Here is a 142,593-nt window from a genome sequence, read left to right as displayed (position 1 = left end):
AGTTGGTATGAGCACTCAGCTTCATGTACCATAGCAGTACAAGTGGAACCATTTAACTGAACAGCCACATTTACAAAACACAGCACTGCGTTGCTGCAGGTGAGCTTGAGGAATTTGAATTGATTTGTACTGAAGTAGGTAATAATATCCATCACTGTAAACATCTATGATTCCTTCCCAAATGTGTATTGCAAATTTTTTGCTTTTAGATATGATTGTAACATTTTATTACTTTTCAAACAATGGCACAGTGTTTGACTGCATGCAACAGGCACCTGAATAACATGCCCTCCAACTTGCTTTTGCTCGGAGCTTCTTATTTTCATAATGTGCGTTCCTCTATCCTACTGATGTGCTCATATTACTATGCAGGTCTTCACCTTCAACCCCCAAACTCCTGCTCTTGAGGAGGAATGGCCAGTTGTGGTATTTCCATATTGACCAGGCCGATGTATTTTTGACTGTACTTGAATTTTCAATAAAAAGAAAAAGCCCTAGATGTTCAACAGAAAATGATGGAGTTTCTACATGTTACAGAGTGGTTAAAAATAGCTATAGCTGAGAATTCTTTCCTTATTATAGCACTAGACTCAAAGGTAGCTGTTAACTGTTAATTCCCATAGGGTTTCAAAGTGACCTCTGCTGCACTTCCACAGAATCCATTTATTTCAGATAAAAATGAAACTGCATAGGAGTCTTAAATATTAAATGCACCTACCTATGGGACTCGCTCCAGTCTATCAATGTTGTTCTTGGTCTGGGGAGATTAAACTGAAGACAGAAGTTCAGAGTTAGCCTCAAATGCCAGGGGAAGAATCACACTGGGGAAGAGATAGCAAGGTCTGTGCTCTTGCTGACACAGCCTGGTATGCAGCTGGCTTTCACTGCTGCAAGGGCACACTTGGCTGATGTTCAACTTACTGTCAGAGAAGACCTCTTCTGTGAATTTGCTTTCCAGCCTGCTGCCCAAAGCCTGCTCTGCTACATGGGATTAGTCTATCCAAGATGCAGGACTTCACAATAGCTTTTGAGATTTCTCATGCGATTTCTCTATACGACAGCCTTGCTCTCCTACAAATCAACTGCTGCCTGTAGTTTGGTATATGTGAACATGCCGAGGCTGCCCTGCATCCTGTCGTCCAGGTCCTCAATAAAGATGTTTGAAGTACTGGTGGCAGCATTAACCCCTGAGAGATGCCACTGGGGACTGACTGCTAGTGGGACTTCACACTGCTGGCTGCAGGCCTTGGAGCCTGGCTGGTCAGCCAGTTTTCCACCTACCTGTCAAAACCGTATTTCAGCAATTTCTTTGTAAGGTTACTGTGTGAAACTGTAAAAAGCGTTGGTGTAGTCAAGGTGAGAAAACATCCACTGCTGTCCTCTAGTCAACAGAGCCAGTCACTTCTTCATAGAAGGTCATCAGCTTGGTCAGGCCCAACTTGCCTTTGGTAAATGCAAGTTGGATGTCTCCCATGACTTTCTTTTTCTCGTCCTGTCTGAACACAGGTTCCAGAAGGATTTTCTCCATTACCTTCCTGAGGACCAAGACTGGTCTATAGCTCCCTGTATCCTCACTCTTAAAGATGGACGTGGTATTTTCCTTTTTCCAGTCATAAGGAACTAAAGGCAACTTCAGCTACTATTTGGCTATTGCACTAGGAGTGAATGCATAAGAAACTATATCTTTCTTACTACTTGCTCCACCACCTCTATGCTGAGCTTGCCACAGGCAACTATGTTAGAGCAAGGGCCTTGTATTGCGATCCTGACACTGTTTATGAAGATCTGCCTGACTTTTAAACTCTTCCAATCTGGTGCGTGGCAGACCAAGTTCTGCAGGCACTACATAAACACAGAGAATAACACAGGGCTCCAAGGTACATGTAGAATTAATTATGCTTATATTAATACAGAGCATGAAAGGAGACTCCAACAACACTTTCTGTATATGAGTTACTGTTCACTTACTTGTTTCTAGGTTGTGAATAAACCATTGATAATGCATGCATGTGTTCACCTCTGCGAACAAGGGCTTAATGCTCTGGCTCTATGTTTGCAGAGATTGCAGCCTGAATCCTCCTGTCCCTTCCCACTGCCGGGTCTGTTGGAGCTTAATTTTGGTTTGCCATGAAACAGCCTCATGGGTGTAAACCTGGGCTTCAGTGGTCTCTTCTGTTGTGGAGCAGCGCTAAATTAATACAATTAGACCAAAACTGCTGTGACGCTATACAGCGTCATTAGTTCTTCTAAACACTTAGTTTTTCTGTTTGCTTGTTTGTTTCCATTCTGCAGTTGTGTTGTACTCATTCATTTTGTAAGCAGTTTTGTATCAGGAGGAAATGTCCTTGCTATCATCTAAACTGCCACCTGATACGTACAGCAGCTCTCTTCCTGCCAGACCCAATGGGCCACATTCTGTTGCTTTTCAGGTGGTTTCAAGACCCAGTTAAATCAGCCACCATCACGTTCTGACACTGAATCTTTTAAGTCTGGGATTACTTCAAAACTGATGATTAATGGGGTTATTTACAGATTATCATAGGCAGGGAGCACAAACTCATCCTCCAGCAGACCATTCTCACCCGTTGCTAATAGTTTAAGGACATAAAGCTTTGAGACTTGAAATTGTGTTCTCAGAGGGGTGAATACCAGGCTTCTCAGGATTTGACACAAGCCTCTAATGCCTTATACTCTCCTCATTGTAGTTCAGTACAGTTATAGACTTACAAGGGGATTTGGGAAGGGAAGTTGAGCTTTCCAGTCATTGTTCCGAAGGTAATGAAGATGTATTCAGCTACTGGCAGCTGAAGTGCTGGATAAGACTTTGGCATTATCCTGAATACACATTTTTTTTTTTTTTTTTTTTTACTTAGAAATAAGGTCAAGAGAGATTATTGTCTTTTAAATTGCTCTTTACTCATCCTTGAAGTAGTCTCAAGTCATCACAACAGAAAATTGACTGAGTTCGGAGAAAAGAGGGGGAGGAGGAGAAGCAGTCAGAGAAAAACTTGCTAAGATTTCACCATAGTAATTTCACAAATGCTGCTTTACAATTCTTCTGTTGTCCTCAAAATAGCTCTAATGTACTCTACAGTTCACATACTGAGCAGGGGGAAATGTATTAATCACAATGAGATGAATTGCCAGCTCATAGGTTAGAAAGAAAAAAAAGACTCTGAAAGACACCCACTGAAAAACCAACATTCTGAAATACTTAAGATGGTATTAAAGTAAAGTATTACTTTTAATCAAGAAAGAGCTAAAGTCCCCATCAAACTCAAGTCTTTCTTGTGTTAAGTACTGATAAGAGGCTTGCAAAGAGAAGGGGCAACATCCCAGTAAAACATACACAGGCAGGCGTAGTTGAGGTTTTGACACACCAAATATGATATTTTGAATTTAGTAATACACCAACAACTTAGGAACTTCTACCTGTTGTGTTCAACAATATAGTGGCCAACAAGTGTTGAAAATAATTCATTTGTGTTCTTGTACTCTCTCATATGGGATTCATGGCCAGGCTAAGCCTCAGGCCATACCAACTCTCTACAAAATACGATGCTACTACCTACATAGAAATGCAGATAGCATCTTTCTGGTTGTCACTTGGCTTTTGAGTCCTAAGGACATATATCTTCAATTTCCGCTGCAATTATGGTATGACAGACTTCTTTCAAAAAGAGAATCTAACACTTTTATTGTGTTACAATTCAAATTTTGGGGGTCGAAGAAAAAAGCCAAATACAAGACTTCTAATGAAATGGAATCTAAAGGAATTGGAACACAAACATGAAAATAGAAAGGCTTTCCTCAGTACCTCACTTTACATAACAGCAGACACAAATAACATTTGCTCAAATAGTTAGGTCTTCTCATAGCTCTGGGCTGCAGTTAAATTAACTTCAACTACCACTATCTTAAAAATATCTTAGCTCAAGCTTGAACTGGCAGCACAAATTTCTACTCTCCAATCTGAGAGAAAACAGATTTTATCATCTCCTTAGTGCTGAGTAATAAATATGTGTGTTCCTTTAGAAAGCCATCGATAGGGCATTTTAATGAGTGTTTTCATTTTATTTTCATTTAAAATTAAAACAAAACAAAACAAAAACCTGTGAATAGGTGCCTAAATTGTTAGATACAAATTGTATGTTAGCACCAAAGTAATCCTGATGAATATTTACTTCCTTAGTGATAAAATAACAGAAGTTAGCTAGAAAAAAAAGGCACAGACCATCTTGAGAGGAAACAGCTTCTATAAATCTCTGAAATACTGTGGGACTACTGCCATCTTCTGGGTCATGTAACAAAAGACATGTCAACCCTACAGAATGAAATACTTTTGCTTGCAAGAGTAAAAAATGTTTTTAGATACAGAATAACCTAAAATTTTTGAGGGCTGGCTCATTTGCCCATGTTTTTTGTACATATTGCATTCCAGTTCCTCATGTATTTGACTTCTTTTCTTCTATTTTTTTTTTTAATTTAAGTGTGTTCTATGAGCTTGTTTATCCTGTAGATCAATTCTGAACACAAAAGTTTGTCATATGAATTCAATGCTCACTATATAAGATATGACTGATTTTTTCATGGCTGACAAGAATAGTTTGCTGCCTCAAAGTAAGAGCATAATTCAGAAGGCAAGTAAAAATAAATTGCTGGGCACCAGGTTTCTCAGGGACAGATTACACTTTAGGTCTACAGAAAATAAATACAGTTAGGACTTTTAATTCTTCCTGAGTGGTGTATCTCTTTTTAAAACAAAGAGAAGCTCCCACCCAACCTTAAAGACTGGCACAGCCATCTACTAAATTAGGCTGCTTAATGCACATTAATACACAGTAACTGGTATTGAAGGAATATAGCCCTTCTGCCCGTTGTCTTAAATATTAGTTTGTGGCAAAGATAAACCTGGGATGTTTTCATTTGTTTTACCAGTTTCTCCCCATTCCCTCTCCACTTCAGTTCAGATGTCTCCCAGCCAGAAATTACGATTGCCTCATGGGCATTTTTGCAGGACAAGGCAAGCAAAGACAAAATACTACCTGTTAAAATCTCTACCCAGTGGCTGTGTGTGGCAAGAGAAAAAACTGCAGCAATCTGAGCACAGCACAGCAAGATATATGAGATCTCAGGTGGCCTTTGGGACAGGGCTACCAGATGCATGCCATGCAAGTTGTATAATAGTTGGCGTCCTGCCTTGGGTTTTTCTTTGCTGTTAATACTGGCCATCAATCTTGTTCCTCCTGAGGCTGACCATTCTTATAATAAACTGCTTTACTTCTGCGCACTCATTGCCTCACACTCGTAAAAGACTATTTTATACTTTTGGCACAGCTAGGAACATCTGCCTTTTGGGGCAGCAGAAACAGCTCTATGTCTTGAAGAAGTCCCCTATGCTCAGGTGAGATGATGGAGGAAAGATGTCACAGAGTCTGAAGGTAATCTGGGGGTGAGTTTATGATAGTTGGCCAGTGAAATACACCACTTTGTAATAACAATAATTAAAATAAAATGAAATAAAATAAATCTGGGACAAAGTTAATACAATCCCATTCTTTTAAAATACATGTTTCTTCACTTTATCATAGCAACTAAAATGAGATACAGCCTTGCAGTTCTGACTGAAATTGTTTATTATTCTGATGTAATAACTGTAATATAAAAGTGGTGTTTGTTTATTTTTATTTTTTTTGTGATAGCCCAGGGTTATGCCATTTTTGATGAGAAAACCTTAATTTTTTAGTGCTGTGACAATGCACAGAAAACAAAATCTGTGTTCTGTTCTTGTCCTTTTGGCACCCTGTTCAGTAGAATATTTGTTTAATATTTATAATAACACTTATAATTCTTGCTCCATTTTTAATTATGTTGGACTGGGTTGGTTTAACTTGATAACCTTGACAAAATAAGAAAAAAAAAAGTCCATCACTTTTTATGTTGAACACTAATTTTACTGATAGCGAACAGCACTTTTCAGAACATCGTTTGCATAGCTTTATGGATACAATCTGTCATCTGTCAGTAAGTGTTATGCAAGTTATGTTGTGTCCCTAGGAAACATGAAATACAATGTAGTGTAAATTATGTATTGACTTGTTACCTTTGAATCTTAAGCAAAACTGTTCTCTACATCTCATATTAATGTTTTGAACAGTTACTATTTTGTTGTCACCTTTGCTATTTACAGGGAGGAAAGAAGTTTATTGCTTCAGGCTGTCCCAACATCTTCCCTTTTATTTATCACAAAATAAAGTCATTTCTCACTGTTCTTCTATTTTTAAGTGGAGGCAGACAGTCTGTAAGATCATTTAGATATGATCTTTGAGCTGCTTGTAGGAGTAAACTGGTAAAATACAAATATGCATAAAAATATGCCTGTTCCTAGAAAGCACTTTGTATTTTAAAGGGGGTGTACCACAAATTTAGAGTAGTAGTGGAGAAATGTGTGTGGTCTTTCTTTTATTGCTTTTATTGTTCAGCATATAGTGTGGGACATCCCTCTGGCCAGCCTGGGCCAGCTGTCCTGGCTGTGTCCCCTCCCATCTCCTGGGGCACCCCCAGCCTCCTCGCTGCCTGGGCAGCAAGGGGAGCAGAAAAGGCCTTGGTTCTGTGTGAGCTCTGCTCTGCAACAACTGAAACATTTGTGTGTTATCAACAGTATTTTCATCCTAAATCCAAAACATAGCACCATACCAGCTGCTATGAAGAAAATTAATTCTGTCCCAGCTGAAACCAGGACAGCAGCAGTAGTCCAGGAGAAGCTAATCCTTAGGAGTCCCACTCTTTAGTTGTCTGCTACCCCACAGAAACATCTGTACTCAATAGAGATGGTCTGGCTGATGGAGTTGGAGCTGCTCTTTCAAGGACATGCTCATCCAAACTTCCAAACTTCCAAACAAGGAGTCACACAGTTGCTGGCGGTTATCATGCAGCCAGGATGCTGGTGTTGACAGAACACTGCAAGGTCTTCTCCCACTAAATATTGAAGACAGTGCTCTGTAAACAATTCCTGCTCTTAGCTTACTTGCTAGAAAACAAAAGCAAACAAACAGATAAATTAAGGAAAATGGGGGGACACAGAAATGGATATAATGTTTGTTGTTTTTTTGTTGTTGTTGTTGTTTTCTTTTCTGACTTGCATATCTGGTAAGTTTCCAAACAAGTTATTTGTTTTGAATAGAGTACAAGCAAAATATTCCACTTAGGAAATATGGAACACTGCAACTGAAGTTTCTTTCTACTTTTAACAAATTCAACATACATTTTTATTTAACTTTAATGTATTTTTTTGTTTTTTGTAAAAGTGTGGGAAATTCTGACATTTTATAGTTCTAAAAAAAAATTAATGAGACATTATATTCATAAGTCATTCTAAACATTATCAAAATACAAGTGCATTATCTTTCAGGTTACGTGATAAATGCTCCTGTGCACACCCTGGAAGGAGCAAAGAGACGACGGCAGGGGGGGGAACCCAAATAATACCCTGCCCTGGCTGCTCCCAGTCCCATCCCAAGAGCCATCAGCCCAAGGAAGGCCCACCTCCACATGCCCAGAGGAACAGGGGGGCTCAAAAGCAGGGGGGAACTCATATCAAGCACTCAGAGATAACTAAGCCTAAATGTCTACTTAAAAGAATATCATTACAGTGTCAAATTTGGACACAAGCAGCAGTGGGCTCCTGGAAAATTTGAAAAGGTGAAATACCCTTCCTGTCCAGAACTGATATCCAGATCTCCTATTCATTACTGCATATAAATACTCTGTTTCTGTTTTAATTTTCAAAACTTAAAGCTGTACCAAATTCTCTTGCCTGTCACTCAAAATCAAGATTGCAAAGTAAGCAGCAGAATATAGCAAGCCCTGCATAAATGGGACAGAACAATGTTGTAAACATGTAACAGAGGAGAAAGTGCCAGAGCAAAATTTCTGAGAGATAAATCATTTGCAAAAGCCCTTTGCCAATGATTAAGCCAGAAATCTTCTGTGCTGCCTTTGCACATGGCCAAAACCTGAGTCTGTATGAATGACCCTCTCCAGCCTTTCTGCTGCTTGAAGACTTCCAGCGTCTCTTCATTTTTGCACAGAAAAAGTCCAAGGACCATAAAAGATTATGGCATATGCTTCATTTCTGTAGTTGCAGAATTCTTACCATTACTAAACGTCCAGATTATACTTCTACTTTCTGGGAAGTTTAGTTATAATTTCTTCTCATTAGCTTTGAGAAATGTAAATTGGGTCTTGTATCAGAAAGGCTCTTGGATGACAGGGGAACTCATCCTGAATGTAAGATACACGAGCTAATAACATCCCTCAGGATACCTGCTGAGTTAAAAGAGCTCTGTGGAATATCCATCTGTAGGGTCCTGGATGATTCCAGTAACCTGTGCTTTAACTCCAGATCAGTCTAAATAGCAAAAGTCTAGATTAAAGGCTGTGGGATGCACTGAATTTCATATGAGGTGTGTTTTGCCAGTTTTGGTATTGTCATAACTCCAAATGAAGTGGCATTAATCAGTATTTTACAGTGATTATCAAGAGAAGTCTAAGCATTTCTTACTGACAGCACAATTACTCCTGTTTGGCATAAAACAATAAATGACAGCTATTGATATCATCAAAAACAGACTGAGCCACACCAAATTTATAGCAATTATAAAGACAATTAAAAATGCAAGTCATGCTATTAGCAAATTATGAAGTATTTTATACCCTGATTTAGCTAGGTATTTAAACCCAATTCTAACTAAAAGTGGTTTCCTCATTCCATTGGATACACACAGATTTACAGTTAAATATAGTTTAAATATTATTCTGAAATGAAGCCACTGAGCTGTGCCTGAAAAGTATGTAGCCTTTTTTTTTTTTTTTTGCAAATAATAACAAATTACTCTGAAAATATAGATGTTGCATGACATTTGCTAATTTTGAAATATCTTATTTAGAAAGAATTTTGCAATATTTGATGCAGAGAATCAGCAATCACCTCTAGCAATGTCCAACATTTCTCCATTTTAACTATGTATACTCATATTATTCTTTATGTAGCACATCTTTCTTCTCATTAATGAAGTTTGACAATTAGTGACAGGACAGAAAGGGAATTCATTATATTTAGTAATAGAAAACCCATTTCTCATTTTTCTAGCACCAAGCAGCTACAATGAAATTGCCTAAACCACTATATCACAATTCCCTACCCTTGTGGTTCTTAAGGTCACCCTCAAAGGTCTTCAATCTCCCTATGCTCACAGCTTGGCACCTGGTAATTTTCACAACCAGGAAATACAAGAAATTTATATACTTCAGAAGGATTTTTCTTTCTTTTTTTTTTTTTTTATTTGAGAAGAAATATATCTGTCAGGTTGAAAATATTAAAAGTCAGAAGCTTGACTGTAATATTCACAGAGATGTCAATGCCAATTCTGTTTAGCAAACTTCGAAATGAAAATGTCTGCATGTTGAAGAAACCTCCCCTTTCCCTGAAAGAAACTGTCAATGTGTAAGGGAAATGGAATTTTTATTTCAGTGATCAATGGAGTTTAAGAATAATTTATGGTAATAAGGCTGAAAGGTACATTGCTTTTTCCTAAAAGGTTACTCAGTATTTTGCTGCTGCCAATTTCAGTGGACTATATTAGCTAAAATGAAACAAGAGTAAGTTACTTGCTGTCTGTATAGAATGGTCATGTGCTTTACATGCCTAATATTAATAATTGAGGAACTTCTAAAATAGACAATAATACAGAGTTCAATTGAGTTCCTTAAAAATGTCTTCAAACACCTGTTTTGGGCTCTGCTGTGAGATGAGAGAAGGGTTTCTTTTTTATCTGTCTTCATTTCTACTGAATATATATTTCCTAATTGTTTTTTTTTTTTTTTTAATAAAGTATAAATGTTTCTGTTCTAGCTAAAATTTTGCTGTTAGTAGAAATAGAAGACAATCTGAATAGGAAGACAGTAATTGAAAGCAGTAAAAACATTAGACAAATAGCATGTTGAAAAGCAATCTATTTTGTATTTATTCATTTTACTTCCCAAACCCTCCAAAGTTTTCCTTTCCCACATTTTGTTATTGAAAACAGAATTTGTTCTGTCATCATGGTAAATGTACACAGTGCACGTTGATTCACAATGTTAATCTTTAATAGTACCATGTAGTCACAATGGGTACCAGTTTTGTGTTCTGTCCTGCACTATCTAACCGGCTCAGCCCCATCAGGACTTGTCTTCCCACAAATCCTCTTCCCAGTGCTGGGTCAGCACCTTCAGAGCCTCAAAGCTCTGACAGGTAAGGGCAGAAGGGTGGAAGATGATCTCTGCTGCTCCTACCACCCCTCTGTAACATACTGCAGCAGGGACAGCAGTGGTTTTATAGAGGAGTTTGCAATAATTAGGATTATTTCAGTGATGAGAAGACAGTGAAACAAAAAGAAATGCTTTGAGGACTGCTTTATATTATGAAGGGCTATCATCTGCTCTTATCTTCCCAGAAAAATCAGATATTCTGATGAATAATTGTATTAGGGAGGAAGGTGAGAGGAGGCCACCTGAAAGGATGACGTGTAACAAGCATAATGTTATATGGGACAGGACTCATCCCTCTCAAAGTCCAAGCAGATTTATAATTCCCCTACTGTGTTGGATATGCCAACATGATATATCATTTCAGTTTTGTTCTACTGTGAATGGCTGGGTTTCAGTCCAGAATCAGGGATGTGAATTCTTAATACGATTTAACAGATTTTTTTAATACCTCAATATGTGCCCTGTGACTGAACTTTGCTTGGCATTTGCTTGTGATGTACATACAGAGCTTCAACCCAGACAATTATCAGTTCAGTTCATGAACACGTTCATGAAAAGCTGTATATAATTAGCACGGCTTTTTTCAAAACTGAAGTTGTGCTGGAGAAATCCAGTCTATCATAAAGGGGCTGGCCAGGCTCAATGATAATCCCATTATTTCGTGCTTAGTCATGTGCTTCCTGAATGACTTTGGGCAAGACTGTAGAGGAAGATCAGGTTCAAGCCCATCAAAGGAACATGAAGGTGCACAAATCCATGGGACCTGATGAGATACATTTGCAGGTCCTGAGAGAACTGGTGGATTTAGTTGCTAAGCCACTATCCATCATACTTGAGAAGTCATGGCAGTCCAGTGAACTTCCCACTGACTGGAAGAGGGGAAACATAACCCTCATTTTTAAAAAGGGAAAAAAGGAAGACCAAAGTCCTGCATCTGGGGTGAGGCAATCCCAAGCACAAATACAGGCTGGGCAGAAAATGCATTGAGAGTAGCCTCGCAGAGAAGGACCTGGGGGTGCTGGTTGATGAAAAGCTCACCATGAGCCAGCAATGTGTGCCTGCAGCTTAAAAAGACAACAATATCCCAGGCTGCATCAAAAGTGTGGCCAGCAGGACAAGGGAGGTGATTGTCACCCTCTACTCTGCCCTCGTGAGACCCCACCTGGAGTACTGTGTTCAGCTCTGGGGCCCCCAGCACAAGAAGGATGTGGAATCAGAATAAGTCCAGAGGAGGGCTATATGAATGATCAAAGGGCTGGAGCACCTCCCCTGTGGACCCAGGCTGAGGGATACGGTATTGTTCAGCCTGGAGTAGAGAAGGCTCCGGGGAGATCCTATAGCAGCCTTCCACTACCTAAAGGGGGCCTACAGGAAAGTTGGGGAGGGACTCTGTGTCAGGGGGTACAGGGATAGGACAAGGGGTAATGGATTTAATCTAAAAGAAGGCTTGGATATAAGGAAGGAATTTTTTACACTGAGGGTGGTGAGGCACTGGCACAGGTTGCCAGAGAAGCTGTGGATGTCCCATCCCTGGAGGTGTTCAAGGCCAGGCTGGATGGGGCTTTGGGCAACTTGGTCTGGTGGGAGGTGTCCCTGCCCATGGCAGGGGGTTGGAACTTGGTGGGCTTTAAGGTCCCTTCCAACCCAAGCCATTCTGTGATTCTGTGATGCTGTGATGCTGTGATGCTGTGATTCCAAGATGCTGAGCATCTATCTGCCCTACGAAATAGAGTAAGAAGCAGTGATTCCCAAACTAAGGAGATGTTTGCTGGTAACACCATGCTGGGCTTTTCCAGGAGCTATTTTCTAAATATGGTGCTCTTCAGAGGTGGTTTTGTTGTTGTTATAGTTTTTCATGGTAATTTTTTTTCCCGTAACATTGATAACGTATACTCTAGGAATATTGTCCCATGCACATACATACAAATCCAAAAGCAGAAGATACATCTGCTGCAAGTATTTTGTTGTTGTTGTTGTTATATATTCATTGAAGGGAGAGACCTCATTGATCAACTCTTACTTCCTCCACAATGCAACTGCGTTTTCAGTGATATTTTTCTGAGACAATCCTCTCTTTCTGAGACATGCTTTTTATACTGCTTGTATAACAGATGCACCTACAGGTCTACTTGTGCAGAGAGTTTTAGCCCCTATATTAGAAAAGTGTATAAGCAAGCGTACATCATTTTAGACTTTCCTCATGGATATGAAAATATATAAGTCCTTATTTAAACACCTTTGATATATATTTTTTGTTGTCAGTGGTCAACTTGTTGACTATTTTCCTCAATTATTTTAATGTATTCATGTATTTTATGTAACTTTTATTTCTAAAAATATGAAAGTGATATTTTGGTATCACTCAAAATGGTATAAATTTGAGTTATGAATGTTTTCATGGATCTTTGTTACTGATGCTCATTTTATATTAGTGAAATCTGGCCTTTTTTTTTTCTCCAAATAATATGCAGTTCAATAGCACATGCTAACATTGACTATTGTGTATCATGGATCATTACTGTATTCGTCTGAGTTATTTACAGTTATTATTTTCCAGTGTTTCAGTGATAAAACTTTGTTCAGGGGAGTTGCAATGCAAAACAACTGCTTTAATTTTCATCTGAGATGTAACACATCATCCTTTCTGGATAATCTTATAAAATGAACTATTTAAAGAAAGTATTTAAAAAAGAACTATCACTGTATTCCAGAGTAACTGCTATGATGAGCAGCTGGTAGTTCAATGGTGTGCTTTCACCACTAAAAGTATCAGGATTTTAATGGCTCTTCTAAATGAATCGTGTAGGTGGTGATTAATCCCAGTATAATACAAGTCTGGAGTGACATAGCTGTAGACAAGAAGTACAGCAATAATCACTAAACCTTTGCAACATTTAATTTGAAGAAGCTTTATTTGAGAGCTAGGTGATTACACTGCTGCTGTTGTTTTGGATGCTGTCTTACCAAAATCCCAATACTACTTTACAGCAAAGCAAGCTGCATCCTCACTATGCCTCCAAAAGTTCTGTAACTTGCTAGCCAGCTGGCTCAGCTGCACAAGAAAATAGCTAAGCATGTAAATACAGATCACATCACTAGACGTCCTCCTCCAACTAAATTTATTCTCATTCTCAGTTTGCAAAGTGACACTATGCTCTTTAAAAAAAAAAAAAAAAAAAAGTATTTGAACCATGAACAGCACTACAAGATCACCAGTGCAAAGTCACATAATCACAAACAGCCTGTACCTGAAAAACAACCATTTTGTTAACATTCCTAACAGAACATCTTCATTGTTCATAATTCCCTTCAACAGGTATGTAGACAATATGAAGGTTTATTTTAGGGTGTGATTTATTCTGAAAAGATTAAACAACTTAGAGAAAGTAAATGAATGAACTAAGATAAAAACATTAACTGTGAATCAGAGATTTCAGGAAAAAGTGACAACCAGTGTTGAGAGAGCTACTGCAGAACTTCAAAAGCAACCAGGAAAATGTTCCACAAGAATCTTGAAAAGACAAAGCAGTAAATGGCCAGGTATGTTGGCAACAGGGATTGACCCTGGAAAGACTGGGAAAGAATGAGAAGAAATCTGTGTGAATTTGAGGGTGAGATAAAATGGATTTGAAGAATCATAAAGCTTAGAGTAAAATAAATTTGAGTTTTGGTGATGGAACATATATTTTGGGGGCATAGGCTATTAAGAGATAGTCTGCAAAGTCTGACCTTAGGAAAAATAAATGTGTATATATATATATATATATATAAATATAAAAAATCTTCTTACTTCAAATACAGTACCAGTTCCTGAATTGTTACTTACCAATTTCCTATGAAATTCATGCAATGAAATATAGGTCAGGCAGCATATATAAAAATCTCCCCTACTAAATTCAAGAACATACTGTATAGTAGAAGTGAACCATGAGAAGGTCTTACAAGTTAGTTATTCAAGAGAAAGGAGACATAAATCTGTCTAGTATCACATATTTTAATTTTGGATCACATTTTTTAGTTTTATTACATTATTATTTCAATCTATTCGATCACTCGTGTCTTAGCACATCCTTCACTTACAGATTTAGAGATTCACATACTAACGCTTTGTCAACATCAAACTTGAGTCATTGCTTTGCATCATAATTAGAGTGAGGAGTAAAATCTACAACAATTAAAAAGAAAAAAAAAAGCCATCAGTGTTGGAATTGAGCACTGAGAAGCAGAGTTTTGTTATTAGGTTATCAGGTTCAAGTATTTTAGCTTCTTCCATCTTGCTTGAATTCTTCATCCCCTTTGACTTCTCAGCCTTTATGATTAACTAATCACACAGCAGCTGTGGTATTAGTGTGGTCACTAGTATCTTTGGTTTGGCCCATAACTGTTAAGCTCTTAGATATTGCTGTAATGCTCTTAGTACTCACCAACAGGTAAAACAAGAACTAGTTTTCCATCTGCATGCTCTTTATGTTTTAGAACAAAGCTCGTTATCAGAACAAAATAGTTTCCAGCACCAAAGTCTTCCAGCTATGTTTCAGATGTTTCAAAATGAACATAAAACATGAAGGGAAAAAAAACCACAAACAATGTAGTGAGGAGAATATTATTTTTTTTTTTTGGTGAAGAATCAAGAGTTTTGTTTTTGTTTTTCACTAGCCATAGGCTCAAACTATTTTTATGGAAGAATATTTAAAATAGCTGCAGTAGTATAAAGCTTCTGTTATCTGTTGCTTCTCAGATATTAAAATGCAGATATTTTAATAGCAACAGCATGTATCTCAGAAGGCATATGAAAATTTGTTGACAATTAATTGCATTGCCCCTTCAGTGAGAGCTGTCTTGATCTCTACATGTATTAGAGAAGTTGGAAGTATCTGCTGGAACCCTCTGGGGCAAGGGCTGGTGGCTCTGGATCTGACCCTGGGCATGTCACAGTTGCGGATCGCTGTCAGAGCTGTGTTTTCCTCTTCCTAGAGCTGCAGCATCATGGGTGCAGAAAAACAGGACCATTTTGTAAAATGTCTTTTAAAAGACCTTTTTCAGTTCCACCACACACCAGCCTTATGGGTTTGGTTCTCCAAGCAGCTGCTCGCTGTCTAAATGAAATTCCATTAATGTCTGGTTTTGCGGTCAGGCGCACTTGCTGGCTTAAAATAAAGCTATTTCTATAGTTTATCTCAGTCAGAGTAACAGATTTTCTCTCTCTTTATGTTGGTTAAAGTACTGAAAACTGCTTTAGTAGTACGCATTTTCATTTTTGCTGGGTTTGTCATCTCATCCACCAGTCCTAAATTGGCCGTTTTTTTTCTTGGCTTCTGCTTATTCCCGTTTAGCAGAATCACGAAGCGCTTTTACAAAACGTCAAGGGTGCAGTGTAATAACTCTAAATAGCCAATTTACTGAAAATTGACAGCTCAGTAGCACTGAGAAACACATCACAAAAATCATTTATGTGGTTCTATGATTTATTTCACTATTTTTCATCCTGTTGAGATATGACAACATATTTATAAAGTCAAGGTACATATTCTTTGCAAGGGAACAGAGCAGTCTGACTGAAATCCTTTAAATGAAACACTACACTGAGCGTAATTTTCTGTTTCAAATACTTATTTTATTTTCTGATTGTGTTTCTTATTCAAATTCATTAATGTTATAAGAATACATTGCCTGCATATTTGTTACTTGAGTGGATGGTAAAACTTGAAGCTGGACAGAAGTGTGTGGATAACCAGTTTATTTACCAGAGGAAAAAAAAAAAAAAAAAATTTTTGAGGAAATGGATAACACTTGAAAAATTCCTAAGAAACTACTTTCAGCTGAAATGGAAAATAATGTTCAAATAGTTTGCCTCACTTCTAAATATAAATTAAAAAAAATACTTTGAATACCTTTGTTGCTACAATAGGTAAAAGGAATAAGAAAAAAAAAAAAAAAAGACTTTTCCTATTGGGTTGAAAAGGATACATTCGCTGAAGGACTTTTTTGGCTCCAACAGGAAAAATATCATTTGAGAATTTATCTAAATGTACTCCCCTCCCCCCCTTTTTTTGTTTTGTTTTGTTTTAGTCTACTACACCAGCAGTACTAATTAATGCTAGATACTGTGCTACACTGAGACCTTTTAGGATGCTCAGTGTTGTGTTTCATGTTTCCTAGACTTTGCTGGTCTGATCGTCATGCCTTTATTCAGGGATGAATTCCCTCTGAAGTCAAAAGAGATATTTCTCAGATTAAAGGATGGATAGGTACCATTACATCAAAAATGAGCTAAACCTTCCCTACATGGGAAAGTGACCAACAGAGCAGAAGAAAAAGAATGTGTGGTGGAATAAAGGTGTTTAAAATAAAGGGGTATTTACCCCTCTAGGTAAATACTCTCTTTCAGATAAGGGTGAGGAGGTTTGTTTGCTTGTTTCAGAATCTGAACTCCCCTTTACAGGGATAATAACTGTTCTTATATAAAATTCACATGTGGAAATCATGAAGAGAAACTCATTTAACAAAGGGAAGATCCAGCAGAGAGTGACATGCAAGCATAAAAGATAATAAATCAAAATTATATTGATGCAGTGAGGACCCAGAATGTACTTTACATTTCACGCTAAGGCCTGGGTGGAAAGCGAGTCATTCACATGGGTAAATAAAGCCTTGTCTTAAATAACTGCATGCTTCTGATTTCTAAGTTTCATTTCAAAGTCAGGTGTTTTTGCTGAGCTGAGTCTCTAGTGTATCCATGCAGCAGTGCTGTAATGGCTGAGAGCAGGCAGATGATGTTCACCAGCTCTTCTGGGGATACTCATGCCAGTTTTGTCATCAGTTATTTCAGTGTACTAAAACAGTGATGAATGTCATTTGACTGACTAAGGCCTAGGATTGGATTCGTCTGAATGCTAGCTATGTAGTTATGTAGTGATGATAATATTTTGATTGGGAAATGATGAGAAGATCATAAATTTCAATGTGAAAAGTCAGGTTACTACATGCATAAACCAAAATCTTACCAAAAGTATTAAGTTGGACCAGCATATCAACAATCAATGCTTGTATAGTCAAAATGGTCAAGTGTAGCAGAGCCTTATGATTTTTTAATTTATTATTATTATTATTATTTTTAATCTGGGAAATTATGCAAGGTATCATGCAGAGTGAAGGATATATTTTGACAATAACTGTCTACATACTTTGCTTTATAAGCTTGGTAGAAGAAAAGTTGTTGTATGGACAGGCCAAAGTCTGCCCTTGGTTTTTCTTTCTGTGACTTTACATACTTCAGTAGATGACCATACCTATGACAAAATTTGACTCCCTCCTTTCCTTCTTGTTTCAAAAAGTGTTTCTTTAAGGTCCCTTCTAATCCAAACCATTCTACAATTCTATGATAAGTGATATACTTTTGTAAGTAACCATATTGACACTTGTGAAAGAAAGGAGTCAGAGTAGCAAAACCAGCAGAAATGCGAAGTTTACAGCATGGAGTAATAGTTCAAGTTTAACCCATGCAAATGACCTGTAGTTTGGGAATTAGCTGTGATGCATATCCAGTGGGAACTTCTTGTGTTTAAAATTGTCATTGACATTACTCATTAGCGGCAATGGATATGACTAGTTTCATGATATTCCACTTTCCTGTAGGCATGTGGTTGGCACTACCAGATATAAATCAGGTAATAGTTTTCGCATCAATATCAAACACATGAGTTTTTTCTCTCTGTATTTCTTTTTTAAGTCTTAAATTTTGGGGTATCCTTTTTAGCAGAGTTGCATGTGACAAACACTAGGATTTATGGTGAGGAAGTACTAATGCTGTTTAGGACTTGGGAACTGTAGAACAACATTTGAGGATGAGGAAGTGGGTTTACAAAGCTAATGTGATAAACAACCCAGCCACGTAATACTGGTAATTATTTCTCAAGGAGTAGGGAGAGGAGAGAACATTATTTACAGAATAGATAGCTGTATACCAAAACTTAGTAGTTCAGAGCAAGAGACATAAGGGATAGTGCCTTTTAAGTGCGATATAGTCTACTGAGTATTGTCAGACTGGGTGTCTTATGTTTCCTCTAAAATATGTTTTCTCTGCAGTAGCAAGTCCTTGTGGAAATTATTAAAAATCAGCTTCTCCTCTATGTTTGGAACACGTAGATTTAAAGCAAAATGGATCTGAAAGAGAGTCAGCAATCAATCCTTCATAAAATCAGGGATAAATCAAAGTCAGGTTTAAAACTACTTGGAGTTTTGGAAACTTTTCTACCATGTCTATATCCAAAGTCCTGACCCATGTGGAATGGACTAAAGGAGTTAGGCTGTGAGAGATCAGCTTCTCTTGACTGGGCAATGTACAAAAATAGAATTTGCATTTTGTTTCACATCACATCTTTTGAACCAAACAAAGTTAAATGGAAGCATTGTCATTATTGGCTGCTACTTCTGCATGTTTTTTTAGCCACTTAATAGCTTTGCCAAGTAATCATAGTGACATTCATGTGCAAATCACTGCTTGGCAACATAGGCTCTTGAAGTAGGAATCCTGGGGCTGTGATGCTTCAAAATGAGTAAGGAGTTCACAAAGTATCTCATGGCTTCATCTTTTTTCTTATCCTAGCCACTAGATTTCAAAAGACATTGAAATAACTTGGAGATCGTATTAGGGGGAAAAATCCTTTTATATGGTTTTATGTGATGTGTGTTGAAACCTAAATGAGTAAGGCAGACTAAAGTAGTGTCTATAAAGCTTTTTTTTCCTAGGTGGACTTCAGACATCTTGTATGGGACAGCAGCTCAGTAACTTCTCACAAACTAAAAAGAGAAAGAATTAATAGATTATGGGGGCACTGAACTACATTTGAAGGTTATGAGTTCAGTGTTGTGGGTGCAAGTGAAGTTGTCACTAACTCAAGAGTCATCTCCCCTACAGACATGAGCAGGTTTTCAGACTCTTCTTTGATGAGCACTGTGAGGTGTGCATGACACCAAGAAGTTCCATGTAACCGCCCTACTGCCAGGAGCAACCTGAAAAGCAACTGCAAAAACTCCAACAAATTTTCAACTATTGATTAGCAAACAGTTTTTTAGTTCATCTTATCCGATGAGAATATATAAAGACCTTGCAGCTCACCAAATGTCTACCTAAACTCTTGTAGGAATCCAAACTGCAGGTGACAACATTCCTCTCAAGCTTTAATGCACTACCCTTTGTTTTCGAGTTTGTTTGTATATTGTTGTTGTTTGTTGTTTGTTTGTTTTTAAATTACAGCACAGCCTGTTGAAGAGAGAAATCTTGAGATTCTGCAGAAAGTCTGCTTTATTATACTCCCTAAGGTCAGTAGAGGTGACTCCAGACTTTGTTTTCTAGAACTGTGCTTTAAATATTTGCTACTGTGCATCAGCATCATCTCTCAAATTCTGTTTTGCTCCCTTTTCTATCTGCTAAACTGAATGATCAAAGAACCATAAGTACCCAGATAAAGAAGCTTAGATGTACCTTGCAATCAGTTTAAATCTTTGTAAGAAATCCTGAACTGCTGTCCTTACTATTTTGCTCTGCAACTCATTGAGAGACCTCTTCCTCACTTTTCAGCAGTAGAAAAATAAGTTATGATCATCACTAAATTTTCTATTCATCTGCATAGCTTTTTATCACAAAGTAATTTATGTTTAGCACTGGTATTCAGCACTTGTTGAGCTTTTTTAGCTTTCAGAAATATGCAGTAACCCTTCTGAACCCAGCTGTTAGGTAGATACTATTTGTAGTCTGAGGCAGTAAAAGAAACCATCTGGGAATAGTAATTAAAGATACTTTAGAATTATTTCACATACTATCTATGTCTCTTTTAATTTATTTTGATATCTACCCTTTTCTCTAAAACACTACTTTGCGTAATTATATGGATCCCTGTATGAATCAAAAATGAATGTAGACTACAGTGCAGAAACATTGGGTTCTTATTTTTACTTTCAAAAGCAGTATGACAGCTCTTGATTAATCATTGTTAACTTCTGTGCAAGTTCAAGTTGCACATGAAATTCTGTTGGAAGAAGTCCTATTTTTTTGCTGATGTTTTCCATCCTCACACTTGCTTCAATAAGTAAGCTTCAGAATAAACTACAGGATATGACTGTTTTGTGATTACATTAGTCATCACTATCCTCTTCATCATTATGAAGAAACATTATTACTATCTGGCAAATATCTGGGGCAATTGCTACTCTAACAGCAGAACAAGCCAGAACTCCTCTCTGCCTCTCTCTGTGCCCTTATCTGCTGTAGTTTTCCTTTTGCTGATCTTCCTTCAACGGCTCACCTCTCTCCAAAGCATTTCATGAGGCTAATACACACAGCTATTCACACTGCTCAGCGTCTCACCACAGACACAACACCTACCCACAGACACCCAGTTCACAGTGCAACTGAGGAACAAAACGGATAGTTTTCTTCATCTTGTGAGGTACCTACTTAATCATGGTTTCCTCACTAATTTGTGGGAAGGAGATTTTTATCTCCTCTCTCCATTATTTGAACTAGCTTTAATTAAACATATGCTACAATATGGAGGTGGGTAGAAGAGTAGTTGTGCTGCCAGATGAAAAGAGCAAGCTTGCTCATTTGGTCAGCTTTGCAAGCTATGAGAACTGTAATTAAAAATCTTTTGAACACCTGAACAAGGTTGGCACAGTAAGTGTTGAAAAGCGTTTGTTACAACAGTGTCAAAGAGTAGATAAGATTTTGGGGAATTGTTGTAGGGTGTTTTGTTCCATTGGACTATTTCCAATTAATGGGTCTGCCCAATTCTTCTGCCCAGAAAAGGGAGTCTATTTTACTTCTTTTTGTTTGTTTTTGTTTGTTTAGAGACTTTGTCTTGTGAGCAAAAACATGTTTCTATTTTCTATCTATAATATGTTGTTTAAAAGATTCAGCAATATAGCTTCATATCTACATTCCTGATTAATAGTGAAAACCTCTGAAAGTCTGTGAAAGCCAGAAGGCAGTGCTGTGATACCCATGGAGACCTTACTTATGCTGGCAAATGGAGAGGACTAGAACACTTGTTCACTCTGTACCTCTACTTATTTCGTTAATTATGTGAATGAGATCTGAAAAATAATTTCCTGCATCTCCATGGTATTGCTGTTCTGAATGGATCTCTCACTTTCAATGTGGCTTGTCCTGGACACTGTGAACCAAATATATGAATATTGTCAAAACAATATTGTCTATCTATCTATCTGTCTATCTGTCTTACTGAAAGAGTTTAAGAACCTTTGTTGTCTATTATGTCTTGAGCTCTATCTTTTAGCCTTCAAAACTATACTGACTATTTAAACAGATGTATGTGATCAGTGTAATTATTTCCTAGCAATACATTACAATACATATTCATAGTTACATGGATTTCATATTCTCTGAAATCATCCTTATAAAACCAGTAATAGTTGGTATGTCCTTAGAACAAGTCAACAATTAATCCTCAAAGTGATCAATGGAGAGGACATCCTTTTTCCTCTGTCCCTGTTTTATTTATATATTCCCATTAATTATGCCTAATTTTCTGTTGGAATTTTTCTATTTAATGTAATTCAATTTTTGCATATCTTCCCAGAGATTTATTAATAGGTAGGGTCATTTATATTGTGTAGTACAAATATTTTATAATGCAGTAATCTTGACAAAAGGGAAATGTCTTTCCCCGCCCCCCCCCCCAAAAAAAAAAAAAAAAAAGGTATGAGGAGTGATGGTTCCCTATTAATAACTTACTAGGTCAAATTCTAGTTGGAGGTGTCTATGGCACTTTAATTTTATCTGATTTCATCCTTTGGATGCTCCTCTCTGTTTGTCTGTCTGCAGGCAACCTCCTGTGCCACAGTTCTGACTATAGGTAGCTTATTCATCCTGCTTTTGTCACAAGGGCTGCCCTGCACAGGGCCTTACAGGCTTCCCCTTACCGTGTGAAAGCGTGTCTCCAGGATGTCCTTCTGCCAGTTTTAAGGCTGCTCCTCAGTTCTGTTGCTTTACAAGAAATCTCAGAAATTTGAGTTACATTTTAAACATGTTGGCATATGTATCTTCTTAAGTTTTGCAACTTCCTTGAGGAGTCAGCTGTTCCTATCAAGAGTAGCTGTTGCTGCAAAAGATTAACTCTTCAAGACTTGAAAGCTGGGCTCAGGTAGACAATAAGGAGTGAGCACTGCATCCACTCATCACTCACAGTCTGCTACAACATCGCAGTGCAGTGACTACTGCTTACTCAGTGCTCTTATTTCTGCAGGAACAGTAAGGTTCTGCAGGAACAAGAGTTATTTGACTTTAATATGGAGTTTTAAATGTGAATATATAGGTATCTGTCAGTTTGGCTGTAGGCATTGTTATCTAGGTATACAAAACTTTTTCTGATTATCAAGCTGAGAAATGTATAGGAAAAGCATGAAATATTGTAGAATATTGTGCAACTTCTGCCACTGGTATGGAAAAAAATCCGTTAAAAAAAAAAAAAAAGTTTTAGCTAGAATAAATGAATTTCTGATTGAATATGAAACTATTATGGAATTCATTCTCTATTAAAAAGGTTACAGTTTTGGTTTCATGCTTTGTAGCTGTGTTCACACAATTTTGTACATGCTGTTGGTATGAATGAAGTATTTTCTGATCTTCAGATTCACTCAGGTTGGTATCATCAAAACATTCAAATTTGCAGAACAATCTGCAAGAACAAAATGAATAGGTTTTTGTTGTTAATTTTTATTTTTTAATTCGAAGTAGAGGATGGAAAATTATATAATTTCAGAGTAAAATACTTGGAGGAACAGACCAGGAAACTCATGAAGTCAATTATGTCCTGACTCCTCCAATCAGACTGCCAATGCTTGCTTAAATCATTGATATTAGGATAAGTTTATGTCCAGATTTTAAAACAAGAGATAGATTGTTGATCTCTAGATAATGCTCTGATAAATATTCTTAGTTTTCTCTTCCTATTTGGAACAGATCAGATAAAAAATGATGTGGTGAAACACTCCTACTGCACTTTAGGTGGAATAGAAGCCCTTTAGTTGGTGTTTGCAGCATCAGCAGCTGCAGGCTGATGTATTGCCTCTTCTGTTAAATGGGAGTTGTGCGGTAAAAATAGAATGGTATTTAATGGAAGTTTAAACCTTCTGATGTTTTACAGATTTGGAAAGTTCACTAATCATTATCAATTAAAAAGGGTGTCACGTTGTTGCATAAATTAATCAGAATGATACACTCCACCACAAGGCCTGCTTAAAATATTTATTTTGAAAAGTGTTACCAGATTTAGTCCAAGAGTGGTACTTATAGTAACAGCCAAGGCTTTTAGACTGCTACAATTACAAACATTTTTATAAACATCTTATAAACTTGGCCAGACTATATTACCAGTGTCTTAGCAACCGGGAACCATCAAACAGGTTTTGAAAGACAAGAGCAGAAAAGCAATACTTAAAACTTACATTGCATGCCAGGACTGGATGCATACAGCATTTTCATGAGACTTTCTTGCAGCAAATATTATGACCTAGAAAGTATTTGTTCTGCATTACTACTGAGGAAAAGTAACCCAGCACTTACCTGGTCTCCTGTTGCAGCAGATGCTGGGTCATAAAGAAGATGTCCTCGGCTGAGTCCTTCTCTAGGCTTGTGCCAATGGCAAGGCCTCTGCCAAGTTATGCATTACCAGGTTTTCACTTATTGCACACCTGATATTCAGAATATTTTCATGACAGAAGCTATATACGTTAGTTCTGTACAGGTGACAGTGGTTTCATAGGGCGTGCTTCAGAGGTATCCATAACTTCCTCTCCAGATGTGTCACTCGTGACTTTGTGGCAAAATTATTTCATAACATATATAATGTCCATAACATTATTTCAAAGGTTTCCTAAAAGTTGTCAATAGGAGGGGGTCTATGCTCTCGTTGTACTGTGCTGTCTTGAAGTGGTGACATTGGACAAAGACTACCCATCTGGTTTAGTGAAAGTCAGGACTGTTTGACTTTTCTTAGAGATTTTATTTAAAACAGTCCTTTAAAGATGGGTGTTGTGGTATACCAAAGCGAAAATGGAGCTACCTTTGCTTACAGCACTGGGTTGAGATATGGAATTTGAACACTGAAGTTTCCTTCATCTTCAATGACAAGTATCCTGATCTCTCTAAAATGGCTACTTGAGGGAAAGTAGAAGTAGTACATGAATTTGGCAAAGATAATTAAAGATTGATGATGACTTTCTGTTAGAAAATATTCTACAATGTATATGTAACTACAAAAAGTCATTATGAACCATTGGATTTTATCATAGGAAGTGCATTTACCTGATTGAAGCATATATTAAACACACACACACACAAAAAAAAAAAAAAAACCTCCCATTGTGGATTAAACTAACCCTACCAAAAAAAAAAAATGTAACAAACAGAATAAGGATGAGAATATGAATAAGAAAGCAGAAGCACTTGTAAGTAATTCTGTGGTACATAGGGAGAGCAACTTTGATGAAAACTGCATGAGCTGCAACACTTATAAATATAGGTAGATAAAATAGTTTTGTAAATTATCACCAATCATTTATATGTGTAATCTGCATTGCATCATAACAATGAAGAAAAACTAAAAATATTTTTCACACCTCTTTTTCCAAAAAAGACTGAATCTACCAAAGTACAATTTCCCAGTAACCATTCACAGGCAGATAAAAATGAATGTACTATCCCACACAGAAAAATTGTATATCTCAAAATGTATTGAAATCACAGTGATCATGGACAAAAATATTGTCGATTAAGACATTGTATTTATGACAAGAGACATTATTATAGGAAGATGCCAACCTATATGGATGTTTCAAGACAAGACATGATTGATATGTGTGTGAGAGAGAGAGAAAAAAGAGAGGAAGAGCGAGACACTCTGCACTATTTTGGGGGGAAATTAAAGGCTAGGCAGGGCACATACTGTAAAATGGATGTAGTATCTCTCCTTGCAGTAGGAAGAAAGGATCGGAGCCCAGCCCAGGCCACTTGCATTGATGATATTGATGCGGCTGCTGGCTAGGCTTACCCAATACAAGAAAAACAGTCAGTGAAAGACTGAAGCTCATAGAAAATGTTTTCCCTTCACAGCTAGTAGTCCTCTTCATTCAAAGAAACCCAGAAATGCTTGTAAGAGGACACTAATACTCTCCAAGGACTTACTGAATGATATGCAATAAATCGTTCAGTCAAGCTTCAAGAAGAATAACCACAAAAGGTACCAGCACATTCTTATTAAGCAGGAAGAAAGTTTTTATAGGGCAGTTTCTTAAAATTTCTGACTGAGTAAAGTAGTCTTGAGAGAAAGTTCCCAGTTATGGATTATCTATAACAAGATTAAGGAAGATGAACACTTAAGGTTTTTCATGGCTGTAAACAACAACAACAACAAAATGTGAGTGTACTGTGCTAAGGCCTCAGATAGAAGCAGGAATTAGGAGTGCCCCTAGCTGACCAGCTTACACATGCATCATTGGTCTGGTGTAATGAACATTACCTGATTAAGACTAGAACATGGCAGTTTTCCTTTTGCATTGGCTGCTGTTTTCTATGGCCAGCTGACTATTGATCCACCTCCCTCCCATCAGGGATGCAGTTAATGGAAATTCCACAGGCAAATAAAAGCCACATTTCATCTTCATTTTCATCTGAAATATGATCTAGTCCTTTCTACTCCAGGCAGCCATTTATTACTCATTTTCCTTTATTGATGTCTATGAGCTAAAACATAAAATGACTTTCAACTGCAGTATAACCGAGGCAGCAGTTGACACTGTGACCATGATTGCTGCTGCACCATCAGCTGTGCTAAGGCCACGAGTCAAGGTTTGTTTTCATTTGTCTTTGAGGCAGCATGCAATAGAAAGTATCCTTAAAATGTAACTCTGCTATAGCTGGACAAATATGTCGATTTGTCTGTATGGGGACTGAGGGGGAAAAAGTGCCCAAAGTCCTCAGCAAACAGCAACAGAGCTGTAAAGTGTTTCTTACTACCTTACATTCAAAGACTCTTCCCCCTCTCCCCCCTTATTGTCTTAAAAGTAATTTGTAACTAGTCTCTTATGAGCTTTTTAATATTTTTCACGGAATTATTAACAGCAAAATATATAGAAGGAAGAACTGTAAGGGAAGCCAAGGCACTCAATTCATTTGTAATGGTAAGGACAATCAATACTGTGGGGAAGTATTATTACATACAGTTATTACCTCATAAGCTACAGTATATCTCATTTCAACAACAGCAGATGTCTCCATTTCCCACGAAGATCCTTGCAGGTCCTGTTATGAGAATCATAAATACTATGTGCTAATGAGGTACGAATTGATGAAGTTGGAAAAGCTGACATTTTCATCCATCATTCCATGTGATGTTTAACAATGGATTACTAGCCAGTAATTCCTCTGATATGAGATTAAATAAAATAGCAGGCTGTTTCAGCAGGCTAGTTCAAGGAGACGGCAATAAATCTGATCAATTATTATATTACCAATCCAGTTTTCACTGCTAAGGATATTACTATTTCATTTCAATTTGTTCATGCATCATAGACTATTTTATTTCAGCCAGTCAACAGAGGAAACTACAGTATTTTATAAACTTAGCTGCAAAGACCTGGGCTTTGGAGGAGTAAAGTGTAAGTAGCTCAGTGGACCTCAGGCAGATAGAAGAAAAACTACCAAGCTCCTACCAGACTAAAAGGACACTGAGAAATCCACATTATAGAAAGTACAGCTTTGTTTTCAAACTAGTTTATCTGAAAAGTCTCAACCAAAGATGCTCCCTAAAAAGCTGTTCAATGGAAACAGAATTATTGGATCCTCTGATGATTTGTACTTCCTCTTGATCCTGTTGTATATTGAGAGTTAGATAATTTGATACATCCTCTGGCCTGGCAAATTAGATTGCAAGTAACTGTAACACAAAATTTATTAGCAAAAACCTACCATATAAAGTTACTTTCTTTGCTAGCCTGACCTTTCAGATCTGATAAACTCCCCTTCCTTGCAATGAAATCTGAGACTTTGCACTTCATTCAATGTCCATGTTCTCCCCAGAACGGGTAAACAACTCTGTGATGAGCACCTAGATCTACACATCCTCTTTCCACTTTTCATAAATTTACCAATTTTCATAAAAACTTTGCACTGGAGACTCCGTGCTGCTCAGCTGGTGAAACCCCACATGCTAACAAGTATCTCCATCTGAAGCCACCTTAAAAGTACCTGTACACAGCTTTTCAATAAAATATTAGGTATTTCTGTCTCCGATTTTGCTCTGTCCTAGTTGCCTCATTCACATTTTCTGCTGAGTGACTATGTTATGTTTGCAGGCAGAACATGCAGAAACGGTTCGTGCATTTCTTTGGTTTTTACAACTGCACTCCAGAATAATTGGCCTATTTCCATTTGGAAATACACCTTTCTCTTTTCATCCATATTCCATAGAAAAGTGGTTTATCTTTGTTGGCCTTGGCAAAATTTCAAGCACACAATTTCCTCTTCAAGTGAAATAAAACACGGGAAGTTGTGAATTTCAAACTTTAATTGTGAAGGTTTTGTGCTAATTTGCACCTCCAGCCTGTCAATGTCCTCAAATCCTCTGTTCCACCTGTTAGCAATACCCATGTGTTGCCATGTTCTGCTTCGTCTCTAATGAATTGCCAACACTTGACTCAGGAAAATGGTATTTTGCAGGTGTTACAGAATGGTGTATAAAAGAAAAGTGTTCTAAAGATGTAAAAATGTCATCTCTACAGCATACAGCAGTTTTTACCTCATCTTTATACTTTCCTTCTGATTCCCACCTTACCCATACTTTTTAACAATATGACATTTCCTGAAGCTACTCATTTTTTATTTTTACTTTTTGGTACAGGGAGCCCATAACTCAAGTGCTTGCTGTGTAAAGCAAGGAATTAAATCTCTGAACTATAACACTGGATTACTTTTGTATATATATGAAGGTGCCTAAAGGAATCATCTGTTTACATTTTTAATGCTTTTTCATACTATATTGTCATGGCAATTTTGATTCCTCAGTTTCTGTGATTTGCATATGTTTAGGCCAACTTACAGAGGCTGAAGTGTGCATATTTGAAGTGAAAAGAACAATGTGAATTCCTAACAATTATTCTAATGGAGAAAGCAGGGGGGAAAGGACGAGAGCAGCAGCTGCCCCTCTGTTCCCTTTCTCTGCACAGCAGTAGCTGCTCCAGTGCCCTTGACATTCTTACACACGGATTTCCTTCTCCACTGAACAAACAGGACAGAGTTCCATGTGTCAGTGCCATGCAAATGCTAAGGTGTCAGAGGCGAGAAGCTCATCAGCAGCACCTGGTGTTCACTAAGTCTGCAAGCTCCAGAAATGCTATGAAGTGGAGGAACAGGCCGAGAAAGCAGCTTTGCTGCAGATGGCTGAGGCTGAGATGGTGTTCTCTTGCTAAGCCAGTTCTTGCCTTTCATAACTGATGAATTAGTAGGCTTAAAACTGATGAAATAATAGTTTGAGTGTGCTGCAATGCTATTTGAAGACCACCAAAGCTTCAAAACATAGCCTACCAGTTAAATGTCCATCTGGTTACTTCCAGCTGCCTTTCCACAGTAAGTCCATTCATTTCGTCTGACCAAAGCCCTGTGAAATTGTCAATTCACTGCTGGATATCCGGAGGCTTTTTGGAGCCTGCCTCTGACTTGTGCTGCCCATCACCACCACCTAATGGCCCCTCTGAGCATCCTGGTGCTGCTGGCAGGGAAGCCCTGGCCTGAGGCACCCTGCACTCTTATCCTTTCCTTAGTCAAAGCTATAGTTTTACGGTAACAGTTTGTGTTAGGAGGTCAATTTATGTCCATGGATATATAAATATAGACAAAAGTAGGGATAAAGCTTCACAATTTATGTCCATGGATATATAAATAAAGATAAAAGTAGGGATAAAGCTTCTTCTGTCTGACCTGCCCTCAATTGTGCTTGTGTTATCATCACTTGGGGTCCCTATATTCTCCAACACCCATTTAACCCTCCTCTTTTCTCTGCTGTTACCAAAATGGTAGCGTTACACTGGTGGCTTTGCATCACCTTTGAGCTGATGTTCCACACCATGCCTGGTCTCCAAGAAATAAATAGGTGTTTTTTATGCATCTTCATTAATTAATCTTAATTGTACTCTTAGTAAACACAAACCCTGGGAAATCCATCCATTTATTATTTACCTCCCTAGAAGTTTAACATTTCTTTAATTCTATGTATATTTCTTGTTTTTCACTAATTTCAAGCCCTTTTATTGTGGGTATGTTTAAGACTGGCTCTACCCTCAGAAAAAGAAATAATCTTAGTATCTACATCAAAGTACTAATAAAATAGTGCTTCCAATAGCACATGATTTCCTGATTTCCTCCACAGTGTTGTTGATTACCAATAGGAGATACTTATTGCGTTGTCTCACATTTGCATGTTCGTGCAAGTCCTTTGGATTATATGGATGCCACAGTATTATGTCACTGAAACAGGAAAAGAAACTAAATTGTAAGTCATACCCCAAGAAATCTTTTCCTTGTTTTTGCTTTGCTGTTTCTACCCTTTTAAATAATTATGTTCGGTTTTCTTACAAGTTTTAGTTGCCATATTCAGCAGATATTTTACCTTTTACATCACTGATTAAATTAAGAGGCAAATTGATGTAAGGGCTCTTACTGCTCTTGATTGTCAGTAATTTGGGTACTTACTAAGTGGTTCAAAGTGTATTTAATTAAATATGTAGTGCTTCACATTCAATAGTCAGTGAAACATGCAGCATTTACGTCATCTTAATTTTTTAAGTCTGATTATTTTTACTGTAATTCAAGAAGAGTTTTAAAGGCTGTAAGCATAATTTCCTCATTCTGAAAGAATGATTAACCACTAATTATACTGAATAAAGTCTTCTTCTTGCCCATCTTTGTAATTAGAAAAATGAATTGGCTCTTAGAGCATTTTGTCTCTGCTTGTTCCTAATAAAAATACTATGTCCCCACTCACTATTTCAGAGGCTAAGAAAGACTGCTGATCAAAAGAGGAGGCAGATACTCAACGCTAAAGATGAATGTGGAGTTTAGGCATGGTGCTTCGTCACATGCTGCTCTGAGCCCCCAGTTTTTCCTTCTTTCTTTCCCAAAGTAAAAACATATCCCAACCATCAGCCACTTTTTCCTTATCTTCCAATATTGTTGGGAAGATGCAGCCACACAAGCTAGCCATAATGCAGGATGCAATATAAAACAGTGTTATTTTGTCAAAGCATGAGTTTGTTGCACTTTTACCTTCCCCAAGAACTTTAGGAAAGTTACTATCACCTTCCCCATGAATCCTTCGGCTGTTACTACCAGGCATGGGGAAGAGATGTACATGGTGAAAACAAACTTCATGACATTTCTTTGCTTTTAGTGAGGAAGAAAGGGACATGCAACATATCTAAAGGCATGACTGGACCAGGCCTACTTTAAACAAGGAAGGTAAATCCTGGCATCTATTTTTCACTTTTTTAATAGAATTATTTATTTGGGAGTAGAACAAAGAGATCATGGGCCCAACAGTGGTTTAAAAAAAAAAAAAAAAAGTTACTTCCTCCTCGATTTCGAAACTCAGTTATTATAAAATACAAGGATACACTGAGACCGATCAAGACACGAGGATTCAGACACCCTTTCCAAAAGACAAGGGCCTCTTTCGCCTTTAGTAAGAGGAATGTGGGGTTTGACATTTACATAAATGAATGTAGAGTGAGATTTCTGCAGCTGATTTCTCTGAATTAACATCCTGAGGTTTATCTGCTTGTTTGGTAAGGTCACCTCTCGTGAATCAATGGAAAAACACATATAGCTCAGGCCTTTCCATTCTTGGGATGGAATTGGTTAAAGATCCTGACTATTTCAGGGTAGGAACCAGCAGATTCACCTTCCACTGTCCTACATTGTGAAAATTCCCCAAGACTCAAGGAAAAAAAAACAATATATGTTTAGACAAATATATATATAGTTTATAAACATTGTTTATAATTAAGAACGCTGTATGTTAGTACAGGCATTTGGTGCACTTTGTACCATTGACAGGGGTTGTCTGGGCTTCCTCTCCATGCCTGTGCACTGAACTTCATGCTTGAAATTTAGGAGTGAGACTTCTCATTTTAAATCAGCTTGGTATGATACCACTTGGTACTTTGCACATCTATAAAATGATAGGTTCCACGAGACTGGTTATAATGTTCTTTGAGAAAGAAAGCCTGTTTATCTTCTGCAAAGTCAGTTAGACCTTGAGCTGCTTTTCTAAGAGCATTCTGTTTTTAGAAGCTCACAGGAAAGATAGTATCTTTTAACCTGCAACTCATATCAAGGTTAATAAACATAAAGCAAGGTATATAACATCCCAAGTATACAAATTCCACGCACCTTATTACATACAGCCTTTTCATATCATATAGAAGGCACACTGTTCTTAAATCTGTTCAATATTTGTTTAATTCTTGCTTAAGAAACCCTTAGTTTGTGAGAATCTACCCATTCTTTCCACAGCTCCCTTACTGTCTTGCCTGAAGGTGTACAAACCTATTTACAATACAAACTTGAAAAGCTAATACAAAACACCCCACAAAAGACATTGTTGTAAAGGGTAACGGAAATAGTTACAAAACAAACAAAACAGTCATAATAACAGTATTTTCAAAAAGAAGCAGCATTTATTATGAGATTATGTTACATGACAAAATAAAAGCGCCTTGTAAATCACCTAGTGATTTAGGAATTTTATTTATCTTTTTCCTCCTGTTTTAAGACTGGACTGTGTTTTTGTTAAAAACAAATGTTTAAAAACATGATTCAAGAACAGATGAATACAGTAAGGAAAAAGGAAACCTGGCATTAAATGAAGACGTTCCAGCAAAATTCAAAAGCAGAGAATTTGCTATGGTTGAAAATTTAAATATTTCCTACTTAAATTCAGAGAGTAAAATTTTGTTAAAACACGAACAAATCCGTTAAAACCGAACAATACAATCCTTTTTCTTTCTTATAATATCACATCAAAGTTACACAAAAGACCCCAGTGATCACTAGGGAATGTGCCACAGTCTAGTTTTTCTAATCCAATCAAGTCCATACTTCGTGGAATAATATTTCCTCCTTCTGCTGCAGGCCGAATGTAAACACGATCAAAGCGCAACTTGCATTTACTCGCTATGCCCAGGTTAGTATTGGAGCTTGTGTCCCAGGTATAGCGGCAGTGTTGAGGTTTACCCAAAAACTCCCACATATCCATGACGTTGTTAGGTAAGCCACCTAGCTTAGTAACCTGAGGGGAGAAAACAGAACTGTGTTGTCAAAATATCTTTTTTTTTTCCTGCAAAACATCAGCTGTGAAAAAACAAATATATTAGAGGCATTTCTAAATTGTGGTATTTCTCAGTAGACTCTACAGCGCGACCAATTTCTGTCATACTTTGTACATCCAAAATACGTTACGAAACAGGTGCTCGTTTCTGAAATTTTGAGGTATGGGGGTCAACATCATGTTCTCCGAAACAAGGTCATTCCAGCTCGCTGCAATAGAATTTCTCTATTAGGGAAGGATGAAACCCTCACCTTTACTAATAATGTACAGTTTTCACTTTTAAGATCAGCAGCTAAAAACGGCTTCTCATCTTGAATATCTCCATGATGGAGGATGCATTTTCAAATCCCCAAATCTATTTCACCAGAGCACCCTCTTCTTTCAACAATTTTATTAGCATTAACTCCCCGAAAATCCGAGAGTCAAAGAAATAAAGATCAGGATCTCAAAATCAGAATATGCTTTGAAAATTGAAACTTCATTAACTATCCCTGTGCCTACTCAGAAAAACATACTGAGAATTAAGCATTTTGTGCTACAGCTGTAACAAAAGCCTCAGCATAGCAATGCCTCAGCTTCTTACTCTTAAAACATGACTAAGCAAAAAAGCATGACTAAGAAGAATCTGCAGATCTCTGCTGTGCAGTTCATTGCTCATAAAGACAACAGAAAAGTCTGAGAAGATATTGCCAAAACACCTCAGAATAACCAGGTTGCTTATCTCTAATTACCTCGCTGTCTCTGAGGTTTGTATCCCCTCCAAATATAACAGTGGTGGACTCAGACTCCTTCTGCATTTTGTTTAACACTATTTGCAGTTGCTTCACACGCTCCTTGGAATGATCTTTAGTGCTCTCCAGATGAGAAGTCATAAGGCAAAGTTCATTACCAGATATGCTCACCTGTGCATGAAACAAAAGAGCAATGTTACTTTCCACACCAGGATACGAAGTTCAAAGACAAAAAGTAATCACAAAGTAAATTACTGAATGACAGAGTGCTGGTTAATACTAATTTTAAATTGGAGAAAAATGACTTATAGGAGGATAGTAGGCTTCCAGTTCATTTTCAGAAGTTAAAAGACTGGAAAACGAAGCGTGAGCAGTAACTTAATGATTTAATTTTGTTAGCATTAAATGCAACTCAGGTCATATGTTTGAGTAAGGCCAGTCCAGCCTTTCCTGTGATTTTTTTGCTTTGAAGACAGACATGCAGCCGCAAGACGTAATGACTGACTCACATGCACAACCAAAAGGTTCCTCATCATGGACGTTGTTGGAAAACGTATTATCTCTTGATTTAGTAATTTCACTCTTGATTTCTTCAACAGAATGACAGTGAAATAGCCATCTATATTACCTAAAGAGGAACAGGGAAAGAAAAGGTCAGTTATCTTCTGACGTAGCATGAAGTTAAAGATCTCAAATAGATCTTTTTACTATGATCTGGGAGAATAATTTGTAAGATATACAAAATCATTAATTAAAAGTTTCTTAATGTGGGTGTGAATTTTTCGGATTTTTTAATCCAAATGTGTAGCAAACTACTTATCTATAGCACTTCCTTTCGCTAATCTTGCTATCAGTCCTTCAAAATGCAGAAAAAATACAAAGGAAACAACCAGTCAAGCGAGCTTTTCATAGGAATAATTTGCATCAAACTACATGCTGGTATCAAAACACAGGAAGTATTTTAAGTCCTTCCTTCTTCAACCTCCTCTTTTCAGCTGCTACAAATGGTGCTTACTTTGTCTAGTTTCTGTCTTCAGAAATTGAGGCTTACTTCTTACCTGGAATAACAGTGTAACTGGCTACTCTACTCTGTAGAATACAAAGATACGGTAAGATGACCTCCTGTAAAAACACGACATCTGGACTGTATCTGAAATCAGCAAGACAAATTTTTAAATTAACTACTGAAAGGTAATATTGTTACACTCTGATGTCAAACAGAACAGGGTCAGGGATTTCAGGCGCATTTTTTCCTCATCTTCCTACATATTTTGAGACCTTGTTTAAAAAAAAAAAAGATGAAAAAACCTTATCCACCGTATTTAGTAGCACAGAGACATACCACCAATGTTGAAGGCATGAAACAATAATAATTATGGGTACAGTACTGGAATGGTAATAAAATGCATGACTTATATCTTGATCTTGCAAACGTTTGCACAGGTTTCAAATACCACATATGCAAGGAATTTAATTGAAACAGCTGAAAAGCAGCTTTGGAACGTGTTCTGCAACATCTAAGATTTCCAGGAAATTCTAATCCCCACCTCATGCCCTTATAACAAATACTCCTCAGCTAACCTGCCATTCATTTCATCCAATTTCATCAATGCCAAGCTCCTTTATTCCTTAGAGCTGTTCCATCAGGAACAGTTCATGTGGGGTAGCAGTCCTGAAAGTGCCCATTTAGTTGCAACTTTACAGCTATCCCTGTAAATTTTTGCTACGCTGCTGCTCTAAGCAGGTGAAGGACAAACCTAAGGCCTTATTTACAGAAGAAAAATAAAGTCACCTCAGATTAATAAAAATCAAGTGAAATTTGATTTAGTTAAGGGTTTTCTGCTGGTTTTAGAAGAATAAATTTTGTTTAAATCAGTTTAATTAACATTGATAAATTACTGTATGAAGATACACCACTTTATGTAATTATTAAATTGCTAATAAATACATTAATGTGAAGCTTCCAACAGTGCGAGTATAACAGGTGATCACAGATTCTACTGCTTTTATCTCAATTTGCACATTGCTATTTTTTATAGACAAATAACAGTAATGGCAAGAGAGACATTTTTCAAATAACAAAACAAACAAAAAACCTTACTGACCTTTCAAACAGTTTGCTCTAGAATTAAGTTACTCCTATTACTGGAATGAAATGAACAAGTTTCTTGCAGTTTCATCCTCTTTTTGTGTATGGGTGGGAAGTATGAAGTATTCCTCTTGATGTAGGAATGCATCTTGATGTAAACAATATTGTTCATTACAAAAAGATTTTTAAAGTAGTTCTCACAGTACTTGTAACCCTTGAAACGCTGTGCAGGTTCAGACCTCTTCCAACTAGTATTATCAACTTTTATTCAGCTATTTAGGATTTGTAAGGGTACTGCATTACTTAAGACATTTTTTAGATACAAAAACTCTTCGTGCCCAAATTAAGCATCTAAAATGAGAAGCTCACTTTCTGCTTTAAAACTGAGTACATGACACTACAAAGATGAAGCTATGCTTACAATGCCAGGTAAGAACAGACGCCTCTAGCTCGCTCTTGTAGATTTCTGTCATCCAGCCCATCAATGTTCCAGGTTATCAGTGAGAAGCTGCTGTCATCATCTTGTTGCCTTGAGTCTGCACCAGCGTCACTGACATTACTAGTAGTAGCATCTGCTGTGAGGTCAATACTAAAAAGATAGTCATGTGTTTGTCAACATGCATAATACTGTTCTTCCTGCAACTACCTCTCGTATCTTTGAAAGTACAATGTTCTACATCCATTACAACTTACAGGTGGCTATCTAAAACGTTCCCAACAAATAAGTTAACATACATTGAACTCTTATTGCAATTTAGAAGAAGCGCAGTAACTAAAACATACAGACCTCAATCACGTAGAGCCTTAGTATATAGGAGAAGTAAGGGTATCTTCCTCCTCCTCCTCATATACATAAAATAATATTTACCATTCTGATTTAAGTTAATCTGATGGCAACCAATGTAATCCAATGCACTTGAGCAATTCAACTCTTTTGCCCTACAAGAGGCAGTCTGTATATATTAGTTTTGTAAACACTCTCCATTATATTAGAAACAAAGAACTGCTGCCATGACTTGCTTTTATGTGCCCATCTTCATAACCAGTTGAAATTTTTGAGCCCCCCTTGGGCATACATGTGCAAACTCACTCTGACAAACTGACAATCATTTTCTTTGGGAATATTCACCCCCAAATCCCACCTCAAAAACACGGGGCCCTATGTACCCTGTTGACTTGATAAAAGACTGAATAGCACTGTCACAGTATGAGTGCCTAATCTAGTCACTGTTTGGGGACCACGTCACTAAAGGGAACCCAACTCCTCCAAAGCGTGGCCCGATGTGAGTTCCTTCAGTAAAGGAGAATCTAAAACAAAACATGTTCAATAGTATAGCTAAGACTATTTTGGCAAAGTTGGGATACTGGAGTTTTGTTTTTAAACACAGAATTTATACACTTACATGGAAATAAGGCTTTGAAACAAAACGTATCTATTCCCTAGAAAGTAGCATTGTTTTTTTATTTCGTGCTGAACAAACAATCTAAGACTCCACTGCCACACATGTGATATAAATGGAACACAAAAAGGAAAGCATACAAATGAGAGGGAGATAAGGGCTATTTAGATAAGTTATCTTTCAAAATTTTCATGGTCACATTTCATATTCATACAGTAACCTGAATAACTACGAGATGAACTACAAAAGTCTGCATGGACACCAAGAGGTGTGGGAAAAGCAAGTGAAGCAATTCCTTATCCACTTAATACCCACTGGTGTATTAAGTATGGGGTGGGAGGAGGCATTTTCTGTTAGAAAAATGACAAACAGGAATCCTAGAGAAAATGAAATTGCCTAGTACTGACACCAATGATAGTATTCCAGTATTGAATACATAACTGTTCTTTATCAGCTGGGTTATCACTGCTTACGAGCAGCAGTGCAGAGGTCGTGCTAGAGGCAGTGCAGACAGATCAGATGCTACAGCTCCTCTCTAACAATTAAAAAATACCATTTCTTCACTCCTACATGCCTCACCTCCTGAAAGCCAACACGCCAGGCACCTGTCTGTAGGTGAGAGGCACCGCCACAAGCCCCCTTTTGCCTTATAGCGTACCACAACTCCACCTCCAGGATTCTCCCAAGACCAGACCTGAAAGTTTTGCAATCATCGCCCTAGAACACTTCTGTAAGTCAGCCTTTAAGCTGCCAATACCAATGGCAAGATGGTTGGGCAAGGGCTTGCTTAAAGCACACTGGGAAGGCCCAACACTGGGTAGCAGAACACGAGCAGGTCTGAAACAACCTTCCCTTGCCTCAGAGGCCTCCATCACCTCCCTCCCATCACATCCTGCATGCCCCAGCTGAAGGCAGAAGCTGCAGGGCAAAGCCAAAGGGAAGAAAAGAAAAAGGCACTGCCAGTTTGATACAGACATGTTCTGACTCGGTGTGGACTGCCTAGGGACCAGCATTAACGTTTGGTAGGCTTGCTTTTTTCATACACACAGTTCTACGAAGAAAAAACATGCATGCTGTTACCAAACACAGCTTACTCATAGCCACAAAGCCCACAGGGGCTCTTCTACGTAACGTGGAAGTACAAAATAAATAAACCTCCAGAAAAAAAACCTTCCCTCACGCCTCATCTCAGCAAGCCCTATGGGTATGCTGCGGGGCAGTCGGTCTATGCGAGGCACGGCGGCTTTGACCCTGACTTCTGCAGGGACACCCTGCAAAATGTGCGTGCAGGGGGCGATTTTATTTATGGAAATATAACCCAGGCACCACAAGACGAGCCGGGCACCTCGGGGTCGGGCAGCCGGGGGTCGGGCACTCACCAGCCCCCCGGGTCCATCCGTGGCGGCGGCTCCCTGCCTCCCTCGTCCTTGTCCTCCAGCGGCGGCTCGAAGTAGGCGTTCAGCGCCCTCTGAAGCACAGGGGCAGAGCTGAGGGAAGGGGCCGCGGCTCCCCCCGTCCCATCCCATCCCGTCCCGTCCCCCCGGTACCTCCAGGTGCCAGTCGTGGCCGTCCAGGGCGCCGCACGCTACCGCCGCGCTGCAGCCCGTGATGGCGGCGAACTGGGCGCACAGCGCCTTCCTCCGCTCCGTCTCCTCCGTCTCCATCGCGGTCCCCCCTTCCTCCGCCGCCGCCTCCATGGCTCGGCCGGGCACAACGGGGCGGGACGGGGAGGGCGGAAGCGAAGGGAGCCGTTCCGGGCCGGCGACGAGCGGCGGCGACGAGCGGCATGACGGGCGGCATGACGGGCGGCGTGGGCTTGGCGGCGGAGGGCTTGCGGGAAGCCATAAAGTACATGGTGGAGTCGCAGGGCTTCGACAGGGTGCTCCGCAAGGTACTGCGGGGCTCGGCGCTGTGAGGGGGCGAGAGGAGGGTGTTTCTCCCTCCGTAATAACCCACGGCCATGATAACCTTCAGGTCTGTGAGATTGCGGAGTAAAACGTGTCGCTGATCCCTGCTTGGAAGTGAAAAGGAGCCCGTATTGACAGCTTCACCTTGGAGTCAGACTGAAAGTACAAGTGCTGCGGGTTTCCAGCACGGCCTGCTGTGGAGGAATGTGTTTGAGGGGTGTAGCTCCGATGTAACACTATTTAATGATCCAAAAACCGAGCTAAAGGGACATTGCCATGCCTTCTTGGGTCTTGCAGCCTTTGGGTTGCATAGGGTTTTCCTATGAGGCACTATGAGGATCCTCACGAAATTTTGCAGTGCCAGGATCCTGCTTTTGGTGCCTTGATCTCTCTTTATTTACATACCCGTGACGTGCAGAGAGGCAGTAAATATATCTAAGAAAACCAGCCACTTCAAAATTTACGTTTTGCCTAATAGCTCTGTGATCCCACACATTTAAAGAAAGCAGCTATTTTTGTGGTAACTTTTCTTGTCTTGCTTTCCCAAGACATACCGGTCATATATAAGAGTCATGATAAGAGTTCTCTAGTTATAGAGTCTAATCAGCTCTGAGTGACCTCTTCACCATGATAACTTTGCTCACCTTTCACCTTAAAATCTCATTATGTGGAGAACGAATGCAGTATTTTGGGTCAAAAAGATAACTTTTTGAAGGAAGTGGGTCTTGGGAGGTGGGCTTCTTACCTTGCTTTGATAATTTTGACATTTTAACTTTTTCTGCAATCCGCTTCTAGAAATGCGATAGTAGGAATGCAATCCTAATAAAAATAAAAGTTTTGTTCTGATTTAAAGTATCTGCTGTTGCACTGGGAGATACGCAAAACCTTTCTTGCCGTAACTACAGTATGACTTGAGATTTTTCCTATTCTGAAGAAGACAGATTTTAGGCTGAAACTTTCCAGCTCTAGCATCAGACTGAGTTTCTGGTTTAATTCCAATGAGGTATCTACATGGGGCTTTATGCCTGTGGGTTTTAAAGCCTGTTCTCCAGAGAAGTAGTGTATCGCAGTTGTAGCTGGAAGCCAGAGCAGTGTACCGCTCACTGAGACGTGTGGGAGGACAGGCACAGGGGACTTTGAGAAGTACAAACAGCAGCTCTAACTGTGTAAGTGTTCAAATACCAAACTATTTCTGTCAAGGGGAGAAGGCAGTGAGTGCTAGATCAGAGCAACGGCAGAGACGAGATGCTTTCCTTGCCTTGCTGGTGGATTAGAGCACTCTCTAAAGGTAGTGGAAGCCTTCTGCTCCCAGTGTCAAGCATCAGCAAAAGACCATTATCACAAATTCTGTCTGAAATACAGGCCTCCAGTTACTGCTTCACAGCATGGCTGACCTAGGACTTGGGATCTTCATTGGTCAGGGTGTTGTTTTCATACTAGGGTGCTGCCTCAGCGATGTCCCATCTACTTAATTCCATTTTTTTCCATTTGAAATTGGACTGAGTACTCCATTACCATTTATCTTGGTATCATTTCTTTAAAAATTTTGCAAAAACTTTGTTCTACCAGAAAGGGATTTTAGCTGTAATTGAGCTTTTATTATCACATTATACATAACCAGTAGTGAAATAGGAGACATTCCAGTCTTAATATATTTTAAGATTATAGAGAATAAGTCAGTCTGGTTGATACGGTATGGAAACATTTAAGTTTTAAAAAAAAATCTACACAGAATTTGGTGAAAAAAAAATAGAAAAAAATTGTAGGAATTATAATAAATATGCCCACATTTCACTTGTGGCAGTCTAGAGGTACTTCAAAGTATTAGCTGCAAGAGTAAAGATATAAATATATATATATTGTACTTATCCCAGTTCTGCATATGCCTTCAGATTTTGAGTATAGTACTAGTAGCTGAAGCAACTTGAATTAAATAATTGAAAATACTGAAATGTAGTAACTTCTTGGTCTCAAAAGTCCAGTTTTTGCTGATTAAATGGGGAAGCACGGTACCACAGATGTACTGTAATTTTCTATGTAACACCTCTGGGCTAGAATAAAAGTGTATATACAAGTCACGGTGCTGTAATATGGTGTGACACAGCATTGTATAATTCTGTCCAGGAATACAAATTTCAGTTCAGGGAGGCCAATCTGATTATGTTTTCGAGCGCTCCTTCCAAAGTACAGGTTTTTACTGAGGTTGCTCTGGTATAAAGATTAATGAACTACTGTCAGTCTTGTTTCCATTTTGACAGCTAACAAATACGGCTTCACAACTATGGTACAAAGCAGTTTAGTGTTCCCTCTAATCTGGCTTTTCAGTCACAGATTAAAGCAAAAGAAAATTAAAGCAGAATGCTGTCTACTAGGCAATTCCCGAGAGCGTAGCAAGTATTGAAGTTTTGTTAAATTGTCGGTTTAAATATTTATCTGTACTAGAAATGCAAATTTTTCTAAGGGAGCAATCTTCTGGTCAAAATTTATGGAAACATCTAATGCGACAGTTAAATTAGTACATTTTTCATCTTTCAATTTGTCTCACAAGTCCAAAATTGAAACAGGATTTACTTTCAACTTGATTCAGGGCAGCATCTGGAGTTGGTACTGTTGTCAGTAAACTCTTTATTCCTCTTTTGTTTATACAGATAAAACTTCTTTCTGCAACCCCGGGAAAAGTTGTATGTGAATTGAAAGTAGAGGAAGAACATACCAACAGAGGTGGCACATTACACGGAGGCTTGACAGCCACGCTCGTGGATGTGGTATCAACAGCAGCGTTGCTGCACACGGAAAGAGCAGCGCCAGGGGTCAGCGTGGACATGAACATCACGTAGGTATCATCCACCATGTTTGCCAGAACATGCTAACTTCTCTTCCCCTGACAAGGTTTTCACTCTGTTATACTTCCCTTCTGTGTTATAGTACGGGCTTTAAAAAGGTGTTGTCTTTGGTTTCAGAAGTCTTGCTTTGAGAAATTACGTAGGGGATGAAGGGGAGCTTATTTGACAATATCGCCAGGCTGCAAAATTTGAGTTGGAGTTTCCTAAGCTTTTATTTCCTATGTGTGTTTAAGAGATGTTATCCACTCATTCACTGAGTGTTAAAGAGATGTTAGCCAGTAAATTTTAGTTTTATAAAACAGGCTCAACTTATTTCTTTGCTGGTGAAGATATAAAGTGTTCTCAAACAACAAATGTAGGCCAAGCAGCTTTCTATAAACCCTTTTATAGTATTAGTCCATAAAAGATTAAAACAAGAAACATTTTAGCTCTGTTCATATGGAGGGTAAATTACAGATTGAGTAAATTTCTCACTAGAGGAACATTCCTTTACTCTAGACCCTTTAAAGACTGAGAATAGTTCTTCCTGTAATGTAGTTTTTAAAAAGCGCTTTTAAGAAAAAATCCTGAAACCTTCTTTGATCACGCTGTTACAGCTTGTCAGCTTTGCTTCATTACTTTCAGTGAAGAGACTGTGACTGCTTGGAACTGAAGTAATCCTACTTGGAATAACTAACACTGAGCATTAAAAATCTTGGAGAAGTAGCTCCTCATCAAAACTGCCTAAAAAATTGTTAAAAGGGTGTGGGGAGTGATCTGTGTATCTTTACCTGATGTCTTCCTTTCCCCCCAGCACTTTTTGATTTCTCCACTGGTAGGCTGGGACTGGAGCATCTACTTGAGCTTTCCATTGTCTCTGTGATGACCTGAAAATGGCTGGAGATGGAAACTTGAAATGCTCACGTGTTTTTTGCCCTGCAGCAGCATGAGAGGCCCGGATTTTAATTATTTACCCTATCAAAAATGCGTACCTAATTATATAAGAGCTAAAATCTCAAGTAAATACCCTCTCTGGAGGTGATCCAAAATAATCGAGTAGCATAACAGTTAGGAAACGTTATCTGGGTTAAACAAAGCTGTAGCTATTGCTTCAGACCGCTGCTTTCAATGAGCAGTTGATGTTGGATATCAGGTATTGTTATACTAGAGGCTTTTTTCCTTTTGGGGAAGGCTCTTTTTAAAAAAAAATTGTCATGAGGAAGCTATTTCAGTAATGGAAAGAACAGGGAGAAACAGGGTATTTACTTATTTATTTAAATCACGAGGGGATTAGCAGCCTCTGAGAAACGAGACTGAAACCCTGCCCCCTGCCAACTAACGGGGCTTGTGCTACATCAGCCGTGGGCATGACTGACATACTTCTGACGTGGTGTCATGCATAAAAATGATCCGGTTGATGAAGGTACATGTCCAGCACTTACACATTCTCCTGTGTAATTCTGACGTTTGAGTATTGTTCCCTTACCTCAGACCATGGTTGGATCACATCCCTCCTGATCCTTTTCAGGCTTTTTGTGGTGGAATAATTTTTTACTCCCCGGAGAGAGTTGTCAGAGCACACCCACCCACTCGCGTAAAGAAAACAAAAAGTTGTGTAATGAATGGAAACAGAGTTAAACCAGGAAGGTTTGAAAGCCTCCCAAATTTCCATGACTTTTCTCTGGCCAGGGTCTGAGAAGCAGTTAACCTACAATTAGGTTCCATACGGAAATGACCTTCTGGAGCATTTGTTCCAGAGACATCCTGCCGCGAAACCAGCCAGACTGGTTTGGAAAGGCCATAGGAAGCCAGCGGTGGCTGGAACAGGACTTGGAGGTGAACTTGTAACTGAGATCTTTGGTAACCTGTTGTTTCTGTTCCAAAAAGGACTTTTTGTCAGAACCAAGAGACGGGCTTCTTTCTATCCTCTGTTTTCAGGGAACCGTTGTACTGCAGTACTTAGGAGGGACTTGAGGACTAGCAGCAGCAGGGATTTTCAAGCAGGCAGTTACAGGGAGATGTGCCTATTACTTATTTTTGCTAATTCCCTTCACAATAATCTAAAATGCAGGAATATTCTTGGATTTGTGCTTTGTACAGACTCTTACCTGTTCATTTTGTTCTTCATTGAAGATATACTTCAGCTGCTAAGATTGGAGAAGAGGTACTGATTACAGCTCAGATTTTGAAGCAAGGAAGAAATATTGCATTTGCCACCGTGGATTTAACAAATAAGGCAACAGGGAAGTTAATTGCACAAGGCAGACATACCAAATATCTAGGAAATTAATACAAGTAACTTCAAAAATAAGAATGTTGGGTTAAGAATCCCATATAGAATGATTTTCACATTTATACAATAAGACATTATCTACATAATTTTGATCACCTATATAATGTGACTTGTCTCAGTCTCACAATAAACGAACAAATTCATTACCATCAAAGCTGCTAAAAGCCTAAAATCAGTGAGTATTTGGGGATGAAAAATAGAACACGACAGCATGCAAATGCATCTGTTTGGGTGCATTTCATGGGGGCAAGGTAACAAAGAAAAAGCCTTTGGAAGAACAGTGTGGTTTGCCAGCATGACAGTGTCAAAAGATCTGTTTTCCTTTGACTGTGGTACAGTTGTGTGGCTAAGCAGCTCTGTCTTCAGGCTGGTCACAAGCACGTTTGAACAACACTAATGTATGCTTACAAAGTGTTTGTTCTGTAGGATGGTGATGCAGAGTTCCTATAAGCGTAACATGAGACTAGGTGGAATGTGTAAAGCAAGGTAATACTGAATGTAATTCACTGATGCTGTAACAAATTCAAAAGTATTCAATAAAGCTTTCTAAAACAACCTTTTTAAAGATTTTGTTATCTCTTTGTATTGAGTTAAAGCTTGTCAGGACAGAGTGGTTGAAGGAGGGTATAGTGCAACCCTCATACGTCAATTCACCTGAAGAGTTTCTTCATCCTCTGTGTGATTTCTGTATGTGAAAATACAGCTACATCATAAGGGTTTCTCAACTCTACCTACCTAAAGTTGTCTACATTTGTGTGAAAATCAGGTGAGACTTAGAGGTGTGTGAAAATAAATTCTGAGAGCTTTGTATCGGGCTCAGGTTGTAGATTGTCTGACTTGCACTGAATTTGGTAGAGTTAAGTTGCTGTTTCAGCGGCTAAGACTTGTCTCTTCATGCAGTGTTGTGAACAGGCTTAACTGCTTTTAAACATGACATGATCCTTGGCAAGGCTATCACACTACAAAAAATAACAATGCTACAGGCACAGTGTAAGTTTATATAAGCCATGACCTTAGTTTCGCTCTAGTGAAGATTTGTGCATGTACAAATACACTGGTAAAGTGCGTGCAAATATCTTTTTGTCATGCAAGTTGACTCATTGTCTTTAGTGATTTCAATTTTGTGACTGAAAATGTATTTAGGACTTTCTTGTGCATTCCCAAAACAAAAGAATTTCCAGTGAATTGTGCTAAGTAACCTGTTCATGCAGACTGATTTGCAAAGTTAAACAATTTTACTAATATATCAGTCTTTCTGAAATGATTTTCAAACAAGTGATACAGCTAATACAAATAACCCCTTAATGGAAGTTTAAAGGCCAAAAAAAAAAAAAACACCCTCCAACGCGCTCAGGCTCTGCACGTGTATCTTTGCTGTAAGTCTGAAACAGTTGTTCATGGTGTACTCAGTAAAAGCTCTTTGAGGCTCAGAAGTATATACAGCTTACATGCCTGCAGCTTTGTACTTTTAGCAGTTGTATCCTCTCTTCAAGCAACACATTATGATTTTTCCCTTAAGTACTTGACCCACGTTCAGAATCATCCCTGAATTTCATTTATAGAAGCAACGCTTTGCTCAAGCAGATCTGAAAGACAATTACTACAGGTGCAAACTACTTCTTTTCATCTTTGCTGACCAGAACTATATGCTTCACTGGCTCAAGTTGTTTCCCACTTTATATTTTCCTCTGCCTGGATATCAATTATTTATCCAGCATCACCAGTTCCTCTGGAATTACTAGCAGGAAGAGACAGGATCAAATAGAGTGGACACATCTACTGAGTTTAGTAATTGCTGTTATGGTTGTTTTAATAAAATATTCTGTCACCTCTAGTTGTCCTTCACTGTCTTCTCCATGCTTTTTCTCATGTTTCCCTAGTTTCTTCCATAGGCTTCCCATATAGTAGAATGCAAGAGGTGAAAGAAATAGCAAGGATTCAAACTGCTCCCCCAACTATTACAAGTCATTGGAACGCAAGAGTGATTTTGACTATTTCCGGAAGTAAAAGGCAGGGGGTGAGAATGAAGGAGGTTCTGAAACCACGTGCTAAAGGATTCAGAATGCTCTCAGTTAGCTCTGTGCACCAGGGCAACTCTGGTTGTGTAAGAACTGTCCCAGTGCAACTTAACATGAGGTCCCTCAGTCCAAGCTGGCTGCCTCAGGAAGGTACCGTAGTTAAGTGCTCTCATTCTATCATATACTATTTATCATATCTACATAATTACAATTGAAAAATGTCCAGGCAAATTAGGAATGGCAAACTTCAACATGTAAACAAAAGTATCCTTGTGTTTCTATTCACGCCTGGCAAGGACTGTTGTGGACTGAGAGGAAAACCTTCCTGAAATAGCCAAATAAATCTTTTCTCCCTTCAGACTATTCAACACAGTATTTTAGTACTGCCCATTTAGTAGTAGGGATATCACTAACATGCAGGCCAATTGTTTTAGAAGCAGTTCATTAAAGTGATTATTTTAAGCCATGCTTGTCTGTTACCCCTCCACCAGCAGCAGCACGGACCGCGTAATTTATTTCACAGCTTAGGGTTGGAGATCATCTTAGAAGGAATTGTCACCATTGAGCTTGCTTCGCTTTGGGAGTAAGCTGTCAAACGTCACCGAGCATTTCAAAGTGTTCTTTGCTGCTTCCACTCTAACCTGCACGTTCAAAAAGCTATATCTTCTTTTAGCTGAGCCTGAAAGGAAATAATGGGAAAAAATTACTGTCGTAAGGACAAATGGCACTTGGTTGCACCTGGCATCACAACGAGCAGATCTGTGGGGTTGACCTGGTTCCATCACAGCAGATTTAATTCCCCTTACAAGCAAATGAAATGACTCGATAAGATCATCTTGGGATTCTGATTAGTACACCAAATTACATACCCAATAACTGACATTTGTAAGCTCTGTACCTTACAGCTGCAAACGATGAGACTGTCCATCCCAAATTGTTTTTTTTTCCCTTAACATACCAAATGCCTACACCACACTACTTGATGTCTAGAGGTCACACAGGGCCAAGCTTTTTTACATCGTGGTACACAACACATCAGGGAACAGGTTCATCTTTATCAGTTAAAGCAACTGCAGCTTCCCACTGCATGCAATATATCCGTCAGCAAAATGTTTCACGCTGGTTTCACATCACTGCTGTCTGTCGCGTGAATGCATTCAGGCTGACACCTGCATAGTTGTGCCATGGTGGAACCGTGCATTACAGATCCCTTGAAAGAGATGAGGAATCAATAAAAGGGTCTCACAAGGGTCTCACAGCTGAGCTGCCTCACCTAGGTTACTCTGCCCATTTAGCTACGAGCTAGTTGGTTCACAAATCTCAAATTGGCACAAGCCACTTGTAGGGAACAGGGGAAGGAATTAGAATTAGGTTGTTAAGTAACTGTTCTGAACAGCAGTGAGGTCCTGTTCTGCTGCACTGACTGGCTCTGAGCCACTGCCAGGGATACGTAGGAACTTCTGATTGCATTTTATCTCTAACCATTTCAGATCTTTTCTCTATCTGCAGAGACCGTCTGGTCAGGAGAAACAGAAGCCCCCAAAGCTCCCCCTTACCTCACTCTTCGTGGGTATGAAGGAAAAAGGGCTTTAATTCTCATTTTGCTCCATAAGAGCTCAGGGAGAACATAATGATAGTTACTACTTTGTGATTGTGTGATGGGCTCACTGAACAACTCCTAACCCTGGTCCTGAGAAGCTATGGCTGTGGGGCACTGCAGCGTAAGTAGTTCTCACATAACAAGGGCAAATTACCTGAAAGCTCTGGTAAAACCCAACACACTGACTATCCTCCAAAAAAAAAAAAAATCCCTACTTTAGCTCACTAAGACACTACCACCCAGGCTGTACCACTGCAGTAAGAATGTGGATCTTTGACATTTTTTGCTTAAAAGGAGCAGTAGCTGCTTTTAGCTCTATTGAGTTTTTCGGGAGTCCAGAAAAACAGCTTGTAGAGCAGATGCTCTAGGCTCAGCAGGGGTTTGGCATCCAGTAACTGTGCTCAAATTAAGGGACCTTTCCATATGTAAATTCTTTTTTCAAGCAGAAAAACTAGGTCATAGATATCTGCAGCCCTAAAAAGCATTTCAGTCGAGCAGAAGAAAAATTACACTTGCGTATCACTTGCTGTGCAGGTTAATGGAAGCAAGCTGCTTTACCCCTCCATAGCGTCGGTGTTGTACAGTCAGCCTCCTGAATTCCCAGATGCGCTGCAGAAAACAACAAAGCAGCACCCGCTGCTGTAGATGGAACTGTAGTTTTCCTAATACTCCAGACAGCAAACAGTTCAATCTGTATTCCAAGAGCACCATGAGAAGGCAGACTTGAACACTAAATACAAAACACAAAGCACCCAGCCCCTGTGCACTACAGTGGGGAATAGCTGAGGGAATGGCATCAAATAGTGCAGGTGCAAAGGAAGGCCAATCCTCTACACAGAAGCGTGCTTCTCGTACACCAGTGGTATTAAGGGACAAGTAATAATCTTGTCCTTACCATTTGGGAAAGTGGTTTGTATGTACAGATTACTAAAATATAAGGGTAATTTGTTCCACAAAAGGAACTTTAAAATAAACACCGCTAAGGCTAGTAACCACGCCTCAAAACTTTGCATGCTCTACTTTTTTTCCCCCAAAACAGTCATAGCCATTTCATTACTTCATTCCAGAATCTGTGGGCTTATGCAGCTGCTGAATTTGCTACTTCCTTAAATGCAAAGCTGAAAATGGAGAAGCTAATAAAAGAAAATAGCAATCAAGTAAATTCATATAACACGTCTACCTGCTACATGAGTATGTAAATGTACTCTATAAATTCCTGACTTTAACAGCTTTCATGCTACTGGCAGGAACCTTGATGTAATATTAAATTAAACCTGTAACACTGTATTCGAAAAAAAAACAACCCTAGAGATTATTCTTACCATCCAACCCCCAGAGATCCAGATTTAACATGAAATGGAGCTCATTAACCACACAAGTTACTGACTCAGCACATAACAAGCACAAGGAAATAGTGTTCTCCTGGCAGCAAAACACAAGTGGGGCAAGGAAGGAAGCCTGCAGAGCTCACAAAAGAAGAGCTTGCGCAACATGCAGTTCATAGCACTCGTATCACATTTTAAAGTGTTTTTAAACTACTACACTAGGCCGTACTAAAACATGCTACCAAGAACATGATATTCTTTGAAGTACACACCATTCTGAACACTGACCATGTCTCAGCAAGGCACTGTACACTTGAACACCACTAAGAGAAGCCGCTTACTGCAGATGTAATATATTGCAATGCAACTTAGCTTAGTTTCCAGTGCAGGGCACCACAGGTTCAACAGATGGGTCCGAGGACCAGTAAGGTTTAGTCTTCATAGAGCAGTAAGAGGTGAGCAAAACAAGCTGGGAAACACTTCAAGTTCCACTGTTTATACCTATGCATTTCCTGTAATGCGGTCATTCACAAGGTCACTCAGCACCTACCTGTGGTGAAGACTAATCCTCTGCTTCAAGTACAGACAAGCAGGTCTTTTAGAGATGGAATTGGAAAAAAAAAGTCTAGAAAATTGATACTAACAGAATTACCACCTTTCCATCAGATTTGTTTCTAATAGGTTTCTAACAGGTTTAGCACTGTAATGCAAAACATCAATGTGTAGCAAGAGATTAGTAGCCTGATCTAAAGTTTTTGTTTGTTTGTTTGTTTTTTACAAAGCACTGAATAATCCCAGCGTTACTAGTACCTAACATCACTAAATACAGCAAACTTCGTGTAATAAACCAGCTTTCCAGAACCACTTTATTGCTTTGAGAAATGGCAAAGTGCACCAACTACACGATAGCTACAGACCTATTACAACTCCTTATCTTTGGAGGAGGCTTGTACAACCAGCTATGTCCATCTATTTTTGATAACACTCATGCAGCTGAAGAAGCTTTAAAAGCCAAGATAAGCGTTATAGCCACACACAGGCTAGATGCTGACACTTCAGATGTTTCTTATCTAGGAAGTACCTAACACAAGCTTCCTTGCACCAAACATTTCATCTAGATGCAAGAAATTTAATGGGCCTCTACCTACTTCGTTTTGCTGCCTCCACGTTTATTCCTGCCCCATTCACACTTGCCAGGTTTGCATGACAAAGCATAGAATGATCCTCAAGAAATCCTGAAGCGATGACCTGGTAAAACGTATCCAGGTGATACTGAGCATATTTCAGTTCCTAGTATTAGGATACCAGGAGCCACACAAGCAACTGACAGCATGTGGCAACAAAGATAATTGTCTTATAGAAGAGGCCTTTTTGTATTTACACAGAGCTCTACTGAACAAAGTAATTACCCTTTACAGAAACTGTGCTTTGTAAGCATCAGCTTTGTGAGATTAAAGCTAAACTTTGAAGTTAAGAACTCTACCAGAAAGCCACTAAGCTGAGACAGGGCCTGACACCATAAATATTGCTTCCATTGACTTCCAAAGGGCATTTTGCTAAAGTAACCAGTACAATAGTCTGAGTTTAATCTAGATGCTCCATTAAGAAATACTGAGACAGTTTCATCTTTTCTCTCTGAAGTCATCCTGTTTAAGTGGAGAAAGCGATGCCTTTCAAAGATGCCAAATGATTTAAAAATAAACTCATACAGTCTGAGACTGTCATGCTCTCAAGCCTGTTGTTCCCCTTAATCTTTTTTTTTCAACGTACACAATCTATTCAATCTGATAGCAGAGCAAAACATGGCATTTGCTAGCTGTGTTGAACAGACCATTTACCTATCAGTATTATACATATTTCTTCTCCAAAAAAGCGTAGTAGCATTTAACTCCAGGATCACTCTCACGAAGAATAGACAAATAATCAGTGTGTCTTCTGTAGCCCATACAAAACACCAAAAGCAATTAAACTGCACATATTGTTCTCTATATTAGAGAACTATAAATTAAGGATCACGCCAATGCTGACGCTTGAAAAGCATTGCAGAAATCATCTAAGCCAACACTGAGGCGTTTGTTGTTGTTTTGAAGAAACCAAAAGGAAGAACAACAGTCACTTTAGTGACTTCTTGCATTAGGAACAAAGATATTTGCTCTGCTAATAAAGGTAATGACGGTCATATTCTCTTACTATGAAACAATATCCAAAATGACAGATTATGAAGGGGGTTGCACTTCGGAACCATAATCCAAACTCATGAAACTTAAACATTCAAAGCCCTACAAAACCTAAGGCTTCACAAGGACATTAATACTGGGTCTTACAGGCCATTAAGATGGGACACCTAGTTGGAAAACTTTAAACACCATCAGCAGGTATGGCGGTGACTAAATATTCCAAAGTCGATATATAAAGCATTTTGTACAGCAGCATTTTCAACTTGATTTCTATATAAGGTAAGGCACGTATTAACACAATGTTGCAGCTTTCAGGTTGTGTTTTCCAATGGAGCTCCAGTTTAACTTTCAGGATTTTATGATAAAACTACTAGAAATACCCATGTACCAATACAACAGTATGCCCTTAACACAGTTATTTCTGACATCTACTTTTCAAAGCAAACATCTTCCCTGCACACATAAGCACACCTTTGCCGCTCATCTTTATGTTAGTCATAATACCATTTTACAGTTTGTGTATTTTCAGTGTTTGCGACACGTAACGCTTCTGAGGTAAGACACTGGTAAAATTCCATTCATAGAATTCCCATGAATAAACCCAGTCATCTTTCACCTAATTTATTTAAGTTCCAATTTTTTCCAATTCCAAACAAAAGCTAAATACAAGTTTTAAACAGGTAAGCACTAGTTTTATCCAAAGGGAGCAGGCTTATACAGTTTTACTCCAGTAAAGTACTCAACCCTTAAGCAGAACCTTCTTTGTCAACAAAACTATACAGTAGTCTTCCTTTTATCATTGCACAATCTTAAAATGTTCTGTCAGAACCAACTTTTAACACTCCAAACACTATTTTACATTGTTTTATAATGTCTATTCCAAAAGAAAAAAAACCTCAACAGGTTTTCCATAAGAAATGTTTTAGAAACCAGTATTTCCTGCACAGTTCACCAGCAAGTCTACAAGTCTCAACTCTCAAGAAAAAATAATCCTCTACCAACATTGTTTCTGCAGCTACTATTTTACTTTATTTTGAGCTGCTTTAGCGACTTCAGACTCCAGGTCTGCCTCATCTGTATAAATGCATCCAACTCAAAAGAACACTTTCATACAGTTATACAGCAACTTGGGGAAAGAGATCCAAAACCAAAGTGCCAGTAAACTCAGACATGGCCCAGCAAAATAAAAAAGGCAAAAAATGCCTACACATTAAATGAGATGCTTTTTTGCTTTTTAAAAAAAAAAAAAAAGAAAAGACTTCTTTCCCACATTTACTTCCTATTGTAATAGCCACTTCTCTGTTCATTAAAATGAATCTGATAGTGCTCTTTGATACAATCATTAACAGCAAAGCTATAAGGCTTTTAAACCCATTACATTCATTTCTCACCCTCCAAATACTGATGGTTAACATAGATGTTAGGGGGTATGACCAGCACAAATGGGAACACCACCACAAATGATCACCTTGTGCTTTCAGATACATTTGTTTCAGTGTACAGTCCCTTCATTTCACATTTTAGTAAGATGCCGATGCAGTGCAGAAGTGTGCAGAGCATCCTCTCTTTCACAAGGTCCATGCAGAAAACAACTAAAAAAATTTTTTTTTAAAGTTCTGAGATACAAATGAGAAAAAAAATCCAGGATGATCAAGTTTCACAATGTATAGTGTTCTGAACATGAGTCCATTTTCTTCTAATATTCTGAAAGAATAAAGTGGTGAGGAAAGTGGAAATTCACTGCTGCATTCTGTGATCTTCCCCATTTTGCTGGCCAGTACCTTACTCTGGCATGTAAGGACGGAGGTGATCCTCTATGGTACCAACCGTCCAGTGAGTGAGCTGCTCCTGTGGTAGGTACAGGCAGATGCTGCATAACTTGAAGATTGTAGCTTTGTTTTTTGGAGTCTAGAGGCAAAGAAAACCAAAGAAAAGCTATTAAATATAAAAGTTCACACAAGAATAAAAGACAGACCCCAGCAGACCCAGCCCAGGTTACAGCTTGCTGCTGGTTGTGGGTAAACAACACAGGCATGTAAAAGCCACCATTTCACACACACAACAGCCAAATCAAAATCCTTTAACAAGTGAATTCTTTTTATTGTTATTTTTTCCCACTTAAATAATTTACGTAATATCACACAAACTAAGACAATATTTTATTTTTTCCAAAACAATGTTAAGTCTTTTTTTCTAACTTAATTTTAATACTAGAACATAAAATCTTATGAATACATCTGTGGCCTATAATTAGCTTTTGTACGCGTGAATCCTATTTATAGCATGTTTCCTCTGAAACTGCTGAAATGCAAGCATGAACACACGATCAATTTTTCCACTAAAAACCACTAACATTCCTGAGAAAAAACATTCAGGACAATTCTTAAAAAGCTTACACTCTAGGTAGAAAGGAAAAAGAGAGGGACAGGGTAAGTTTACCTGCAAGTGCTGTCTGTCGATGAAGAGAAACACTGACTGGTTAGGGTTGTTGACAACAATTCCAGTCTTGTCCTTTCGGCTCAGAACATGCAGAAACTGTTTTTCATAGTCACCATGATGAAACTCAAACTTGGCCTGCGGTGCGTGAGGGATAGAACGATAAAATATTTACCAAGTGAAAATTCAAACACAAGCAATTAATTTCATTCAGTCAGGGGCTTTACAACCACTTCTGTTTCTCTGTTTCTTTTCTTTTCTCATCTATGAAAAATGAAATTGGAAACCATAGCAACTACACCCTTGAGCCTTGGCACAAAACTTAAAAGATTTCCCTAGTTTAATTCTGCCAACACTGACATTAGTCATAACAATGACATTAACAATTCAAACAAAGGTGCAACTTTAACCGCCTCCATAAAAAAAGATTCAGCTGACAGAACATCTGTGTTATCAACAATACAACACATTTCTGCTAATAACTTACTATTGCAGAGTGCATACAGAAAACAATACACATATTGGTGCTCAAAAATTTGAATGTAAATAGCTAAAGGTACCTACTGAAGAGTTAATTTAAAATGTTTGAGATGTTTGAAATGTTTCTCTCAATGCAAAATTGTAATGCAAAAATACCATCTCAGATCCTCTTCCATTTAATCAATTTGTGCCAAGGTCACAATTTGTAATAAGAGGAAGCAGAATTTAAATTTCAAATGATTGTGTGATTTACACAAAAGAGCCCACATACTTAAACATTCACAGAAGTCACAGACCTTATCATCAATGGACTGATTAAGCAAAGATTCCGCCCCCCCCCATTCCCCCCCAAAATGTTACTTAAGTTAAAAAAAAAATACCTGAACAGGCCTAAAGGCTTCATCAGATCCCTTCCACCGAGAGAACAGGAGACAGACTATCTTCTCAATGTCATTACGAGGCCAAAGAATGAAGTCCATCTCCTGGGTACAGCCGATCACATCCTGTAATTAATAAAGATCTGTATTAACAGCCCAGCCACATACAGATAAGCACCTCATCTATACAGGCGCTGTGTTAAAAGGTGGTACTTATTACTTTTGTGTGATTTTCTGTCTATATTACTCCCAAAACAACTCAAGTCTTCTTTGCCTCCCATTGAATTTTAAAGTAAGTATCCAGGTAATGTAAATTCCAACTTTATGAAAACTACCATTCCTGGGAAAGACTACTTTCTAATATTCATCTAACAAAACCACTTAGTTGTAAACCAGGAGTTGTTGCAAGAATTTATCCATGCCTATTAATAAAAAGGCTGGCAGAAGAGAGAATTCCCAAGACATATTTCAATGAGACAGATTAAAGGTAAAGCATGAACACTACAGATTAAAACAGAATTTCAGAATGCGCACGCTAAGTTACCCTTCAAACCAGACCCCACAAAAAAATGCTCTCAGAATTTTCATGCAGAAGAGTTGAGAAAATAAGGCAGCAGGATTAGCCTTAAGTTTCACAAGAAAAAATACAAATGTTTAAAACCCAAATTAAAACTCAGCAAGTATGGAGAACAACTTTACCCTGCGCATAGACTGGTAGCGGGGTGCATGAAGCTGTACTACATCCTTCTGCAGAAGCTCTAAGGAACTTTCCAAAGAATAGCTGGAATCCCGCACACCTCTCAGGATATTTTCTTCATAATTATTGGTCATGACTGGTATCACTTCAGACACTTCAAAAAGCGCTGACTTTTTCTTCTGAAAAAGAAAGCACACACTGCATTAAAACTACAATCCTTTCTAAGTGGTTCTTGCTAACTTCAGAATTTATAATTTTTTGAAATAATATTAAATATATAATTTTATAGCTCATGAGCAGCATTAACCTAACTAAAGAATTATATAACAGACAAAACTTATTTTTACCAACTCCCATCTCCCTCCCATCCAGAACACATGTAACAGGCAAGTACTTGCTGACCAAGCCAGGCTGAGCTAACCTACTTTAAGCAAACTAGTAGATAGACATCCTCAGTTCACTTCGGCATAAGCAAGTTTTATAGGACTTAAAACAGACATTTGATTTTAGTTGTAACATTCAGACTACTTTGTAGAAATTAATTGCAATCAGGTGCTGATATAAGCATACTAAGACCCATATCTGCTAAGAAAATCTAATTGATATCACTGATTAAACCCTAATATTTCTTGGGAAACTGTTAGGACAAACAGCACAGAAGGAAAAAATAAACAAACTGTACTCTCAATACAAGTTAGCTCAACAGTCTCTCTATTACTATGAGACAGCGCCTAGAAACGTGTCGCTATATACAGCAGTGTTTGCATTAGAATTGATGAACAAATGCAAACTGGACTTAAGAATTTTAGGGAAACTTCCCGATTAAGTTCAGAGAACAGTCTCCATTAGAACCAAGTAACTTCCATGGAACGAGAAGAACATTTGAGCAAATCAAGCAATATTAGAGTTCGTGTACGTGCACTTCCTCCTTTTACTGTGTATTTGTCTGCCATTTGTTTCTATCTTCACTCACTCAATTTGTTCAGTACACTTATTCCAAGCATCTACTTTTCTTCACGTCCTGTGGACAGAAACTCTCTTGCAACTCCGGCTCAACGTTAACTTTAGAGATATCCTCCACATTTACAGCATCCAGTAGTCTTCCACAATACTGTCAAGTAAATGAAGACTTCCTCTCTTCCCTCCCTTTCAAGATGTCAGCAACAGTTTCACGTGTCTACCTGCTCAGGTCATTTCAACACTGCATTTTGCAACCACTCCCTTCAACTACTGGGTTTTCCCTTCTGCTTTAACCAGATAAATGCAGTAGGGTTAGCAATCATTCCAGACAGGTCTTTCTCAACTTAACTGTTTCACTGCAAACCATTATGCCATTCAGACCCCAATTGGGCTGAATAAAGTACAGCATCAAGTCAGATAAATATTTACTCAATACAGAAGTTACCAACTGATCATTTAATATGGCATTGGCACCTTCTGCATTACAAAACTACAAACATCTGAAAAGGAAAGCCAAACTGTCAATACACGAGAACTGGTCAAATACAATACCAATTAGCAATAAGGATATGTAAAAAATTCAACAAAACATCAGGATATATCCTTAAGATGCATCAGGCAGTAAGATTTGGCCCAGCATAGTCAACTCAAAGTTTGCATTGCAACACAAGAGCAGAGAAACAAAAACCAAGTTACCTTGTCCTTGAACACAAAGGCAATGTACATCTTGAAGTCAAACTGGTCAGCTAAAGATTCTTTTTTCTTTCTAAGCTGAGCACGAAGTCTGTTCAGAGCTTGTTTCTTCCGGGAGTTTGGGTCCCCCATTTTGTTATACAGGTGGTACTAAAGCCTTTGGAAACTGTCGCTAAACTATGGGCACTTTTTCATAAGACTCAAGTACAACAGAAACAAGTCATTTTATTCCTGCTAATACGACTGAATAGATAAAACGCGAGTGCAACCCAAAACTGCACCTCAGGCAGTATTTTATGAGAAAGTCGTATCGGAGGGGTCAAGAAACAAAAGCAGTTGTCCAGCCATGGCTGGACAACAAACAGGTTTGACAATAAACCAAGAAAAAAAAACTAAGAAATTTAAAGAAAACAAATTTGAACAGTTTAGCCGCAGGAATAAGTGGGTGAGAATGGAGAAAAAAACAAATCTTATCACAATTTATGTGTACAATAAAAAGCAACTGGCACAAGCCCAATCCATGGGGGGGGGGGGTAATTTTTGTTCTGCTTACAAAAAAAACGAAGCTGATATTATAAATTGCGTTTTACCCCAGCCGGATTCATGACTCTACTGATTATTATTCTCAGATTTCCACTACTGCTATGTTGCCTTTTTTTTTTTTCTTCTTTAAAACGATTACACTTGGTGGAGAGCAGAGAAAAGGGTGCAAAGGAGGAGTGCACATCCTGGGAAGTATGACATTTCTCTGCCAACAACAAAATTAACTACAGACAACACAGCGCTGGTTTGCAGGAAAGCAAAGAGAAAAAACAGCGGAGTCACTTCAAACACCATTCTGCTCATCATCGGGCACATCGCTGCCCTGAGGCTACTGCTGCCAAAGGGAAGAGGGATCATGATGGCCACAGACGAGAAGCTGGCAGGGGTTAAGGGACAGTATTATCTCACCTAGAGACTAAACCCCAAACCGGCGCCCCAAACCCAGACTCCTTACCAGCACGAGAGCCCTACATTCCCTAACACCTTGCAGGCTCCCTGGGCTGCTGATCCCCCGGGGATCCTTCTCTCTCTGCTGCTGCTGAGCCCCACAGCGAGCACAGTTAGCCGAGGCTGTGCATGGCCAACGCTTCCTGCTTCTCCTCAGGCCTCTCTCTACAGAGGCTGCGGCGGGACACCCACAGTAGCACGGCGTTTCCCCTCTCACTTCATGGTCACGACTTGGAAAACATGGAGAGAGTTTCGCTTCCGCTTTTTCTCGCCAAACAGATTTTGGTGCCGAAAAAAAACAAAAATTTGCAATTTTTTTTTTTTTTTTTAAATTGCAAGCCGAGGCTGCAATTTTAAACCTCGGAAAGACCCTCCCCACCCCCTTAAAGCAACCCCCACGATTATCAGGTAATTTTCTTTCTCTCTCCAGGCATTTTCCCCCCACACGAGGTGTTTGATTGGTAGGGGTTTAAGGTTTTTCGGTTAGCGAATTCGTCGGACCGGGTTAAGAAAGAGGAGAAAGGAATATTAACCCCTCCTTAAGGGAAAAAGAAGAAAACAGAAGGAAAACAAAAGGAAAAAAAAAAAAAAAGAAACCCCCTCCCAAAACTTCCCCCCAACTTAACCGAGAGGCTGAGAGACTCCGACAGGAGGCCGAGCCCGTGTCTCGCTCGCTACCCGCAGCCGGCGGGCGCAGGAGGAGCAGCGGAGGCGGCGGCGGTGCTGGCGGCACGGCGGGGAGCCATGTCAAGATAAAGCCACGAAGCCGCCGAGCCCCCCCATCCCTGCTGCGGTGGACGCGCTGACCGGGCCGCCCGCTCTGCCGCCGCTCAGCCCCAGCCTGGTCCCCATAGCCTAGCTCAGCGCCCCGCTGACGGGGGAAATGGTGGCGGAGGGAGGAGGAGGAGGAGGATGAAGAGGAGGAGGAGGAGGCGGCGGGCCCTGCGCTAGTGGCTCCTACGGAGGGCGGCGGGCATAGAGACGCCGGCGGAGGGTTCCCTTCGCCCGGGCGGGGCCGGGTGGTCCTCGGAGGGCTGCGGCCGGAGGGCAGCGGGAGCGCCGCGGGCTGCGCCTGGGGCTCGGCGGCACCGGGAGCGCGGAGGGACGGGAGCTGCGCGCCGCCACCCAGCCCGCAAGATGGCAGCGCCTGAGTCACACAGGCGCCGCCCTGCCCGCAGCGCGCAGCAGCCGCCCGGCGGCGCGTACCAAGCGCCAGGCACCGCGGGGGGGCACAAATACAGAATCGCGTTATACGCGCTGGGAAGCTCCGCGGTGGCCTCGTTAGCCGCGGGATCTCATTTTTTAGAGGATGAAAAAGAGAGAACAGCAGGGTTAGGGCGGCTCTGACCCATCGCCACGCCAAAAAAAGGGGTCTCTCTTGGCCGCTCCTCTCTCCCCCCGCCGCCGTGACCCGCAGGGCCGCGGGACAAGGCCCCGGATGGGGTTGCTCAACGCAGTTGGGGGGGGGCACCCCCTCGCTTCCCCCCCATCTTGTGTGGTACCTGCCCCTGGGCCTGTGGCGGCTCCTTCTCGTTCAATTCCGCCCAAAGGAGTTTGTCAACTGTGTGGGCAAAGCAAACTGTGAATTAAAAATAAAAAAAACCGTCGCTGACCATAATGTGTAAGGTGGTGACCCCCCACAAGCAGAGCCCTGGCAGCAGCAGCCCCTGCCTGCCCCTGTACATGCGCCTCTGTGGCGGCTGAGGTGGGTCCTGAGGAGGTCTGCTCGTTTTTGTTTTTTTTTGTTTTGTTTTGTTTTTGTCCGAAATAAATAGTTGCTATTTCAGCCTGATCCTTGAAGAAAAGTAGGTGTTTGTATTCCTGTCCTAAAGGAAAGGCTTACGCTTCCCACCTCGCACCTCCTCCGGCATGAAAGAGAAGCAAGGGCATGGTTCACGTTTTCAAGCATTTCTTTAAATTGCAAGGGACCAGTAGGCAGCAAATACATTTTCACCTCAGTGTCTGGGCATTTTGACTATCCACCCCTCCTCACCCCCCCTAGGCATGGCAGGGAAAGCCTCGCCACCCAAAATGGAGGGTGCCTCTGAAATGCTGCGGAGCTCAGGTTTGCCTTGTGCTGGCTGTGACTTGCTGTTTTGCAATGGTCTGTCGCCACTGCAGTAAAAAATAGGTTGCTGGGGTGAAGGTACCTCTCCCACCTTCCCCCTGGTGGTGTCCGTGACTCACAAGAGCCGAAAGGGTGTTACACAAGATGACAAGCAGAAGGCAAGTGCAGGCACTGTCTGGCTTGTTTGGTTGTGTTTCAGAGCCCGCAGAGCATGGCGACGGGCACTCTCTGATAAACTCCTGTAAATTTCAGTCCTTTTTTTTCTTTTCTTTATCTGCACTCTGCTCTTATTTGTCTCTGCTGGTTTCCTTTGTCGCTTCACGACTCTTCCTGTTGGCTATCTCCCTTTAGCTCACTCTCCCTTGCACACTCCCTCAGACACCTTCCCAGTGCCTGTCTCACAGTGAGCTGTTGTGCCTTGGCCCTTAGATCTCCTCATCTTCCCCCACCATTAGGCAAGCCCTCTGAGTCAGACACTCCATCTTGCCTTCCCTGTTGCAGGGACACTCCCCTGTTGTTTTGAACTGGCCATAAAGAGACCATTTCTTATCCACTTGGGGGCTGCTGTAAGAGTGCTCACTGCTAGTGTCAATGCCTATTGAAAACAACCCCGTGAGCAGAAGTAAAAAAGCAACGTGTCTAAAAAGTAGCATTACATTACCTCTAGATTGCCAGGACTGTTTCAAAACACCAACATTGTTTAATGAAAACATCAGCCCGGCCGTAACGAGAGCTGAGTTTAGATCCCCCTTTTGCAGTCAGAGCAGTTTTGTTTGTTGTGCTGCAGCCTGAAACCCCGATCTGTGTCCCCTGCTATTTTAAGCTCTCACTCATGCTCAGCCCATGACCCGCGCTGGGCTGCAGTGACCGATACAAAGCAGGCCCAGCACAGCGGGGCGGCTGCAAGGGGATTTGCCCTGGGACAGAAAGCCCTCTGGGGGAACTGGCACCTCGCCCGCCTGCCAAGGAGAAAGGAAGGAGCTTTCTTCCAGCCCAGCGACTCCAGCTGCCCTCTCCAGGGAGCCGTAAGGCCAGGGATACGGCCACAGCTCCTGTCCTTTGCACAAGGGATTGGGCAGCTGCCCAGCCCCGGGCAAAGGATTGAGTCCAAAAATTTGTGTTGAACGTCGTGCTGGCACAAGAACAGTGTTTCTTCTTGAGGGCTTTCGAGAGGCCGCTCAAATCCGCTCACAGAAATTCAGAAGGGGATAGGGCCTAAAGTTGCTTGTGCGTAGATTGCTGCTCCTCCTCGTATGCCTCCCTTACCAAACTCTGTGAAGGATTTTCTCTTCTCGTCCATTGGCTAGTAAAGATATCCTGGCAATGTTTACACAAATAAGAAGTCCAAACAACTAAAATATGTTTATCATACATATGAGGATATGCACAGAAATACCTGCACTAAGAAAGCCATAAGTAATAGCTGTCTTGTCCTACATTGTGCTTCTTTCTCTCCATAGTGCACAATGACGAAGCTCTTAGAGTAGGAAAAAGTACATTACATAGTATAAAAAAGCACAGCTCATATAGTAGAAAAAAAAGTAGAAAAATAATACATCAACATCTTAGTTAAAATAACATACATTATTACTTAAGTAGCATTGCTGCTACTGAATGACGGGAGTTAAGACCTAGCAAAATAAATGTTTAAATGATATTGATCTATAATTCTCTTGACAATTGTATAAGTGTATAATTCTCTTGACAATTGTACAGTTCTCTTTACAATTGTATAATTTTCTTGACAATTGTATATTGTTATTCTTCCTTGTGGTTATGCAACTTTGTATCATTTATAAAAGAGGCTTGTGTGCTTGTGTGCCAGTGTGTTTTTTACAGCTGTGTCATTTGGTCTAATGAGAGACTGCCTCTCTCTTCAAATCTTGTTTCAATCAGTATAAACTTCATCATGAAGGAAAGGAGGCAGAAATGTGGGTGGTATACAAAACAAACCTGACAAGTAGGTTGTGGCAGTATATGCAAAATATGTAATAGTTCTTTTTTAGGCTTCAATCCCATTAGCACAGCAAAAAACTGTGTTTCTCATGCATGTAAAATCCAGGCTGAGCTAAACGGTCAGTGGCCTTGGTCAGCTTGGTTAAAGCTGCACATACAAATGAGCTGGTGTCCTTTCGTCTTTCTTCCATTCAATGTGAGAAGGACTTTGCTACTGTGTCACTGTAGCCCTGTAGCCCTTTGGGAATCGAATGTCTGCAGATCCCCAGGGGCTTCTGTCTAGCAGCAGAGGGGTGACAGTGCTCAGCTGTCACCCCGGAGAAATACAGAATCAAGCAGCATGGCGAACAGCTGCCCATGAAGGAAAGACCTTGTCACAAAAATATATTATTGCTATAGTTTTCCTTGGGAGATAGAGAGGTGTTTGAGAAATGTAGTTTTGAGAAGCACTGCAAGTCTGAAATAGTTGGTTGCTTATATATACATATTTTATTTTCTGCTGTGATAAACTTGTATTTCTATTCTCCATTTAACTGTTTTCTTGCTGTTTTCAGTGAAGTTAAGCACTGTACTTTTTCACATTTAGGTTACATGGTACGTTGTGGGCTTTTCTGCAAATTAAAGAGGATTGATAACTTTATAGAAACACCTTGGTTATTTATTTTTTCAAAATTGATACAATTTCAGATTCTGTCTCCTGTTTTCAGAATTAAAAGTTTACTTATAAGCATGTGGGCAAGATTGTACTCTGATGCCAATGCTCTAAATTCCCAACTTATTATAATTAGTTTTATTTTTTAAAGGATTATAACAAATTGATATATAAATTACAGACGTAGATAGGAGGAGATGAGATGGAGCCTGTTATCTTTCTGTTTATACTTCCCTTTTGTATTGTACTGGCCGCATATGTTAGAAGTACTATCAGCCCTGAAGCTACTCACTTCAAACACAGAACTATGATTAATTCAGTGCCAAATGCTTATGCATGAGGCAAAAATAAATTAGTATTCCTTTGTAAATTCAAACAAGACAAATTAGTGGCAATTAAAACTCTTTCATGTACTTCAGAGAATACTGTAATTCACTCTGTTCTATCTTTAGAGCAAAAATTAGTTTCTAAGGCATAACAGGAATGCTTTTGTGTAGAGAAATGGCAATGTTTGATGTGGAAAACATTCCTTACAGCATGCTGTGGACAACTGTGCATCCACCGCACAGCTATTGCTACAGCATTAAGCTTCATTCATCATTTCCCTGCGTCCCGCCTTCTAGCTGTAGGACTCTGGTCATAAAATGGACCATACATTCTTGGGCATGTGAGGTATTGATCCTTAACTTTGCTGAACTACACCTACTTTTTGATGGGTTTGTTCTATCTTAATAATTATATTTGTATATATATATATAAATAAAGACGATTATGTGTTTTTCATTTTTCACTTGTCCACTTTGTGCTTTTCTGACCTGTTTAGGAGTGCTGAGTATGTGCAGTTATGATGTCAAAAATAGCTAAAGGTTCTCAGCACCTTAGCTGAGAAGACAGCATCCCCAAACATGGGCACACAGACAATTGCCTCTTCGAGTGTGGTGGTCGTGATCTCTTAAACAGCATGGGTCTGGTTTTGTTTAAGAAATACATGTCTCATCCCTAAAACTGTAGCATTTATTCTGAGAATATCTGAACTGCATATTAAAAGCAAGGGTCTCTGCCTGCAATTTGTACACAAACCTGTGATTCAAATTCCATCGGACAAAGTGTTTTGGTGTCTGAAAGACAACTGACTCTTTGTTACTCTGCTGTGTCATTTTTAACTTATGTTCTCAGCTAGTGCTGTCCAAATGCATTTGTCTTCATTAGACAGGTGTACTAGCATGACAAAGGTAGTTATGTTCCAACATAGTTTTTGTGTTTGCTCAGCAGGTGCTTGCGAGTACAAGAGTAAAATTTGAAACAACTTGCTTTAATTATTGAGTTTGAAAACAGTATTCTAAGTACTGTCAGTCAACAGAATTGGAATTAGCTTTAGATTAATCAATTCCTAGCCTTTGTAGGGAATGGTTCATTTTTAAATCTTAAAGCAGCAGGCAAACGGTGTTTTTTTCCAGGTAAATACATCACTGAGATTAGGACCTAACTGTCCTTTATGGGATTTCTTAGCAACTCACACAGTACTAAGGAAAAAATCAGAAGGTGAGGTGTAGATTTTTTCTTTTAATCTTTCCCCTCGGATTACTACTGATCACTATTAACAGGACAATCTTGTCTTCCACACAGAAAGAAATTGCAAACTCTCTGGAAAGATTTAATTTACAGCAGTGGCCATTATAGAAAACCTGCTTTGCCAGGATTAAGGGAAACCTAGGGAAAAGAAGACAGGTCATGCACTCGTGAGTAACACCCAAAACACTCGTAAACACCAGGTAACGCCACAGAACCAGTACTGTGAGGGTGGGGAAGCGCTGGTCAAAGCGAGGCCACGCTGCCACCTAGTGTCACCCAGGGGATGGATGGCAGGGGAGCTTTCCACGGGCACGCTGAGGCACACCGGCAGGCTGGGAGCAGGAGCGGTACGTGCTCAGTCCACTCAGGATGCCCACGGTTTTTTTTCTTCCGAGCTTTCTGGGGAGTTCTGAGGAATCTCCAAAAGATGCCAAGCTGGGAGCCAAGTCTCTCAGAAGACGACAGCTGAGCAAGATGTTGGGTGAGAGCAGCGAATAATTCACTGCAGCCCAGGATTTCTCAGCTTTTCTTTTCACCCCCTAAAATAAACGGCACTTTTATTGGACAGAAGAGACAGGAGAAGAGAAGCAAGGCAACCCGAGAGCCACAGTTCCTGTTTGCTGATTCAAAGATCCAAAACCCAGCCTCAGGGCTTCACTCCTACTCTCTGGCTTGCACCCAGAGCAGGACTGAGATAAGATGTTCACATGCTTCAGAGGTGCAGCGCTGTGCTGGGTCTCCTGAACCCTCTCCGCAGTAGTTCTCTGCATCTAGAACAGTCACAGTAGTTGTTTACATTAAATACTGATACATAGGAAAGCATTTACGATATTTATGTAATAAGGTAATTTACATGATACAAAATAACAATTTAATTTACCTGCGTTAAATGTAACGGGTAGAAATAGAAAGAGTATTTAAGTACCCCAGAGCTTGCTAATTCTGTGGATTAAAAGAAAGGCCTTGACAAAAGGCACAATACGACTGTCAAATAAAATACCATTTTGCCAGTACTTGATTCAGACAGCTAAGTCCAAACCTTCCAGTGAGCTCTGCTGTACAATGCTTAGGAAGTTTCCACACACATTATGTGCTGTAAGAACCGATAACATTTATCAACAGCAATACAGTATAAAAGCCCTAAAAAGTACACATTCTCCGCTGCCGTGAACAATCTAACAAATTGGCTGAGCTCTATGGGAAACCTCAGCGTGTTTGCTCAGGCTCACTTGAAGTGCAAATAGTCATGAGTATTCATCACACCGAGTTATATTTTTTATGAAACAAACAAGTTGAAATGGCAGAATATTGCACGCAATCTGAAGAAATGTATATTCTGCTAGTCTTGGACTTGACAGATTTTTTCAGGTAAAAACCCCTAATTAAATGTAACCTTCAGTCACAAAAATGGGAATTATTACCAAAAAAAAAAAAAAAGCAACCTGAAACCTTTTTGTGAGATTTGTTTTTATATATAATTATGCTGGTTCCCACAGTTAGACTATGAATAAGCTTCTAATAATAAGCTCTCAGTGTTCTTTCTGACATGGTGAAGGGATTCTGTACAAACCTTTCAAACTGAAGAAACTGAACAGAAGGAAAACTCTTGAGACACAGCGGTTCATTACAGGACATGTTCTTCAGCTGGATAAATTGAAGGAGTGGCACCTTTGTAATAAAACTCCAGATCATATGCCTCCAGCAAGGAACAGATTAAAAGGACAAACAAACGGAACTGTCACATCAGAACCATCGCCCACTACCTTGGCCCTTTCCAATTATCGACATTTCCAAAAGCAGTTATTCCACTTCTGAGCTGTAAGTTTACCTGAAAAGTTTTTTATAAATTAAAATTGAATTTTGAAAAGGCAATCTTTAAGTAGGTTTCACTTGAGAACGTTAGCATTACATATATTGTATCACGGCCATAAAATCGCTTTGTAAAATTGTGTTGCCTTTCATGCATATAAATCTATGCATGCATATAATTTTTAAAATGTATATAATGCAGCCCATGCTCTGTATTTTATTAAAAATACTGAATATTTATATTGTTAGATAACAATATTTTATGTTGTATTTGTATTTCATATATTAAAATCATTTCTATTTTTTTTATGTGTACTTTACCCATATCCACATCTTTCTGAAAGGAGATGTAATGCTGGAAAGAATTATGTCAATCTTTAATCAGAGTTTAGTATATCTGCTAGTGTTTTGGAATATGGAAATTTAAAATTTTATTCTAGAATCAAAAAGATTTAAATTAAAGCATGAACACTTTTTTTACAACTATAACAAAGCAATAGTAATTTAGATAGACATTTCTTCATGTGTTATTTCTGTTTTCTTCATAAAGCTTACTTTATTTAAAGACAAAGCTTACTGAGGTGACAGTTTGCTGATGGCACTACATTATTCGAGATAATAGGAATAGGACTGAGTGAAAAAATGCAGAAGGGTGTTACGGAATTTTGTGACAGGATACAACAGCCAGTGAAGTTCAAGGTAAATAAATGTAAATGAAGATACATAGGGGGAATAAATCTTAATTTTACTTGTTGAATAACATGCTTTGAAGTGAACATAATTACAGAATAAGATCTCAGAGTTATGACAGACATTTCCACAAAAATACCAGACCAATGTTCTGCAGTGGTTAAAAAGGCAAAGGTTAAAAAATGGCATGTTGCTCCCAGAAGAGCAGAAAGATGGAACAGGAATGACGGAGCAGACCTCGGAGAAAGAACTGGAAGGGGATCTTTGAAAGGAGAAGGTAGATGAGGACTGGTTGTTTGTTATCATTTCCAGTTCAAGGCCTGGGGACATCAAGTGAAGCTATGGGAATCGGGCTCAAAAGAAAAAAAAAAAGGCGGGGGCTCTTCAGACAATGGCTGTTTGAGCTCTGGAACCACTTTGCCAGAGGATGTTGTGGACAATTAGAGTTTAAATGGGTCACCCGGAGACTGAGCAAGTTTATGCAAGAGAGATCAGCTTTATTTCCTTGTACTTGTTTACAGATTTCTTAATTCATTTTTTATATTTTTTGTCAGACCACGACTCTCAAGACATCCTCGTGTCATTACAGTTTATTTCCAAACCGAAGACTGACGGTGGCATGCTAAATTAATACTTCAGCCTGTAATTATAATAATTTCTAAGAGCTTCATAATACTGCCTGGAAAAAACATTGACAGCTCTTCAAGGCTAGCGGTGAGACCTTGATTGCGAGGAGTGTGACCTTCACTCTGCGGATGCTTACTGGCAAGTCAGCAGAAGATAACATTAGGATAAATAAAACGCCTCAGGCGGCCGGCAGCGGTTACCTCACGACATCCCCCCCACGGCCACCACGCGGACCCCGGCGCTGCCGGCGGGAGGGGCGTGGCTCCGCCGGCGAGGCGGGGAAAGGGGAGGCCAGCGCGGCCTGCGATTGGCTCGGGGTCACGTGACGGGAGGGGAGGCGGGAACCCGCCACGCCGCAGCCGCGCCGCTTTATAGGGTGCGGCCCGCTGCGGGGAGCGCGTGAGTGCTGCTGCTGGCGGGGAGCGGGCGCCGGGCGGGTGAGGGGGCGCGCGCGGGGCTGCAGCCGTTGGGCACGCGCCGCGCTTGCACTGGGGCCGTTGGGGACGGGCCGCGGGCGGGCGGGCGGTAGCGTTGCGGCTTTCGGGGCTTGGCGGGCTGCGGGCTCGGCTCCCCATTGGCTGCGCGGCGGCGGGGGGCGGGGCCATGGAGGGGGTGGGGGGGGGGGGGAGCTGCGCTCCCGCCATTTTGGGTGTGCCGCTCCCTGTAGGGCAGGGTGGGTGGGTCAGCGTCATGGGGGGTGGTCAGCGGGGGGTCCCGCTCCTAAGTGCTCTCCTCAGCCGGCTGTGGGCCGCCGGGGCTCGTTAACCGTGTGAGCTGTGTGGGGTTTCAGTGTTGTGGTAAGAGGCTGTGAGGTGATGTTGTGGTATTACGCTGTTTCTGAGGTGGTGTTGCGGTACTCCGGTGTTTCTGAAGCACAGTTGCAGCCAAACGTGCTCATCTCTGTATCTATTTATTTATTTTTTCCTCTGTAGCGATCCGATGAATTCCAAAATGAAACAAAAGTTGAATGCGGACAAGTCATCAGGATCTTTGCAGGTATAAGCTCTGATGCGTTGCAACTGAGGTACAGATGCAGATAAAGAATAGAAAATACATGCTGAAATTTATCAAGGCTGCCTGCATAAAGATGAAATTTATCAAGGTTGCCCAGAACATACTACTTGCCCTGTTCAGGCACTGTACAGGCCAGTGTCTGGGAAGCGGCCTGTCAATCTGACATGAGCTTTGTATCTGAATACAGAGGGATGTGTTGCAGTGCATTCTCACCTGATTTACCTCCTTTTGGCTTGAGTAATGTCCTGGTGTGAAGTGTGGCTTGGGAACGCTGTGTCCTGCTTGGGCATACGTGTTCGTGGCTACTTTTTTAAATGCTCAACAAGTCGTTTTAATTTGACATTGAGGTAGCTTGCTATCTGTCCAGGTGACTTTTAGATGCCAGCTACCTGTTGTATTTCAAGTACCCAATCAGTCTAGCTGCTAGGACTCTGCAAAGTAAGCTTTATAACCTTTACCCTTTATTGGGAGGAACTTAGAATTAAATCCATCTTGACCTGAGCATGCTTTAACTGAAGTATGTAAGTAGGTTTCTTTCCAAGCCAGCTTAAAGAACTATAGTTGTCTTGGAATTGATGTTTCCACTAACTTTCTTTTTTTAAGAGATAACTGATTAGAAGTTACCCAGGTTTATAATTCACTTACTCTTGGTACAAGACTGTTTTGTGGCTAAATGTAGACCCTAATTGGAATTGTACAAATGCAATATAAAATAGTCTGATAGCCCTCTATCATGAGGGTAGAGAGACTGTAATGAGAATTTATGGTATTAATGAAAGCAGCCATTTGATAGGTCAGGCTTCTTGTACTTTCACATAAATACTTATGTGCCATGGGTTAACTCAGGTATTGGTCAACAGTTCTTTGACAGAGTATACTTAACTCTAATCCTCAATAGCAGCAAGCAGTGTCTGACACACGGTGTGATTCCTGTTCCCACAGTAGTTAGTGTTTGTCCTGTAGTTCAACAGCAGGGTAATTGGTGGCAGAAACTACCGTGGGAAAGGCGACCTCTTGTCATATGAAGTACGGTGTGAATCAGTAACTTTCTCACGCTGGTGTGGCATTGTATTCTGGCTGTTTTTGCTTGGTTGTCTGCCATTGTTTGCTATCCCATGGTGGCCATGTAACCAACCCAATCAGAAATCTTTAATGCAGGAAATAGGTATTTATGCATGACAAGAAAGGTGATAAACATACTGTTTATACAAAACAATGGCCTGTCTGGATCCAAGCAAGGAAGCCCTTAACTCCAGTTTGGTGGATAATTGAAGCAACATATCTATTTAAATGAGCGCCACTTGAGGGTGTGTTCATAGGTAATAAAAACAGGTACACGGCTTAAAGTAATGTGAATGCCTTTGCTAAGTAAATTTGCAATAGCAGTCACTTCTGTCTCTGTCCCCCCAGAGACTGATGCTGCTGTTGTCAAGTACAGCTGTGGGAGCTTCAGCTGTATTGTATGTGAGCCTCTGCATTTTAAATGGCCTTGAAATCTAGTCATAATATTTCTGCTATGACTTCTTCAGGTTCCCTTATGAAGGCTAAGGGCAGAGACTGAGCATAACTTCATATGATTAGGGTCACCTCTGCTGTAAATGATTAGATCCCTTTTTTTGCACAGGCTTTGAAATAGGCTTAAGTATCATCTTTTCTGGAAAAGATGAGCCATGGGTTATAGTAATGGACTCATGATAAACTTGTGAGTTTCTTTTTATGTAGAAAAGTGTGACAACCCTCTGAAGCAACGTTTGTCTTTTCAGAAATACTTCACAGACGTTGCATGCAGTGCTGCCCCAAGACAGACTCTTAAAATGATTCAGCCTTCAGCAAAAGGTTGCCTGGTTGGCAGAGGTAAAGAGGTATGCATTAGAAGATTGCTTGTAGTTGTGTAGTTATTTCTACTTGTAGTGAAATGCTTTTGAACTTTAATGGAAAAAGCATATAATCCACTAACTAGTGGCTTACTAGCCACCGATGCTTACTATTTTAGTAATAATATTAAAAATTAGTTACCTTGGAGTACTTCAGGAAAAATGTTTGACACTCTTCTTGTGTTAAGCATGTTTATTAAGGATGTCTGTAAGCTTGAACTAGTAAAGAAACTGGAGCTGGTAGACTTGCTTGTTGTTATGGGCAAGCTGACTTAAAGTAAGTTTGTTTTTTTTTTTGAACTGCTCAGAAGTTAAACCTGTGTGTCTTATGCAGAAGAAATCTTCAGTCAAAAGGAAACTCTGGAATAACAAGTTTACTTCCTCAACTTGTAAAGCTGAGGTGCCTGTGGACAAAGAGCAAGAAAATGAGAATATAGATGATGTCATTCAAGCTGTAGATCTCATTAAAAGTATGTGGTAATTCTTGAAATATTTTCTTCCTCTTATATCCCGATGGGAGCATAGCATTTTACCTTGAAGCATGGTTTCTTTGTCAGCTAGATAAGCATTTTGTGTTTTTATGTTATACTTAGTGGGTATTTCCTCTGTAGTATGGTGAATAAAGTATGTCTGCTGTTCAGTAGTTCCAGATACCAGTTAACGTAAACTCATTGTGTGCAGTGCTGAGAAGTCCAGTAGTTCATTATTTTAGCTTATCTACAAGTTTTCAAATGACTAAGTTAAAATGAAAGTCTGTCTTGATGTAGTATGCTGCTGCAGAAGCTCCCTAGTTTCTCAGGACCAGTATAAAATATCTTGAGTTTAATGGGAGACTGAAGTTCAGTGTGGACAGTGACTTGGGAATAAGACTTCTGTCTTCCATAAAGTACAAGTTAAGGCTGGGAGTTGTAAACGTGACCATCCATCTTAATACAGCATGCTGTCATGCCTGAAGCAGTTTCTAGAAGACTCAGCCTGTATAGCCATTAATACAGTGTGGGATTTTTGTCTTCTGTAAACTCATGTTTCTAATTGTAAACTTAAAACAAATCCTGTGGAAAAACACTACATGGAATTCTTATTCTTGCAGTATAAAGAACACTTCTATACAGGTTAGGTTTCTTAAGGTGATCTCCGGAGTTCAGTCCTAGGCATGGACTTATTGTATCTTCTTACTTCAGAAAGTCCTTCATCTCAATACTGGAAAGAAGTGGCTGAAGAAAGGAGGAAGGCTCTGTATGAAGTCCTTCAAGAAAATGAAAAGGTAGCTAGTGAAAGATAAGGAACTTTGGTACCACTGGCTATTGTCCTTCTGTTTTAACATCTTGTTTCTTGAACACAGTTGCACAAAGAAATTGAACAGAAAGATGGTGAAATCGCCCGCCTAAAGGAAGAGAACGAAGAACTAATGTCACTGGCTGAACATGTGCATTATATGACCAGCATGATTGAGGTACTTAAAGGCAGTGTTGTAGAGCAAAAGATGTGAGAAATCAACAAGGATATTTTAACAAATAATGACTAGTCTGAAAAGTTTATTTAAAGAAATTCTGTTCCCTCCAAGTGCATAACGGATAAAAAAATCTTCATGTAAGAAATTCGATACTTCACACTGAGTTTTTGTACAGAGCTTTTAATATAAATTTAAGCTTTTACTGGCCAGGAGAGCACATTTCTGCACCTTGAGCAAAGTTTTGGAAGACAACTGTGTCTCAGTGCAAAATCTAGCTAAGGCTGATTTCATTAGCTAGTAAATGGTGTAGGAAAAAATACATATTTATTTTGCACTTTAAATTGCAGACCTAAAGTAGGTTAACTTCCGAAGGTATAGATGAAACTACACAGCTGTTATACTTCAGAGTTCCCTGTGGACAGGTATCCTTGTCACTGATTCTGTGGAAACAGAAATAGATTGTCTGTAACAGCTCCTGAAACTGAAAAATACATAGCCGTGGAACCTGGAAAATGATTACTGAGGTTGTTTTTGTACAGATTGAGCTCTCAACTGGGATAAGAGGCTAAGTGCCTGGCAGATTATTTCAACCCTGATTGGACTGGGGAGGTGGTAATTAAGTTAAAGATTATTGTGAACTACTTGATTAAGAAAGAAGTAAACTTTATCAAGTTAACTTTCAGTTAGGACTGAACTAAAAAAAATTGCACTAAGACTCTACTGCTTTGTTCCGCTTGACCTTGGTTTTCAGGCAGTGCTGACTGTTAGTGAAACTTAGGCAGAAATTAAATGACTTAAGATGCTAATGTAGTGGGTCCTACCTGTGGTCCCTCAGTAGTTAACTTATTAACTGTAAGCTGTTCATTTCTAAGGCTTCAGTTCAAGAAGGCAGCAGAGCTGAGCCTTAAGATCAGAGTAGGTTAATAATTTTAGTTTGTTAATCAAGTGCTAGAAGTTACTGTGTCTTCTAGTTATTCTAGACTTAATGTAACTTATCTCTGGTTAAAAAGTGAATTGAATGTTAGTTTAATTTTAGGAAAATGATTGTAGTATATAATACTATAGATAAATAACTTGGTTGTTTAATCCTTTATGCAGTATTTCACTGGCTACTACTCAATGTGAACTTGGTACTTTCTCTGTCCTTTGCATTTTTCCAGAGGTTAACAGGGCAAGAAACCGACAATCTCGAGACATTGAAAAGTCTGGCTTTAGAGGAATCCAAACAAGAAAATGAAGAATTTAACCCAGGAGATGATGCAGACAGTACTTCTGAAGAAGGGCCATTGCAAGAATCATGTGGTTTAAGGAAGAGTATATCAGACAGTACTTCAAGTGAAGCGAATTACTGACAGCTGGAGTGGTGACCTTAAATAGGCTTGTGTATATGCCTTCTTTTAACTGCAGACTTCCCCTTGAAAGGATATACTAAAACTTTTCAGGTATAGAAGCTTGTGGGAGCATTGCAGATAGTGGTTTTTTAACTGGAATTATGTAGCAGTGAGTATTTGTATACTGCTTGTAAAGCTTGTTACAGGCTGCAGTTAATTGCTTGTTTAAAGTCCAAATACTGTGTATTTTGAACTGTTGTGTAAATATCATTTAGTCTGACATGACATGTGAAAACTGATAAATAAATCTTTGCCTTACTAAAACAGCCTCTTATTTGAGCAAAGAAAATAGCTGGTTCCAGGTTCAGAAGAAGTCAGATGTGGCTACTGCAGATGGAAGTTTCCTGACTATTTGGGGGGAGTGCCTGGGCAGAATTCTGGAGAACAGAATTGTTTTGGGGGGATGGGAGAAAGGGAAAGTCAAAAAAAAAAAAAAAAAAAAAACCAAACACTTGTGCTGTTGGTGAGACTTCAAAAAATCTGAAGAATGGGTAGTAAGACTCAAAAACGTCCTAAGGTTTAATTAGATTTACGCTTTTCAGCCTCCATAAAACACTACCTCTGTCTTTTAAAGGAGCCTTTCCTAAGATGTGTGAAAGCTTAAGTGGAAAGTATTAGTCTTCTGGAAGTACTTTGCTTTTTTATTTATAGAATAGTTCAGTTGTAAGGGACCTGCAGCTACCATTGAGGCCAACTGCCTGACTGCTTCGGACCTAACCAAAGGGAAAGCGTGTTACTGAGGGCATTATTCAAACCTCTCTTGAACACTGCCAGGCATAGGGCATCAACCACCTCCCTAGGAAGCCTGTTCCAATGTTTGACCAACCTCAGGGTAAAGAAACTTACTCTGGTGTTCAGCCTGAACCTCCCCTGGTGCAGCTTAGTGCTGTTCCCATGTGTACTGTCCTTGGTTCCCAGGGAGAAGAGACCAGCACCTCCCTTTCCACTTGTAGAAAGTTGCAGAGAGCAGTGAGGTGCCTCAGAGCTTCCTTTTTCTCCCAACTAGATGGACCAGGTGTCCTCAGCCTCTCCTCACAGGCCATGCCTTCCAGCCCTGTTACCAGCACCCTCAGGTCCCCTTCTGCTGCCCTGCTCTCAGGCTCCCAGTCTGTGCCTGGCATTGCTCTGCCCCAGGTGCAGAACCCAGCAGTTACCTTTGAACTTTATGCTGTTGCTGATTGTCCAGCTCTCCAAGGTATCAAGATCCCTCTGCAAGGCCTCTTGTCCCTTTGTGAAAAGATGAGGAGGGATGTTCATGCTGTTTTTCAGCAGCTGTGCTGAAAGCTTGATGGACACAAAGCAGCGTACGCTTCAGAGCTGTTCTGAAAGGAAACTCAATGTCTGTTTTCAAAGTATTGTTGCAGTATTTACCAAGGCACGAGGCAGTATGTTTACCAATGAAGAGTTTTGAAGTGTTTATAAGGAAAAAAGGCACACTTTTAAACTTTTGATCTGGTATCCATATGGAGAAAACTTGCTTGCAGTTGCTTGTGCTGAGGTGGAAGGGAGGATAAATTGACTGCAGGTTTTCTACTCCTGAGTGAACTTTGAGCAGTTCTGTAAATAACAGGGTCTTCCCTGGACAGGCTTTAAAAGATGGTGGCTATTGCAATATCTTGTATAGACCTTAATGTCAAATGACGTTTAGGGGGTAGAAATAATCAGGGATTGTGGTTTATGGATTTCTAGTAGGCCCTGCCAAAATGGGTGCTTCAGGGTGTGCGTAAACACCTGTGGAGTTATCAGACGGGTTTCTGTAGATTCCTTCTGTATATTGTTCAGTCCATGTGGGTATCACCTGATAGATGTTTCACAACAGATTTCAGTGGGAATGTCAGAACCATTATAGGAAGCATTCTGGCTTCCATTTAATATGGCATCTGGCAAACACAAAGTAAAGCATCATGTTTTCCTGGAAATGTAAAAAGGAGATGACACCTTCCAATTGTGCTCTGGAGGACTAAACATAATCCTTTCCAACACAGTGCAGAAACAGTGGCAAGGATGTTTCCTTTAACTTGCACTAATGCTGTGTTTAACAAAAATTAAAATAAAAAATACTAGATTACTCTTTTGTAGAATAACCCTGATTTTCTGTTCAAGAGAAATGGATAGTACATTCAAGTGACTTTATTGCTTAGATTCTAAGATAGGAGAGGATTTTCGTGCCAAAGTAGTTCTTCGGTAGTAGTAAGTGAAGAAACAGACAAAACTTAACTTGTTGGAATAGTGCTATAATGCAGTGCAATTTAGTTTAAATTATTTGTAGCTTATAGCTGTTCTTCAGAGGTGGCTTTGTTTTTCAACAGCTGGAGTATTTCACATTTTCTCGAAGCTGTAGAAAGCTGTAAAGCTCTCTTGTGTAACTTTTTGTGGCCAGTCAGACCAATCCAACCAAGGCAACGTTTGCAGCTTCTGCAGCTTTTTTCCTTTCCACCTGCAGTACAGGTGTTATTGTTAGAACAAAGAGCTGTCAGAACATAAATCCAGAATTTGCATGCATCGTCTTGATCTGGCTCTGGTTTCTTATTTCCATTAAGATGGTCAAGAAGAATGTTTATTAGTTTTAAATTGTGAGCTTTCTTGATTCTTTGTATTTAAATAAGAAAGGCAAGACAGTCCTGACTACCTTTCCTTCTGTTGAAATAGACTGTGTGCAAAGTAAATCTTGCACGTCCTTCATGTATCCTGCATATATTGCAGCATTTGGCCGAAATGTAACAGAAGATCTTATTTCAAAAGTACACGGGTCAGTTAGTAATACAGTACGCTTGCACTGGAAGCCTCTAAAGCAAAGCAGTTACGGTGTTACTAGCTTCAGTTCGTTATCAGAGAAGTTTGCTGCATAAACTCCTGAAAAAGCATGCTGCAGGAGAAGACCAGCTGTCAGATGAGGGGTGGTAGAGGAACTGAACCCACATGTGTTCTTTATCCATCACAGATGCATTGGGCCTCGATCAAGTAATATCTCCCTAGTATATCAGAAATACTAGTATATAAAAATACTGACAGGAGCTTAGTGCTGCTGCAATTCATCACTGTTTAAAATGTTCTAGAATATTTGAGTTTTAATTATTGACTTGAAAATTCCTCGGGATTTTTTAAACGTGGAGTAGAATTGTCTTATGTAGTAAGTATAAAAACTTCATATGCGTGTGTGAAAGATTTATCAAGTTTGTAGAAATTATATATGGGTTTATAATTAGTTTCACTACAAACTTCTGACCTTTTTATTTCTGGTTAAATATGTAGGGAAACTCATGTAACATTGAAACACAACTGTGTAACCGCTGAAAATCAACTTCACTAAAAAACAAAGAAATTTCATATTCAGCTAAATTACAAATAATGTTGTCTGAGTTCTGGAACCTAACTGGAGAATGTGATTTTTCCAAGAAGTTGTAAATGCTTTTGTACAGCAACCTGACCAGTGTGCTGACTCCTTTTCATGGTACAGGCTACGGCCACAATTTTGTCTTTCCCTGAAGGATCTGAGGCCTCCCACATGTGGGATGCATCTACTGGGTCCTGGCACTTCTCCATAAAAAGTGTGCTTGTCCTGAGGATAGAATTTCAGGTATGTAAGACTGAAGCGCTGGGAGTCAGGACGTTTGCAGATGTCAGATGTTTCCAGAAGAAACAGCTGTGCAGGGACTAGCAGAGGCAAGCAGTCGTGGGGCTGGGGGAGGTTTGTGTGAGGAAGAACACTTTAATTGAAGACAGGTTTAGCAAAAACAACAATTACAGTGTAAATGCCCATTATATTTAAGACAATGCACAGAGAAATGAATTAGACCATAATAACTGCTTGGCTGGGCAACTGAAATTCTTAATGTTTGGCATTGTATTGCTTACCTGAGAGCCTGCAGCGTTGTCCTGTGTTGCAGCCTTTGCACAAATAACTGAGCTGATCATTGATTTTTATTTATTTTTATTTTTATTTTTATTTTTTGCAAGGAAGTACACTGCATATTCATTTACTTTTCCTTAAGGGCCATCGAAGATTGTTTCAGAACTGGGTTTGAGATTTTGAGCAGAAGGTTTGAAAATCTGCCAGGCCCATGTGCTAGTAGTGCTCTGTTTTGCGACTGAATTGCATTGTTACCAGCTTTTTATTCAGAACATGTTTGTGTACTGTTAATGTATTTTTTTCCATTTATATAATAACAGTAGTTCAGCAAATGATAAGGAGGCTCTGGCAACTTTATTTACTGTTTCTTTGTAGATCTACCATCTCCCTGTGATTAAATGTGGTCAGTCGTGTTCAGGGTTGATCCCTTGGGTACAATGATGCGTCTGTGGTACCCTCAGGGGCATCTGAGCTATTTGAAGGGGGGATTGTGGATCCTATCAGGTAGGATTGCACATCAGGGGTCCATAAGATATATAAGATATATATATCAGGGGTCTTGTAAGATATACAGGCTGGCATTCCTATTGACTTTCAATTTTGCATGATTCAGGTCAGCAATCATCAGTATATAGCAGGTCTCAGTGTAGGGTAAAGCTATGTTAGATACCTTTTCTCCTCCTGGTTACAGGAGCAGTCTTATGGGTGGTAATGTGAAACACTGGACAGGCTGACTTATGCTACTGCTGTAGCTAGAGGCAGGAACCAGGCAGAACTCAGTGGTGACAGCAGCATGGTGGGGTCGTGAAAACCACAGTAGTTCATAGCGTGAAGGACAAAATAGCAGGAATAAGCCACCAACAAAAATGTCAGGCAAACCCATTTTCCTGAGTATACTTTTCCTGGCAAGCTTTTCAGACTCCACCACTGCTGAGTTATTTTGGTACAGCAACTCTTTCCTAACCTTCTTTTCTGGGGTGGCCAGGACCTTTAAATTTGTTAGTCAACCAGCTGCAGCCCCAAGAGAGAGGTTTTATAATTACTGCTTGCCAGCTCTTTCTTTGCTAGCTGGGAAGTGTCTGTCTTGTTAACATTCACCTCTCTGCATTTGGGCTTTTTCCACTCCAAAGAGGAGAGCTCTTGCATTAATGACTTAGGAAAAGGCAACATTGTGAGCTCTGGGAACTTAAGAAGACATAAGTTATGAGACAAATGTAATGGTTTGTTCTTTTTTATTTGCCTTCGTGTTTTGGAAGGTTTAAGGCTCCCTTTTTCAGGAGTTTGTAACACTGAGGGCAGAAACTTCTGGGATTTGTTTGGTTTTGTTTGCAGTATTTTTTTTTCCATATGTTGTCATGAATCATGTCAGGATATGATTCTGATTTATTTACTTTTTTTTACTAAAACAGTGCTAGTGCTCAAAGTGAACTTTACCATTTATACATCTATGTGCCAGGTTCGACAGTGACAACTGTCAGGTACGACAACAGGAACTAAACACTTCCACTCAATTTTTTGTGAATTTCCACATTGATTTTGAGAGCACAATTTGCTCCTGCCTGTTTTGTGTGAGCTATGTGTGTTTATATATATATGGTTTTTAATGGTTAGAAGGGTGTAGTGGATCAGCTTTACATTAATAAACTCACTTTGAAATGAAGAAAAAGTAGATCAAACATATTATAAGCTCCGTTTAACTTAGTACCTGTGTGTGCGAGCAACCCTATGCTCTCTACAGCTTTGGCTCTTTGCTTTACAGGCAGTTCTGTGTTCCTCAGATCTGTGCCATATTCCAAAATTTTCTGAAGGTGAAAAGGATCACGTTCTGTCTGATAAGTCTCATTTTGTGTAGGAGGGAAAGGGTAATCAGTGAAAGCTTGGAGTCTGTTTTTGTTAACCTTCCTTGGTAAGCATCTTGAATGACACACAGTTGTTTTGCTCTGAACTTAAACTAGACGTAGCTAGAAATGTAGGGTGCTAGTGTTTGCTTGAAAGTAAGCTCATCTAACTAAGCAATGGTTCAGAATGCAGTACCTGTGGTCTGATGACTTCATTGCTTTTCCCTTAGCAAAATTGTGTTCTGCTCTGTGATGCAAAAACTATAACCAAGCAAGCTTTTTGGTAGGTGTTATATATTGTAGGAGCTTTTGTGTGATATGGGAATATAAGAATACTCCAGATTTCTTTCTAAACAGTATGCTTCTTGCTGATGCTCTGGGATGGGAGCAGGGGTGTGCACATTTGGAAAAATTGAAGAAGGAACATTGAGAGGACGCAGTCTTCACCTTGATTCCAAAATACCATTTTAGTTTAAAACTTGCTTTTATTTAATGTGCTTTGGTTCACCTCAGAGGTACAACTAAGCAGTCACTTTCACTGTTGTTTCATCCCCCTATTTTTCCTACCTTTCTGGTTTGTCTCTCTTTCATTTTCTAAAATAGTTTGCTGCTTACCTTCCCTCGGCCAGCAGAAAAATGAAAATGCACCACTTGTGCATACTAAAACATGAGCCAGTATTGCACCATTTCTCCCACTGCTCAAGAAGATGCAGTTCTGTCTGCCCTCATACAGGTATCTTTGCTATGTGTATTGTTCACTTGCTCTAATTTTTATTGTTTTGTCAGATCTTAATGTTCTTCCAAGAACTAACATTGATATGTTATAAAACAAAGTATTTCTACACTGTAGGAAACCTAGCAGTTGACTTTGTATAATTTAGCTCAACTTTTTTTTGTATTATAAAATCTTGTGGTTATCAGGCTTGAAAAAACAAGTATTCCCTATAGGTCTTTTCCCTTACTATAAGAAAGAAACTTTGGGTTTGCCCCAAATCCAGTTCCAAACAGGTAGTTACTACTGAGCTACCTACAAGGGTGGGAAGTGATTTCCATGATAGTTTGATGGTTATATGAGCTTCACAATGAAGAGGTTGCTGGTAGAATGAGGGACTATACATATGGAATGATGTGCTTAGTACTTAAAAAATAATCTTTATTATAACTTAAATGTGATAGGAAATAAGGTGAGTACAAATGCCACAAAACTAAAGGCAAAAAAAAGAAAAAGTCAGTACAAAAGAACACCTTGGAAGAATTCAGCTGATGGGACAAGTGTGGTACAAAACCCAGAACATGGTTATTTCACCTTCTGTATAAAGAGTCTATATCCCTCAGTAAACAAGCAAGCATTTTGAACTGTACAAAATGTACTTTTTTAATTAAAGGAAGAATATATATATTTATAAATATACAGATATGTACATTGTTGTAACATTCACAGTTTAAAAAAAAACAACAACAACAACAACAAAACCCAAAACAAACTCTGCCTGCCAACGTGTTTGGCGCACAAGGCTTCCTTTTGATGTGAATTGTTTGCAATCTTTTCTATGTAGTCTATGCAAATTTGGATACTTTAATTGACATCTAAATAGCATTTCATGCATAATGAACACAGTACAGGAACACTCTTCTGTTAAATCCTATTTACCTCCTCTGTTATCTTAAGGCTTATAATTAACAGCTTGAAGCACTGTCTTTCTTTCTTGCAGTGAAGGGAGCAAATGCATTCAGTTCACACTGTTTATTACTGCCTCCAAGGTCCACTTTAGTTTGTTCCAGTTCTTTATATTGAAATCGCTCTATAGAAGCTATCCTCCACTAATTAGAGTGTATGAAATCCAATCCTGCTTGTAACTTGCAGGACAGAATGGCTGTGGGGACTTGTGCAATTAGCTGTACTCACTACTTCTTGGAATAAATAAATGCATTTTACCTTTTCATTTAGTTTTTCAAAACCTATGTGGTTGTTTGATCCCCCTCACAAATCTCTGGATTAATAATGGTTCATTGCTGGAGGGCAAGAGAAAAGAAATAAAAGACCAGTAGGGGCATTTAGAATGAGTCACTAAAGTGACACCTTCAGGAGTTTACATCACACTGTTTCTGGAGGCAAAACTTAAAAAAACTTGCTCTATATTTCAGGACTGAGACAGCAAAGTGGTGTGGGCCACTGGAGTGTTGCTGTGGACACTATGAGGCAGTATACGCTTGGCTCGGAGTTGCAGAGAAAGCTGCTTTGTAGTTCTGCGCAGGTAGCCTCCTACTAGTCCATTTCAGATATATATCATGTCTCAAGCTTTCACAACAACTTCAAGAAAGTAAATATAATACCCAATAAAATATATGAAGATGCCAGATTCTAAAAACCCACAGAAGTTTGCTGAATAACTGCAATTACGTTACTACAAATCAGTCAAGAAAGTATGGTTCCTCAGCATCCAACTGTTCCATCATAAGCTGCGAAGAGGAGCCACTAGGAACTCTTCAGCTGGATTTTAGATTTTGCTTTTCCTCAAAGATGTGAATTGCTACATTTTGGGACATTCTCACAGAATTCTTCAAAGTATTCCTTCTACTTCACATGCTTAATTACAGCTCCATCCTACTTTCACGACTGTTAAAGTTAGGCAGGTTCTTTTCCACCTAAAAACCTGTAGTAGCTTCAGTTCCACGTCGACTTCCAACTTTGACAAATTCCCGGGGGAATTTGTCCAGCTGTTCGTATGCCAGTCTCCCATCTTCACCTGAACAAAAAATGTTAAAGTATAATAGCATGCTATATCATTGCCATGCAGCATTTAAACTACTGGATTCTCTGCTGTTAGAAAAGACTGACCTGCCAGTAACTGCTTTCCCTTCTTAAAATTTCTTATATTGTTGAAGGCAACTTCAGAAATTAATTGGAAAAATTAAGCGTGGTTCTCAAGGTGTTACTTAAGGGTTACTTGGAAAAAACAATGTTCAAATTACTCCTTAATTTACTCTTCTAGTTTGCTGATTTTATTCAGAGCAAAACAGAAGCAGCTGTGGCTTGTATGATTAGATGGCAGTATCTGTAAACTTGTTTTACTAAATGACCTACAGTGCTCAGCTGCAGCTGCAATGTGCTTGAGGCGGATGTTGTTTATCTGCTTCTAATTTAGACAATATAAAGTTTATCCTCTTCTCGCTTCCTGGCACTTTAAAGAAGTGACTCTAACCACATCTCCATATGAGACGCAGGACACAGATGCTGCTCTTCTACATTAGCACGGCATTTCTTGGTTAGCAATCACTGCATCACTGCTGCTTGTGGAACTAACAGAACATCGAACACAATCACAGTAGCTATGTGATTTCTAGGATGAACGTGAAAGGAGGCCGTGGTATACCTCAGAGAGACATCAATTAGGATATAAGCAGGTATAAAAACAGGCCAGTCACTCTCTTTCCTTGTACAGTTTTCCTTAATAAATGCATTGTACGGAATATTTATGTTTGTTTTTCAAACTAACTACGAAGTATTTCTTTTGTCAACTTCTCCTTTGCTATTTTTCCTTTTCTACTTCCTCCTCCAGAGCCAGACAGCTCAATTTCTTTCCTTTTGGTTCATTTTAATGATTTCCAGAATGAACAATTTATAAGGACATACATTTAAAACTTGTTTAAGTTTCTAGGTAACACATTTTTTTCATTTCAGAATCTCACACTTGTGTCTTGCAGGCATCTTACATGCTGCTCAGTCAGAAAAAGAAAACGAAGTACTGCTCTAAAGCAGGCAACTCACCAAGTGAGAGCAGGGTTTCAGATGCAACTTTTCTGATGTCTTCATTGTCAGACTGGCAGAGCGTGACCAGCATTTTAATACTCTCAGTAGCCTGGAAATTGGAAAGAGAACCATATTAATACTGCATGTTACACTGTGTTTCAGTTTCAGAACGTTGCATAGAAGATCATCCTCTGCGTTTCCTTTCCCACTCTCTATGCAAATGCCATCTTGCATCCCTGGGCTCATCCTGAAAGGGTTCACCAGGCACTGGTACAAACCACATTTCATGACAGCATCCCTACCCCGCTGCCCTCACCCTCTTCATATAGGGTGAGGTCTCTCGCTCTACCAGCTTCAGCCAGGAAATTGTGTAAGGTAAACTGCTGGAGCACCAAGCTGTGAGTGTTCACCTTTTTGCAACACCAACATGGGAACCTCCATGCTTCAGGCCTCGTACCTAGAGGAGGGCCTTGCTGGGAACATGGGGAATGCAGTTTTCAGAGGTTCCCCTGAGTATGGGCATCTAGGAGAAGGCATATTTTCTACTATCAGTGCAGTCTCTCTAAATTTTCTACCCTATGCTCTACAACCATAAGTATCACTGACCAGCCACACCTGACACTTTTGGCTGGGTGAGAGGCTATGGGACAAGGCCATAAATGTGCCAAGGTACAAGTATGGCAGTGGGAAGAACGGGAGACTGGCAACAAGGGAATGTTTCACACTGAGCATGTCAAGCCTGGAGGTCTGAAAAGCCTGTTCTCACCAGCATAACTGCATCTATAGCAACATTTTGGCTGTCCAACCAAGTCACTTAAGTATTTCTGTAGGCTCCTCACTGACACCGGTGCTGACCAACATTTCCACATTTTTGCCTTGCCTCTGCTATTTGGGGAAGAAAGCAAGGAATGATCCTGTTCTGCTCTGCGACAAAAATGTTAGGCCTTTGGAGAGCGCAGCTGTCATGGTGTCTCTAGACATGTTATTTAATATGACAGGAATAGCACTGAGTGAAAGGGAAGGGCAGGTGGCTTGCCACGTGGAAGAAGCTCTGAGCTACAGAGTCAGTATCTGTGTAAGATCTGTTGATCCAAGGGCCATAGGTGGGCTCTGCGATGCTCCTGATTGAGACTTATCTACCACAGCCATTAGATCTCATCACCCTGTATTGAGCTTGACTAAGGGCAAGTCTGCACTGACTGCATAGTGGTGACTGCGCCTTTATACTGAAGTTAATGATGGAGCCAAGCAGCACAGAGTGTGCTGTGATCTGCAAAACCTCTTGGAGATGCGGGCTGGCACCTTGCGTGGTCATTCTGTTTGAGTTCCACGCTGAGGATGAGACTGCAACTGGGTTAGCTCATCTACATGGGTGGTAGTCACCTACCAGTTGTAGCCTTCACATGTAATATCTTCTAGGAAGGCTTTAGCTTTTTTTCTGAAGATCCCAGAAGATGGAGGTCTGTTCCCTCAGTAATATTTTTTGCAGTAATTGCCATTCTCACTGTTCAGGATGCATTGAGACACACTGCTCGAGTTATATCTCTTTGGCTCCCATTTCCACCACTGACTCTTGGTCTGCATTCTCCCGAGAGACCAAAAAGCACCACTGCACCCTGTATGCAGCAGAGGTGTAATGCCCCTTATCATCGTCTCCAAGAGACTCCTGATAGCATCTTGTTCAAGGAAAAACAGTTTTTCATATATGCTCAATATTGGATTATGTATTGGACAGTATCAGTTCTGGCGGTTGCTATTGCAATTTCTATTTTGTCGTTTGCACCTCTCAGTTGTCCTTTTGTTAAAGTAACACCAAGTGCCACAACCGAATCCCTTGTTTCTTACCTTGAGGTATCTTAGAGCCAGGCAAGCTGCCTTCTGCAGCTGGAGGTTGGGCTGGGTTAGGGCTTCACAGTAATAAATCAAGGCCTGGAAACAGATAAAGAAGAGTAGCCATGAAAATGTCTGTGGCTGCGTGGCATTGCCACCCTGATGGACAGAGAGGGCTTGCTTCCCTTCTCCTGACGGTGTGCAGGTGGGACCGAGGCACAGCCCTGGCTGCAGGCAAGGTGATGGGTAACTCCTTACAGCAGCTCCAGGCCAGGCCACTCGTTACAGCTCCTTGGGAGTGTGTTGTCTCGGGCCAGTTTTTCATGAGTAAACATTCACATTTGTGAGAAGCACAGTCTGGCACCACTGGGGGCCTTTCTACATGAGTCAGTGAAGAGCAAGTGGGACCAGAGGTCTGAACAGCACAGGAGCTGACCCTTGAGTAGGTCTTTCTAACGTAGGGGTAGTGAAGAACAGGATGGGATGGACTCCCAAGGGACTGAAAGGAATGATTACAAGGTTGGCAAGAGCTGCTAGACCACTTTACTCCTTGGCCCTAAAAATTACTAACTATTGCTGAGCAAAAAAAAAGTGTGAGCAGCTGAACTTGGTGGCTGTTGGGTGCATAATGCCTTCATATAAGGCACTTTGTGGTCTTTCCCGTAGGTAGTGAACCAGCTATCAACTACATACATCCGTTCCAGGAGAAGGTTGTTCTTCCCTGACATGCTGCCTCCATGAAGCTGGGGAGCAGGAAGGGTGGCATGAGATACCAAGAGGTTGCAAAAATGGAAAATAAAGTGGGAGGGCAAGCAAAGATTGGTCTGGAGTGACAGAGAAGAGCAGCAAAGAGTGAGCTTCTTTATTCTCCTCCCTCTGCCTTCCTTCTGCCACCTTGCCTCTTCCAACTGCCCTTCCTGTCGCTCTCTCCTGACAAGGAACAAGAGGATAGTAGAGAAAGGTCTGCCATGAACAGGTAGAAATCAACCCCTAATTCCTTCTTATTCCTTTTCTCCCATCTCTTTAATTTCTGTGTTTAATCTTGCCCTGCTTGTTGCCTTCAGTATCTGTGGTAGACCCCAGTCTTAGTTGGAAGATCCCATAGATGCCAGATTCCTTTGGAAAACAAACAAACAAACAAACAAACGAAAAACACCCTGAAGCCTATTTCTTTGTGCATTGATGATGCTGGAGCCTCGCCATGAAGCCAAGTCTGAGACAGGACAGCAGAAATGTTGAAGTGTGGAAGACAGATGGAGACTGCAACATTTGCTAAGTATGTGCACAATTTTGGTTTGGTACCTGTTTAGTATAATGACAGGTAGAAGCAGACTGGCATAATGACAGAAATAAACCTGCCTATTTGCAGAAGAATTAGGTGGAAAATCCCTCTGGATCAGTTTAAATCAGGCTTGGAGCAATTATTTTATACATGTAGACATTTGAGACACACAGGGAGAAAAAAAGTCATGATTATACTGGTCCCTTGTGTGATCGGTGATTTTCTGCCACTTACCTTCTCCCTGAAGTGCTTGTTTTCTGCAGTAGCTGTCAAAAGTGACGCCACAGTCTCACTGACTTCATTTTTATTTTCATTGAGAAGTAAAGCCAAAGCTCTCAGAACTTCTTGCTGTGGTGGGAGGTTATTGGAATTTATTTTGGCCACGTTTTGATGCAGTTTTCCATCCTTCACGGACTGCAGCATCTGAACCACAGAGGCTAGAAGTGCAAGAGGAAGGTCTTTGTTACTATTTTTATCCTTTCAGTATTTCAGATTGTTCCTTTCCCCACCATCAGTCCTCAATTTTTACTACACACACAAAGGACAGATGAAAAATCCCCATTTGAGCATTGCAGCATTGTGGTGTGTCTGCACAGGGAACTGTCTGTGCTTTAGGTTGGGATGGTTTCACAGACATTCTTAAGGAGGGTATGAGTAGATGGGCTAGATGGGATGCTGTGGCACTTAAATCCTCACCAGAACAAGGGAAACCCAGTATCCTAGCTAATGTATTGACTTCCAGGGCATCTTTGTGAGAGTTTTTCCTAGGAGATTGATGTCTCCCACCAAAAGCCAGGGCTAATGTGTTTCAGGAGTGAGCTGAAGTGCCTTTTTCCTTCCAGGCTTTTGAGCAAAAGCTCTCCCGTGTGCCCAAATAAAAGGGAAAACTAGGCAAGGTTCCTCAAACTGCCTCTCAACTCGAAAAGAAGAAAACCTGGCTTGCCAGGAATTGCACTCTAGCATGCTCTGTGGAGAGTTTGCTTCCCTCTTTAGATCTTGGAGGCAGAGCCTGCCATCAACTGAGGTGCTGTGATCCCTTGGCTCCCGAGAAGAACTCAGCACTTCAGAAAACATCTCCACAAAGGATGATGAAAGACTGAAACTCCATCAATGCTGTGGGCACAGAAAACTTCCTAGGCCTTGGGCCTGGCCCAGCACCGTCAGCTGTTTCCTAAAAGGTAACTCTTCCAGTATAGTTTTTTTCTCATTCAAATTTGGAAACAGAAGTGACGGAGGGTGTATCTGCATCAGCACCTTCCCTTTGATATGTACAAGTGTTCAGGTGCAGTCAGACTTAGCAACCAAGGCACTTCCTTGCCCCCTTTCCTCCTTCTTTCCTAAAATAACCCTCAGGCCTGAACTATTTTGTGCTGAGCACAGGAAGATGTCAATGTATTTATTCCCCGTTAGACGCTATATTTTGTATACTCTACCTTCTTTTGCAAGCTGCAGCAAATAGCTTCCAAGATCATTAACACTGTGGCTTGCAAAATAGTTGTAATACTGAAAGACGGTGATGATCTCTGAGGACATGGTGGAGTAGAGGACAGGCTCCGTCCGGTCCAGGATCTGAGACACCAGGATGCGGAAAACTACAGGCAGCCACCGACAAAAGGACGGGTTAGTGAGAACAAAGCTGCTGGCATTCCTGCCTGAGTGTGTAGCATGCAGAAAGCTAGTCTCAGACACCGTCCTGGAGAGCAACAGGGAGGAAACCACTGCCCTGGGTGGGCACGTGCCCACCTCTGAGCAAGTTACCCCTGTTCCAGCCCAGGGAACGCTGGTCAACGTAGCTGGAGCTCGAGATGTGGTACATCCCACCCCAAACAGCAACCTATGTTCAGGTAGACATACTTCAATGCATATAAATTTCATCCCAGTAAACTGTAACAGGGCACAGACATTACACAGATAGGATTAAGTAAGAGGATTCCTACGTCATGGTATCACTTACAAATCTATATTTGGGAATATGCTTTCCAATTACCTGATAAACCTTAAAACGATGTTTTCTTTTCACCTTTTTCTCCTATTCTGATCTGATTATTTCAGGCCTAAACTGTTTCAAGAATCATTGAATTAGTTTTCAAATGGGATCTTGGAGCCATGCCCAAACAGACCTCAAGGGGTTGGAAAACAAAGCACTGACAGCTGAGTAAAGCCCAGTACGCAACTGTTCTCCATTTTGATGACAGATAGCATTTTTTTTTTTTCAGCAGCAGGTGGTACCTGTTTCTGCAAGCCCTGGACATTCCTCATTCACAGTGGTGGCAAAATTAATATCCAGCTGCTTCATCATCTTGTCTGCAGATGTGTGATACACTCCTGAAGGACCAGTACATTTCATCCAGAAAGCCAGGAGGGACAGCTTCTTGTGGAACTCTGGGATTGCTGCAGAAGACAAAAGGAACGATGAAACAAAGCTGTGCCGGGAGCACTGCCTTCCTAAATAGAAAAGGTGATAGGAGTGGAGGAAATCCACCCCATCCCACTGATGGATGGTAGGTCACCCTGTGTCTTTACCTTCACAGAGTGTGGTCACATGCTGACCCCAAATTTGTCATGCGTTGTTTCCATTTCCCGCAGGAAGATGCGAGAAAATGCGCTCCTAATCCAGTTCTGGGCACTGATGTCTCATCCTTTTAAATACCATGAAATACTAGGGGAAATACTGGGAATACAAATGGTCTGCATGAGGCTGGCCCTTGTCCTAGCGTTGGGTAACCTTGTCCTCTGTGGCCTTGGGTAAGTCACTCAATTTTACCTTAATTTTCTGATGAAGTAAACACACCATGGTATATTTACCCATCCTGCCAGAGTACTCATGAGGGTGAATAACTACGTGTTTGCCAGACTCTTCCAAGGTATTAAAATAAATGCAACAACAACAAAAATATCTAAATAGTTCTCCACGGAGATGGCTAAAAATAGTCTTTGGGATAAACTGTTTGAGGAATGGTATTATGCCTTTGATGGAACAAGGCAGATCCAATCTTTCATCATGAAAGAGAGGTGGAGGTCAAATTTGGGTGGCAGAGGTGGCAGCACCCCCACCCCACTGCAGCAATTACCCCTGCACATCACGCAGGATAAGGATGCCTTATCACCTGTTTATTTCTGGATAGCAGTGCTTAAGACAGAATAAGGCCCCTGATCAACTTCGGTGACTGCTGCTTCCGTTTGTAACTGTGAGATGTCCCTTGCTGTGGTGGCATTTCCCACAGTCACAGCGAGCTCTGTGCAGCAATTATTTCAGCAGGCACACATGCCCAAACAAAGCCTTTCCAGAGGAAATCCCCTGACTCGTCTCTTACCATCAGTAAGGGAGGTAATGTTTCCCAAGTTCTCGGTGCTGATGTCTGCAATGTTCTCCATCACGAGGATCTGCCTAGACAGCTTATCCAGGAGGTCTCTTGCCACAAATGGTGTTTTGCTGGAGAACACAATTTGCTGATGGAGACAAGCGGGAAAGGAAGAACAGGAGTCATTGAAACCTCAGAACAAAACCTCCAAAAGCTGCTAGCTGCTACCTGAAGAAACGCAAAGGCAAATTCATTGCCTGGAATCATAGGATCTCCTTAACTTCAAATGTTTCTCGTTTCTGTGATATTTTATGGTCCTGGTTGATATGCATTGTTACCTCTACTTTTAATGTCTATGTCCAGATCCAGACACCTGGGTACCCATTTGCATAATTTCTGATTTATACACTCTAGTAAGCTAAAGGAATCCATCATCATAAAGCTTAAAGCCAGACAAGAGTATTAGTTTGATTTTCACATAGCATAGGCCATAGACTTCCAGGACGTACCTGCCTGGAGGCAAACCACAAGTTGCTCTTTTTCTGCTCTGTTTCAGCTCTGATCACTTACCCGGCTGCCTGTATTTGCTTGGTGCTTTCCCCTGGACAATACTGCTTGCTGCTGACATCTGCATTTTCTTCAGCAGTCCACTTCACTATCATTCATACTGAATCTGGACAGAGCTCAAGCCTGCCTCCCCCAGCTGCATATTTACAGTGTACTCTTGTATTTAAGCCAAAACCGCCCTTTTTCTCATGCTTGTGAGTCAGCAGAGTGTCCAGCTCAGCACTAAGGGTACTGGAATCAGGATGGCTCTGTATTGCTTCAGTGGGCCTTTGAAAAAAAAGCTAATTATATCTAAGGTTGAAGAGCCAAATAATTGTAAAGGGAAGTTGCAATACGTTTTGATTCAGCAGCAAAACCCTGATGCCCTCACTTGCTAGAGCGGCTTGCTGGAGTTTTAAGATCGCATTTATCGTGCTTAGGTTCTGAAAAACCCTGCTAAAAGGCTGTGGTAGTTAGTCTTGAGTACGAATGGATGATTTTGATCTCCCAGAGAGACTGCTATGTGCTACCTTTGCTGTGGTTTAGACTCTGTGGATGATTTAAAGCAGAGATTCTCCCCCTTGCATTGCAGAAAGGGTTTTGCTTTTGAGCACCACAGCACTGCCTGGGGCTGGATCAGCCAGTGGGGCCACGGGCTCCTGGTTTACCACTGAAGATCTGAGCTGCCTGAACCAGGGAGCGACCTCCCGGCCAGGAGCATCTCCTGGCGAAGCCAGCAGAGGTTCCTCACCCAGAGCAGTGCCTGCCCCTGCCATCTGCTGATCTGCACCGGCGGCACCAGCTGCATGCCCCGTGGTTTGCTCGTCAGTTCTGCTCCGAGCTCTGAGCCCGGGACCGAAACGACAGGAGCTGTTGCGGTACCTGGATGAGCTGCGTGCAATACTGCAGGTGCTTAACTATGGTAATGTCGAGGCTGTCGCTCCCCGTGGTGAGTGGCAGAGGGCTGCCGGCAACGCTGGTGCCGACACCCGTGTCCTCGGTGAGCGCTTCGCTGAGGTGGCCCCTGGCTTCGGGGTGCTCCGGCCTGTAACTGCGGAGGGAGGAGGAGGTCAGTGGGGGCCGGCGGCCGCCGCGGCAGACAGACACACGCTCACGCAGCGAGACGGGCAACGAGCACGGGAGAAGAGCCGAAAGCAGCGCTCTGGGACCACACAGCCCTCGGAAAGCCAGGAACCTGATGATGAAGACATCATGTCACACGTGAGCAGTGGTGCCCGGGTGCAGAGCGGCCGTGCGCTCGGTGGGGACAGGCCTCTTCCACGGTGCCCTGGCTCGTTTGCCTTGAGCAACGCCAAGCAAGCCTCTTTAACCTGCGGCTGCTGTCGCATGTTGGTGCAGACCCCAGGAGAAAACACCCATCTGCTGATAAATCGTCTCCCCCACTGGCCAGGACGAAGCAGCATTACAGCTTGTGCCACCTCAAGCACTGAGCTGTTGAGAGCAGATCGAGGCTATCGGTATCTTCCTGGTGCCAAATTTAAGACTCATTGCAGAAGGAAAAGAAAACCACTGCTGGAGTAAGAGACATGATGTTTTCATAGGCCGTTTTAGGCACACTGTGTACAGCTTCGTTTGCCAGTAGTTTCTGTAAGAGGGTAAAGCTATTCTCACTGTGTTTTAAATCATTATTTCCAACTTTGTCTTGTACAAATGATCCTCCCTGTTTAAATGCAAAGCCCAAGGTCAGTCCCCAGACTGCAAGCGTGCTTGGCTGCAAGTTCAGAAGTGTCAGCACTTGTGATCTTTGCACTGAGTCACACACGCATCTAAAAATGGAAGCAGGAATCCACGCTGTCTGGGGATCAGCCTGAGGGGAAAAATGGGATTTTAACTTCTACTTTAAGATTTTAGTTAGCTTCCAAGTTAGCTTATTAGTAACTTAAATTTCTTCTGCTTAAGTTGAACTTATGCTGAAGCACCTGGTTAAAGCCAGATCTTAAATCCATGCAGACTGAACTGAGCTCAGAGTGCCAGTGTAGCAAGCAACACAATTTTCCAAGTTTTTCGTCCCACCAAGTCTTAGTCTGGAGGGAGACAGCACAGCGAGATGGATGGGAACTGAATGGTCATTGCTTGTTTGTACTCCAAATCGCTTTGAACAGGCCATGATAAGATGTGAGAAGTATAACTCCCTTGTTAGAAAGCATGGGATTTTAGGGAACCAAGTTAGAATTTTCTTTTTTTCTATGTCTAGTGCCACACGTGTGCCTGTTGGGCTTTGTGTCAGTGCCGAGGATGCAAACATGCTTTTAGGATTTAATGATTGAAACACAGCATCTTACGGTCACACGACAATGGCAAACCACGACACAAAACAACATAGCTCTTTTTTTTTTTTTCTTTTTTTCTTTTTCCCTCAGAAAGACCAGAAGTGATGAAAGAAGGGCAGGTAACACGCAGGGCCATGGACAGAGTACCAGTCATCACTCTTACATTCCAAAGGAAACCTACACCATGCTGCTTAAATCTGGCCCTGTGTTATTGTTATTGACAAGCTTAATCCACTGCAAAGACTCATTCGGCTAGAGAGAAAAGACAAAGGGAGGGGGGGAAAAACCACAGAGGAATTAGTAATTACATCCAAGGAAAACCAGGTCCAAACCTATGTCAAGGAAGAGGCTCTGCCAGTATTGATGTCAGATTAATTTAATTTACCCATCTGTTTGCGGGGAGTGGGGGCAGATTGTGCATATTTGAACAGGAAGAAAATTATCCTGGAAGCTAAAGATTTGGTACACAGCAGCCACAGGAAACCCTCTGACCCTATAAACTCCTCAAGGATTAGTCGGTCTTCCTTGAATAACGTGTGCACCGGGATCCCCTGTTAGTGACAAAGAGCTAGGGTATCAGTTTGGCTTAAGCATAGCTGGCACTTACTACAAACTTACCTATTCTTCTCAATCTCAGTGTCTGAAAATACTGAGTCTGCACCTCCTCCACCATTACAAACCTCCTCACCACCACCATCCTCATCATCAAAGTCAGAGGTGTTCAGGAAATCAAAGCTTTCTAAAGCACTTTCAACTGTTAGACTTAAACTGGAGGACCTGCTTCGGGTTACTGCTGGCTTGCACTGCAAAGGCAGAACGAACCAATGAAAACCCCAGATATTAGCTACTACTGAAAGAAAAAAATAAATAAATGATAAAGCTTAAAACTTTAAAATTCTTCATTTTATTTTTAAAACTTCATTTTATTGGGTATTTCACTTCAAACCTTCATATTCATAGCAAATACAATCAAAGCTTGAGAACTGGAAAACCCTTCCCTTCCTCCACCCCTCCCCATCCTACCCCTTCTCTTCCCCAAAGGAGAACCCTCAAAGGCAAGATTTGGTGTGTTTTATAGAAACAAGGAGTACATCTTGAGTCCAAGTGACACGGCTTTCAGCATCCTCCAGAAGGAGACACGGTAATTAATGCATTGGAAGGTGAAAAGGAAAGGCACATTCCATAATTTCTGTTACATGTACAGGAGCTGAGTTATATGTATATATCCAATGGCACTATTGAATTTACTTCAGATGCAACTCCAATGGAGCTTATCCACGAATTAATTTGGTCCCATATCTGCAGATGGATGAGAGGACTTTTGTGGCCATTGAAGCCACGTGGCTTATCAAGGAAAAGCCAATCACGCATCAGATGCCTAGGTGACAGGAAAAGGCAGTATTATAACCTGTGAATCAACAGCACCTAGAGAGGGGGGAAGCCATCCTATCTCACTGCTGGGAAGAAACGTGACTGCAGCCTTGCTGGTGCTGTGGGAAGTATCAAAGGTCCAGGTCCCATGTGGTGATTCATCCAGACTGCCCATAGGCTTGCTTCCAGGTCACCTCGCAAGAGAAGATGACGAGTCAGTAACTTGAGGGCTCACCCCATCATCGGTTTGTGCAGTGACTTTTTACACCTTGAGCCCCACGCGACTGTCTGACCAGAAACAGCCAGGAGCCAGCGGTGCAGTTCCAGAGCTGCGTCTTCCAGTCCTGAGCAAGAACCAGGACTTTGCTTTGTCTCATAAAAAAAAAAATCATGTTGGCCTCCAAGTTCAGGCTCAGCTCCTCCAGGCTTGGAGTCTTTTTTCTAATTTGTATGCACACATTGTATGCTAGCATTTACAATGCTTGATGCCTTAAACTGACCGTACAGTCTTTAACTGATCAAACATACTCCACGGCACCTCCGTAGGTGTTGTATCCCACCTGCCCTGCAGCATGGATGGCTTCAGCTACTGTTTATTTTAGGGCTGGTAATGCAGCTTCTTCAGACAAGAGCAAACAGCAATATGTGGGCTTCTCGTTTTCTGTGCCCATCTGACAGGGCCAAGAGGGCTTTCTTCAGCTGCCGCTGGATTCCAGCTCCACCTTTTGGCATGGGGAGCCCAGCGCAGCCGCTGGGGGTGCTGAGTGTCGGTCTGCAAGCTGGTCAATAGGCCACATGCGGACAGAAAGCAGATCTGGAAGAAGTGGCCATCTCTGGTGTGCAGGATTTCTGTCTGCACACGTCCGTCCTCTCTCTCCCCCCATCCCATGTCTGTCCCTTTGTAGCTTCTGATAAAAGGAATGTGAATGAACAGTCTCTGTTGTCCCTCTGCTGTTTGGACAGCTGACCTCTTTTGTACAAGCTGCAGAGCGGTCGTGATGTTAAAAAATAATAGCAATGGTAGCTTTGCCTGCTTGAACTTACTGGGGATATAGTGCAAGGATCAGGGGCTGCAGGCTTTTGTCAAAAAAAATAAACACTTAATCTGGGGAAATACCATACAGCTGCAAACACTGATGGAAACAAAAATGTTAACAAAGTGTTTTTCTTTTTTTAAAAAAAAGATAAATGCCTTCCTTTCTCTTCAGCCATGTTTTTAAATGATGAGGTTAAAATGACTAGCAGACCAACTTGCATATGAATATGAAGCATTTGAAATGATTATTTCCTATATAATACTCTCTGCACAGTACTGCGTCGTGAGTTATTATTCATGGGGGAGATATGAGTCACAGTGATTGGCAGTAAACATTATCAACACACATGCAAAACCCTCTACTTCTTCAACATATTCTCGTATAAAGACAGGATGTCTCTCACTTTAAAAATGGATGGGAAAAAAAGGAAAAGGCTTGCAAAAAAGCCTAGGCAAGGTAGGAATGGCAACGTTCAGTGAGACTTGTACGTCTAAATCAGTTTGGCAATTTAGAAAATTCAGCTTCTACAGTTACAAGGCCTGATCCTCAGTTGGTGTAGTTTTGCACAGCCCTACATAAGTTCGGGGTAGTATGTCAAACTACACCCACCAAGGATGTGACCCGTAGATTTTAAAGGCAGAAGATTGGCTACAATCTGATCTCCAGTGTGGTACAAGGAACAGGTTCTCAAGTGGTTTCTGCAGAGAAGGGAATAATTTAATTAATCCTCTGCCATTGTGCCTTTTTCTCGTTCCCCCAGGTTTCCAGTAAAGTAAAAAATCCATTGCTTGAGGATACAAGGCTATGGTCAGCACATTGCAGACACGAGTTTAAAAATACAACACTGTGAAGGGATGCTCCAAGAGGAGCAAATCTATTGCTACTGAGGTATTTTACTGGTCTCCAAAACGTCTACTTTGTTGTTTGCGAGGAACGGGAGGAGATTCTACCCCGCTCAGATTTTCTTTAGGGTAGTATTTTCTGAAAACGTACTCACTTTTAGGATGTCATCCAGATGCATCACTTCCTGATCCAGGTCCTGAAACTCTTTATACTGCTCTTTATGTGGCTCAAGAGCTAAGAGAAGCCCTTGCAAGGCTTCTTCAATGCTTCCATCCAGATAAGACTTGTATCCTTCTGATTCCCCACTAATGGATCCCTCACACGGCAGCCTCTCCAGGGTCATGGGCACCTCTACAGACGTGAGCCTTTTTACCAGCTGCTTTGTGATGTTGCCCTCATAGGTATCCAGCTCCACCGGCTTTAGCTCTGAACCTTCATCCGTCTCCTGCAGGAGGGACACCGGGACGTTTGTCTCTATAAAGACATGATCGCTCCCAGCGTCGGAGGTTTTTCGGCAAACTTCAGAAGCTGCCCTGGGGACGGCCTTGTTCTCCATCACTGCTGCCTCTCCCTGGGACGGCCGGTCCTTAGGCTCAGGGACAGAGTCTCTGCGGGAGTCACTGCTGCTGCAGTCCAGGCTTGAGCTCTTGGAGGAAGACTTGAGAGCTCGGCGCTGGGTGGGGGTGGCGGCGATATCGGGGCTGGAGCTGACGTGAGCAGAAGAGGACCCTGGTGAGCTGGCAGGGGGTACGTGGTCTTCATAAGGCAGGTCGCCAAAAGTGAAAGAAAGAGGCCGCTTCTCAGTGGTTGCCGTGCCATTTTCAAAGACGTCATCTGGCAAGTTTGACTGAAAAGATAATTGAGAAAGAGAAAATGTGTTTTTGTGTCTAACTGGAAAGAAAGAAAATATACTATGTTTCCAGGAGGGACAAATGCAAGGAAAAAGATTTGAGAAGCATTCAAGACTTGAGAGATGGAAAAAAAACATTTCAAATCCAGCTTGTGCTTACATCTGTCACAACCCCTGACCTCAGCAGGAGTTCTGCTGGGCAGCTTGGATTCATCATCATGTTGGGGGCAGGGTAAGCCAAGAGCTTGGTAAGTGTGTCCCAGAACACAGCCTCCAGCACCACTGCTCTTAGCAGATTGACTCTGACGGCAGTTCTGGGGCACTGCCCTATTTCCTACAGGACAGCTCTCCTTGCTGGGGTTGCACTTAAGCTACCTTGGATGCATTTTCATACCTGTTACAGATTTCTGCTGTATTTATTTTCTGATAGCAATCCCAGAATGTAAAACAGGCTGCTCCAAAAGTTCTTCCAGTGTCATGGCATTTTAATGGTGATACTGCTGTGCTGTTTCTTTATGTTGAAAGTATGTTCTGCACGTGGCATGGATATCTCTACTAGCTGTTGAACATGGGCCACAGAAAAGTCATGTTCAACATCAGTTTCTTCTGAAAGGGAACAGAAGAAATCGTGTGGTGATGTATTCACCAGGACACTGATCACTTAGGAGACAAAAAAACTGGCTGAGCTATGGGGAAAACCCACTGCAGGTGTCACAACCTGCCTATCTGACCTACAAATTTTGCTTTAATGAAGTATTGCCTCATGTTAAACTCTTACTGCACATTGGAGAGAGTTATAACATTTCTGCTGTCTTCTTCCCTGTCATCAGGTTTGAACCATCTCAGAGCTGTAGTACAAATCCTTCTATTATTTTATGCAATTTTTAGAACAGAGAAAAGGCAAAAAGCAGTAAGGATCGAAAATACGAGAACCTATCTGGAGCCAGAATGTAATAAATCAACGCCTGAAATTTCACACTGATGGGTTCTGAAACAACTTTTAGCCTTCACTACGTGGCAAACTCACACAAAAGCACAGCACAGATGAACAGCAACTTCTATTTTGCTGACAATTTGCTGGAAGGAAATATAGGCATTCACATGTTGGCAAAGGACACAAGGTTAAAACATCCAAAACTTGCATCATTTTCTTAGCAGCTTTTTTTCCCTAAACATACTGATACTCAAAGGTTCATTTCTTCTTTCCCCCCACATGGGTATGCTTTCAGCCTCTCCTTTGCTGCTGAAAGTCACGTTACTCAGCAAATGTCTAACATCAATTTGTATGGCAGGACATTTTTAAAAATACCATGTTGGCTTGTACTACTGCCCTGCTCTCCTCCCCCAGATGGTTGGCTTCTGACCATTATCCCTGTAGACACCACGAGGAACTTGATTTAATGCGAGCAGCATGGGCTCACAGTCATGTTCTCCCCTTCCGTCAGTCAGCAAAATAAGAGGGTTGCAACAGAGAGCAACACACGAAGCATGCGTGGAAACGGAGATGCCACACAAGGACTGAAAGAGTCCTTCAACAAACAGAAACCAGGACTCACATATAGCTCTAGCCCTGCCTTTGGGCTTAGTCTGAGCGATGGCAGGTCACTAAAAGAGCGACTGCGCCGAAGCTTGTCAAAGAAAGTGTCTTGCAGAGCATCTAAGATTGCCAACTTTGGCCTGTCTTGCAGGGGATGCAGCCATTTCTTCAGCAGTTAAAAGCAACAGGGTGTGAGGAAGGGCAAGTTAATTGAATGCTTTGTAGCAGAGTACTGAAATTACAGGCATGGGACGTAACACTTGTAAAATTCATATCTCTACAGATGGCCTATTCAGCTTAATACACAGACCTGATTAAGCATTCAGAGTTTGATTCATGCAAAATGCAAGAGCACCTTACAAATCTCTTTGGTACAAAGGCAAATTTTACCATGGCATACATTAAAAATAATAGTGCTGTAATGGTTGTTTAACTACCGTTACAAAATGAACACGCATTTTATAAAGATTACCCAAGTATTATAGCAGTCAGACAAGAAGTATAGGTGTGCTGTAGTTGGCCATACAGCGCCTCAAGGATGCCAGGATCATGGTCACCTTCTTTTAGGATTAGCAGCTAGAATTGCATTGCGCTTGCTTTATAAGTATTTGAAAGAGTAGCCTGCTGAAGCCAGGGGAAAAAGTGTAGACATGTAAAGCAATGAAGCTTTTGCAGTGTTTGAACTGCTCTAGGGTTTCTCATTACATAAACATGAAGCTAAGCAGGGCTTACAAAGAATGAGTGGTCCTTGAAGGTTGGCGTTTCTGGAGTGCCTTGGCTGTACATGGACATTCTTCTCTGGAGAGCAGATGCCTTGCTCACATTTCCTGTGGAGGGGGTCAAGTCTTCTACATCGAAGGGGCTGCAGACACACAGGCAGGAAAAATAAAATTGTTAGGCTAAATGAGAAGGAATTTCAGGTCCATGGAAAGAATTTTTTTGAAAAGGTCGTTTATTAGCACATCAAAACCCAGAGTTAGCATGCTTTTTTTTTTTTTTTTCAACTGAAGTGTTTAAAAGAAAATGTTGTTAATTAGACAGCAGGCTCAGAAGTGTGGTTTTCATTTCTGATAAAAGCATTTTACTCCCAGAAATCATTTGTGTAGCATTGTCTCATATAATTCTTCTCACATGAAGAGTATTCTTGGATCTGAGTTGTCAAGCGTCATACATGATAATGAGAGAGGTGTTCTACTGTTAACAGAGCTGTTGCATTATAAAGGAAACCAGTTGCTGTTATTGCTGGCTTCATGTTTATTGCATTACAAGGAACAGCCTACATGACTGTAAAAGTTAAACGCTTCTTTAGAAGCAACAGTCACCTGTTTCATTAAAAGGCACTTAAAATGGGGTTTGAATCCTAGCACTGTCATCTTACCCATGCCTACCAATGCAGGTGGACAATGCCAAGAGATTTCCCACCACCCTCAGGCCATGTATGAAGCCCACAAAAGCCAGCTTTTAAACTACAGTTCCTTCTACAAGGAGAGAAGAGACCACATAGACCTTTTCTGTTCAGTTGATTATTTTTTTTGTTATTTTTTTTAAACAAACAACAGCTTCTTCACCCAGAAACCACCCAACCTCTTCTACTTACTACCAGGTGATTTCAAGGTTCAGCTTTATTGTGCCAAGGTCGTTAATGTCTACTGCAACCACCTGAGGTCGAGCTGCAAACAGGTCTTTTGTTTCACAGGTAACACTTCCCACTAGGATGTGAGTAGCAAGTCCTTTCACTTCTGTGACCTGTAAGAGAGAAGAACAGGATATTTAGGATTATACAAGGTGTTGTAACCCTTAATTACAAGGCAATATTTTTGTTTTTCCTGGTCAGGATACCTTGCTCAAAGGTTTCTAAGATATGAATGTTTGTTGCCTCTTTGGGGAAAAAATATTTTTATTTTTTTTAATAAATGTATAGCTGTGTATGATTATGCTTACAAAATACAGGTATATTTATTTATTTATTATGAGTGTCAAAAGAGAACAACCACGCTGGGTCAGACCAAGTGTTATCCAGCTTTGTATTTGGTAATTTGCAGTGAGCAAAAGCAGAACTTAAGGAAAGACTAATAACAGGCACGGTGTACTTGGTGTTTTTCCATCTAATACTTTCCCAGCAATAGACAATTTTCTTGTCGGGGTATCTCCTGAGGTAGCTTGCCTACTGAGTAACTCCCAAGGGAGCTCTTGTCTAGTTGTTGCCTGTAACTCTGAACCTATGCAGTTGTTTGTATCTACAATGGTCTTTAGTGATGACTTCTACAAATCTATTAGTAGGGAACTACTTCTATATATGCTTTTATGGTAAGAGTAGAGCACAGTACTATTCAAACTTGCATGTGTATATATCTATCCCTGCCTGAAAATTCAGAGGGATGATCATATGTCTAGCTCCTATACAAACAAATCTTTGGCTATTTACTTGAAAGTCAGTTCCTGAACTTTCATCATGAGAGCATTTGCAGAGAGCCCATAAAGGAGTGAGAATTTACATGTTAACCTTAACGGTACTGGGACTCTCGTTTATAGCTCTTGTGCTACAGGAAATTGTTCTCACCAAGCCTTCCACCTTAAATCTGTATTGTTAAATTTAGGAGAGTGACTCACCATGTGCTACAGCTTGACTTTCTATGCAAATCTGCTGTCTGGCACATTCAGGATTATTTTGTTGGTGTTTTGAAACTGCGCTTTTTTTTTTTTTAATGAGGTTTTTGTAGTGCTTAAGTTGAACGTTTCCTTTGACTTTCAAGACACTCCTTAGGCTTCACCTGCTTAAGCAGGGACACATGGACTAATTATTAGCAGCAGTTCTTAGACAGGAATCAGGGAATGAGCATCTCTGGATTGAAGGTATGTTGGTAAAAAAGCAGATGAGCACGTGGATTTTTCAACCAGAAGAGAACTCTAGGGAGGTCTGAGGCAGTAAGGGAACAGAGCAGTAGTAGAAAAACTTTTGTCTAGGAGGAAAAGTCACTGCTGGGTTGTGAGGGTTGTTCTTTCCCTATGGGACAGGGCATGGAGCCGGAGGCAAGTGGAGGCTGTAGGCACTAAGAAATTCTGGGAACTGCTGTGTTCTAGGAAGCTGCAAAAAATATCAGGTGCACAAGTTTGTGTAGTGCTCCCGTTTGTGCAGGGTGGTGGGATTGTACCTCATGACTATTCTAGTTTATGCCCAACTGACCCCTAGGTGCATTTGAACTAGAGACCTCTGTTTTTCTCCAGATTAACAGATGCTGCTCTCTTATCTGAGCAGTATTAACAAATTAATCAGCAGTGGACTTTCTTGTTTTTTTATTGTTGTTTTGCTGAATGCTGTTAGCAAACTGGTTACTAATTTTCCCTTGCTTTGGTGCAGATAACTAAGAGCTGCTGGAAAGTGATGTGAGGCAAGGGCTGTGTTGGTAAAGCCACCAGTCTAGGGAGGCAACCTCTCCCACAGGGCTCCCAAACTGATTAGTCTTGTAGCACCTAAGATCAGGCAGTCCTATACCATTTCATTCTAGTAGGTGTGTTGGAAATACTAATGATGATGCATTTCCAAAAAGTTTAATGATTTGCTTCTGTATTTTTGATGATCGTGCATGTAAAGGCAGCCTCTTGGCTTTTGCCTTGCTTGCAGGCAAAGGAGTTAGCATGCGTACCTTAATGGAGATCAGCCCTACAATGAGAGGGAGGAAAACCATTTCTTCTCCATCCCAGCTTTGCTTGCCGTTCACCTCTATTTTGCCTTTCAGTTTCCATTGCTGGCGACCGTAACGCATGAAAATCTGAGAAAGAAAAGTCCATCTTGAGAAATCTACTCTCTTGATGCACGAGTATCAGAAACAGAATTGAGGAGAGGGTCTGAAATAGGTTGGAAGAGTTAGTGCTGTAGGTGCTGCCCTTCTGCTTCCCATCAAGCCAGGAGGAAAAGGTCCATGCATGCACAACACTGGGGACAAATGAATTGATGATTGAGACAGCTGTGAAGTGCAGGTAGGGGGGATCTGTAATCAAGCTGCTGCAAATTCTTTGCAGGTGCAGCTCTGTTCTGGACAGAGCTGGAGGCTTTGATTCTAATCCCTCACTAATGAACCCGTTCTTGATGTTCTCCACTGGAGCATTGCAGTGATCTGAGATACTGACACAGCTTCACAGTGTGTAGCATTGGGGTCTCAAGAAACGGTGATTGTGTCTTTCTGCTGCTCTGCTTGATGATCAAGTAAAGCCTCAGCATCCAGTAAAGGATGCTTGCAAGGACTTCTTCAATTTGATCTGCATGCATGGGATGGGGTATATGTTTTTTTTTTCCAGAGTGATTAGAAATGTTTGTCAAGAACAAGATAGTATTTCTGGGAGAAATAAGGCTTTTTGGTTGTGATTATTTAAAAAAAAAAAAAAAAGCTTGTAGTTCATGGAGTAGCTAACACCCAGTGCTCCAAATATAATTTTCAGGTCTTGTGACAGATGTCCTGATATAGGCAGACAGAGGGAAATCTGTAATGTTTTTCAGAGAGTTTACAGGAAAGCTAACAGCTGTTCCTTGGCATGTAGATGTCCCTAAGTTTTATTCACCACGGAGTACAAAGTGGCAGAAATCTGCTTCCCATTTAATTCTTTTGCTATCGAACCAGAAACCAAGTGTGGCATACCTCATACTGATCCCCGGGGCAGAGTCGAGCAAAGCCAGCCAGACCTGGGGAGGAAAGACAGGGAGCAGCGGTCAGAGTGGGTAGACAGCCCCCCAAGACACCCCAATCTCACTAGGTGCCAGGCAGGTGCTGTGCTGTGACAGGAGAGGGCAGCAGCCCGCACCCTGCAGGGACGTGTGGGATTTCTTATCTCTATTTTATACCAAAAAAAAAAAAAAAAAAAAATTGCATTGTGGTTTCATGCATATAAAAGATTTGCACTTCCCAGCTTTTTTTTCCCTCTCCAGGCATAATTCTCTTTATTTTTTTTTTATAATAATTATATATATATATATATATATATATATATATAAAAAAAAAAAGAAGAAATAGCTTCCTGACATCATCTGGCTTCAGAAACTGAGCTTAACGCCCTGACTATCGTGAAGCGTAGGCGAGCTGCTGATTATCATGCAGTGCTTGCTGCTTAACCCAAATCAGACTGAGCTATACATTATAACACAGGCTCCTTGTTGGAACTTCTTAACAGAAACATGGTGAGAGGGGCTCCTTCTGCTTGGCGCATCCATAACGGGATCATTCCCATGCTACACCAGTAACTACATCAAGAGCCATGGCTGACATCTGTAACACAAGATCTCTCCTGCCTTTCCCCAGAAGGGTGAGGTAGTGCAGCAAAGCACTTGTGGCATATGTTTGGGAATTTTTCTTCAAAGGATGTCATGATGCTATTTCTATATTGGTACTGTGAGTACAAAATGGAAAGTTTCCTAGGGCATCTTGTGACTATCTTGAAATTGCAGGGAGGTTACAGTTCCCATCCTGGTCTTGCGATCTGCTCTTCTGCAGGATGCAACAGGCTGCTTTCCAGTCACCTCATCCTCTCCCTCCACAGAGGAAATCCCTCCTTCCTCACAGATCTCCTCATTTGGTTGCTATTGCACTTGTTTTGCTATTAAAAAATAAATAATTACTTCATTTTCTGTAGCTGCTCAGTCTTACTGCAGCCACAGATATTTTTGTAATCTTCTATCAGACTCTGCCTGCAGTGCTGCAGCACCCAGAGAAACCAGTCTGCAAACATGCATAAAGTCACGGCAGAGATGAGAATTGCATTTTCTGGGGCCTTTGGACTGCGTTTATCCTAAAATGCCATGGCTGAAAATATATATATGTGCGTGTGTGTGTGTGTGTTAAAATAAGCACAAGATGAAGCCTAGTGTTGGTTTTATTTACTGGGCTACAGCTGGACTGTACACAGTCATGGCCCGTGCCTGTGATCTGCTGATCCTTCTCTTTCATTTCTTTGACCAGAAAACAGTTTTCTTCACTCATCTTATTGGTTAGCAGAACAGAGAGGCCTTTGCTCAGAGCTCATGTTACCCATTCCTTTCTAATTTATTTACTGTTTATAAATAATTTAAACTTACTAGCACTCTGCTGCTGCTCCTCTCTCCCTAGGCATGCTTTTATAAGGGAATTTGATCTCTGCTGGGACACATCACTGAGAGCATCTGAGGAAAACAAAAGGCCCTTTCTCTGCCCAGTGGATGGGGAGGGGGGGACGCAGCTTGGGGCTCTATGCATGGGGTGTGTGGAGCCGAGGCCTGCGTGCGGTGACCAGCCCTGCCAGGCACCATTTTGGGCAGGGGGATGCAGATGGTGGGGTGGGAGCTGGGTCTAGGAATGGGCTCTCGAGGCTGTTGGTGCTGCTCAAGGCTCTCCAGCCTGATGTGGGCACAGTGGATACGTACTGTCACAGGAAACATGTTTTTGGTGACTCTTGGGGACTAAATGTGTGGCAGGAGCCAATGGCTCTGTTGTACCACTTCAAGCATTGTGGCTTTGTAAAGGCAGCATCCTGGGCTTGCAGTGCAGGTGGGGACAGGAGGTTGCTCACAAGAGGTCAGTATAATTAATTAGGGGACTGAGCCATTAGGGGGCTGTAGTAAAGTGTCAGGGCACTAGCATACTTTGTGCATGGGGCCACCTGAAGGCTCCTGCAGCATGCGCAGCTTTGCTCAGGTGCAAGAGGGCTCTGGTGCTTGCTCTGGGTTGGGTGTTGCAGAGTCCCTGTGGTGTTGGGCCAGTGTATTACTCTGAAATGGCTGAATTTTTCACCTTCTGATGCCCTGGCACCTCAAAGAGGTGTAAGGGTCCTTCCCTGCACATCAGAACAGGGCGTGCAGCTTCCATACAGAGACTTCTACGGCCCCATACTGGGTTTTCCTGTTTAATTTCAACACCTGACTAATCCTGAGCAGCAATTTAAGCCTGCTGGCAAGATTATTACCTTCATTTTGAAAAATGATTAGACTTTTTAAAACTATATATATCACAAAAGCAGCGTGGGCCCCCTACTTCCTGACAGTGCTGTGTGGGTTGGCTTGCTTTCAGTGTGTGCGATGGAGGACACAAAATAAAAATAACTGTCACTGGAGTGGCTGGGAACAGATAAGCTTGGGGGAGAGGAACACTTTGATTTTAACATTAGATCCTAACACTAGCTGGATGTGCCACAGTGTAATGAAAGGGGAAGCTTGCTACGTGATCTCTAGGCTTTTGTGCTAGAGCTGCTCTGAGCTGTGCCAACAGCAAAGGCTGGATTGTCCTACTGGATTCCCATTCCTAGGCGAAATTATCTAGACAGAAATCCTAGGTGTCCTAATTAGAGAATACTTAATGATATGGCATTTCTCTTTGCTATTTTCTAATTTGGGCTCCTTCACGTTATGAGAGCTGTGTTTAGAAGTGGCTGTTGTCTGTGGTTTGGTCTCTGCCCCTGCACCTGAGCACAGCACCCTGGCTTCTCTGCAGCCCATGGGCTTTGCTGGGGCACTTGGGCATGCAAGAGAGAAAAGGGTCCAGACCTTTTCAGCCCAGTCACTCATAGTGCCCCAATGTCTTCTGCAACAAGTCCTGCTGCCACGAACTCTATGTTGCGCTGCATTCACAGCACATAAGGAAACACCCTGAGGGACACGACCTGGTGCAGTTCCCTTCCTGCACTGCATGGCCTTGGGTTTGCTTCACTGTGTCCACACTGCACTTCTGCTATGGGATTCTGTATACAAATATTTGGCTCCATCTCTGTATGTTCATTTGGTAACTTTGCATGTACGCATCTCTGACTGCCTTTACAGTAACTGACTGGGGGCTTTAAAATGTGAGGTTTGGTGCTCTGGGATGCAGCTAGGAGACCTACAAAAGCTGCTGCACTCGTTTCCTCTACGATGGGAGCATGGAGTGACTAATTTGAATTTGGTCTAAGCTAGATCATGTCTCATGCACTGCAACAGTTGGACACAACTAACTCCCATGTGTGACAGGGTAGGCAGAGGCAAAACCGTGTGTAAGATTTGTGAGCTCTAAAAAGTCTATCATTAGTATTTCAGCTGGAGAATTACAAGTGCATGAATGTTTAGATCCTGATTTTTTTTTTAAATTTTTATTTTTACAGGACTATTTTCATGCCAGTGATTGAAGAAGGAAATGGAATCCAAAAAAGATCCCCCCATGATCACTTCTTTAAGACATTTAATGTTACAGGAGTAACAGCATTAGTGATGCCTACTGATTCACTGCAATGGGCTTCAGGTAAAAGTGATTCCACATTATTAAAACCCACAAAGACAAAGAGTAAAACATGCTACCACAGAGTTATCTAGGTGTTTCAGTGGTAAACTACCCTTGGGTTTTTGATTTTATACATTTGCTTAAAAAAGGTAGTAGTGAAAATTGGCAAAAGTAAAAGATGTGGAAACAGACACTGTCAAATTAAGAAAGTATTTTGAACTTCAGCTCTGTGGGTATTCACATAATTTCCTACCCGTCTTCTTAAAGGGTTGTGGAGATAGAGGCAAAAGGTGCAGCAGCCTTCAAAACTGAATTGCTTCGGCTGTTGAGAGGAGTATTTGGGGAGCCTAATTAGCACACCTCCCTTGAAAACAAGAATCATCATCTTGAAATTTTCTCTGTAAGCTTTGATGTTCCCAGCTCTGGGAACCTTTCCAGTGGGCAGAGGTGCAAGTCAGGGTTTGAAGGCTCAGCAATTGGTGCAGTGAGGGAAACACACACCTATTATAAGTCCATATAAAACTAGTGCATCTCAGTGCCCTCAGTAACATACACAGACTTCTGCTGTTCAAAGAAAGGAAATGTGAAAAGGCAATTACCTTTCATCTTGATGCAAAACTCCCCCAATAGGTTTTCCAGCTCTGCTTCTATGGTACACATGTTCTGTGTTGGAAGACAGAATAGTGAGGTCAAACAAACCCTCTTTTTTTTTTTTTAAGGTCTATTTGGAAATAAAAGTTTCTGTTACGCAGATGAAAGGCATTTTGCAATAAAACCAATATGCCAGAGCTACCCTTGCTGTTTAGCTAAATCTGGCCCTAAAAACAGTGGCTGAGCTATGCCTGCTTGCACCGAAGCTGAATGTAACCCCGCGCTCTTCTGTTGCTCTCTAATCCCTGTGTTGGCAGCACCCTTTTGTGGTCCTTGCAGTGTAACCCGGTCACTGTCCCAGTCCTTTCCAGCCAGGATGTGTGCCAGCAGCAGCTCTGTGCCAAAGTGGCTCCCAGCACGTTGTTAATGTTTCAAGAAACGTGGACTACATTAAGAAAAAAAGACTGTGGGAGGTGGGTACCGGACCCCCTCCAGCTCTTCCTTCAGATTGAAGAAGGATGCCACAGTTTGTGTGCTGCGATGTTTGCAACACTTAGACCCTCCTTAATTTACTGCCTGTTTAATAAAATAGGTGGTGATCACAGCAAGTAATACTGGATGGGATGCAACAGGTATCTGCTTGTTCCAGCCAACCTGCCACCCTGGCATCTGCAGGGTGGAAGGGAGCATATATAGCTGCAACATATGTATCTTCAGGGCAGATTTACTGCTTAACATGCAGTGGTTCCTGGGTATAACCCTGGTCTTGTGGATCATAATTATTATTTCAAGGAGCTCTTTGGGCTCATGTCATCCATCTTTATATCAGGCATTCACCTAAAGACAAATTAAGAAATAATAATCCTTCTTCACCGATTTTGCTTTTAACCCCTTTATCTCCTTGAAACCAGTGGCAAAGTTTCTGTGGCCTTCCAACAGTGCAAGAGCAAAACAGTTGAACTAATGAAGATGTACCTCTGTGTACTCCTTGTAACTCCTGTTGATTTCAGTTAAACTCTCTCGAGCTGCTTTGCTGGCAGGTGACATTGCAAAGGCTTGCTTCATCTTGCTTGCACCGTCGCAGAGACGTCTTTGGATACAATAGGCTTCATAAAGCTCATCCACCTGGAGGGAACAACAAGGTTGTATTGAGAAAAAAAAAAAAAAAAAAAAAAAACAACAACAAAGCCAAACAAAAAACACAACACCTGAGAACTCAACAAAATAAAGCCAACAAACTCAAATAGTGTGTGATGCAAGGGAACGAAGCCAAACAAGTGGTAAACCATTAGATCTAGGACGAGCAAATGAAGCTGTGATACTGTTACAGTTGACAACATGAGATAAAAATAACTTCTGGTGCAAAAATCTCATTACAGCAACAGTAGATGCTGTCAGCAATTCACCTGCTTGCCCTGTGCATGCCTTTAGCCATTGCTGCTGCCTTCCCCCCCAGTCTGGGACACGTGCAATTGCTGCTGTATGGCAGGAATGCAGCAAGCTTCTGAAATGTATTAGTGTGGAAGAGCTCTTTCAAAGGCAAGCGCAATGTCCAGGCTGCTAAATGGGAGCAGACACATTAAAAGGCACATTTATCAGGGCAGCAATGCCTTCAGGATTGCTAACATCAGCCGTGGGCTGAGACTAATCCTCCAGAACTAGGAGATGTAGCCAGAATCAGGAAAAGTTTAGGAACAGCTGAAGTCAAATTAAGAAAATATTTTGAACTTCAGTTCCACAGACACTCACATAACTTTTTAGTGATCTCCTTCAGTCCTTGGCATGATGTGGACTCCAGACATTTAGTAAGCAGCTCTGGAGGTTTTGCAAAACTTGGTCGCATACAATTTATAGTCTCACCCGGATCTAGATTCAGCGTGTGATGGATTTATGTCCCATGCTTTGGTTTCCCTTTTCCCTCTAATCCCTGCACTGAAGGTGTATGTTTACACCATCCAAACCGTTCATTGGGCAGCTACAATCTATATGAACTTAAGCTGCTAGATGCAGGAGACAGGCTTTCTAATCTAAATTTATCAGGGTGAGGAGGGAGAAAGGAATAGAGAAAGATGCATCTTCTTCTAATGTCCCTTCTAAGATAGGATGATATTTGTTTTTTACCTAGAATAACTGTTTCCCTTCGTTCTCACTGATATCAAGTGGCTGCCCCGTGCACCCTGGTGCTCACTAGTGGGTTTTCACAGCAGAATTTCTCTCTATGAAAGCTTCCAGTGCCTTGGCTTCCTAAGTCTGACTGTTTTGCTGTATTAGGAATGATCCTGATGCGACCATCCAGGTGTGCTGTTATTTCCATTTTCTAAGCCTGCTTAACCTCCAACAGAAGGTGTCACCACCTATTGGGAGCAGGACTGCTCTCCCTGACAGCTTCAAAGCATGACATTGGTTTTCACAAGGTGAATTTGGACTCCTGATGGCTGGAGCCCCTAATGAGGGATCTCCAGCTGACATGGGAACTGCTTTGTAGGTGAAACAGTGCATCAAGAAGTAATGGAAGTGCTGGCAGCATTTTGCTATTTCAAAGTTACGGAGAAAAGCTTCTTGGAGTGTCATCCACCACTATTTCTCTTGCAAGTCCGCACCGCTCCCCATGCTAAAGACAGCTCCTATAAATAGCTGTCCCTTGGTATTTACTCCTGCTGTTAGTGTGGAGCGTTGACCTGGGGCTGGCATCCTGCATGGTGGGGACACACTTAGCCACCCTGACAGATGAGCTCTCTGCTCCTCAGGTCCCGTTTTAGGGAGAGCGGGTGCCCTCGTTCAGCATGGCACAGCCTCCTGCCAAAAGAGCCCTCCTCCGGGGCTTGATCAGGAACTGCAGTGTGCCGCCACCTGAGCAAGACCATGAGTTTTAATGCTGTGCACCTCTGCTCTTCCTGCCTCTGTTGCTGTGGGTTACAGAAAGTGAACTAATGTGCTCGGCTGACCAGCGTTACCTCTTGGTGCTTTTCATTCCTATTATATGCACAGAAGCCATTAGCTCTGAGCAGCTGGAGTGGGAAGGACGTGAATGGAAATGTTTTTCAAGCAATAATTTTGCCATTCATGTTGCCAGCAAGAGAGAAGGTGGTTTGGGGAACAAATTTTCAGCCTATTGCCTGGTGACTTTTTCAGCTCTGAGAGTAAGAGAACATGAAATTAAAAGGTTTGGATGGGCTGTCATAATTGGAGCACTTCAAGCTGCATGAACGCTTTTCAAACAACTCTCAAAAGGCATTTAATCCGTCAAAAGTAATTCATTCTTTTGTCAGGCTCAGGAAAGTAACTAATAGCTAGCAGATATGTTTATAACCGAGAGAATACATGCTGTGGATTTTGTCCAGCTCGAAAATGTATTGGTATAAATCACCAGTACCTCTACTGGGTATGATAGACTCATTCTCACCGATGTAATCAAGCAGATGTGGGCCCACCAAGCCACGCAGAAGAAGCATTAGCAGTGAAAACTGGGAATAACTCCAGTCTAGCCATGGTGTACAGTGGAAACAACTGCTGAACTAGATTGCTTTCAGCTGTAACTCCATTTCTACCTATAGTTTGAAAATAAGCATGCTGTGAGAGAGACTTTCCACAGCAGCTGTCTGATCCCATGTTCTCTGTATGGCTAAAAGCACACGGGAGTGTCATGGGGCATGGAGAACAGCTGGACATCAGAAGCTGCAAACCGCTTCCGTTGTCTCTGACCCCCAAGTGGTTACAGCAAAAATACTGAATGTGGGAGAGGCTTTGTCAGCACTGGTGTGGAGGGGCACCTTTTTGGCCAAGGGTTTGTTTTCCTCATAACGTAAGAGCTGGTGCAGAAGACAGATGCTAAGGACGCTTGTTACCTTGCTGATGTGGAACTCCAGCCTCCTCATGTATCGCTCCACTGCTTTGATTTGCTGGAGGAAACAGAGAAGCAGAGGGTGAGGCACAACTGAATGCAGCAGTAGGACATCTCTACTAGCTCTGCTCATGTCTTTGGGTTCATGGGAGTCCAAGGAACTCCTTAAAATGTGCAGGGCTTCAGTGCCCACAAATCCAGAATTGACTGCCACACCTTACTATGATTAATCTGCTGCTGAAAACATGGAGCTCATTGGCATCTATATAACATATATTAAAAAAAAAAAAAATGCTTTCTGGTGGGGTCTGCATAGGTTTTCCTTGACAAAAATTTCCTAGTTTGTTGTTGTTAAGGAATGTGAGACTTTTTGGCTTGGAAAACTGTATTTTTTCAGTACTTTGAAAACCTGTATTAAAATTGATGAGGTTTTGCATTTCAAAATCCATTCTCTTCCTGAATAAACTGTTTTTGAAAGCAAAAACAAGCTTAGTATTTTGACTGAAAAAGCCAGATTGTTCAGGAAACTTTTTTTTGAAAGCTTTTCTTTTGTTTCACCCAAAATTTCCCAAGGGGAAGAATATTTTCATTTTTTCAGCTTGTCATTCCCCAGCATTGGCAGGAGCAGGGATGAGAGATGACTCTGCAGGCCAGAGCTATCCCAAGGACAGCTACCAGCGAGCCCACCTCCAACTGAGTTACTCCTCTGGGGCGTTTGTCCTGCTCTTTGTGAATGTCCAGATTGTGAAGCATCGATGGTGTTGGCCTGACTAATAGATTTGGCTGAGAGAGGTCTCCCATGCCAGCTTCATGCATCATACAACTATTAACCCTTGTTGTAAGAAGTGTCAAAGAGAGTAACATACCTTATCTAAATCATACAGGACTCCCTGCAACAGAGAAGAGGAAATTGTGATTTATTTTGCAACATAACAGCAACAGAGAACCACGAGAAAGTAATATTTATAAGTGAAGAGAAATCAAAAACAAGATCTAGAAGGGACAAACAGCACACACGCAAATTTCCAACTTCCCACTCCCAGCCCGTGCCTGCTCCAGTACCTCTGGAAGATTATAGTGTATCTACCCAATAAAAAGCATGGCACGTACCAGGCGTGAGTTTCTTCTCATGTCTTTTAACTGAGCAGTCAACTTGTCCAGCTCTGTCTGGTGAACTTCCAGATACTCGCTGTAAACACAAACCAGAGAAGGGAGGCGTGAGCTCTGCGGCACGTAACGGAGCCGATTGCTGAGAGTCGTAAAAGGAAATCTCTGCAACAAATGGCTTTCCTCCCTGGGTGCGCTATCAGACAAAAATGCATTTGCATTGATCTGTCCTAAAACCAGCTTCCTTGCTGCCTTTCAGAGAAAAAGTAGGAGCCGGTTATTTATCTTTGTATAAGAGCTCGGTGCTTTCCTGTCGCTGAACGACCACTTTCAAGTAAGCCGTCTGCTGCTTAGTTTAGAGGCTGGGGCCTTCCAATCACTGCTCTCCTGTCTGACTGGTAAAAGCCCCATTATCAGCTGGGACGTTATCTGAAGGGCGATACAAGCCTCTGATATGACTCAAGGAAATTTGGAGGAAAACAAAAACAAAACAACATTTACTGGTGAAATCCCAGCCCTTGGGAGCTTTCCTATCAAACTTAGCGGAATTGGGATTGTTCCCCATTTCCCCTACAAGTATTTCCAATCAAAAGTGTTACAACGAAGGCTCCAACAGGTGCATTCTTCTAGCCTATGATTAAGGATCTCTGCTCCTGTGAAATGTCATTCTAGGCTCTAAAATGTCACAGAGAGCTTCAGTCGGCAAGCACAATAAAGGCTCTTACTCCAGGCCATTCTTCAGGGCTCTGTAGACCTCTTCCATCCTTTTGGGCTGGGGCTCCTTGGGGGTGGTGCTGTTCTTGTGGCCCAAATTATGCATTTTCTTCACCTTCGCTTGGGGCTTCTTGAGCGCAGAGGAATTTTCAATAAAAGAGTTACACCTGCAAAGCAAACATTAAAGAGGGGGGAAATCCCTATAAATCATAATGATCTCGAAGAAGTGTAGCTTAAAGAAATCTTCCTGATATTATCTCTGCTAGCAGAAGCAATTCTGCTTACGTGCCTGCCAGTTAAAGGACTTGTTTACAGGTTGAGAGGTCTGAGCAGCCTGGGACTTGCTGTCAGCTTTTGATGTGCCAGTTGCCTTTCCGAGATATGAATGCCGGCTTAAGTCCCAGGCTCATCAGTCCTTTCTCTGTCTCATCCCATGCCTGTCCTGCCTCACGTCACCATAAAGAGGCTAAAAAACAAAGGGGAGCCCAGGTAATATCAGGCATAAAGCCTGGGGGCTCCTAAGGAAGACTGGGGGGTGGTTAAGCATGTGCCTGGAGGGCAGCATCACGCTGCTGACGTTGAGCACGGACTGTGGATAGAGGAGAGTTGTGCTGCATGTAGGTGCCTCCTTGGACTCTTTTCTCTAGATCAGCATCCAACAACCATCGCTGACCTGAGCCGGTGATGTGGAGGTGCACAAGTTGAAGCTAATTATAAAGTAGCCTCTGGGGCTTCTTCCTGGCTTGGGAAATGCCTGTCTCAAAGCCTGAAGTCCTGTCTAGCCAAAAGGCAATGCAAGGAAGGGTTCTGCCCCCAAGATCTGCCCCGCTCCCAGCAGGATGCTGAGGCAGCCCCGCGAAGGAAGGGGACTTGCTTTGAATTCACAGGGAAAAATGACTTTTAGGTAGCGGCAGTCTGAAGCTGGGGGCGGTGGGAAGCGTATCGTGCTTCTGTGCACTTTACGTGTGAAAAGATCGCTGTGTAAATTAGGGAATTAAAATTGTTCTCGGAAATGTTCTCACAACTCTGAGGCATGTGAGGAAGCCCTGCGTTAAGGGTGGAGGGGAAGTATTTGGTAGTTAAGACTCAGGATAACAGCTTGATTATACACACAATGTAGAGAGATATTTTAGCCTAGAAGACTTTTTTTCTGGAAGTTGGAGAGAAGTCAGTCCTCTCTCACCTCTTTTCCACCTTTCAAACCCCAGGGCCCCTTTAGCACCTGACTCAGAAGTTCCTCTTAAAGAGCACGGTACTTGCCTGGAGCGTCTCTCTTGAAGCCCGCTGAAGCCAGCAAAGGACTGGCTCCTGATAATCCCATTAGGACCTCCTGGAGAGAATGAATGTGATCCTATTGACATGATTTCTGGGAGCCGGGAGGATATTCCTGAAAAACAACGGAAGGAACGTCAGGGACAGAGGCGGGCAAGAGGTGCATGGTAAGGCAGGGACTGCCCAGCATCCCAGGGGGTGACCCAGCCCCATGAGGGGCTGTCAGACAGGGCTCGAACATGACTCCCTGCTCCAGTCTATGGAGATCCCTCGCCCTGTTTTCAGAATAAACCGCAGGAGTGCCTGTAAGGATGTCTAATTTTCTTGGAAAACAGCAGAGATGGTGAGGGTTTTACATGTTCTGTGCTTCACACTTTCAAGGGGGCCTTGGCAACATGAGAGGAAGCTCTTGGTGTGTGTGTGCTCATTTCATGTGCCCAGCTCGGCATCTGCACTGAGCCTCAGTTCAGGGATCAGCAGACTAAGGAGAAGGAGGCAGAGGTCCTCTACCCCACTGGACCCACCACTTCCGTCCTTCCCAGGGTGCTAATGCTGTCGTGCTGTGATACGTATGGAGAAACTAGGCCAGCTTAAAAATAACTGAAAGAAAAAAAGAAAGAAAAAAAAAAAGTTTTTTTCCCATCTATTTTAAAAGGCAGCCCTGGCATGTCCTGTACCCCCTGTTCATTCCACCTCCAACAGCTGTGGATGAGGTTGGGGCTGAGACAGGACTGCGTAGCGGGGCCGGAGCAGCCTGCAGGCAGCAGAGCTGATGCTTTGTGAAACTGCAGCCTGCGGGGCTGAGCGGGTGCTTTTAAAGCAGCCTCACATTTAAAGTAGTCCCCACAGATGAAGAACAATCCAGAGCTGAGTGCCCAAAAAGGAGCCAATCATGAGGACCACGGATCTGCAGCCTGAGCCTCCACAACCAGATTTACTAATTGAAGATAAGGAGCAGAGCTACGTGGTGCCTCCATGGCAAACACTCACTGGAAAAAGCAAATATGTGGGGAAATGTTGTGCACAGTCCAGTTGTGTTTAGTTTGTAATGCTAGGCTGGACAAATACTCTCTGAGGTGGTGTTAGGCATCGTGGCAAGCTACTTCTTCTCTCTGGAGAGGACTGCATTGCCCAAGAAGAGCTGCTTTGTCAGGAATATTTCTGTAAGAGCTCTGCCAAAAATATTTCTTCCAGCTCCAGAATTGTCAACGCCATTAGCAATGCGAAGTTCTCCCTGTTACACAACCCAAATGGCATCAACCTCCCAGCTTCGGAAGTGAGAAATGGATCGGTCCCCGTGTGACTGGGCAACTCTCACACCTTGGCTTTGTGATACGTGTATTTAAGCTGAATTTTCTCCTTTGCTGTGACCAGGAGGCAGCTGTGATCTGCCTGGGTAGTCCTGGAAAGCTCTCCTTATCCCCAGTCAGCCTGGGGAAGAACAGCCACTGAGATCTCTCTCATGCTGGCTGCGCCAACCAAAACCTTCTTGAATGATCTCCAGGCATGTTTGGGGGATTAGCACAGGCAAGAGGCTATTCCAGTAAGCGGCCTGGATGTGGCTGGACCCCGTTTTGGGAGACCTTTACAGCTGGAGGCCATTCCAACCCGGCTGGCCCCGCTCCTGGAGCACAGAGGCAGGCATGACGGGTTTACCCCGCTGGCACTCATGGGAGATTCAGCCCCACAATCATCAGCTGTTCCTCGGGAACTAAGGGCAGCAAGAGCAAACCTGAAGCCGGGTGCTAGTCCTGACCACGCTGGCTATAAAAACACACTTACTTCAGATTCAAAATTCATATAGAAGAGCTAGCATCCTCCTCACAGTGAATATCTCCTGTGTTAACATGAATGAAGGGCAAAGGTCTGAACAAAGCCTTTGAGCATTTGCATGCACACTGGTAGGTTAGGTTTTAGGTTTTCTTTTTTTTTTTTTTTTTTCTTAGGTGTTAGGTTTTCTTTTGCTTTGGGAAAAATAAAAATATAATAATCTTAGAAAAGAAATTTACCGATTTATTTATTTTACTTATTTTGCCAAAGTGCTCAGGAGGCTTTGCAGTGCTTTAATAGTGAAGCCTTTCCACACAGTACTGAAAGGAAGTGTGGATGAAGTGCAATTGAAATGCAAACTGGAGACCTGCCTGGAGCTACTTGTGCTTTGTTTTTGCATAAAATGTTCAGAAGTCAGAGCCCAGATTGGCTTATGCTCTCTCTCTGTACAGAAATCCAACATACATTAATCGCCAAGATTATACATAACATATATTTATAATGTTATGTATAATCTTGGCGATTAATGTATGTTGGATTTCTGTACAGAAGAAAGCTGTGATAAAAGGAAGTAACGGAGTCAGAAATGATGAAATCTCACAGTTGGGTTCAATTACTTTTGAGTTCATCAGGTTAGAGGTTGCCTCCACCGTACAAACACAATCTGTTCTTAAGATTTAAACTTACATTGCCTACATCTCAGACATTTCCAGCTGACCTCACACTGCTGCACTGACCCTCTTTAGCAGCAGCAGCCTCTTAGCCCAGATTCGCATGGGCACCATGTCCGTGGATTATTTATGATACCGACATCTAGCAAATATGCTTTGGGTGATGAGTATTTGTCACATTGTTGGAAAACGCTTTGTTGAGGGGTATTTATTTTCCTGCCTATTAAACCATTCATAGGCCTCTGTGCTGGCAGCAGTAGTTCAAATAAACAAACCTACCTCTGAATTTAATAATAGGGCTGTTTGCTGATTATATGCATATATGTAGTCACTAGGGAAATTTCAGTAAGGCTCATCCCACAAGGACTTACTCAGATCTGTTGCTGAACTGACCAGTGTCCCTACAGATGCACACCCCTAAGGGGATTTTGGGGATGCTCCAACCAAGTGACTAAGTATCTCAGTCCATCTTCAGTAGTTATCTGATATAATCCTACCATCTTCTAGATACAACATGCATTTTTCTCTCAATATTAAAGCATACTGTACATCTCAAATGGTATTAAAAGCTTTTGAGATCTGAGACTTCTGCCTCAGCAGTGAACCCAACAGGTACACTTGCATTTTAAAATCTATGTAGTTGATGAACCACTGATATTTCATTTTTTAAAAATCACCAGTCTGCTTACTAGCTAATATAAACATGCACTGTGTATAAGCACAATTAGTGTAATTAGTATTGCCCGTGCTAAGTGTGTGGCAGCTGAATGATTAGCCCATCAGCAGTGTCAAGGGATAAGGTGAAATTGTATCAGTATTTTTCTCTGCCTGACTCACTGACAGTGTGCAGCAGGGAATGGCAGATGATTGATGATGTCTCTGTCCCCGGGGAAATAAAAGCCCCATCTCTCCTTTCAGTCGGAACAGCTGAGCCTGAGCTAATGAGAGGAGAAGGGACTGCAGAGCCCATCACTTCCACAGGACTGCCCCTTTTAGTCACCCTCTGAATGGACTTGCACCTCCAGTAATGCCAAAATATCTGATAAATAGTGTGAACTTCCAACTAAGAGAGGTGAAATTCAGTGAGAATCATGTTTGCTAAATCTAGACTGACTTTTGTTTGGACCCTTTTTGCTTGCTTTTTCCCCTACTGACCTAGAGACCACCATACGATGAGGGAAGTTGTTTTTACTTCACATGTGCTAGCAAACGTAGCAATAAGAACACGAGTGGTGGTGGTGCCCGTGATTGCTCCTACTCTCTCCTTGTAGCATCTACAATTTCAGCTCTGGGCCTAGGGTTTGCTGTAGGGTGTTAGGGAGCTGCAGATGAGGGTTAGGTGCTCAGAGACTTCGGGGATGCTTTTGGATTGTGTATAATCCTTGATTAAATGGGAATGTGAGAGTGGATTCAAGGGCTGAAGCAATCCTTGATAATCCTTTGCTCCTATCTGATTTTTTTTTTTGTGCGGCACACATTTCGAGGCCCACTCTGAATCTAAGAAGATGCAATCCCCATAGTGAGATGTTTTGTCTGCCGTTCCCTGTGCTGATCTGCAGTCTGCACACTGATGATAATTGCTTAGGGTAAGGTAAGGTAAGATGAGGGGGTCCACTAAACCTTTCTCAGCAGAAGCCAATTGACTCAGTTTTGCATGCTAGGAACCTCTCGTCTGAAAACCTGGCAATGGGGTATGTCTAACAAATGAACTGGAAACTTGTTGAATAATGAAAGGAAAGAATATGTTCACCTCTCCTCTCTGTCAAGGATTATGTTCTGATAATCATACTAGCTGGCCAATTTACAAAGGTGAAAACACTTTATTGCAATAAAATCCCATTTAGAAGTGAGCACCTCCAAAAATCCAACATGGGAAGAAACCGATTATACCCTAGAAGTCATGTCCTCTCAGTGAGCCAATTCTTTCTGCTTTGCATGAATAAACCCAAAGAGCACAATTCAGTTCTAAACTCAGTCTTGGTGCAATTCTAAGTTCATTCAGCGTGCACTCAGCTCGTGCTGCTTGCATTTGTAGCCTAAAATCTATTATTTTTTAATATCAATTTTCCAACCTCTTCCTTCGGAGTTTGTTGAATTACCTTGGCAATACGCGGCCAGCATGGCCAGTAGCCCAAACAGCCACCTGGAATTTATGGTTTCCATGCTCCCTAGACTCCTAGAAGGCATAGAGGTATGCATCTTGGATGACGATTAAGACATTCTTGTGGATGATTTTTTAATATAAAAAGTTGAGAGTGATAGATGGGTAAGAGCACTCAAAAGCATTATAAAAGCTTTCACAAGAAAATTAACTCTCTCACAAGTGTTTTAACATTTTTAGGATGAACACTGCTGTGCATTGGTGCATAGGCTCCTAATTCCTGGTGTATCAGGATCATTTCAGTGGGATGGGATCTCCTGGAAGCATCTGTAGAAGGGTGTCTTCTATTGATCATTGGGTTACAGCAATTACAACTTTGATGCCACTTTTTATGCTCCCAGCAACTGGGCTGCTACTTCTTGTGCAGGGTAGCATTTGCCAGAGTTGTGCAGACATCTGAGCTCCATCTGAAGAACTATTCTGGGTTGCCAGAACAAAATCACGTGCATTCGTTCCATCAAAGTCCAAGACTATGAGATATTCCTAAATAGCAGCATATGGCTACACTGACAAGCACACTTCCCAAGCCTACATCAGCCGGTGAAAGGCCAGCAGATCTGCGAGCTTCAAACATTAATTATAGCACACAGACAAAGAGCCACGTGGGCTTATCAGCATGGCTGCAGAGAGCAGTACTGCACAGAGAAGGAGCTATAGCTGAGATGGCTCCTTCTCCTTCCAGCAGGAGATTTGGGAACACCTGGGTCATGCTTCGGTGGGCATCAAAGCGGTTGATAGCCTCTTATTCTTGCCCCAGCAGAAGGAGGCAAGCTTCTGCCCCACCTCATGCAGCAGCAGCTCTTAGTTTAAACCAGCACAGCCCGAGGTGGGTCTCCTGCCCCCCATGGACATCCAAGCTTCACCTCTTGCGCCGCTGACCCGCCAGCGGGATCTCCCTGAAGGCGTGTGCTCACTTCTCGCCAACAGCTTTGTTTGCAGTGGTATGTTCTTACATTAGATGTATTTTAATACCTTCGGTTTGGGTGGATTCAGTTTTTATAACACTCAAAGAAGTGCTTGTGTGTCCCTCCTAGCCCTGCTTAAGTCGTAGCTGAGAGATCTGCTTGATCATGCAGAAAATCCTATGAGCAAGCACAAGGCGCCATTACCTATTTCTAATAAACACAAATGTTAGCTTTGGGTACTTTGGGTTTAGCTTTTGGTTTTTAGCTTTTGTATCAAATAATATATTTTCCAAAACTTGATACTAATAGCAAGACTTGTACTTATTTTTTCATTTCCATAAGAACATTTTTTATGCTGTATGTAAGGATATTTTCAACTGAAATGCCGCAGTATTTGCTAGCTCATCACTAGACACCCTGAGTAGAAACACAAGTTGCCTACCATCTGGAATAGCTCGTGCTGTTTGTTTTGCTCCTCCCACCCAAACTGGATGAAGTGCATAAACCAAAAAGCAGTAATAATCATAATAAGAAGAAAGCTAACAATCCAGGTCACCGGCAGAATGGCAAAGGAATCTGTGCCTGCATATACATGGGGAGCTCATGCTTGGTGTTCTTATTGCAATGTAACTCCTTAAATTCAGTACACATCAGTCTTTTACACCAGTACAGTGCCAAATTCAACGTGGGGACTTTTAACTTGCTTTTTATTATCACAGGAAAATCCTGCCTTTGGCTCTAACTCTCATGGCCTCGCTAGCATGCAAATAATGACTGATGGTGGTGGAGGCAAAAGCAGCGCGCTGTCTTGCTCCATTAGGAGCCTGTTCGTAGCTGCTCCCTCTCCAGAGCTCCTGGCACGTGGAGTCACAAGCTGCTTAACCCCCCCTCTGAGAAACACCTACAGCACTGTTCCTTAACCTTGGTTTAGCACACACTGAAAACATAAGGAGAGGGAAATGCAAATGAGCTATTTCACTGTAATAAACCCAAGGAAAATAAGTTTGAGACTAAATGGCTCCCACACATGACAGATGGGTTCACGGTGGCTGACCTCATTTTTTCAGTTCCAACATTTGTTTTGCACAGGCAGCTGGAGCAACTGTGAGCACGAAATACACCCAGGGCCACCCTTAATGCCATTCTCTTACGGCAGTCTGAGTACAGAGCAATCATATTCAATTGGTATTAGTGTAGATCAGCGAAACTCGCTTTGTAATAGCATATAAGAGTGTAACTGAGAGATCAGAGTCTGGCTGTCTAATTAGATCTCATGTTCATTCATTTTAAACTAACCCTGGTGTGCAAAATGATCTTTGATTAGAAGTCAACTCCAATTCTACTCATCATTGATTATTGTTTTTGTCAATTAAAGAATTAATTAAAAGCAAAGCCCCCCACCATTCAACTGCCAGAAAATAACATAAAGAAAAGTTTTTCTGAAAACCAGCTGAGAATGAGCATCTTGTGCTTGAAATCCACCTTTCACTGCATTTGCAACAGTGGTTCGGTGCGAGTGACCCGTGCCTGTAGTGAATCATACCAGCCGTCATTTTGGCAGCGCAGTGTGGGGGTACATCTGCAAGGCTTTGGGTTACGGTGTTATCTATCCCTGTATCAGGAGATAAACTAAAAGGGGCGATCTTGTGAGAAGTAGTAAAACCAGGAGGATGCAAAACGGGCTGCAGGGATTACTTCGTCTAGCAGCAACCTGCCTACTTCACCACCTCTTCCACCCTAAGCAGAGAGCCACTGCACAGTTGACCGTATGTATCGGATGGAATTGCAGTTTCTCAGCAGAGCTCACAACAAGTGATAAATCTGCCCTGCACTTTTGCCATCGTTAACAGTAGGAGTTAGTGAGTTAGCAGCCCTAGGTGACTGTGAGTGCTGCTGTCCTTTACAGGTCTAACATTTGGGTGAGCCCATGGGTAAGGTCTGAAAGCAACTGGGCGAAGCCAGCCCTTATGTAAATACATGCAACTCCAGTGGGAGTCTTTGGCCAAAATACATGATGACACCAAGCAGCGTCCCAAAGTTATATGTCAAGTGTAAGCAGTGGAGTGGACTGACTTCCTCAGACCCTGTAAGCAGTGAACATAAAAACCTTCCCACTGTCAGGAGAGAAAAGCAATGACCCAGTCGTGTTTAGTATAAAAGCATCCTTAAGAGTGCTGCTTTCTTTTACTGCTTTGCACCAGTACTTCTTCTGTTTACAACCCTCATTTTGTGCAGACAGCAGCAGCACAGGCAAGGACAGCAAGCTGAGGCCACCTCTGTGCATGTGCAAGAAAGTAAATGCATCAAGCTCTGTGTAGGACAGTCTAGGTATCCAGTGGGCTGCTCTAGAGATTATTAGTTTTGCTCCAGCCAGGACAGGCAAACCATTGCCATACTCAGTATCCACTCCAGGTATGCTCTAATATAAGCACGAGTGAGATAAATTAAACAAGTGAGACAGGATTTTCGCCCCTGAAAGTAAAACATCACTGTTGTCAAATCCTGTCAGGCGCTAATGAGATACAAACACTTTGCTGCTCCTCTTTAAATACATGGGATTAGGAAGACTTAAAATGCTTTGGAAGTTTACATGTTAGTTCTGATCAAGGAGTGTTTTAATGGCACACTGCCCATTAATATATTGTTGAAGATGCCTCCCTCCGTGTTTTAGGGCAGAACGTTGTCCTTAAAGCCGGACATTCTTGTCCCAGGTATGAGTACTGCAGCAATATATTTCTTTAATATTTTGAACACTTCACAAGTGTGTCCATTTCAAAAGCACTGCCGTAAAAGTTCCGTGCTACTTCATTTATACTTGGCTGTGGCGTACGGCTGAAGCTCTCTTTTAGTGCACCCCGCAGTTGAACACCGTCCATACGCAATCAAGAGAGGCTGTGTGCTCTGATGTAACTCTTGTTTCTTGGCTTCAGCTCATCTGCATTTACAACTCGAACCTTACATTAGACAAGAGCTGTCATATATAACTTTGATTTTTTTTTATTTAAAGTTGTGGCGGAGGTTATTGTTCTTCTGACTGCAGTGTTTTGAACTTTAAAAGCTCTAAAAGGTATAGGAGACAACAGCACTTATCTAATAGCACCCAATAGCCTCAAATTCCCCCAAACCACCACCATATTCTCTAGCTGGCAACGTCAAAGGAGCTGTGAAAAGCAGATGAAAAAGATCTGATGTAGGAAAAAGTGCTAAGGGGAGCTTGTGCAAGGTAAAGGTTCCCTGTTGGGAAAGCTTATGTTAAAGACGCTGGTACTAGAGAAGGAATCTGCCAACCAACTGGACAACCAATGGGTCTGTTCAGCAGGAATGGAAATGGACTGCAGGAAGGCAGAGGAAGCCCAGCTCCATGTCACCGTGCATCTGTGGCATGTTTAGCCCACCACAACAAGGAGCTGGAGAGCTTTATAGACATGCCTGCATTTACAGGAACTATTTGAAGCAGATATTGACAATTTAATGGAAAAGTGATCTCCTTGCTCCCAGGGTCCTGAAAGCACATTTAATTTCTGTTTTGGAGGACGGGGCAGTGCAATGCCTTGGGTACAGGCTGGTCCGTGCCTGGTGCCATTAGTGCTGGCAAACAATCCCGAACAGACGTAGTTTACTGCTACTGATGTAGCCAATATAAACCTGATGAGACTCTTAAGTGTACTCCAAATAGAGCTAGTCAAGTTAAATCGGTAAATTTAATCTGTAGTGAACATTAAAAAAGAGAAATCTTGAGTTTCAAATGCCACACACTCCAGCCATGCTATAAGATTAGTTACCATTTAAGACTTTTTAGATACAGAGACGTTAAAGATAAACCAAGGCTAGATGAAACAGATCTGACAGCATTTATTATTGCTGAACTACAAGGTAATTATTTCGTGTAGCTTTTCATTGCATAAATTAAGGCTGCACGGATCTCAGAACAGGCCTGTTTTTCCCTATTTTGCCATTTAAAGAAGAAACCCACTGGGGCCATTGAGGGCTAATGAAAATGTTATAGGAAAAGCACTGCACTTTGTCCTCCTCTGTCCTCCTACTCTTTCCTCATTTCATCCCCCGTTGGAGTTTCTGCATTTTCCAATTCACATAACAGTAATAATGGGCTGTCATTCTGGGCACAGGAAAATGAGGATACAATGATTTTTCTCCCATCTCTTGTTTCCTCTGAGGGAAAACTCTGTTGTCCTTTTTCCAATGGAAGCAATCGCCTTTCCTAGCTGGTGCCAGGATGCTGGCCATGCCAGAGGGAAGCCCATGTTTCCTTCACAAAATACACGCTTTGCAAGGCACTCTGCTCTGCAGAGATGGCAGCCTTCGCCTTCACCGCACCCTCCTCATCTGTGAGGGTGGATGCTGCAGCACGGGCAGGAGCGGTGCACCACCATTGTTCAGCAAGGATCTGCTTTTTCTCCATGCTTCCCTGGCTCTACCCTTAAAAAGACGCCAGGGAGCTTCTGCTTGAAGCACAGGGCTTGGAAATGAAATATATGGCATGCACTACAAGTCCTGCTCCTGCATGCATGGAAACCAGGCTATGTATGAAACAAGGCTGGGGAGAGGAAGGCAGCATCACCCCCAGATTGCAAAGACAGCGAAGCCGTGGTATATGCAGGCAAAATTTTAAGCTGCTTATCCTGCAGCCTCGGCAACAGCTGAAGTCTTACCATTTTTAATATGGGCTCGATTTGGTTTTGTGTAGCACAGATGACTTAGTGAGCATTTCCAGCTCTTGGTTTTATTAATCTAAACATCTAATAAGCCAAGCAGTCACCTCTGTTTACTTTGGCAAATGTCTATTCTTATTAAAAAGGCCAGGTGTATATCTAAATAGATGTGGTCTGCAAGTGTTACATTGAATTCAGGAACACGTCTCACGCATCAAAGAGCACCTCACAGCCAACTGCTTCCTAGCCCATGATCAGCTCTGTGCAAAAACCCAAGTCCTTCTTTGAGCTAATAAATGGTACATTGCAGACATACTGAACGAGACGAGGAGAGGGCACTCATTCGTGCAGGACTTGACACGTTATGCACTTAATTGAGCAGCAGCAGTGTTTTCCACAGCACCATTGCCCACAAACATGCCTGTACATTTGGGGAAGCGCAAAGGGTGGCTGTTTGTACCATAATCCAATGATGCTCACAGTGATGAGCAGAGAAGGAGGTGTCCCTGTACCCTGGAAGATTCCCTGGCCAAAGGCTGCTTGCTGGGACGTTATTGCACAAAGGTTTAACGCATGCCTCCTTCTTGTTTTAAAACTAAATGTTCTTAACTTAAATACTTAAATTGAGGACGTCAAGTTACTTAGTTACAGGAAAGGTATTTTCCCTCTTGCATACAATTAGAAAATGCCCACCAGACTACCACATTTTTCTCGTTTTGCTTCAGTCTTCTAGCAGGTGTGCAATAAATTTGACAAAGGGGAGAGACGCCTCACCGAGGGACAGACCAAGTGGTTTTGGCTGCTCACCTGTCGAAGTATGAGCCTTCCACGGGCATTTGCAGGTGCTTATTTGCCTATCTCCAACAGATTTCACTGCAAATGGGTTCCTTCCTTGGGTCAGCTTGAGCAGAAGGGTTTAAATAGGAATAAATAGGGTTGGTCTAGCCTGACCTTTTGTGGACATGAATACACACAGACATGAAAACACATAGAAAAGCTAAAACCAGAACCTCAGTGATGACTGGATAGATTTTCTCTGCTGCAGCTCCTCAAGCTTTTTTTGAGTTGATGGATGGCTTGAGGTTTTCCCATCAGTGATATTTTTAGGACAAGATCAAGTCTGACAAATCTCTGGGTGCTGCAGCTAAGTATATACGTAAATTTTTTGAATCGCAAAACAGGAGTGCCTTGGAGAAGCGATTATTTGAAATCGATCTGGTGCTGCGGAAGGTCTACCAGCAGGCTGCCTGGCCTGGGGAGATCTAGCAGCAGTGGCTAACGGGGCTGCTTGAGGGCTGGTGGAGCAGTAAGGAGGTGTCTGGCTCTGCCAGGCAAGATCAGCTCTCTTGAGGCATCAGGGACCATAGTGCTCCCGATGCTTTGAAAGGGCTGGCAGATTAAATGTATTATTGTGGCTACTTCATGGGCTGCGCTGGTTCCAGGGAACTGTCAGCTTCGATTTGTGCCTCCCACTGAAGAGAAGAAAGATGCTAAGATACTTCTGCACTAATCCATCATTTCTTTTGTGCTGGTTGGGGGGTAAAAATTAGAGGGTACCCTTGTAACATAAAAATACAGCAGAAAAAGGCAACTTTAAAGAGAAAAAAAAACACAACAGATAGTTCCTGTGTCACGCTCAGAGGACTTGCTTCTTACAAAGGCCACCGGGCGCAGAGCTTGCATACAAAGACTAAGGTGAGGTCTGTGCTTGTGGCTGCCAAAAAGCAAATGCAGAGTGCCAGGGGACCTGCTCTTCTCTGCATCTTGCAGTGAGCAGGGCAGCACATCCCGGGACCTGCTTTTTGATCGCGGCTGGGCTACAGTCTGGTCCTGGGTGCCTGGGCCATGTCAGGAAGGGGGGGGTCCTTTTTGTTCCCAACAGCAGCAGCCCCAGCAGCAAAGACACTTAAAAGCTACAGCTGGAGAGCCCATACTCTCAGGGAACTGAATGCAACCCCCTGGACACAGCCCTGGGCTGTGATAAAAGTGTGGCAGTAAGATGGGAGCAGCACCAGGCACTGCGAGGAGCAAACACACAAAGCCCCTGCTTGGACCCCACTGCTCCCCAGGGTGCAGCTAGCCCTCCCTCGGGCCACGGCCTGTGCAAAAGGAGCTGATGAGTTCTCTTGCTCATCATTTCCAAAATCTCTTACCGAGAAAACACTTGAACAAACCAACACACCCCCTTGGAAAAGCAGCAAGCAATGGAAGTTGAAAGGGCAAAACCTGTGACCTCTGAGCTCCTGCGAGTTGGGAAGATAATCAGATTTCTTAGCATTGTGTTAACAGAGCCATCCAGGAACCACATAGCCTGAAAGCGATGTGACAGGCCCCCATCTGAGATTAATTCAGGTCTTGGTCCTCTCTGACAAGCAGTGTGTGTGTGCAGGCACTGCTCTGCTCCCCACTTTGCCCTCCTTCCCACCTTCCTCGTCTCCCTGCAGCCGAAGCTCTGTGCTGCAGGCATGAACCGCCCACCTCCCCTTAGCTCGGCTGCAGGAAAATACCCCAGCGAGTGGGTTGTCCACGAGCTGCTTGTCCCTGCCACACATATAGAAAGGGAAAAAAAAATAGAAAAGACGGAGCAGCCATCCCTTTTTTGGCAAAAGCAACCGCTGCCTTCCGCCTTCGCTCTCACTCCTTCCCAGCGGGGAAGCAGGGCAGCCTCCCCCTGGCACCTTTCCCCGGGGTGGGTGCTGTCGGGGGGTTACCTTCCTCCTCGCTGGGGTTTAAAAGCATCAAGGAGCAGAAGGCAGCTCCGCGTGGCTCTGGGGCCATGCTTTGTGCAGCTGGTACCCCCAGCGTTTGCTCTGTGATAAAATAAAATAGGGTTGAATGGAGTGGTCAAGGGCCTTGAGACTGCAAGGAAGTAGAGCAGCCTGGTCACTGAAGGATGCTGGGGATCCCCCCCGCACAAATCAGACTTCTCCCATCACGCATTCCCAACCATTTGAGAAATATTAATTCTATTAAAACCCCCAAGATGTAACCGTGCTGTTATTTTAGAGAGGAGTGTAGAGACACAGAAAAGCTAATTGCTCCGTTCCTTGAGCAGGAACCTGGAAATAAATGCAACCTGTTGCTCCTTGGAAAGGAAACCAAAGCACACAAGCAAACAAAACACCCGCACCCTACCAAGGAAGCGCTGCTGGATGTCAACATTTAAACCAGCATCGGGTTATGGATGTGGGATTTTGAAAGTCCACAACACTGTGCTTGCCTGCACCAACGGGCAGCACAGACACCATCTTAAGAGACTGTCCTAGGATTTAGTTACCGGCCAAGAAAATGCTGAATTTAGGGAGAAAAGATGCGCTTGGTGCCTTCAGATGGCTCACGCTGTCTGATACCTGCCCTCCCGTACTTACTGAAGTGTTGGGGCTGGCGTGGAGCAATCTGTCGTGCGTGCCCGGTAGGGTTACAAAGCAGGGCTGCTCGCTCGTCCCAGCGGACACCGCTCTCCAAAAAACCTGCTCACGTCGCGGGGACCAGCGCAGAGAATATCCCACAGGAGGCTGGGCAGCAAGCACAGGAACCTCTCCAGGAAAGACACCTTCCTCTCGCCCCTTCTTCCTTGAGCCTCCCGTTTGGGTCTGCTCCCTCTTTTTTTTTTTGTTTATTCTGAAGGAGAGCGACGCTTGCGAAACCTAATTAGCCACGGCGAGATATGAAGATAATGTTCCTGCACGGGAGCCTTCCTTGCCCGGGGCTCCAGCTGCGTGACAGCAGCTGAAACACGGTAATAATTAGGAGGAGCGGGGCAGAGCGCGCGGCCGGATTAATTAATGAACGCAGAAATCAGGCTGGAAACACACTGAGCTCGTAGCAGAGGGGTGTGCGAAAGGGCGCGGAGGCAGGGTGGCCACACACACACACCCCAGCACACGCACAGCTTCCAGAAGGGTTTTTTTGAAACTTTGAATGAGGGACAGCAAGCCAGCAATAGGAAGACCTGGCGTGGGATTAGGATGACCTTTGGCAGCCAGGGCACTCAGAGGTAAACCGAAGAGCAATGCCAGCGTGCAAGATGTTTGCATCAGTCCTTGGGTACGAGCCAGGGATCGAACGGAGAACTTAAGAGGGTCTGAGCTCGCCTCAAACCGGCAATACCATAAAAGCTCACTGGAAACAGAAAGACGGGACCCAAGGAAACGCTGAGACTCGGGGAGAGGGGGTGGGAAGACGGCTGAGCACTTCCACGAAAACATTGAACAGCTCCCCCAGGCAGCTTTCCCTACCCCTTCACCAACACCCCCCAGCCGAGATTTTCCCATTCCCAGCCCCAAAGCGACCACGACGGAGCCAGCAGAAGCCCGACCTCCCTCCTCCAAATCCCGACGCCTCTCTCCTGGCAGCAGGGCTCAGCTGAACCACCTCGGGGGCCGGCAGCTCCGCACCCCTCCCTCCCCCCGGTGCCCCCCGGTGCCCCCCGGTACCTGCTGCTGTCGGCGGGGCTGCCGCGGCTCACAGCCCGCCCCGGGACATCGCTCGCCCACCGCCGCAGCCCCGGGCTCCGCGGCCACAGCGCCGCCCCATCCCCGGCGATAATAAAATAATATTCAATATTTTTTTAAATTATTATTAATTTTTTTTTTTTTAAGAGGATGGGGAGCAGCCTCTCCCCGCTCCCACTGCCCCGCCGCTCTGGCAGCCAGCGCAGCCGCTGCCGGCTTTTCCTTGCGGAGCTGCGGGAGGAGGAGGAGGAGGAGGAGGAGGAGGAGGAGGAGGAAGGGGAGGCGGAGGCGCTGCGCGGCCGTGGCCCGCCCCCGCGGGCGGTGCGGGGTCCCGCGGGCGCCCCCCGGCTCGTCCCGGTGCCGCCGCCTTTGGCTTTGCAGTTTTTTTGGGGGAGACAATCAGCTCCCTGTGGATCCGGGCCATGTATTTTTGGCTTTTCCTGTTTTTTTTATTATTATTATCATTAATTCATCATTATTAATTTTTATTATTAATTTACTATTATCAATTTATTATCATTTCTATTATCGATTTGTTATTATTATTATTACTATTACTATTGCTATTACTATTACTATTATTATTAATTTTCGGTCGGTTTGAGCAAGAGGGCAGGGAGCGGCTGCCCCAGGTCTCTGCCCCCATCCATAGGATGGTCGCTGGCCCCTCCGCTGCCTTCAGTAACCTGTATGCAAGCAGACCCTACACCAGGGTACACTGAGGGCTGCAAACAGCAGTGAAAGGTGAATATAGAGAATCGTAGGATCATAAAGGTTGGAAAAGACCTCCAAGATCATCTGGTCCAACCATCACCCTAACACCAAAGTCATCCACTAAACCAGGTCCAAGAGGAAGGAGCACACCAACAGATGGGACTAAAATTTCTTCCTCTGAGCCCTCCCTCCTGCATCACATTGAGAAAGAAAAAAAGGCAGAAATGCTGCATTTTCCCAGAGACTGTAGGTAAAAGGAAATTTTCTTCAGTTTCAGTCTTCCATCCAAAATACACAGTCCTAGTTACTATAAACGCATCTCTTTGTAGAGGTAAGGATCCTGAACATATTTATTGCTGGCCTTAGGACTTCACCCTTTCCCTTCCACAGCTTTTTTTTTTTTTTTTTTGGATGAGGCTTTACTCCAGACATCACCCAAGAGAAGTACCAAACACCCATAGCTCATTTTTTTTACTATTTTTGTATATGTTTGTATGGGTTTTTATATATGTTTATATATATATATATATTTATATGCGATCTGCTGTCCCTCTTCCAACACTTCAAGCTGCTGCAGAGTCCTTCAATAAGCTCTCCCTTGTGTCTCTGAAACAACTGAAAGTGCTTCTTTTGGGAACCCCTGGCAAGGCTGTGGGTTTGGTAAATCAACACAGTTTGGGAGGTGGCACTACTGGTACTCTCCCTGTACGCCCCTGTCTTTCCCCATTTGGGTCAGATTCGCCCTTTCAAATGCAAATGTTGTCGACGGAGCACACAGACCTGCCACACACAGGATGATACTGTACAGAGAAGTTTGTGAAATGACAACAAAGAATTTGGGTTTCACAAAGCATTGTTCTTGGAGGGGGAAAAAAAAAAGCAGCTCACTGAATAAAAAATCCGAGCTGCCAATTCCAGCTGACCTATAATCTTAAGTAATTTTCAGCAGTAATAATGAACATGTGGTATTTATATTGTATGCCGAATATAAACAGCACCCTGTAGTCCTCAGAAGCAGAAATGAGAGAAAACCACTCCAGATTCAGCAAAAGCATAAAAATCATAAATGGGTGCTCTTCGCAGGGGCGTGTGGACCTCTGGGACCTGCAGGCTCTTCCCAAAGCTTCTGAGCTCGGCAGTGGTCCTGGGGTTGACATTTCCAGAGGCACAGAGGTGCTGTTTAGGTCTCTGGGTACATTTTTAGGGTCATCTGTGGTGTGCCTCTGCCTGAACCAGCTCTGCCCCTGCTTCGCGTGTTTCTCACGAGATGTGAGCAGGGGGGGCAAGGCGGAGAAGTTGCTTTCTGGAAAAAGGCAGCTGCACGCTTCGGGCTGTGGAATGTCAGGGGAAGAGGAGAGGGAATATTTGTGGCAATGCTGAAAGCTATAAATGTCTCATCATGCATACTTAATATGCTTTTGAGTCCATTTCAGCCTTTTAGGGGGTGGCAGCTCTCAGTGTGGAAGTCTGGTTAATTTGTTAAAGGTTTCCAGTGCCGTCTGCTAATTGCAGCATCTTACTGCAACCTTGAGCCTCCTACAGTGGTTCCTGGCAATTACCCTGTGTGCCCCATGTTGCAAATTCCCTCTGGCCCTGTCAGTCGTATCGGAAGATAAGAAGGTTTTTGGAACCTAAGGTTGCAGACGCAAACGCCTCCTTCATTTGCAGCCTCCTCTTTCAAGGAAATGTTCTCAATCCTATGCAAATACATGTACCGGGGATGTATGAGCTGTTTCTCTTGGTTTCTCAATAGAGTTTTGCATAGCAAACACGGAAATCTTATTCACTCCTCTCTTCACCCTCACCCCTACATATGCATTCCCACTTCCCTGCTCCCAGGGCTGTTGCTTGTCAAAGCTGCTAGGAGGCTGAGGAGGTTTAAGGATGCTCTAGATAAAATCTTTGCCCCACATAGCCCTTCTGAACATGCATTCATCCTGACACACACGCTTTTGAAAGGATCGGGTCAGTCATCCCATGTGTCTTGTTTTGCTAATTCGGTGGAAAATGCCAGAGAGCTCTGCCTTGCTCCATCGTTAGGCAGGAACCGAAGCTGGCATTGTGTCGTGGCTCTGATCATGCTCTGCTCCGATAAATTATTCACCGGGTTGCAGTGTAATCTGCTGTTGTGTTAAAAACAGGTCAGCATGGATGTCCCCAGTGCAATTTCTAAGTGACAACAGCAAAGCTGATTCTGACTTTGTCTCCAGAAAACACAGTGACCTCTCCAAAACAACAATTGTCAGTTGTCGTGTACTTTATCCTCTGCCAGCTCCCAAGCACCTTTACAAGCACCAGTTCCCAGCGATGTCAGACCACGTTATACTTGAGAGATCTAAGCCTGAGTTCTTAAATTACCTGCTGGGCTTTACGGGAGCACTTTGCTTTCTATTAGCCTTTGCTCCCAGGCCAAAGAGCAAATCAGGATTTCCGAGGAAGAGATTAGGGCATACCTAAATGCTGTGCTCCTCCCAGACACCTGGAAGGCTTCTTGCAACGTCTGAGCAGGATTTTCTGGCTGATACACATCACTGAATCACAGAATCACAGAATGGTTTGGGTTGGCAGGAACCTTAAAGCCCACCCAGTTCCAACCCCCTGCCATGGGCAGGGACACCTCCCACCAGACCAGGTTGCCCAAAGCCCCATCCAGCCTGGCCTTGAACACCTCCAGGGATGGGACATCCACAGCTTCTCTGGGCAGCCTGTGCCAGTGCCTCACCACCCTCTGAGTGAAGAGCTTCTTCCTTATAGCTAACCTAAACCTACCCTCTTTTAGTTTAAAGCCATTGTCCTTGTCCTATCCCTACACCCCCTGACACAGAGTCCCTCCCCAGCTGTCCTGTAGGCCCCTGTAGGTACTGGCCCCGTTATGTTACACACCACTCTGAGTGGGGAATGTAGTGACAAATACTTCAGTTTTGCCATCATCCCGATTCAGCAGAACAGCAAGACCAAAGCAATGGCCTTCGGCTCCACTGCAGTTGTCCTCTAGAGAAACCTGGAAAGAAGGAGGTCTGGGGGAAAGTCCCTTACCTCCATCAAGTGCTCAGAGGGAAGACCTTGTGAGGACCTTGGAGAGAGTGTGGGGCATCGCTGCCCATTCCCTGGTGTGCCACAAGGACATATGCCTGTTGTGCAGATACAAAGGCTCAGCCTAGTCCTGTGTGATTTCAGACACCTGAAAGCGGGGGCTGGTGGCAGCAGACCATGCAGGGGGCAATTTGCATGGACGCCTCTCGTTAGCGTGTTCGGATCAGCAAATACGCTGGAGGAAGTGGCCACCAGACAGTGGCTTGGAGCTTTGGTTTTCTGATGCAGATTAGGCCCCCCTGGCCTTTAAGGCAGACTATTTGTGCATGTTTTTTTCATGAGCAAAAAACTGGGCAATCTGTCATAAGCAACCTGGGCAAGGCTGACCCTACACCAGCCCACGATCACTTTTCCCAGCTCAACATCCTGTGTTGCCACAGCTCTCCTGCTCTCTGCACCTCACCCTGCCCGTCCTGCTCCTTGGGTTGACTCCGTTCCTGTATTTCTACCTTCTCTGCCAGATGAGCCTGCTCAGTGATCTGACTTGTGCTCACCACAGCCCCATAGCTAACTCTGCTTGCTCTCCTTCTAGAAGATTTGATACCCACTTGTTTTTCACCGCTTGCACCCTGTAACCACTGTGCAACCATTTCCCCCCTCCTACTTCCCATCACTGTGTTGCTGCCCCACCCTCAAGTTCCTCATTTTGCTTTCTTCTTCGTGTCGCTTTTGCAAAACTTTCCACCTGCAGCTCTCAGGGTGATTTATGGGAAAGTCAGGTCACTCGAGCTGGTGTTCTGGAGTGGCTCAGGGACAGATTCAACCTCCTGGGGCCTCTGGCCAGGTGCTCGGCACCGCTGGATCTTTGGGAATGACTGCAGCGTGTGTAAGACAGTGGGTGTACTACACAGGGTGTATTACCACAGGGTGGTCAGGGCACACCTGGAACACCAAGGAAAAGCAAGATATGGGTGCAGAGGGAGAGGGCTAGGGACAGAAAGGGGAGTCTTCATCACATCCTGCTGCACTTGTGGTGGTCTGAGGCAGCTGCATCCACCAGCACCTGAAGATGGCAAGTACCCTTCAGAAGGCATGTTCACAAGCACACACCCTACCTGCCCTCACATATGTTAACTTAGGGGATCAGGAGCCACTAATGTTACTATTTCTCCCCCCAGAACTCTCCCCCTTCAAAATCAGCCCCGGTGGGCTCCAGCCCCTTCCCAGAGCAGGTTTTTCGTGGCGAGGATCTCCTCGCAAGTGGGCTGGAGGCAGCAGCACGTTCCTGCTTCTCGGCCTGCTCAGCAACCGGGCCCAGCGGAGCCGCTCTCCCTGCCTGCGGGTGGCACCTCTGTTACTGCAGCTGTGCCCTCCCGTCTGTCCCCTCCTTGGGTTCGAAACACATCCCTTGTTTCCTAATTAAGGTGTGGGAGGAACTGTTGGGACATTGTTTTGCTTTCCTGGACAGCTGGAAGTCAGCAATGCAATGCCATGATCAAAGCCGTGGCGGTGATCAGAGACCTAAAGCGGCAGGTATGGTGCTGTATGAGGCTTTTTGGGAGTGCAAGCTGCCAGCTGCGCTGCTGGCATTGAGCTGGTTTGAAGTCATGTGCAGGGACACCTCCCACCAGACCAGGCTGCCCAAAGCCCCACCCAGCCTGGCCTTGAGCACCTCCAGGGATGGGGCATCCACAGCTTCTCTGGGCAACCTGTGCCAGTGCCTAACAAAGCATAGTTATAACATGGAGTGAGGCACTGTGGGACATGTTAGCACCCACTGAAGGTATCCTTGGTCAGGACTATGGTCTGCCTTGCTGTGCCTTCCAGCAGCAGCATAGAGACAGCCTCTGCCTTCTTCCTGCTCAGCTTGTCCCACAGGTCCTGGCAAGAAGGCAAAGAAACAGCAGGGATGAAGAGCATGTTCTGGAGAAGATGATGGTCAGGTGGGAGAAAGATGCAAAGGCTGGGGTGGAGGGGAAGGAGCCAGACAATTACATGCCCTGTGGGAAGGCTACATTGGTGGCCATCTGGATTCCTGCCAGCTCCTCACATGACAGTTTTTGCAGCAGAAACCCAAGAAGAGTCCTCTGGGATAAGGCTCCGAGCAATTTCCATCCTCTGTAAAACCACAGTTGCCCTGAAATCTCTTCCAGACTGACGGCAGTATGGTGACTGCAGCGCAAGTCTCCATAACCCCACTGCCTCCGAGACACCCCCACGGCCCCCTTTTCCTCATCGGCGCATATTTCTGCAGCATAAATATAGCAGATACAAAACAAGTGCAGCGCACATGAAATGCCATTCGGGGGAGCGCGCTGAACACACTGCCTGTGTCATGCAAGGAGCCTGAAGAGCATCTGCCAAATATTTGGGCTGAGATTCCAGAGCAGAGGGGGGTCCTCAGCGCTGACCGAGCCCTCAGGACAGCACGGTGTACGTCTTTTTTGGAGGGATGCAGGTTGCCTGCTGGTCCAGCCTGCCCTTCATGCGAGGGTGTTTAACCACGTGCAGGACTTGCTTCCTCCAGGGAAGGCAAAGGGCAGCTTCTCGCGCCACTGGGGCTGCGAGGGGAAATGAATTAAAAAGAAATCACAAATGATATGTGCTGTAAAGCAAAGAAATAGTGCTGCCTTGGGGGCGCGGCCTGGCGCTGCAGCAGAGGTTACATGACACCAGTGAAACGAGGCCAGTTTTGGAGCATCTGACCCTAGGTACTATTTTTGGCGCAGTGATTTTTGGAAGCGATTAACGACAGCAGCTTGGCACTAATCAGTGGCTGGTGTTGCTGATTAAGCTAACTCTTCCTTGGCTCGTGGCCGGCATCAGGAATAGAAAGGGCAGGAAGCTCCACAGAGCGGCAGGAGAGGCAGAGCAGCTCAGGACCTTCTAAACTGCCCATTTTTCCATGTGAAAATAAATAATAATAATTTAAAAAAAGCTATAGCCATCCAGCTCCAGAGCTGTGCTCAGCAGTGCTGGAGGGCTCTGCTTCTCCTGTGGCTTCATTTATCTTTGGCAATATTTTTAAATGGATTCTTTTCGATGTTTCCACCCCTCTCTTAATAAAAAAGAGCCTCACTTTTTAAATGTGTGAGCGCATTGCCAGTGTGGCACTCCTCGCATATGTTTGCCGTGGGATCTCAGAGATGCTATCTAGCTTCAAATCTATCTACATCTCTAAATTCTTTCTGTGAGATGCCAATGGGAAGGAAATGTGCCGGCACAGTGCGAGCAGTGCGCGTTATGGCCCAATCCACCAGTCCCACCAATCCACCAAAGCTCCCCAAACCATCCCATTTATAAACAAGGCAGCTTCTCCATTTGCTACCACAGAAGTCAATGATTCCTTAGAGGAGGCGGGCTGCGCTCTCTCTGCTCTGTACATCGTCACCATTAAGAAACTGTGATGTTTGAGGCAGAAAAAAAAAATCTCATTTGCTCTGTGCTACCTCTGTTAGCACCATAACATTAGCTGGGTCCTCTCAGGTCTTTTTCTTTTTTCTCCTCAAGTGAGGAAGTCTAGTATGTGGGGTTCTGAAACTCGCAGGGAGCTCTCAATCTCATTCTACAGAGTCACAGCAAGCGTACTAAAATCACTGCAGTGCCTTGTTGGTCACATCCACACTCCCAGCAGAGCTATTCCACCGCCCCGAGCTAGCACGGGGTGAGAAGGATGGGAATAAAACTCCCTTTTCTCCATGGAGTCTGTGTGCTGAGTGATGCTGACATGATGAAATGGGAGGTGTTGCAAGAACTCGTGTGCAATGCTGCACACACCTCTGGCTTTTGGGGAAGTTTTGGGTTTGGCTTCCCAGGGCGGTCATTTCATCGAGGGTCCTGGGTCAAGGAGGGGGCTTGAGTATTTTCAGTGTCTTTCCTTCTCTGTGGGGTGGATCATTACTAATTATATGTGGGCTCTTCCTCATTTTTTGTCTTTCCATCTTTTTACTGACTGTTTAAGCTCCAGGCATCATTTCCAAGCTCTGGGTCCCCGAACTTTCCAATTTCCAGGCTCCTTGCATTTAAACCAGAGTGAGCCAATGCCATCCCCCTTTCCTATCTGTAAGTTATGCAGCATTAAACCTGTTGTGCTGAGCATTTCCTAGCGGGTTTGCCTCACCTGTTACCCTATTATCATTTCTCTGCTCTTAGATGGCAGGTCTGAGCTTTGGAAATGTTGGTTGAAATTCTGCAGGGCCTGACAACACCCCTACCATCGAGAAACCAGCCCACCGTTGGCCTTGTGGTGCCTCGGCGGCCTTGCCAAGCGCCTGGCTGCTCCGTCCTGCCCCTTTAATTCACGTCCTGGTGCTGTTTTCTCTAGTTTTTACTCACAGCCTTCAACCCTGCACTTCCTGAGCGGGTTGCTCTGTGTGTCATGCCCCCGGTGCAGCAGCCACAAACCTTTGTTTTCAGCACACACATGGGCGGAAGGCTGCTTCACCAGCAGTGAGCTGTGCCCTGCATCGTTAATGGGGTGGTGTTGTTTGTGCCATCAGCCTGCTCCGGGTACACATCGATTTTGTGACTTTAATAGGGGGACTGGACGAGAAAACCGAACCGAACTGAACCGAACCGAACCGAACCGAACCGAACCAAACCAAACCAAACCAAACCAAACCAAACCACCACCACCACCAACAACAACAAAACAAACAGAAAAACTTGTATTTCATGGAGCTTTGTAAGGAAACTATCTAAAAATGTGAATAAAATTATGGAAAGGAAGGCAGTTTTGCTTCAAACTTTGATGAGACACTGGTTTGGAAAGCCTAGAAGGTCACCTGAGCACCACTGTCTGTGGCCTCTTTCTGGCTTGTAAGTACCTTCCTTTTTTTTTCTGAGGGCTGGTTAAATGCCGCTTGTTTATTATTTGACCTGTTTTTTTCCCTTGCTGTTGTTATTAGTAGTGATCCAGAAATATTGCCGACAAATGCAAACCAAACAAGTTGCCATCCAGACACAGAGAAAGGGGAAAAAAAAAAAAGAAAAAAAAAAAGATCAAAGACCTTTAATTAAAAAATAGGGAGACAACAAAGCAGAAAGTGCCTCTGATTTCAATTATTTTTTAATTTCAGGCCTGAAGGACTCAATCATCCCTGCTACGACGCCCCGTTAAAAATAGGACTCCAGCTGCCCTGGGACAGCTGGAAGCAGGGCGGGCTGGTGTGGGGATGTCCGGGGTGGGGACAGGCATCCCACACCACCTCCTCACACCAGAAAAGCTCAAGCCCGCCTGCACAGCTCTCTGCCTGCCCAAGGAGCAAAGCCCCGAGTAGCAGCTGTGCGAAGCAGGTGAGTATAAACCGGAACAGGCGGAGCTGTGCCATGGTGCATGGCCTCCTTTCGGCACTGCCCTCCAAGTGGGTCTGTCTGTGTTCCTGGAGAAACATGCTCAAACCTGAGTTTATAGGCCAAATGCCTCGTATTAAAATCCATCTAGTTCAAGCCAACACCGTTGCCTTGGTGATGAAGAGTGGGGACTTTTCCTTCCCCTGCGCTTCAGTGAGCGTGCCGCACGCCTTTTCCATCACCAGGCACATGGGATGAGCTGAAAGGACAGGTAGGGGTGGAGGTGGGCTGCAGGACAAGGATCCCTGCTCTCACAGTGACCAGGGGAACACCCAAGACTTCATCCTCATTTTTCCCTAATATCAGCAGCTATGCTACAATAAACCAGGAGGTGCATGTAGCTGTGAACAGTAGCTACATTTCATTTCAGCTAAGCCTCAAAGCTGATCCCAAACCCTCACCTAAAACTCTTCTCTCTCCTGAAAAGGGCAGGCGGGCTTTAGTGGGATGAGGAGATGTGAGGAAAGGTAAGGGTGGAACAGCTGCATAAAAATATCTGTAACAAACCACAGACTAATTTCTATCTGTCCTCTGCATTTCCAGGTTAAATACGTTGATCATTGCTAACAAAATGCCTGGACCCATTGCTTGCAGTGCTGAGCTGAGAACTTGCAAACTCTGCATGGATGTCTCTGCACTGATCCATGAGCTCTGGCTGTGCCAAGCCCCCTGCCCTAGTCCCATGGTGTCATGCCTCCCATGCTCCCATGCTTGAATCAGCATGGTGATGAAGGCCATAAAAGATGTGAAACGTATCACTGCCTGTACTTTCAAGAGGCCAAAACATTTTTTTTCTCTGAACTTTTGCATAATACAGCTGTGAGCTGCTGCACAATGGCCAAGCTGCAGACAAGAGGTAGTTGTGCTCCACTGAACCTAAGCAGAGTTTTTTGCAACGTCTCCATAGACCCTTTGAGGGAGGTAGCACTATGTAAGTGCAAGGGTGTTACTAGAAAACAAGAAAATTAATTAGCAGGTTTTCTTTGTGGATGAGCATTTTTGAGCTTTGAATAGGTATTGCAGGAAGTCAACCTGATTTTTTTGGCAAGGTATGATGTATGCTGTACTCAGTAACACCCAGCCCTGTGCCTTGGGATTTCAATGTACAGTAAGGAAAAACAATGCTATGGGAGCATAAGCAGACAAAAATAGTGAAATTATTGATAATGCCACAAATAATACAGACGTTTTCTACAAATGTTTTTGTACGCATGTTGGAAAATACCAGTGCCAGCTAACAGTCCATATCAATGTGAAAATACTTTTTTCCCTTACCTTTCCCAAAGGAGGATTTTAAATGATAGCTTTGAAGAGAATTATCCAAGGAGCTCTCTGTTGATTTCAAAAACCACTTGAAATACCACAGGATTTCCAGAGAACTATGAGTTAATGCTCTGTCAGTAATGGTGTGGCAGCCTGGCAGTGGTCCTGGCCTCCTCACGGAACAGCTGATGTAGGAGTCATATAAGCAAAATTAAAGGAGATGGAATACAACCAGTGGCACTCATTAGGGTTTTATAGAAAATAATTATGTTGATACTAAACTTGGACTTCTGTGAGAAATAAGACTTGGTACTGCATGACAGCTTGACTAAGAAACTTGAAGTGGGGTAGATCAATTTTGGGCATGCTGCATGGGTTAAAAACAAGTATGAGTGACAGAAGTAACCCAGCTGAGGAGTCATCAAGGATGACTAGGTTTAGTGAGGACCTGCATGGATTGGTTCTGTCCCTGTGGGGTTTAACTCTACGCCCATGACCTGAAAGGGAACTTTATGTTGTGACTGACTGAATATGTAGATGGCCCAATGTCTGGGTTGGTAACTGGGAGAAAACACTACTGAGAGAGTGAGCTGATTCATCTGGTCTTAGTATGGGCCTATCTGGGAATGAAGGATATAGGCCATGACTATGGGATAGTGTTAACCATGTTCTGAGAAATTTTGATGCTGAAAGACTTGAGGATTATGGAGGAAAATCTGATGAGGAGGATCCCCTCATGTGATGCCGGGACCCAAAGCGACTCAAGAATTCCTTGTACCTATTAATTGATCCTTGAAGCAGCCCTGATTTTATGTGTGTGTGTATATATATATATACACAGATATATACATTAAGAACAGATCATGTAACTTCTGGATTTGTCACTGGTGTAGCAGTCTTGGAGAAGCCTGCTCCATGCTGGTGTCCACATCCCCAAGGGGATGGTTCCAAGTACATCCATGAAAATGCTTAAAGGATTAAAACTCACACTTTATGAAGAAACAGTCATCGACGGCAGTCTGTTTGACAAAGGGCAAGAGTGGTGTGATCACAGCCTGTGGGTAGTTATTAGGCACACACCTACAGCAAGAGCAAGTTCTTTGCTCTCCTGGACAAGAGGGCAACAAACTCCAAAACCAAGACAAATTAACACCAGAAGTAAGATGTAGCAGTTTTTAACTGTGACAGTAGCTAACCACTGGGACAACTTAAAAAGGTGCATGGGTGCCACCACCCATTTCTAAATCATGCAAGATGTGAAAAAAAAAAAAAAAAAAAGCCCACACCCTTAAAGCTATGTTCTGAAAGTCCAAGCTGGGCACCTGAGAAGTGGCTCCATCTGGCCTGAAAACCCACAGCAAGGTCTTGGCGGGTGTGTACGTCTCTGCAGCTTGAAGTTTCAGGTGTCACAGCTTCGCATTCCTTCCGAGGCACCAGGGAAGGCGCACCCAGGCCCCAGGACTACCAGATTTAGCAAGGTTCTGACAGAAATAGATTTCTTGTATAGTTACACAATGACATGGGTTTAATTTCTCGTCTCAACCTAAGCACGCTTAAGAGCACTGGCGCTGGCACAGCACCCTGCAGGATTAATATGTTGAGGGGAACGTGGATGCTGAGATGTGCTTCTCCTCCCCCTAGCTGGGGGGATGAACATCTTACCCTGGGTAAGAAGAGCAGGTCCACCCCCAGCACGGGTGCATCTGCATGGTCTCAAGAGCTCAGCTGAAGCACTACAGGGGCCAGCAGAGGATCCACACAGGATTTTGGCAGGCTGGAAGAGGTTCCCATGTCTGCTACTGCCCATTTTTCCCCACCCTGCCCTGTAACCAAAGCAGGCATCGCTCCTCCCTGCGCCGATCCCACCCAGCCCAGGGGAGCAAGCTAGGCTGTCCAGGGTCAGCAGTGCTCCAGAAATAACAGCCAAAAACGTAACGTTGGCCTGCTGAACTGTTCAGGAGAATGGAGAGAGGCTGAAGGGAAGGCAAGCGCCGTGCCTTGTTAATCTAGGGCTTCCAGCTGGCAAGTGTGGGAGCCAGCACTCTGACCGGGGGAGAAGCTGGGCTGAATTTGTCCTCAGCTGCATGCAGGTGGGTGGAAGAGGCAGACACCAGCTTGTAGGCTCACAGGGTGAGTCAGGTTGGAAGGGACCTCGGAGGTCATCAGGTCCAACCTCCTGCTGCAAGCAGGGTCATGGAGAGGTTCCAAAAAATGTCCCTGCCTTTGAAAAGCCAGACTCCTCTATTACTGGGTCAGCCCTGCCAGAAACATGCTAGCTGAGAGGCTGGAACAGATTTCTTGGGTGCTGTATCTTCCCCATTAGATAACACAACATATATGTCAAATGACCTGCACACATCTCTCTCCTTACCTCCTACATTTCTGATGAAGAGCATAGACTACAGGTTGCAGAAACAGCAACGAAGCCTAAATCCCACGTGCAAATGCCTACGTCGAACGGGAGCAGGCGGCAGGCTATCATGAGAGACAGCTTCCACCTGCGTGGGTGCAAGCTGCAGGGAAAGCAGCTTTCAGTGCAAGTTGGTTTGCCTGGTGGTGTCAGCTCCTCCCTGGCCTGTTGGGATTTTTGCCTGAATGCAAATGCTCTGACCTCTCCTTTCTGCAAATCCGTTGTCCTTCTGAGCCAGGACTGTGTCACAGGGTGAGGAGTGGGGTCATATACACGTGAGAAATGTATTTGAACACAGACAGTACTTCACTGAGGCTGCTTTCTTTTCTGCACTGATGTCTTTCACTGAGGCTCAGATAACTCGATTTGGCACCATTCACAGCTAAGTTTTCCATACCAACCGCAGCCGAGCTTTGTTTAAATGAGGTTTGCTGAAGCTGTGCTGTGAGCGAGTTTAAAGGTTCACAGTCTCTGGAGCCGATCCAGGCGGCTCTTTGTGCCTTCAGCTCCCTTGGAAACTGCCAGGGGCTGGGGGAAGATTTGCATGAGCAGGCTGTCCCCCAGCCTCTGCTTGAGTGCAGAGGGGAGCAGCAAGCAACGGCAGAAATTACACATTGTGGGCTAGATCCTTCTCCTCCGGACTGCCTTATCTCACTGTCTTTGCTATTGTGGTGTAGTAGTGCTCGAAACACGTGTACACGGCAGCACAGGCTGCAGGCAGTGAGCAATCGAGCAGAAGCAGTTGTGGGGATGAGAAACCCTGCCCTGTGTTGTGGTGGCTGGAGAGGAGGAGGCTAATTTTGCTCAGAGGATTTAGGTAGGCAGGCACCTTTAGCCCCAACTGCTTTAAGGACAGCTGCACCTGTGGCGCGGAGTGCCAAGCGTGCTGCTTTGCAGCTGCCATAGCAAACATACTTGGTGGCCCCCCAGCTTTCTTCTTCTGCAGTCAGCTCCTCGCTGGGGAAGCAAGCTGCTGAACAATGTGGAAGTTGTTGTTATTGTATCTGGCGTGCCTTTGTTCTCCATTCTCTCAGGGGAAGAAAAGAAAGCCTGGTCAACCTGCCACTTTGGAGCCCACAGAGAACTTCAGGTTTACCATGAAATACCACCAATGCTAGAAAACTGTCCCTAGCCTGCACAGGAGAAGGATTAGTTGAATAAAAGATGATTTTTACCTTCCCCAAAGGCATCATCTTCTTCTCTGGGTGCAGTCGGGTCTTCTTGAGCATGCTGCATTGCGGCGAGGACGCAGCTCGGGGCAGCAGCCAGAGCTGAGTGCCTGAACCGGCCCCTACGCTACTGAGAGACTGTTTCCTTTCACCAGTTTCCTAAATGTTGTGGTTGTAACAGCTTCCGCATCTGCCCCGATGAAAACAGGCTCATTCATACAAGTAACGCTCCTTGTTGTAACCCACAGCCCCTGAGGTGGGGCATCCTCCTTACTGCTGTGAGGGAGAGGAGAGGAGAGGAGAGGAGAGGAGAGGAGAGGAGAGGAGAGGAGAGGAGAGGAGAGGAGAGGAGAGGAGAGGAGAGGAGAGGAGAGGAGAGGAGAGGAGAGGAGAGGAGAGGAGAGGAGAGGAGAGGAAATCCCATAGTTAGGCTTTCCTGATTCACTTTCTTTGGAGCTTTACCAAGTCTAAAGACCTTTCTGATGATCAGGTGAATGATATAAAAACACCTGGAGCAAAACCTGCCTTCTGTCAGTAATAGGCACATTATTTGGACATCTCTGTCATTGCTGATTCTGCACCACACCAGCCCTCTCGATGGCTGTGTTTTCTGAATTTTATAAAGCAGGTTGACTCTCTCCCACTGGGTCTCTCAGTTTATGAGAGGACCGTGCCCACAAACTAACTTACCCTAACCTTACACAAAAATACATTTGATATTCAGGTAATGCCTGAACCTTGGGTAGTCCTGCTGGCTCCATGGGGCTGCTCACATGTTATTCACGTGCATGTGAATGCACATACAGGTGTGGAGCCTAAAACTGGTAGCCTGTAACATCTCTGCTATCAGCATAACTCAGTGGACTGAGCTTTGATTACCCTGTCTCATAATTGCATATGTCACCACACCCCTGAAAGTGAGATTCCCAGCACAGCGGTGGTGGTCGCTGCAGCTTCCAGTAGATGAGTCACAACCAGATATGAGATCATCCCTAATTAATCTAGGTTTTTTTATTATTTATTTATTTTTTAAAGCTCTACCGCTGGGTTTCTGCAGGGCTGAAAACAGAGACAGCTGGCCAGTGAGTGGGAGAGAAGAATTGGCTTTGGCCCTGCTGGACAGGCTTGGGGAAAACACTTCTCACT

The 142,593-nt window shown here is 42.4% G+C and overlaps 5 protein-coding genes across 17 annotated transcripts; 2 read left to right on the top strand and 3 right to left on the bottom strand.

The window, feature by feature from the left end:
- Positions 1-32,036: 32,036 nt before the first annotated feature.
- On the bottom strand, positions 32,037-38,628 carry TDP2 (tyrosyl-DNA phosphodiesterase 2). Its single transcript, XM_035550578.2, has 7 exons — positions 38,479-38,628; positions 38,311-38,399; positions 35,953-36,120; positions 34,501-34,592; positions 33,952-34,070; positions 33,443-33,613; positions 32,037-32,672 (listed from the first exon to the last, which is right to left on the bottom strand). The coding sequence occupies exons 1-7, from the start codon at positions 38,626-38,628 to the stop codon at positions 32,391-32,393; spliced, it is 1,071 nt and encodes a 356-aa protein (XP_035406471.1). The 3' UTR covers positions 32,037-32,390.
- A 59-nt stretch (positions 38,629-38,687) lies between these two features.
- Positions 38,688-44,508, top strand: ACOT13 (acyl-CoA thioesterase 13). The gene is made up of 3 exons (XM_035550579.2): positions 38,688-38,822; positions 41,487-41,671; positions 43,794-44,508. The coding sequence occupies exons 1-3, from the start codon at positions 38,718-38,720 to the stop codon at positions 43,948-43,950; spliced, it is 447 nt and encodes a 148-aa protein (XP_035406472.1). The 5' UTR covers positions 38,688-38,717; the 3' UTR covers positions 43,951-44,508.
- Positions 44,509-51,678: 7,170 nt separating this feature from the next.
- Positions 51,679-58,898, bottom strand: C2H6orf62 (chromosome 2 C6orf62 homolog). The gene is made up of 5 exons (XM_035550459.1): positions 56,720-58,898; positions 55,066-55,242; positions 54,370-54,492; positions 53,513-53,647; positions 51,679-52,981 (listed from the first exon to the last, which is right to left on the bottom strand). The coding sequence occupies exons 1-5, from the start codon at positions 56,846-56,848 to the stop codon at positions 52,856-52,858; spliced, it is 690 nt and encodes a 229-aa protein (XP_035406352.1). The 5' UTR covers positions 56,849-58,898; the 3' UTR covers positions 51,679-52,855.
- An 8,496-nt stretch (positions 58,899-67,394) lies between these two features.
- GMNN (geminin DNA replication inhibitor) lies at positions 67,395-73,076 on the top strand. 5 transcript variants are annotated; one of them, XM_050709349.1, is made up of 7 exons: positions 67,395-67,456; positions 68,013-68,076; positions 69,858-69,956; positions 70,303-70,438; positions 71,150-71,232; positions 71,311-71,421; positions 72,582-73,076. In XM_050709349.1, exons 2-7 carry the CDS (start codon positions 68,020-68,022, stop codon positions 72,771-72,773), a joined length of 678 nt encoding a protein of 225 aa, XP_050565306.1. In that variant the 5' UTR covers positions 67,395-67,456; positions 68,013-68,019; the 3' UTR covers positions 72,774-73,076. The 5 variants fall into 5 exon arrangements, with proteins under 5 accessions (XP_050565306.1, XP_050565307.1, XP_035406440.1 ...); XM_050709350.1 differs by having other exon boundaries at positions 67,401-67,479; positions 70,306-70,438; XM_035550547.2 differs by having other exon boundaries at positions 67,401-67,479.
- Positions 73,077-79,625: 6,549 nt separating this feature from the next.
- On the bottom strand, positions 79,626-141,659 carry RIPOR2 (RHO family interacting cell polarization regulator 2). Of its 9 annotated transcripts, XM_050709340.1 has the most exons (22): positions 141,454-141,659; positions 112,864-112,990; positions 111,615-111,770; positions 110,893-110,971; positions 110,649-110,672; positions 109,787-109,840; positions 106,917-107,066; positions 105,950-106,013; positions 101,775-101,818; positions 100,785-100,910; positions 98,738-98,886; positions 97,873-98,002; positions 94,908-95,600; positions 92,121-92,305; positions 90,094-90,262; positions 88,678-88,813; positions 87,593-87,754; positions 86,797-86,955; positions 85,598-85,800; positions 84,097-84,180; positions 82,270-82,360; positions 79,626-81,247 (listed from the first exon to the last, which is right to left on the bottom strand). In XM_050709340.1, the coding sequence occupies exons 1-22, from the start codon at positions 141,512-141,514 to the stop codon at positions 81,147-81,149; spliced, it is 3,147 nt and encodes a 1,048-aa protein (XP_050565297.1). In that variant the 5' UTR covers positions 141,515-141,659; the 3' UTR covers positions 79,626-81,146. The 9 variants fall into 9 exon arrangements, with proteins under 9 accessions (XP_050565297.1, XP_050565302.1, XP_050565298.1 ...); XM_050709345.1 differs by lacking the exons at positions 79,626-81,247; positions 82,270-82,360; positions 84,097-84,180; ... (4 more) ...; positions 90,094-90,262; positions 92,121-92,305 and adding an exon at positions 91,586-91,754 and having other exon boundaries at positions 141,454-141,621; XM_050709341.1 differs by lacking the exons at positions 79,626-81,247; positions 82,270-82,360; positions 84,097-84,180; ... (4 more) ...; positions 90,094-90,262; positions 92,121-92,305 and adding an exon at positions 92,385-93,855 and having other exon boundaries at positions 141,454-141,621.
- Between the last annotated feature and the right edge of the window lie 934 nt (positions 141,660-142,593).

Source organism: Cygnus atratus, chromosome 2, assembly GCF_013377495.2.
Source record: "Cygnus atratus isolate AKBS03 ecotype Queensland, Australia chromosome 2, CAtr_DNAZoo_HiC_assembly, whole genome shotgun sequence".
NCBI lineage: Eukaryota > Metazoa > Chordata > Aves > Anseriformes > Anatidae > Cygnus > Cygnus atratus.
The sequence above is the reverse complement of the archived record's forward strand: the minus strand, read 5'-3'. Positions and strand labels throughout refer to the sequence as shown.

Coding starts and splice junctions, on each gene's coding strand:
- ACOT13 (XM_035550579.2), top strand. CDS start 38,718: ATGACGGGCGGCATGACGGGCGGCGTGGGCTTGGCGGCGGAGGGCTTG. Junction 38,823..41,486: donor TCGACAGGGTGCTCCGCAAG/GTACTGCGGGGC, acceptor TTGTTTATACAG/ATAAAACTTCTTTCTGCAAC. Junction 41,672..43,793: donor AGCGTGGACATGAACATCAC/GTAGGTATCATC, acceptor TCTTCATTGAAG/ATATACTTCAGCTGCTAAGA.
- TDP2 (XM_035550578.2), bottom strand. CDS start 38,628: ATGGAGGCGGCGGCGGAGGAAGGGGGGACCGCGATGGAGACGGAGGAG. Junction 34,593..35,952: donor GTCTGTTCTTACCTGGCATT/GTAAGCATAGCT, acceptor TGCTGATTTCAG/ATACAGTCCAGATGTCGTGT. Junction 33,614..33,951: donor GGAACCTTTTGGTTGTGCAT/GTGAGTCAGTCA, acceptor TTTCATGCACAG/GTGAGCATATCTGGTAATGA.
- GMNN (XM_050709349.1), top strand. CDS start 68,020: ATGAATTCCAAAATGAAACAAAAGTTGAATGCGGACAAGTCATCAGGA. Junction 68,077..69,857: donor AGTCATCAGGATCTTTGCAG/GTATAAGCTCTG, acceptor TTGTCTTTTCAG/AAATACTTCACAGACGTTGC. Junction 69,957..70,302: donor TGGTTGGCAGAGGTAAAGAG/GTATGCATTAGA, acceptor TGTCTTATGCAG/AAGAAATCTTCAGTCAAAAG.
- C2H6orf62 (XM_035550459.1), bottom strand. CDS start 56,848: ATGGGGGACCCAAACTCCCGGAAGAAACAAGCTCTGAACAGACTTCGT. Junction 54,493..55,065: donor GCTACCAGTCTATGCGCAGG/GTAAAGTTGTTC, acceptor TATTAATTACAG/GATGTGATCGGCTGTACCCA. Junction 53,648..54,369: donor AAGCCTTTAGGCCTGTTCAG/GTATTTTTTTTT, acceptor CACGCACCGCAG/GCCAAGTTTGAGTTTCATCA.
- RIPOR2 (XM_050709340.1), bottom strand. CDS start 141,514: ATGCAGCATGCTCAAGAAGACCCGACTGCACCCAGAGAAGAAGATGAT. Junction 98,887..100,784: donor TAGGGCTGATCTCCATTAAG/GTACGCATGCTA, acceptor TCTCTCTTACAG/GTCACAGAAGTGAAAGGACT. Junction 86,956..87,592: donor TCCAGGGCTTGCAGAAACAG/GTACCACCTGCT, acceptor GGCTGCCTGTAG/TTTTCCGCATCCTGGTGTCT.